Genomic DNA, 144,179 nt, shown 5'->3' on the forward strand with positions numbered 1-144,179 from the left:
ATCAATATTATTTCTTATTGTTTTGAAAGAAAAGATGAGTATCTCCCCTAAAACCATTTTTTCTTCCCAGGAACTGATACAAAGTTCTTATAAATATTTGTAAATTGTTTGCTTATGACATTTACAAAGTCTTATTCTTAAGTTCCACCGAATATGGAATAACTTTTTTAATGGAAAACCAATGTACAACAAAATAAATTGTCGGTCTTGTGTAGTTTGCTGACATATCTTCCGTTTCTTTTACTTTAATACTTTCACTATATTAAATCGATGTCTATAAAAAAAATCTCAATAAGAAAAATGTCTTTGTGCTAGTATTACAGGTTTTAGAACCTTTTTGGGTCACCGTAAAGAGCTCAAAGATGACATTTTTCTTTTATTAAAAAATGGTTACAAAAGCAGAGCTCTATATAAGTAAAGTAAGTAAATCTAATGTTGAGACTATTATTTAAAAGCCATGGCTCATATGCTCAATTCACCAAAACATTCTGATTTATTTTTGTGCCAAACATGGTTGGATCGAGGATCACAAGTTGGTGTAGGCACTTTACGGCCAGTGGGAAAACGTATGACATGGAGCAGCTGATCTGGTGAATAAGTAGCCCTGTTCTTCAGAAGACCACTGGGTATATGTCTGGTGTGCCAGATCCAGACCTAGTGCCAAATACACCTCAGTCCAAGTTTCAAATAGTCATTGACAAGTAGACCTTAATTTACATATATAATACAGTAACCTATAATTTATATAATTGAGAATAATCAATGGGAGTGATTTCCATTTCCTATGATGACCAAAGACTTAAGCAGGTTGGTTGTTTTGTTTTCATGTTTCCTTCCTAATTATATTGTCCTATCATTCTTTGGTAGTGTGAAAAAGCAGAAACAAATCCATCACTGCTTCTTCTATTATTGATGTCTAAGAATGTAAAGAGCAATTTATGGGTCACAACAAAACATATGTTGATATCTGCAGTCTTCCAGGCTGACTGCCCAGCATATGACACCTGGGACCATCAAGTTCACTTGTTTACATAAACTAATTTGCTCCTTGAATAACTGTTAGCAAACCCATATAGCACCACGTCGTTTGTCTGGTAATCAAATTAGGTAATGGAATTACATTTTATTCCTTTTTTTTTTTTTTTACAACCACTCAATCTGTAAAAAAAGAGGGGCTTTTAGGCATTCATTGACTCATCTTAATGGGCTTAACAAGATTATTTCCACAACTACTCTTACATAATATGCATACCTGGGAAATTCTTAGCTCCAGGTTCCCGGAGGCTTACCTTAAGGGACGCGGCCAGGACTGCCCACTGATGTTGGGGGCATTCCCGCTGATGTCAGTGGGCGTTCCCGTTGACATCACGGGAAACATCAACATCTAAACGGGGAAATTGGCGGGGAGCGAGGCGTGTCAAGATCCCGTTCCCGTGACCTGGAGGATTCGCATGTTGAACTGGAGAACCGGAAAAGCGGTGCTTCACCCAGGTATGATAATATGTTTCCTGTCAGAATATGTGGAAATGGCAGCAATACTATTTATGTCTTAAATATAATATGTGTATGTAAAATTAAATATTCAGATTAAAAGACTACACCCAACTATGATCACCAAGGAGGACTAAATAAACAGTTAGTAGCTAATCACATGACCATCAAACTTAGCCTTTACTAGGAGTATTCCGACACTAGATGGTAATAGTTATGTGTGTTTAACCAGGCTTTTTTTTTCATTTTGTGATGTTTCCATGAGCCAAAAATAGGCATTGTACAGTATTGCATGATATTGCATAATGCATAGTAGTTTTTTTCTTTAGGTTTATCCCTTTGGGTGTGGGTGTTAGAGGATACAGCACTCCCAACAGGGCTGGTTAGAGATGGGATAGGTAGGAAGTTTGTTGATAAGTATGTGTAACAGAAACCAGGAGCTTGCTACCTCCCTCATATCCAGGACCAGACTGGGAATGAAAAGCAGCCCTGGAAATACTTGGACACCAGCCCCTCTATTTTATTGCATGGTTAAGCTCATGTGCCTGCACCCCACACCAGAGCTTAACTAGAAAAAACACTAGAAAAATTGCCTTGGAGCACCCCAACTTCACTAACAACATGTCCCACAATGCCCCCAAATAGCTTGTCTTTGCCATCTTTGCCCCGAACCAACTTAATTGTGCCATCTGTTCCCTCAAACAAGTGTTGGTAGGCCAGTCTGGACCTGCTTATATTGAAATCCGACTACATGATAAGTAGCCAATCCAGTTCTCAGGGAAAAAGGATCTCCCAAAGAACTGTACCACCAGTCATGACTCGACATGACTCGTCAGGATACAAGAGAACACTTTATCGGGACTGGGTATAATTTATATAGACATTTAAGCAGGGAAAGGGAAATTTACTATATTTTGTATTTTTACCTTATTTCTACTTCTGTGTGTATTCAGATTGATTCATCTACATTTAAGTTTTATTTTTCTAATCTCTTTACGTCTGTTGTACATTCGCCATTGTTGAATGTGTGAGTACATTAGTCTGGTGTCTATAATGTCTGCATAATCCCTTACCTTTGTGTTAATGTGTTAATTATGTCAGTCCTATCCTGCCTCTTGTTATTCTTTTGGCAGCAATAGCCTCAAACAAGCACCTTCACTAGCTGCAGATGAAACCTGCACAATATTCAGGAAGAATTTTGGACCGTTCTTCCTTACAGCTTAAGCTCAGCCATATTCTTAGGATGTCTGGTGTGAACAGCACTCTTGAGGACATTCCACAGAATCTGTACTAGGTTAAGATCTAGGCTGATTTTATTTTTTTTAAACCATTTACTTTGATATTTAGGGTCATTGTCCTGCTGCATTATACAATGTCTACTGAGCTTCATCTGGTGGACAGCCACCCTGACATTATTCATGATTCTTCCTCCAATATTGGGGTCATGTTTTTATGTGGGTATGCAGTTCTTTTGTTACGCCACACATAGTGCTGCGTGTTTTCCCCAAACAATTCCACCTTAATATTTCTTGGTAGTGTGAAGGTGCTCTTTGGCAAACTTCCTCTGTGGTGTTCTGCCATGGACTCCATGTCTGTTCAATGTTTTGCATATAGTAGACTCAGGAACAGATATGTTAACCAGTTGCAATGATTCCTTCAAGCCTTTAGCTGTTGCTGTAGGGTTCTTTTTTACTTTATTGAGCTTTCTGCGCTGTGTTGTTGAAGTCATCTTTGTTGGCCGTCCACGCCAAGGGAGAGTAGCCACATTTTCTCTATTCACAAACCGTTTGTCTAATTGTGGATTAGTGAATATGTAAATTATTTGAGATTACATTGTAATCCTTTCCAGTTTTATGCAAATCAACAATTCTTGATTGTAGATCTTCTGAGATTTTTTTTGTGAGACATGGTTCACATCAGCAGATAGTTCTTGAGGCTAGCAAACTTGAAATTTCTGAGGTTTTTTTTCTCTAAACACCTCCAATCCAGTGAGTGAGTTTCAGTGACTGAACTCCAGTTTTGCTAACCCCTGACTCCGGTTAGCTTTTGTTGAAGTCATTAACCCAGGAGTTCACATACTTTTTCCAACCCACAGTTTATGTTTGAATGATGTATTCAATGTGGGCAAGAACAATACAATAATATGTGTGTGTTATTAGTTACAACAGATTGTGTAATTCCAAAGAGTTTGCCTACTTTTTCTTACCACTGTATGTATGTATATATATATATATATATATATATATATATATATATATATATTGTGAGGTAGGTCTGGGATCGCCCCTCGCTGAGGTCAAGGGACAAGCGCTGTCTTCATTCAAACCAGGCACACAGCAGTAAATTCGTGCAATCTGACACAGGGTCAGGTTTATTAGAAAGGTTGCAGGGACAAAAGAAATATAACGGTAACAAAAGAAACACCTTGCCTGTCCGGCACTTACTATACATAGGATGTCCCTCACTACCAGCTGGAGAGCTTCTCTCTGCCAACTTAACATAACATAATATGTCCAGCAACCTTTACTCACAGGTCTCTTCCACAGACAGGCTTTCTGTGTCCTCAGTCAGAGAGAGCTACCTGCCCTCCTGGCTTCCCTTTTATATCCACCCTCTAATTCACTTAATCACCTAGCAGGTGGAAGTCTCAGGTGTTACTCCACATAGGAAAGGAATCTAGGAGAAACATACCTCCCTTCCACCACCAATCCTACATGACTGTCACAATATATATATATATATATACATAATGGTTACATTCAGTACTGCTAAGTCAACAGGCTTGATGTTTACTATCCAGTCCTTTCCAAAACTCGTTTAAAGAAAGAATTTTTAATTGAAATTCAATAAAAGGACCATATGAAGGATGCAGGTCAGGATTTAAATGATGCCTTAAGTCTTTCTTACTATAGTGGCTCAAAATGTTAAAAACGGAGCAACCCAGGGGGCAATGCCAGCCCTTACCTAATCTGAAAGTGTAAAAAATATTCTGTGAATATCAAGTATGCCCTTAAGGGCCGAATTTGTTCATACAGCATATCATGCAGTATTTTGGAAGGTCACCAAAAGATTATGGATTTCTAAAATATGCCTTTTTTAAAAGTATTGTTTATTTCACAAGCTTTAATTCATGTGATAGCTGAGTGTCACCTTTACAAATATGCATTCCCCCCAGTACAAATGTATTTAGATGTGTTCTGTTTACCAGTGCGCATAACTAACACACTCACTCTAGCACGCGCACATGTACATACGTCCACTTTAACACACTAACATGCCCTCGCCCTTGGCCATGCAAACTGGTTGGTCCAAGTCAGACTGACCTTGTTTTATGAAACTACTTTACTATGCATAATGAGTTGGAGGAATTGTATGGGGCATTACACCATTCCACAAAATAAATAAATCATATATACATATATATATATATATATATATATATATATATATATATATATATAAACACCAAGGAAATTGGCTTGAAATGGTATCAAGTGTTTAAAAACTAGAACTGGCTTGACAGTAAAAGAAAAGAACCTTCTCACTTTATAGAGGGTATGAACACCGCACAGAGATCATGATGAAATGTTACAGTCACTCTAAACAGACTTTTATTGGAGAATGTAACAGTGATTTATCAAAAGCAGTACACTGGCACTTTGGTAATATTACTGTTCAATTATATTTTAATGTACCTATTATTAAGGTAGTTAGTATTATTATAGATTTTGCTTTTATGTGTTTCTTATGACTAAGCAAGTTTATTAATTGCCTAATTGAATACGTCCATTTCTTATAGTAATTTTAAAGTATTTGAACATTTTCTATTGTTACTTTATTGTATTTTAAAAAATAATAATGTAAGTAAGGAAACAAAACAATTCTGAGCAAGCTATTACTACTAATTACTTAAGATATAAGAAGACAATAATAGAGTGAAACAAATATTTACAGAGCATCCGTGAGAAAAAGAACCATTGACAGACACTGAATTTATTTTAATTAAGCCAGATTTTAAAAAACCTCACAAGTGCATATACACACGTCTTATATGCAGTGGTGGATCAAGGTCTGGTGGGGCCGTGGGGCAGTACTGTTACAAGAGGCCCCCTCAAGCATTTGGGAGGTCAGATATTGCTTTTGGACAAAAAGGCCTGCCTCGAAATATCTGTTCTACTTTATCCTAAAGGTGTTTAATGGGGATGAGGTCAGGGCTCTTTGCAGGCCAGTCAAGTTCTTCCACACCAAACTCATCCAACCATGTATTTATGGACCTTCATTTGTGCACCACTACATGGACAAATGATTGGGACACACCTCTGAATTATTGAAATCATGACTAGGCCCCTAACTCCCAGCGAAGGAAAATCTTAATGCTTTAGCATACCAAGACATTTTAGACAACGCTATGCTTCAAATTATGTGGGAACAGTTTGGAGAGGGCCCTTTTCTATTCCAGCATGACTGTGTCCCAGTACAAGCGAGAGCCATAAAAACATGTTTGGATGAGTTTGGTGTGGAAGAACGCACAGAGCCCTGACCTGATCCCCATCAAAATGAACTGGAACGGAGATTGCGAGCACACTCATTCACAAACATTCAGTCCGACTGAACATTTTCCTACCTCTGTCACTGTCACTTTTTTTCCTCCTCTTCGTTCTTCCTCTTGGCTCTTTTTCTGTCTCATTCCGGTGCAGCGAGAGCGTGGAAGGCGGTGGGCGCGGCTTCAGTGTTGTGCGCCGGGATATGACATCAAATCCCGACGCACAACATCAGTTGTGGAGCAGAATCAGAGCAGGATGCAGGATTGGAGCAATGGAGCAGGATCGAAGGTCTGCATTAACAGACCTCCCGCTCCTTTGATTGTCTTTAAGCTGGTTAGAGGGAGATCCTTGATCTCCCCAACCGAGCCTGCTCCTCTAGCGGTGTCAGTTTCTGCAGGAGTGCCGGCGTGGTGGCACCCCCGTGATGAGCGGCACCCGGGGTGGACCGCCCCCCGCTGAGTACGCTACTGGACGTAACTATAAACCACATGGCCCTGGTGTGAAAATTGAAACTTCACCAAGCTGCATGTCCCTTTGCCCTAAACAGTTTGCGAGTGTCACATTTGCCCCAAACAGCTTATCAGTGTCATCCTAACACCCAAACAGCCTGTTTGTGCCATCTTTGCCCCAGCTTCTCAGTGTTTTGTTTTTGGGCCAGTTGTTTTCTGACAATTTCTTTTCTGCCTTTCTGTTCAGAGGAAATTTAGAAGGGCTTTTTCCACTCTGAAACTAAATTCATTGAGAAAGGGTGTGGGAGTGTGAAAGAGCGTGAGTCAGTGTGAGAAAGCATAAGTGTGATTGAGCTTGAAAAAAAAAACAATGAAAGGCAAACGAAAATTAAGAGCTCTCTATTTCGATTTTATTTGTTTCATTGGGGTCCCTCATATGGACCCCAATATATTGGACATTTGTATGAATTGACAAAATTTGGAAATATTGTTAAAAGTAAAAATAGTACATGCTGTGTGCAGACACATACATGAAATACACTGCAGCAAGTAAGCAGCAAGTGGGAGCCCCTTTGCCAGCAGGGGCCCTGGGGCAATAACCGAATTGTTAATCCGCCCCTTCTTATATGTGAAATGCACTTACTACTTTATGGTGTTCTATGACACCAAGCTAATAAATATGTATGTCAAACACCATCAAATAGCATTGAAGTATGTGATATTCTTTGGTGTTTGATATTCACCTGTTAGATTGGTGCATACAATTAAATCTGTCGTTTCTTCTTATGACTGAGTTATGTTATATTCTGAAATGAACAGAATGCTCTAGGCTATGTTTCCAGTGATCTTTAAAGCAACATTGCAACCACTGTGCTGTTTGTTTTACAGGCTTTTGCTACACAACTGTGTATCATGCTGTCTTTACACATTACTGGATTATTAGCCTGCTTTCAACCATCAGGGGTTATAACCCCCTGGATCTTTTCTTCTGCGTGTTGGCAGTCTTGTAATACTAGTCATGTATTTTCCCTGCGGCTCTTTGTGTACACCTCAAAATATTCCCTTACTTTTGTCTTTCGTAATGGTCATTGTTTTATTAGTTTCTTTGTCTGTCCTCTCTGCTCTATAGCTTTACTTGATTACAAACCTTATTTAATACTTTCACAGCCAATGCAGAATTTATAGCAATGTTGAGAAACACTTTTTAAGTAGATACTGCCATTTTACTTAAACTACACAAGTATTATGTACCTAAATAGAATGCCACATGAAGCCAATGGGGCTGCTTTTAATGTTGATGGGTAAAACTACAAAAAATACTCCAAAGTGAGTTACCTGGGAAACCCGTCATATAATTTTTCCTAGGGTGGATATAGGTAAAACTATTTTTGCAGAGCTCTATAGACCTATGTAGCAGAATTCATATACAGCAAACGGCAAGCTCTAGACTTTAACATAGACAATACAAAGTTTTCAGAGTTACCTTACTTATAGAATGATCCCATTAACAATGAAATTCCATTGGTTGCATGATCATAAGATAACATTTCAAACTTGCATTAGAATCACTTAGTATTTATATGTAAAAACACAACATATTTATCAGTGACAGATGTCTAGTTATGTCCAGTGCTATGGTTACATACAGCATATGATTATCTTATAGCCATTTTGCTATATACAAAGAGATGTGAAATGTATGCCATAGTAGATTTGGAACGTAAACTGTCTCTGAGTACAAAAGTTATGGATATAAATGTTTGTCTAATAGCGGTGCTGCTTTTAACTTAACCAATATCAGAAAGATGGTTATTCTCTCTCACGGTTATTAAAAATAATGGATATTACACCATTAAACCCTGAAACGATGATTGCCAGTGCAAGTTGGTAACAATTACATTCCAATGAGCTTAATGATCCCAAAAGCATTTGTCTACATGTAATTTCCCCCAAATTATTCATCGGTCAATGAACTGATATCCAAAATGTGCTATTTGGAACTTTCTATATGACCTTTACTTTGATGGAATTGACCTGGATGTCATTGTGCAGCACATTATCCTCCTCTATAAATTACATATAAATAAAGAATGTTCTCCAGCTTTATGGGAATCCTTGACATAATACTTTAAGTACACTTAGCAACCATAGTGTATGTATATATATATATATATATATATATATATATATATATGTTATTAAAGAAATTCAGCAGTATTCCATGAATTTTATTTCTGAATATTGTCTGGGGACTCTTATAGTCCATTGTCTTATTGAATTAATGTGGTTGGCTTTATGAAAAAGGCTTTATGCTTCATTTCAGCAGCTAACATAAATATACATTCAGAAATGATTTTGGGTTGTCATTGCATGAAAGCTGTACTTGCCATAATTTCTTCCAAAACGGTAATTTTCATACCATCATCTGTAATTTACTTTAATTTCAGTTGTATTGTAATTCCTAATTATTCTCCTTCAATAAAACACATTAATTTATGTTATAACAAAGACTGCAAATGGCTTTGTTTTTTATAATTAATTGGAGGTAGGTTTTTTAACTTGGAATATTCTTTGATATGTGCATGTGTGTGTGTGTGTGTGAATGAGTGCATTATTTTGTGAGTATGCTTGTGTGTATATTATGGTAGAATTGTACCTAAGGCCTATTTTGGAGCTGAGAATTCTCAGGGTCAAACCTGGAGTCTCCTGGAGTCTCCTAGGCCTCTGGGTCACCTTTCTCTTTCTCCAGGGAGGTGGAATTGTGTTGAGTCACTCTCCGACTGCCTTCCCATCTACTCAGTACTGTCTGGGGCTAGCCCTGCCCCATGCATGACTAGCCCACCCCTCAGAGGCTTAGTATGACCTAAATGCCTAGCTAACCCCAAACTAATCCCTCAGAAGAGGGAGCGTTAAGTGGCATACCTGGGAACTCTCCGCATTTGACCCGGAGATTGCCAGGTGAAGCACCGCTTCTTCAGTTCTCCGAGTCAAGACCCGAATCCTCCAGGTCACGGGGTCTTGACACACCCCGTCCCCCGCCCATTTTCCCTTTTAAATGAGGTGTTGCAGCGTGAACGCCCCCGACGTCAAGGAGAACTCCAACTGATGTCACAGGACCTCCCACTGATGTCTTGGGGACCTGCCACCGACATCACAGCACCACCCCCTGACGTCAGTAGGCAGTCCTGGCCACGTCCCGCAAGGGAAGACTCTGGTCAGCCGGAGCCCAGAAGTTCCCAGGTATGGTTATGGGTAGCCTGGACTGGGAAGTTTCTGGGTATTCTTACTTTGCAACAAACCTAAAGAAAAACCACTAAAATAGATACTTTATTAATAGTTAAGTTAAAAAACTCACCAAATGAAGCTAATTAGCTAAGCTATGTCTTATCAAAATGTGCATCAATTCTTTTGTGTGTTTATTTTTCTCTTTTGCTTTGTTTTTCTATTCTTTGCTGTACCATTCCTACCATGAGAGGGGGCGTTGCTTTGAAATAGTGGCATCTATGCTAGCGTTCTATGCTTACCTTGAAACTCAATTTTTGTCCACATTCTTAGTTACAGGCATCAAGCTGCAATCTCATATGTATTATATCATCTGCAAGCTATTTTCCAAATCAATGAAATGTTTTGGAAAGATGTTTGCTTTTAGAAAAATAAAACATTTAGCTTACATGCAAGAATGTACAGGTGAAGGTACCTATCCATTCTAAATTCCATTATTAACATTATGCCATTTCATATGTTATTAAACAGAGCTTTTTTTGTAATACTCAGGTGCCTTTCTCTGATCTAAACAAAACTATTACCTTGTAGAAACATTATAATTCCTATCATTTTTTCAGTGCACCTCACTTGAAGAAATATCAGAGTATATATTTGCAAAAAAATGGCTCTTCAGAGGCCTTTTAACATTTCTAGAAAATATATGATAACTCAAGCATTGGCATGGAAATGATTCATGGTGGACATTTTTAAAGTTACTGGACACTATCATCTTTTTTAAATTTAAAATAAGACTCATTCTATTCCTCTTAGGCTAAAAACAAAAAAGTGCCCAAAATATAGTAATGGGTAGACGGTCAAGGCACACACGTATAAAATTGCCCTTATAATGTTCCTGCCCATACACACAGTCTTCATTCAGTCCTAGGCACCATGATATGACATAATATCCCCACACTCAGCATCAATAGCTGGCTCATACTGTGAAGGAGCACTTAAACTGAGGAAGAGACCTTAAACTCCCTTAATTTTGTGGCCGGTTAGGAGGAGATCGATGACTGCCCCAACCAGCCCTGTTCCTCCAGCTGTGGCCAGTTCAGCACTGGTAAGGTGATAGGCACAACAAACTGGAGATACAGAGACTGGGGTCCGTGTAAGGACACCTTGCAGACCGTTGTGATAAATGTAAACAAACACACGAGGAAGAGGTTAGGCTTACATCGATAGAAGAAGGATAGAAAAAAAATATTAACAAGAACTATCACACACAATGACGTCTGAATACTAGACGCAACCATATTACAATTACGTAAAATCATGTAAAAGTACAGTTGTGTGTGTATTCCTCACCTTTAAAGCTACTATGTTCAGACAACGTTGGAACCAGAACTAATAAGGAGGGGTTGGAGCTTACTCTAGGCTCTCAGTGGGCTGCAGAGTTGAGTTGAAAAAATATTAATCCTGGGATTTTGGACAATTTGAGTCATATTAATCATTAATAAAAATTATAATTATTATTTGAACTCCTCTTCCGATGCCACACCCAAAGGTTTTAGTATGTTAATAAAAGGGGGGCTTTTATCCGTCCTTGTTTAATATATCGGTCCTATTTAATTTTAATTGAACAGGGAGGGACTTCTGAGTTGCAGTTGAGGGCATGCAAGCTGAAAGTGACTGGACCGCACACAGAAATGAACTCGAATGCCAATGAATATTTTAGTTACTGTACGAGTTGAAGCATGCAAGTACTGTGCATGCCAGCTGTATTGAGCTTTGTCAGATGAGTTAACTCTTTAACTCAAATGATAGCTCAAATTGTGTGAATTTATATTTATATCTTGATGTAATAGACAAGAGGTCTTAATGTTTGGAGTGCATAGCGTGCCAGCTATGAGGATATTTAAATTATAACATTAAAAGTTAAAGAAATGAGTGTTAATATGGTAAAAAAATATATGGATATTGAACAGTAATGGGTTTTACAAGCCTTTACTACTAAATATAATATCATATATTTGTGTCACCATAATAAAAAAAGTTCCTTGGAGGCAATATTTTAACTTTATACATTTGCTCATTTGTATAAAAATAGTGATTAATTTCCTTAATTTTAATAGCACTCATTACATTTTTTGAGATACTTATTTGTGTTCTAACACAAATGGTACTGCCATATAAATCTATTAACAAATAAAGTAGATAATTAAGATCATTTAACAAAGACTAAACAAGAAAATTAATTTTCTTCTTTGTGCTGAAGAATACAAATAAATATATACCTTTACTTTTTAACCTTATAAAATGAGCATTCTATTCTGTGGCAATGGCAACATAGCCTGTTTAAGTATAGCGCTACATACTGATTCATGATGGATCTATCTATCTATCTAGGTATTTCCTGATATAGCATCCTACCCATCTTTGAATTCAACCAATTTTTACACATCTGTAAAAACAAACTCAGGCTATACATTTACATAGGCGATCTATTTGACACAATAGAAAAAATAAATGTACCCTATGGGCCATCATCACACCTGGGAACTCTATGTTGATCTACTCATCAATCCTGTGTACAAGATCAGGTTAAGGTGCTTGGGGCACTGGATCTCTTATGCAAAAACGGGACCTATTCCCAACTAATTGTTCACAACACAAATAAAACATAATGTAAAAAACAGTATATTACAGATTCCTCTATATTTCTTAATGATGTCATATTCTGTTTATATTAAGAATTGTCATCAAATTATGTCCCTAACCTAAGGCCTGGACACTGCACATGAGCAAACCATGTTTCACTGTAAAATGTGCAGCTAATGAGGTGCCATAATGTTGTGATTTTGGACATGACTGTTGTCAGATTGTACCATGTACAAGACTGTACCATGCAAAACAGTATGATTGCCAATAATATAACGTGGGGCACAATACATATTACATATACATAAAAACATAGGCACTTAAGTTCTTCTCAACTGTCCTAGTGTTGCTATCAGCCATTGTACATCAAAACTTCCCAGTTGTCTGGGGGCTGCAATTGCATCATATGCCCCTTGGTTAATCTGGCCCTTAAAACTGAATCAAACACGACTTCTGTCTAGGGGCGCTTGTAACTCGCGATCTCAATAACTCGGAAAAAACAAATAACAAATACGAAAAGATAGTGTAATAAGGTAAAACACTCTGGAACTTCAGGACAAAACTTCAATAATTGCACTCACAATATGGATGAGTCTTTCAAGCCTCCAAAAGCCAATTCCTTGGTGTGTGTGTGTCAATTCCTCCACCCCACGGACATAGAAGAAAAGAAATATACCTACCATAGGTAGTCTATGTCCTTGGGGTTGAGGAATTGACAGCGAGAGTGTTTTTAGGGTTGCAGCTGTAAACCCGATCAAAGGAATGGAAAATATTTTCTTCCTCACATTTATTCATTTTATTTGACACCGGGTTTCATTCTTTCACCTTAAAACTGAATGCAAGCCCCAAAAAACAGTATTTTTACATGTTGTAATGCTACTGTTTTACCTAGAGAGAATGATACATACCGTAGATTGATGGATAAATCAATTGTTACACAAATGTTGGATGTTTTATAGGAAAGACATGGTTATGTAGATAAAAAATGCTGGTAAACTCCATAGAAAATCTTCTAATCTAATATACAGATTACTTGTTTCTTGTACCTATAATCGAAACTTGAAGGTGGTTAAAGTTTTTCTTGATAACAAAAAAATGAATATTTACCTCATGCAACATCTGAAAATGCTGCTAATCCTGCCCATGTTAAGAAAAATATTGATATATCTGATTCTGCATAAAAAACAGGATTATACAACTAAGCCACTGTTCTCTTTAAAGGAATTGTTAACCTTTTTAAATACTTACAGATTAGTGTAGTTCACCACAGCTTCTGAATTTAAATACTTAAAACATGAAGGTCAACACCCCTGACTCACCAGTGATTAAGATGCTGATTTCCATCAACTAATCCTATTAGCAACAGTATAAACATTGAGACAGCTCTCGTTTCTGACACAATAAACGTTAACAGGATACTATAGCAAAATAAGATGTGCATTTTTCATGATCAAGTCACACACACAGCACACTTAATAGAATGCGTTAAGTGCATGTTACAACATTACTTCATCATGGTTGGAGAAGGATTTTTCAATCTATTTGCATTTTTAAAGTAGAGGTAGTGTAATCTAAACCTAAGAGCCTAGGCATTCTTATGTGGTCTATAGGTGTCAATCTTTCATAATCACCTCTAACTCACAAGTCGCCACACAAGAGTGCCAACTATTAGTGAATTACAATTTAAAAGTTTATAGTCGAGTCTCTGTCCCATTGTCATTTATAGGCAAAGATTCTACACCTGGGATGGTAAGAATACTTATTCTAGACAAGTTGTGTACAAAGCTCAGCACATCCGCCACCTTCTTCCTGTTTTGCTAGCACTTCCCCACCTTCGTGTTTTTATGGTTTGGGTTTTTCATGTGGTCATATGAGTTTCTAATTATTTCCCCATACCTTCCAAATTACTTTTTGAATTCACATAAATCAGATACGATTTCTGTTTGTGGCCACAATTTAAAGAGCTATATAACATTCCTTCCGCCATTTATACGTAATGGTCATCAGTGAACTGAATGGGTATCCCAAAGGCTATCAATACAATCCATTATCACTCTTCTTACCAAAAAGAACAATGTTTTTTCTTTGAAAAGACCAGGAGACCCGGGCTACCATGGCTTCTCCTGGAGACTCCAGGTCAAACCCAGTGAGTTCACAGATATTTCAGAATGCCTATTTATATGTAAGAACCTCCGATTACTTACCTTATCTTGTTGAGGTTTGCGTTTGGTGTTTTTAGATTTTTTCTTGGTTTTATTTTCTTCTTTGCTCATAATGGAATCCACATTTTGATTTTCTATTTGTAAAGCTGAGATTTTACATTGTATTTGTATACTATCTCGAATATCATATCATATTCCTATTTTTGTGTTCAGTGGATAACCTTGTATATTTTGTGTTTTGCACTTATAATTTGTATATTATATTTTGTCTTTCTTTTCACTTGTTTTCTTCAACATTGACCCACTGGGCTTAGTCCATATACGCTTTTAAGTGCAAGAGCGAGTTTTCCATCTTTCCGATCTCCTTGGTAACAATCTAAAGACTGCCATTAATGCATCTAACAATGCAATTAGTTGCTATAGGTTGTACAGAGTGTCTGTAAAGACATCTACCTCTTAACATCAAAGCATGTTTAAATTTCACTCCCTCATTAGAGATGTTTCCTTGTCCTTGTATGCTTTATATAATAAATGTAATTTATAAAATCTCCTATAAATGACGTGAATTGGATGATGATCTGACCTTAGTAAGGATACAGTACATTTATGATTATATTTACATTGTTAAGTATAATATATTTAAATTGTCTTGTACTTATATAAGAAAAAAAAACTCCTATGGTGATACAAATACATATTTTTATTCTTCCAGAGAAAACATTATGAGCTGCTGCACTCTGTGGTTAATAGGTGAGCAAAACTCAACTAAACTGGATAAATAAGATGTGTAACAATAAATCAACAGAAACTCAAGGTTACAACAAAAAATATACATGATGCCATATAACATAAAGACTAGTCACTGGTGGACACACTTGCCCAAAACCAAAACAAGCAATACATATCCTCCTTTGTGTAGTTAATAACTCAGCAGTAAATTGGCGTCAATGGAATCAATGATATGTTCATATGTTAAAGCATATTCTCCAACTGAAATTGGACTAAAACCTGTCTACCAGTTAGCACCTGTTTTTTTGCATATTGCATTTTTTTGGCATTTTATAGATGTCTGAATGATCATTATACCTTTGCTCTTTTCACCTCACAAAGAATGTGTTTCTCTGCAATGGCACAAGAGAGCTGAAATTTGAGATGTTTCCTAGAGGGGATGCACCATAGGGCAGTCTGTGAAGCAGCTGTCTGTCCTTGGTAAGCATCTCATATTCTTTTTGTAAGGCATTTTCCCCTTCGGGGATCTCCTGAGGTTCACCTCAAGTGTAAAGCTTAGTCCAGACATGCACCTGCTTGTTCAATTGTGCCTAGAGGGATACCAGCCGTACCCCACTGATGAGCCCAATGAAAACCGAAATGTTGTTGGTTCTGTTGTGCAGAGGAAATTTGCGTCTCATTTCGGTTCTGGACTGCCTTTTTTGGTGGGATCAGACTTATATGTAGATGTAGATTTTTTATCTGTAATGACACAAGAGAGTTGCACTGTAGGGCACTGTAGCTGCACTATAGGCAAGGCTATAAGGGGGCTGTCCATTCTCATATTCTCTCATATTTTGTATGGCTTTATACCTTTGCTGTTTTCACTGCACAAAAAATGGATATGTCAAATTATACAATTAGCTAGTTTACAGTTCTATAAATGGAATGCATTAGATGGCTGTGAACAGCTGCACAAAAGAAATTGCATACCAAAGCAATTTTTACACACTGGTAATTACTTTCACATCCCTTTATTAAGTTTAGTTCTCCAACTAGAACACATACCTAGTTATGTGGTAATAAAATGGAATATGTTCCGTGTACTGTGTATATCATTTATTAGTTCCCAGTGCACTTAATAGTACCATATATTGCAATATCAATTAAAAAAAACAATTACGCTTCATAATATTTTATAATATGTCTCTTAGTTATCATTTCTTTGACTAGTAGTGGTCCCCAGGATTATAATGGGGATGATACTGAAAGAGTGTCATAAATGTGTGTGCATGAATACAAATGACAATGATAGCAGTTAATTCCTAACTTTATCTTCAGCTGTTACATTAAACTTATACCATTGCCAGCTATTAAAATCAAGCTTTGATCAGGTCAGTTTTAGTTCCAGGGGTTACTGAATCAAGGGTCATTCTTTAAACTCACTACAGATCTAATGTTAAAACTTACTGCTAGTAGTGTCACACTGTCTGCATAGCTCCCAACAGTCCTGGTTTGTGTAGGACACTCTTGGTGTCCTTGGTAGCTGCCCTACTGTCCCATTTTTGTGAGCAATGGGGAGCATGGGATTGTTGGTGAGACCCTCTGATTTACCTTGACTGGCCCAGGGAGCTGTAAAATCAATGTTCATTGCATGCATGTGCTCCTTTTCCTCCCTCATGGCACACTGCCTTCTGAACCGTGATGTGGTTGACTTCCTGTCAGGGTGCAATCGCAGAGGTGTGCTTTGTGAGATAGAGGGAGCAAACCACCAAGGCGTAAGGAGTAAGACAGACTGCACAGAATGCAGGAGACAAGTTCCCAGGTGTAATGGTTCCCAGGTGTTTTTTCATATACCTCAGTTGTTGGTGTAAGTTTTTGGAATTTAATGTTTATACTGCATTCAGAGCCGGCCTTAGGTGTTCTAGCGCCCTGTGCGGACTACTCCTCTGGTGCCCCTCCATCCCCAAAATTGAAAGGGAAAAAATCTTGTAACAAAACTCCCCTTTCTCACTATCTACCACCTCTGCCCCTTCTCACTGCCTTCCCCCTCTGCCCCTTCTCACTACCTTCCATCCTCTGCCCCTTCTCACTGCCTTTCCATCCTCTACCCCTTCTCACTGCCTTTCCCTCCTCTGCCCCTTCTCACTGCCTTTCCCCCCTCTGCCCCTTCTCAGTGCCTTTCCCCCTTCTGCCCCTTCTCACTGCCTCCACCCCGCCCCTTCTCATTATCTCCAACCTCTGCCCCTTCTCACTGCCTTCCCCCCTCTGCCCCTTCTCACTGCCTCCACCCCGCCCCTTCTCACTATCTACCCCCTCTCCCTACTTCTCATTATCCTTACTTACCTTGTTGAGTCCTGCGGTGGGAGCGAGAGGCGTCCGTCTTCCCGCTTTGCCGCGGCGCGCGCTTCACAGCTGAGCGCCAGAATGTGACATCGTATTTCGGTGCTCAGCATGAAACGCCGGCACCGCGACGGAGTGACGGAGAGTGAGGGGCGCCGAGCGGTTGCTGAAAACTTCACGAGCGACCACTCGGCGCCCCTGCCCGGGACTTAAATTAAAACATTGTTGGTTTTTTTTGCTGTTTTAACTTTATTTAACATCCTCCATGTTAAATAAAGTAAAAAAAAAACAAAACAATGTTTTAATTTAAGTCCCGGGCAGGCGCCCCTGTTGCCATGGCGCCCTGTGCAGCCGCACAGGTCGCACACCCCTAAGGCCGGCCCTGACTGCATTATATAGCCCAAATACTCTACATGGACAAAGGTGTATCCTTTCAATTTCTTTTAACAGTTTATCCAAACAAAAAACTTAGAGCGCTGATTTTTATTTATTTTCTTTTTATGTAACTGTGCATCATTAATGCAATTTTTCCATGCTAGTGCTACTGAGCATTAAAACCAGAAAGAGGCAGTTAAAGGTATGGTAATGGAATGTAAAATGCTTATGGGACAATCCTGTGCTCATCCATTGTGAGCAGCCATTCTTTCTGCCAGTGAACGGATGATAAACTACAAATGAAAAATCCTTATTCAATTTTTACCTCTGTAAACCAAAGTATCACAATCGTAATATTCAAATAAAGAACCTAGTTTATTTCTGGCTTAATCTACATATTCTTCTCTAACTTTCATAACTTCAGGCATTAAAACAGCTGTCTGTATCAAGGGAGATCCTTGAACCGGCTTAAAATCACTCAAGGGAGCCGGTGGTCTGTTAAAGACCTCCGATACCGCTCCCTTGCGACCCTGCTCCTCCAGCGGCGGACATTACTGTCCGTCTCTGGAGGGGTGCCGGGTGCCGGCAAGTTGGCACCCCCTGATGAGCGGCACCCGGTGCGGACCGCCCCCCCCGCTAGGTACGCTACTGCACGTCCCGCCCCCCCCGTTCCTACAGCACAGATTATTTCATCCTCGGCGGCCGTGCAGGAGCCGAGGATGAAATCCTGCGCGTGTCACCCCAAATGGCTACGCGTGTCAGCACTGACACGCGTGTCATAGGTTCGCCATCACTGCTCTAGAGCAACATTCTATTAATTGATGCAATGCGCCTTTTCTTGCCTCTTGAAGGTCATAACGACACTTTGAGAAGCCCATTCCCAATAAAAGGGCAGTGGAGCACTTTTCCTTCTGAGACCTAAAGAAGATCTGACTGCAAATTACTGTACCAATTTAGCAGAAAGTCACGTTCCACACACGGCTGGGGGCTGTATCCCTATGCTTCTCATGCACACACATGCACTAAGACATCTACAGCAGTGTTTGGTACATAAATGGTACATCTGCATTATCCTAGTACAGCAGAATCAAGACAACAAAAAAACCCTAAATAAGAAATACAGTAGGAATAGAAATAAATATATTTCCATGTAATACAGCATAAACAGAAATAAGTTTGAACTATATACAAATGTAAAATACTCTTCCCCGCATTTGCATGGGAAAGTAATACAAATAAAAATTATGCTTAAACAGTCTAAAGACACCTGAAGGAGAATCGAACGAGGCTCCTTTCAAGACTGAAAGCTTGCTTAAGCAGGGTACCGTTTTTCATTTGTATTTTAACGTCATAATGCGTTAATGTTATTGTCAATTTAGTATTTTGTCAATTTTAATGTTATTGATATTTGTATCCCCTCAATTATAATAGTGCTACTGAATCTGCTAGCACCCTAGCATTTTTATGACTCGAGTACAATTACAAAACTATATTTTTAAAATATTTGTGTTCTGGCTTTATATATGGATGATGCTCATTGATCTGTTCCAGAAATGTCTATTATGTCTTTCCAGCATACCCAGGTCTGCAGGGCGTTTAATGAAATATATATGTGTTTTTTTTCCCCAGCATGCTTAAGTCCACAGAACATGTAATCACATATAGATCCAGTTTACCCAGCCTGCCCAAGTTCACAAAGCATGTAATCAACTGTGGATTCTCTCTTCATAGCCTATTCAAGCCAATATGTCACGCAATTACTTGTTGAATCCTTTCCACCTAAGAGACACACACACACTTTGTGTATAGTAAAGACTTGTGTCCTAGATCTAGAGGAGACAATAGACTCAAAGTGATACCTTAATTGGCCAACTCAGTGTAATTAGCATACAAGAGTTGGTACTAATCTACAGAAGCATTTAGTTCTAACATACAGGTATGTATTAGATCAAGTTGTTGTTCATGTAACGTCATGCTTTATAATCACTTTGTAGTTGTAGTTTTCAACATTTTTTTTCAATAGATAAACCTAATCCGTTTAAATCTCAATTTAAGAATATTTCTTTGGCTAATACGGGAAGCAATTAACATTTAAACCAAAATACAAAATCAGAGGTACTTTCAATAGGGCAACAATGCCTATGTTTTGTTTCCCTCTTCATCTAAATCAACAAATGCTTTATTTAAAAGAGGTATCGTTCTTGATTGTTTAACATAAATATAGTATAATGGTTTAATGTTTTTGGGCACATATTAAAACGTATTTGGGGTACAGTATGCCATCATTCGAATGATTGGAAATAGTATTTGATATATGGAATTTTGCAGCATAATAAATAATAATGAATATAATAAAATAATAAATTATGCAATTAAATACATTCTTATGACAAAGAGGAAGAAAATGTGAAGGTCTTATGAGCCTAACAAAAATCCTTGTAAAAATAAATTTTCTTAGTTAAGTGTACTTGTTGAATATTAATGTATGTCTTCTGTTCACCACCTTTCAATTAAAAGTAAACTAAACAAATTCAGCAAAGAGCAAGACTAACAAAATTCTAAGAATGAAAGAAAAAGACACTCATAAATAATTAAGTTCTCTTGCCTGGAGATTGTAAATCCATGGCCCAAGTCATCAATCAGGGTCTGGAAACAAGAAAAAAATATTTTAGCAAAGGGTTGGATATTAAAATAATATATTCTCAAACAGAAGAATAAAACTTTAACCGAATAATCAGACATTAACTAAAATAATTGCATCCTACTGGAATTTTTTTAGGAGTTTACCATCGATTAGCATAAACAAATAAGGTTAACCAAAACATATAACAGTGACTAGTTTGTCCTGATTTTGTTTGTGCCATTGTAATTAACACACGTGTCCCAATATCCTGGTATTTTTGTTTCCTTTATTCTTTTTGCTGAAGCAACTAAGTTGTGGAACACAAATGACTAATGATTCATGGAGACATAGGAAGAACAATAATAAGCAAAGGAACAACAGAATAGTAATCAATGACTAACAAGATCTTTATGTGAATAAGTAAATCTAGTCTGTGGTTTGGTCCTCTGTTGAAGGATGTACATTGGAATGAGAAACATTAGCTTCTTGAAGCTGGTGGATCACTTTTCATTTGTTTCTATTGAGCACCTGCAGCTATACTTTCAGTAACTTAAGAAATCTTTATCTTAAATGGCTGACCCTACCTAGATCAAACATTTCTTTTTTTCATACACGCCAACATGTTGATGTTGGTTCTACAATAGTAATAGTTCTGATTTTCAACCAGATAACAATATTCTAGTTTGAGATCTACACCCCTTTGACAAATATCAAAGAGTAAGTAACAATAAAATAGTAACAATGAAGCTTGTCGGATGAGTTAATAATAAAATGTGCGGTATTGAAGAGTTCCTATAAACTTACCAATATGATGAGACTGGAAAACTCCAGTGTGACCTCTAATGGGTAGAGATCAAACTTAAATCAATTATGTTTTTGTGTAGTTTAATGCTGATGCAATAGATTATATTAATTCAATTAGCTCTTCCATATGGAATTTCTGCCCATCCCTTAGATTTTTACTTACTGGCTTGTCGAGAAGAAGAGCCCATTGACAAGCATTCAGTAGGGACAATACAAAGTACAGTATAATGAAGAGTCCCAAGCCAAATAAGTAGACATATAAAAATATCTATATACTCCAGAACCTTCATCAAGAACTAGATGATTTTGTTTTATTGTTGATTTATTACTGTTAAGTTATTTAAGATGGTAAAAGCATATATATATATATATATATATATATATATATATATATATATATATATATAATATGCACTCAATATTGCATTCTTAAATTTCTGAAACTGTGATCAAATAGATTTTTATTATGAATATTTTCATAGGTTATGTTTTGTCTTAGCTTCTACTAGAAGAATGCATGGTTTGTCTCAACATAAGCTGCACAACTATCCTGACTAAGACGACAAGGACACTTTCCCTCGAGAGACTAATCATTCAATTTCTGAGAGCACTGTTATGAGAGTACTTTTTTTTTAAGAGACACAATTGAAATCATTTATCTTTTTTTTATTAACATTTCACTGTAAAGTACTTTTATTTATGTGGCTTCTGTCTACATATGAATTTTTTTTTTAGTTTATATTGAAAAATATGTTTTCAATATACATTTGCTGTATTTTTCCAAGATTCCTGAATACTGTACATAAATTATAGAGAATTTAAATAGTATGTAAAACAAAGACGCGTGGATTTAAGACTGTCTCCGCCGGCCACTTTAACTTCATTAGGCGGCCAGTGGAGGCGCTCTTACAGCCGGACAATGGCTACTTTGAGCTTCGTGACCAGGCTGCCGCTTTGAAGACGTGAGGTTTAAGGGGGCGGACAAGTTCCTCATGACAAGGAGAGGATCTTCACGTCAGAAAAGAGCAGGAAAAAGAAAAAAAAATGTAAGTATTACCAAAAAAAAATAATTAGGGGACCCCTATTCAAGGGAGGGGGGTGGCTGGGTTTTGGCAATACAAAATCAATATAAACAGGGGGGTGATGTGGCTGGGTTTAATACACATGGCAGTGGGGGCATCTATAGACAAGAGGGTGGTTGGGCATCACATTAACCAATACAAAAGGGTGGGTGCATCAAAACACAAGGGGGGGGCATAAATGCACAAAGAGGGGCAAAACACAAGGTTGTGGGGGGCACATTAATCAATAGTAAAGGGGGCCTGTCTGGGGCATCAATACACAAGGGGCAGGTAATTAACAAAGCAGTGTAGAAAATAATTTTTTATGCTTCAGTGTGGCAGAGCCTGACCTGTTGTGTGTGTGTTTGGGTGTCTGTGTGGCAGAGCCTGTCCTGGTGTGTGTGTGTGTCTGGGTGTCGGTGTGGCAGAGCCTATCCTGATGTGTGTGTTTGGCTGTTGGTGTGGCAGAGCCTGTACTCATGTGTTTGGGTGTTGGTGTGGCAGAGCCTGCCCTGGTGCATGTGTGCTTGGTGTCGATGTGGCAGAGCCTGCCCTGGTGTGTGTGTTTGGTATCGATGTGGCAGAGCCTATCCTGGTATGTTTGTTTGGGTGTTGGTGTGGCAGAGCCTGTCCTGGTGTTTGTGTGTGTGTTTGGGTGTCAGTGTGGCAGATCTTGTCCTGGTGTGTATTTGGTTGTCTGTTTCCTGGCACTTCACTTACAGTAGGAATAAATAGAACTATGAAGTTTTTACTTATCCAGAGATAAAATGCCCTCCTGATTTTGTAGTCACTTCAGAGGACAAAATTCTAGGCCCAGAAATCAGTGAGAGGAAAAGTAAAGGTTTTATGTTTTTTTCTCTATTTTTACTCTAGTTTTATTAAAAAGGACTAGTGGCACTAAATTGTGGCTTCAGGTGCATCATGACCTTTTTAGTATATGGATGTACTCCCAATCCCATCACATAAGATTCTATCTCATAGACATACAGAGCTCTGATGTCATTTTTATCCAGCACACATGGATGGTGAGGAATTCAGATTCTGTCTATTCCCACTTATTTGGGCCTTTTAACACTTTTGGTTCCTGGGATTTAACAAATAATGTGGTATACTGTTATCGTAAAGGAACAATTTAATATAGTTTTAAAAAGAATGATTTATAGCTATTTGGATGGTAAATAGTATGGCTCAGACATGCGTGTGTAAGGGGGGTGGTGTGTGGGCACAAGAGCTCGACCACACGATACAATACATGGGGCTGGTGTCCAAATATTTCCAGGGCTGCTTTTCATTCCCAGTCCAGCCTTGCCGCCTGGGCCGTCTTTCCGCCTATTTTATTTATTTCTATAAAAAGGCCCACCAAAATCCTCAGCACCAGGCCCATGATGCTCTTAATCCAGCCCTGGATGTGGGCCCATAATCAATATTGTCTTCTTTTTTTCTTTTTAAATATTTTGTTTTTTTGTTTAATAAATAGATCCAATCTTTGTCAGGTTAGGCACTAAACTACACTGAGTTTTGGAGGATTATGTTAGAAAAATGTATTTGCAAAATGGTGCAATCAACATAGCAACCAATGAATAGTTCATGTTGATTGCTTTGGTTTTACCAGTTTTAAGCCTCGGATAAATTCAGCTCTGATAGGAGACAGAGAGGGAAGGCAGAGAATGTTGGGATTACTGGATGGATTGTTAAATAGACTGTTTTATTTGTTTGATATTATTTTCTTTTCTTTTATATAGTTACTATTTACTTCACGCCATCAGTCCTTTTGGAGCTGTTTTGTCTAGCAGGGTTAACCTAAATGCTCATGGCTCCACTAAAGTAGTTGTGTATTTCTACTGTAACATAGAGCAGACGGGCCAGCTTTGCTTTTAGTCTAGACTGAATTATTCACATCTGGCTCTTTAGACTCCTTACGGCTCACTCTGTGTACTGCTCAATTAAATAATTACCTTTCAGGTGTTATGGAATATGACATTCTCATTATGAATGAAGCCAGTATAAATGTCCACTATAATACAAATAGTGGACGCTGTTAAAAAAAGAGACAGGCCATTACTGCTACCATTACTGGCTACCCTTTTCCAAAAACACATTTTACCTATTAACCTATTTTACATTTTAATTGTCAAAAGCTATTTATTTAGTGTTCCTGTTTACACAGAATTATTTTCTAGAACATCCAGACCAACATTTATTATATTATTATATTATATTAGGAGTCCTTATATTCTGTTCAGGGTCCCATTGCAGCAACTAAGCAGAAGCTGTGCACACAAGATCAATGCAGGAACCTTTGGGTCCAATCGCAACTAAAAATTAAGAACCCAACACTTAGACACCTGCACTACTCCCGAATACACTTCATTAGGTACTTTACAAAATTGTAAATAATAAGAAACTTTTTTCTGAAAAATGCATTTTTAAAATATTGTATAGCATAAGTTTTTTAAGCAAGGATAACATTACCACCTTTTTAATGGATTGTAATGCACACAACACACAGAAAAATCGGAACCAGCTGATTTCTCATTTTTTTTTACAATAAACAAAGGCCATCGACTTAAAATTACTTTCTAAATTAATGGACAGTAGAAAAACGCAAACCGCATTTACCCCATGAAACAACTAAATTAAGCCACTTTCACATAACAAGGTTTTGCAGTAAATGACATAGGAGATCTTCAATTGATTTAACAAAGTGGTTCTAAAAATGGTTTTTCCCATCCCTCGTATGACAAGTCCTTATGTAGGTTTTGACACTTTGATTTCCACATTGCACATAAAACTGCTAATGCCGCGTGAAATGCTTTCAATAGAGTCTCCAGACATGACATTGAAAAAGGGTAATGGATTTATACTTAATCTGAAAGCTCAGCAACTAGGATGGATTTATGCAAGGGTGCAATTTTATCTGTTCTCCCATTGGAGAGAAAAAAAATTAAGAAAATATAAAGAAAAATAATAAAAACATTCAGCTATGTACTTGAAAGGTCATTTGAATTTCATGTGTAGTGTTACAAATATACAAATGCTTTCCTCTGCCCCTGTGTTCTGCTGTAGATATTCCGTCTAGTGCTCTTGAACAATCATAGCGATGAAAAAACAGACGAAAAAATATGTTTTAAGTTGACCACCAATCTCCATATATCCATATAAATTCCAAGTCTTTTTAAATCTATTGTAAATTGTGTTAAAATTATATCAGTACATCAATTATAAATCTTTGTTTTTCGGATTACAAATATCTACATTGGCTGTCACCACCTCCATTGGTAGTCAAGTCAAATAACTGATGCCATGTTTCCATTAGACTTGTGCATTCCAGTCCATTTGTATATTTACCGAAATTTGGAAAAAATCCTCGAAAAACGAGGAGGGACTCCCAACTAAACAGATGAAAACAAAGCAAAGAGCTCTGAATTATCAATAGAAAGTTTTTGGTACTTTCACAGCATTTTTGAAAATATATGATACTAGTAATAACAAATGTTGGGAGTTCTCCTGGAGAGCAGAATAACTGAATATCAATCTACATATAGCATCAAGAAGATAGATCTGGTAAGTCATATACTCACTATGCTCTTGGTTGCAGAGAGGGCTCACTTAGGGGGAAGAGGACATGGTCTTTGTAATTGTTGCCTGAAGCTTGGACAAAAAACCCTATACATTCATTATGCATTACTTAAAATACCGTGATCGAGTGGAATAACTACATGTGATTGAATACATCGAGAATCAATGTTCAATTTAGTCGAGTGACAAATTATATCGTTTAGCGGGTGCAGGTGACAAAAGAAATCAACTGCTTGAAGGAATTAAACTATCTTTGATATTCATTTTCTTTTGACACATTATCCAATATGGCATGCCTTCTAAATAAAAAGAAACAATTACTTTAAATAGGCATCCCGCTGTTTAAGAAGCATAGAAAATGAACAGATGTGCAACTGTGTTTCAACTTTAATTCAAAGTACTCCAAGAAAGTAGACTGGCTACGGTTTTATTGCAAGTGTATGAAAATGAGAATGTACCCTGGAACGTTATTTACCTTATGCTGCTTTTCAGTATAGTATTTATTGTGACAGTATATTAACAGCATAAGTACTATTTAGTAAGTCTGATTTAGCGAGTACTGTCATACAGTAAGTCATAAGACCTAAATCTGATGAATCATAATGAAATCGGAAAATCCCTCCATGTACTTTAGGGTAAAAGAGTACAAAAAAGAGGAAAATACAATGAGACTCTCGGCATCAAAGTAATTATGGTATGGATACTGTTCTTTTGTCTATGGAAGACATTAAACAATAGTTACAGTGTCTAGGATCATTCTAGTTAATTAATTTTATTTAATATTTAAAAGTTTATGAATCTTGTTTTTCCTAAAAACACCCAAAAACTAGGAATATGCCCCATCAAAAAAGGTCAGGTACAGTTTATAAAAGTATTTAAAAAAAGGACATCCCCTCATCTTACTTCTAACAAATATCTGAATGTATTACATCTAACACATTTGCGAAATATTTTGTATTTCAATACAAAATCATCTATTAACCCCTTAAGGACAATGGGCGGTCCCTAAACCCATTGAAAACAATGCATTGTGAGCCCGTACATGTACGGGCTTTGTCATTAAGGGGTTAATCTTGGTTATTTCTTCCCTTATGTTTCTGAAATCTAAAAGACCTTCCAAATAATGAAAATGTATTGTTTAGATTTTGAACGTATTTTTTTTTAAAAAACAAACAAAAAAACAATGTATGGGTACTTTTATAGCTGATTTTCTTTTTTAGGTATATTTCTAAGCCAGTTGGGGTGATGACAGCTAGGGAAAGTAACTAAGTGGGTTTTTTTTTTTTAAAAAAAAGATATATTGCCCCCATTTTATGTTCTGATACTTATTAGCATGCTATTAATAAAACATAATGTGAGCTTTTGAGGGGCATGACAGCGTGTAGACCAAGTGATATGAATTTCAAAGTATTTTTTTTTCTCTGCTGAGCCTTCTACAATGAAGAGCAGCTCTGACCTTCTTTCCTACTTTCTCACCATGCATGACATTGCATTACCAACCAACAGACATGCAGGCTTTGAAGTCGTGAAAAATGATTTAGTATTACAAAGAAGAGTAAAATGTCTGCAGAGGGATCAGAAATAGATACATGGCATGCGTGTCAAGTAACCTCCATTACTGAAGTATTCTGATTAATGAAATTGTTCACTGACGCATACAGCCAGAGCTGAATGTGATCGTGATGGAAGCAGTGCAACATGCAAGACGGAGTCCTATTTAAGTATTTATTTTCCACTAGGCTTTCCATTTTTGGGACAGCGTAGAAGATGAGCGAGGAGGGGGCTTGGAAAGGTATCCAATAAATTGATGCAGGCCATGTGTTCTATGCATAATGTTTTAGTGCAAGGTCAATAATATCAGAGGTTACTCTACCATAAAAGAAGATAAAGCTGCAGATTAAGCAGCTGTTTAGGGCCCCCAACGGGAGGACCACTTTTCGAGTGTGACACAGATTACTCATAAAGTTATATAACCATAACGTGTTTTCTTTTCAAACAATATTAAGTTCCTTAGCTAATGCATAATTATTCTTTATCTAATTAAACATGGGACTCCATTGAATCTTTTTTCGTACGTAGGGCCTGCAGGAACCCAGAGCCACTCTTTTATGATATCTAAGACAATTTTGGATCTTGTATCGTCGTCCGTTTTTACATATATCTGCCATTGCTATTTTTTAACGCATGGATGTCTATGATAAGGGCTGTGGGACTTTAAAGTTAATACACAGAATATTATATTATTTGTGTCAACGTTAAAAAATGAGTAAGATGTAAAACAAAGTCGTGAAGCAGCACTATTGACAGCGGACAAATGAGTTCCCGATTAGGCAGGGTTACTTCCGCTCCTCAAATAATTGTTTAACGTGAGTTTAAGAGCCAGATTTGGAATGCATGGTTTTTGGATACTGTAGTAACAAACAATTGTTTTTTTTTAAACTGTTATTTGCTTTTACATTTCAGGTCAGGACAATCCCCCATCGTTTCAATGGTGCAAGATGGACACTTTTGTTTCAAAGGTGGGCTTAGCTGAGACTTCTTATGGGACTTACTCTAGTAAGGAGTAAGGAATTTAGAAGAAAAAAAACAATTTTATTTGCAAAATGTAATTTTAGGAACACATTTTTATACCGTTATTTAGATATAATTGTGACTTTCTGAATTATGTGGACTTAAAAGAACAGGATCCTTGATAACGGCTTGCTTATTCATTCTGTATTTATATGCACAAAAGTTAAACCTTCTGTTGATAGCATGTTTATTGTCATCGTTGTGGACCAGTGCTGACAGAAGAAGTGTATGGCTTAGGATCTCTGTTGGGTGCCTGGAGAGGAGCTGTTGAACAGGATAGTCTAGGTCTATTAAACAATAAAAGCTACAGGATACATGGTGCAGCTTGCTGTGAAGATATGAACTCACGTCCTCAACCGCCAGGATCCCTTGGTAGCCATACAAACAGGCTTGCTTTATCTCCCTGTAGGCCAGAGATGAATTCCGCAGAAAGCCGATACAAAGAATCTGTTACCTACTATAGTGAACGCGTGTATTCATCCCTCTCTGAATGATTAAAGCTGACAATGGGAGACATTTCAAAGCAGGAGGCTATGTAGCTGCACTTTGATAATGAAACTACACATCTATATTTGAAGTTCACATACTATATCAGACTATTGGTATTAAATAAAATGTTCTCTGGTGCAAGGGGACACCTTACTAAAGGTCTTAAAAAGTTTCTTTTTAATGGACGGTGAATTTAGGCAGGCAAGCCCACCACCTAGAATGTAGGTTGTTAACTATGTAAACACATAGGGGTGTATTATTGTAAATACATAAATAATAACAAATAACTGAACTCATGATCCCTACATGTTTCAAATCCATATGCATCGAGCCTTATGGATTAAAGGCAAACGTATACTCCATCTAACTCCACCACCTGCTCTGGGGAATATAAGTGCAGGGCAGCACATTATCTGGGCTGGTCAGCAATATGTAAAAATGATATTTGTCCTGGAAAACATGGCCAATGTGGTCACTCTAGGTGAGGGGCAATACAGTGGAAAAAAAACTTTAGAAAGCTCCAGGATAGAGCCACGTAATGCTTCCTGGATTATACAACACTACACCATCTATAGTGATGCCTTTATCTCCGGTACTCTCCTAACCAACCTCTTCATTCTGCCTATAACTTCTTTCCTCAACTTTATCACTTCTTCCCACTCGCAGCTCCAGGATTGTACCATGCTGTACCTATCCCCTTTAGTTGCCTACCTTGTTCTTTCAGAGTTTCCCCTACCTATTCACACTTTAAATGCTTCATAAATTCCATCTGTTCAAAAATGCATACCATATATCCTTTTAATCCATAAAATGGAAGAGAATACTTGTCCCACCGCATTCAACATTTCCCCAACACTGACTTCTCCATATGACTTTTACTACAATCAAATGATCTACACCCAAGCAGTCCTTCACGTTGCCCTCAGCAACCCAGTGGACTGTAAGCTTGGGGCGAGTAGGGCCCCTTCTTCTGTACCATTTGTGGGTTCATGTTAGTTTTAATGTTTTTGATTATTCATTTTAATGTTATTATAAAAATCCCACAGGATTTGATGTGTAATAATTCGTGCAACTATACAGAGAAAACAAATACCTGTCTAATTTTTCTCCAAATCTGTAGCGCATTAATACACAATGAATTCAGTAATAAAATGTGTCCTATAGTCCAAAAATTAACATGTCAGGTTTCTTTAACGGGTACAATAATAAAATTGTTAGTAAAGGGCTTTGGTACACACATACCTAATTCTAAGCAAATAAACACTATAATTTTCTATTCAAGGGCAATACCAAAATGAGTCGACCACACAGTTATAATACAATAGCTGGATGGAATCAATTGAATTTTTTTCTGAACTGCCCTCAGAAAATAGATACAGGCCTCCAATGGTCATTGTTACACCAATTACTTCACTCACATTTCTATAAAACATATCATTTTAAGCAATAGCAACAGAAACATAAGAATACTTATTAACTGGAAATGTAATAATTTGATAGAATGACATCCATGAATGTATTTATATGTAGACATCAGTCATTTGAAGTTTACCAACAACCACATGCAACACCCTCAGTAAAGTCATTTAACCATTTATAATATCATTTCAGTCATTCTTGTGCCTACTGAGAAGCATGCAATGAATGAAATACTTTACTTTCAGAATTTTTATTACCTAATTACTACTGCCATAGGAACACTGATGGGATACAGCAAACCAGATTTTTACATTAAAAAAATATTAGGGTGTATTGCAATAAGGCTAACATACGTATTGGCGTAACTGCTTGCTGATTTTTGTAAGTCACTTAAAAATTAGATGTCAATGGCCTAATCTAAACCTTAATTGGTGTTGTCAGTGATTGAAAATGTACAGTTTAGAATTCAACTCCCTGACTAAACGCAAATACTGATTGTGTATTGAGAATGTTTACATCTAAAATTTTACATTGAAATCAATAGGAACCAACTATTCTACAATGGTGCAAGCAGAGTATTAACACAGATATTAATGGATACATTTTGCAGACATTCCATCACAACTTTCAATTAAAAATATGTCAAATATTTTCACTGTGCTACAAGAAACCTTACAGGTTTAAAAGGTAAAATAATTTTCAATGCCACCACATGTACTTTTGCATATAAAGACAGAACTCCCACACTTCCTAAACATTACTATGTTATTTATTCACCAGCTGGACCTAAGTGTCGAATGCCTAGGCCGGACCGCATACTGCAGACATGGCTGGTCTGTCTTGAGCCAGTTCATTTGCAGATGGGAGCACAATGGGGTCATGTAACATACGTTGCCTGCAGAGTATGTGAGGAACTGTAAGGAAAGGCTCCAGGAAAGGTAAGGATGTGAAGAGTGATTATGTGAGGGGAAGTATGATACAGTGAGTATGTGTAAGAGTGTGTGTTAGAGTCAGTGTGTGTGTTAATGTCAGTGTGAGTATGTGCTAGTAGATAGTTACCCTGTAGGGTTGCCACCTTTTGCCAAGATGTTTCCTGGAAACTCTTTGAGAGGTTGCGGATGGGGTTAAGTTAAAAGAGAAAGAAGAGTGCTGAGAAGAAATGAGAGCAAACAGAAGAGGGAAAAGAGGAGAGAAAAGAGAGGAGAAAACATGCACAAACTTTTTTTTACAGTGTCAGTCACCCTCTTCAGCACATTCTACAGTACTGTGGGTCAATCTTCCTCCTGCATGTCAAAGTGAGCATGCACATGATCTCGTCCCAAGTTGAACATCTTCCATCACTCCTCATGTGTTCCTTGTGCATTCCAGGGGTCTACTAAGTGAGCCAAACAGCAGCTTCCACTTGTTCAAAGGCTGCCCAGCTACCTAATAGAATTCAGACTCACCTGACCACCTTCCAGCATTTCCCAAGGACCTCCTTCTGTTTTTGTGAATGAGGGTTTAGTGTTAATTTATTACATTCACTTAATTGCACAGCAATAGGTGAAGCCGATTTTATTGAATTACTTTGACACATTAATGTGCCTTTGTTCCCAGGATGCTTGCCATGGGTCCTCCTACTCTGTTACATTTAACAATTTCATAACAAAATGCAGCATTATAAATATTATTCTTAGTACTGTTGAATGCCCAAACTAATCCCTGAAATGCAGTAATCACTTAATCATGCAAAATTATACCTGATATATTATTTTTCGGGGATTGCTTCATTGTCATGTGACATGAAAGCGAGTATTGATAGGCTGTTGTCATAGAAACCGAAAAAAATGTTAAACATTTGTATATGATTAAAACTTCAAGCAACAGAAAAAAAATATTGATCTGTATTTACATGCTGCAGAGGTTAATTATTTTGTTTGAATGAAACAGAAAACCAAGGTGGTGAGCAACACAATCTTTATCTCAAACTTTTAAAGTAGAGGAAAGAAAAATATGCATTACACTATTTTTCAATAATATATATTATGACAAAACATATAACACATATAAATGAGCTGACGTATAACCTTGCACAAATGCAGTGAAAAAAAGAAAAATTGTCAAAATGCATTTTAATATACAATCCTTGGAAATAAATAAGAAAAACAGGCTGTCTACTGAGAGTAAATCTAGGTGTCATCTTAAATGGATGATGGGGTTGTTGGATTTCCACAGCTCTAATTTGCCACCTGCCGCTCTTTGAGTATAAGAGTCCTGCCAACTTTTATTGTGACCGATTTCCTTGACTAATTCAGTCACATAAAGTCCTGCTGTCACTAAGACCACACTAGTTACAGGAAAAGCAGGGACCAAAGCCCTGAACAGTCAACAAACCTAATAGTTTAACGCACTGTGGTAGAAAGTCAAACATGGTCTTAGATGTATGTCCCCGAGGAGGGCTATTGAAAGCAGCCTTTAAGCTATGCAGCCTGATTCTGTCATAACCTTTCTCAGTAACCGTGTCCTGTTCATATGCATCAGTAATCCTGTCAGAGCCCTGTACCCTGCATCCTTTGAGAACAGACCTTGTTCTTGTTAGCCAAAAAACCCATACATCCACAAATATAAACTTTATTATTGATAACTTTGATAACTTTAATATTTTATCTTTTGTTATTATTACATCTTCAATAAAATAACCCATCCAAAGCTTACACTCAAAATTTGATAAGAAAGTAACCCTGCCACCTGGCAAAAAAAAATTTATGTCAAATATTTTAAAAATGTTTAGCAGTTTATTTTATTTCAGCAGTAGAATCCAGTCAACCAACCACATAATTCATTATGTTGCAGTAAATAGAGGCATTTCCAGTGATGGTCCCCCCAAAAACTGTCTCTCTGCCGCTCCTCCTAGAAGGCAGCGAGAGGGCATGGCTTGGACTAGGTGATTGGGCTAGCTCATGTGTGCTCCCAGGTTTTAGTCGAGGCAACCAGGTTGAGTGGGTGATTGAGGGGCTAAATGAGACAGAAATCGTGAAAGAATTTCTATACCTTTTTGCATGCGACAAAATGCATTGAAATCCATGCAGAATGGACTCCAACGTGCATTCAAATGAATCGGAACTAGACTGTTCCTGTAACCCTTTGTGTGCTAGCTACATATGTGATACATACGGTATTTGGCAAGGTGGAGTAAGGATTCCAACCACCTTCTGGGACCTCTAACTGTGATTGCTAAAATACTTTTCTATAGCCTTTCACACTTGTAAAAGCCTTTTCCTGCAGTTGTCCCCCCTCCTCGAGTTCATCTTGCGTGTTTAAATGTACATGCAAGGCTTGCGTTAAAGAGGAAAACCTCATGTTTACCTATTAAACAAAATGGCCTTCTCTACAATGAAAGGAATCCTGCAGACACTATCCAATTGGCAGCTTCTTTTACAATGCAAAGCTTAAATAAAAACCCTAATATTTTGGCTATTTTCTAGCATTGTTGCTGGGCAGCATGCAGCAAGAAATGTCTGATCCCTGATACAAAAACAAACAAAAAAAACACTTGAATGTTATTTTTTAATACAAATGGGCCGATCAGCTCCTATGAAATACAACGCTTAATGTTGTATAGTTTTAGCAACATATTGAGATTGTAAATTAATTTAAAATCCCTGCAAAAGTATTTGAACTGTATAACATGCCTGAACATGAGACCTTCAAGTGTCCTTAAAAGCTTGAAATCTAATATCATTCTGTTAGCCAATAAAACCAAATTCGCTTATTTTCTTGCTATGGCTAACAAGAAAAAAAAAAGATTTGCTCACATTGAAAATTGAGGCATTTATTTTCAGTGAACCTTCCCTTTAAATAAGTGACAGTGGTACTACAGAAAAAAAACCAACAACATTTATCATGTTACTTTATGATGGGCACATTGCTTCAGTACCTAGGTTGAAGATTGGCATGTATACCATTTGGCCTAAAGCAAGTTTTCAATTTTTAATCAAGCCTTTTCCATATTTCACTGAAAAAAAACAGATTTTAGATAATTATCTTTATCAGCTCATTAGGCACCTTCATTTTTCTGTTTTAATTATTTAAACACAGAAACATAGAATTTGAATGCGGATAAGAATGATTCTGCCTATCTAGTCTTTCCATTATTCCTGCAGTGAACAATCATCCCATGCATGTTTAAATGTCCTCACAGTATTTACCTCTACCACTTCTAATGTACCACTTATCTACCACTTATCGAAAACTTTTTTTTTTGATTCAGCTTAGCCTCTTGTCCTATCATTTCTCCTTCTTTGAAACATAACTCCCTCCTATACGTCCCTTTATGTACTTACATTTTGTAAGAAAAATAAATCTTTTAAAAAAATTATTTAAATATTTTGAGATATATACACAACGAGAGCTTTACGTCTCTATTATTGTTTTCTATATACTATTATTCTTTTTTTATTATCATTAATATTAGCATAAATTCATACAAATATAACAACATCTGATTTTTATTAATAATATATTGCCACAGAGAATCAAGATTTCCACTGTGATTTAAAATATATAAATAACACATGTGCAGAATGGTTTGTGTACTATAGTAGGGCAAAAAGTCTTTTGTTTGACCTAAACTAGGTTTCCTGTTATCAACATGACTGACAGCATGACAATGCTTCAAACCGTTGATATTCGTACCAGTGTTGGGGCCGATGTTAGCATTCGGCGTTGCTGGAAAATGCAAGCACACTACACTTACAAATATTAGCTGTCAATTATATGTGAGAATGCAGTTTGACAAATAATCCTGTAAATGTAGTGATAATCCCCTTTGATCTGCACAGCTGTCAGTTTGCTGATGCATACAAGTTGTTATGATCCAGAGTCTAAAATCCTCACAAGGAAGGATCATGACATTTTTGCAGATTTCAAAGATTTGCTTTCAGCATTCTCACACACATACACAGTAATATAACTATATATTTCAGCCCTGCTAGTTCGGTCCCAGTTCACTGTAAGTGCTATTTCTGTGAAGTCGAAGCGTCTAGGAGCAACAGCAGTTCCGCTACGAAGGGGTAGCCCATGCACAGTCACACTCAGCGGGGCTGCTGATTTCTGAACCTTGTACTAGAGCCCTGCGCGGGACTACTTTTTTAATCCCGCTCCCGCCCGCTCCCCCGGTTTTTAATCCCGCTCCCGCCCGCTCCCGCAATGTGGGTGTTCCGCTCCCGCCCGCTCCCGCCCGCTCCCGCCACTTTTGTGGCCAATCCCGCCCGCTCCCGCCACATTTGTGGCCAATCATGCCCGCCTCCTTACCTGATTTCCCGCGCAGTCCCGCACGGCTCCCCTCGAGTTGTTCCCTCACGGCGTCTCTTCTCTTGCTCCGCCCAGGAACAAGGCGGAGTCACAGGAAGTGACGTCACATCACGTGACTCCGTTTTGTTCCTGGGCGGAGCAAGCTAGGAGACACTGTAAGGGAGCAGCAAGAAGGCAGCCTTGCGGGACTGCGCAGGATTACCGGGACCCGCAGGTACAGTGCCTGACCGCCCGCTCCCGCCCGCAGCCCCAGCAAGACCGCCCGCGCCCGCAAGTTTTTGTGGCCAATCCCGCGGGACCCGCCTCCCAGTGCAGTCCTCTACCTTGTACATATCACCTGTCCTCTGTAGCATCGCTAACTCCAGTGTTCCAAACTGCCCTTTTAAAGCAACATTAGCCAAAGCGGTGTATGTTGGGAGCTTCATGTGCAATGCCAGGTGTCAGCTGGAGTGGTCTAAAAAGCACACCACCACTGGCTAGATATGTACAAATGGGCCAAAAATGATTTGGACACAGTTTTTGGTTCGTTTGTGGCCGATTCATTTTCAGACAACATGGCTAAGATTTCAGGGGCATTTTTGATAAGGCAACACGGTGCCCACATTAAATCTCACTCATTCTCTCACACTCTCATTAACACTCTAAATGTTTTCCTATGTTCTCTGCCGACCAGCCTTGCTTCTGCAGACCACTTCTACCTCCGCATCTTCTTCATCTTCTTTCTTCTATCTTCCTTCTGTTCTCTCTTCTCTTCTATCTCCAAGTCATTTCACCAATTGCAAAACAAAACATTTATCTGATTGAATATAATTTTGATCAAAAGCTGTGAAAAACAGTTGAACCTAACATATTGTAATAATTTGGTTTCCAATGGTTTTCCAATGGTGTGCTTGTGTATGTTAGAGCAAGCATGCGTGTGCATGCAAGGGCAAATATAATCCAGGATGTTTATGTATAAGGGCAAGTGTGAATGCATTAGCTTATGTATGTTTTTATGGACAGGCATTTGTAAGGGTATGTGTGTATTTTGACAGAAAAACAACAATAATAGTATAGACTGTAATGACTACTCAATTAATCTATATTTCAATTATTGCACTCACTATAGTGCTGTGTTATTCAGGCTTTTCTCAATGTCTTTTATATCTGGGTAGAGAAAAACACAAAAAAAAAACAACAAATGGTGCAGTATATTCTTTCGGTATATAGTAAAGAGTGGTAATATTGCACTTACATGGTATGATGTTGCTGTTTCTCCTCACTTCCACTCGAAGTGCTTCTGCACACTGTTCATGTATGCAATATCACCACTCTTTACTATACAACGAAAGAATATACTGCACCATTTGGTTTCGTTTTCTTCTGTTCTTCTCTACCCAGATATAAAAGACATTGAGAAAAGCCTGAATAACACAGCACTATAGTGAGTGCAATAATTGAAATATACTAGAAAATAACTAAAGGAATCATAACTCTTGGTACTAAAATATGCTGTGTTGAAGTACAAAAAATATTCATGCATTCAATTGCCTTGTGTTAAGAAAAGATGAAAGACAAACATGTTTTACAAAGGTTAATTGAAAGAGACCCATGTAAGAAGGCATTCGGTGAAGTGACATCCAGATAAGGAGTCTACTGTGAAGTCAACATCACAGCGAAAACCTCACCAAGTTAGTAAACATGACACATGGGAATCTTTTAAGAAAAGATTTGTTTTCGTGACCCCATAGAAGGCAGAAGTTAAAATGACTACTCTGTGGAAGTTGTCACGTGACATTGTAAAAAAAAACCGCTGAAATCTTAGCTGATCAGACTTTGATGTTCTGTTCTGAGTTTCTGGAGGAGACATCAAGAAGTTCAACAATAAGTAAATGCTAAAGGGGAATAATGACAGAAGCCGCTTTGTCCAGTGATTTATTGGACTAGGCACTAATCACCTTGCTTATTGATTCAATCCATCAATGAACATTGACAAAACATGCATTTAAACTTCTAAAGAGCAATCCGAAAAATGTTAATCCTTAGGATGCTTCTGTGGTAAAAGCTAACCCCCTATTACAAATAGGTAGTTTTAAAGCTTATGGTTACATCCCATGATACAGGGTTGCGCAATATGATGGTATAATATAAATCAATATGTACAAATATGGTAAATCTGGCAGTTGTTTAAACCTTGAGGTTAGAGACATATTAATCTATGTTTCCTGAATCAATCTATTAAGATTTGTATTCAATTTACTTTAAGGTGCTGTGGAGCAGTTGCTGAGGAGAAAGGCCAGGGGTGGTGGAAACATGGGGTGATGTGGAGGTCAGGTGGTTTGAATCTAAGGCAAGATCATTTGACAGTCTCACTCTCTACACCAGGTAAACTGTGCAGACTAGATGCCCTGAATGGTTCTTGTCTGCTGTCAAATTCTATGTTTTAGCCAACTTCCAAGCACTCATTGATTAGGGAATAGACCTACTTGATGCACTTATTGAAGGGTAGTGCCACCATTTTGATGTGCTCTTGGAAAGGGGACTTTTCCACTTGTAGTTGAGCACCACAGCAATATCTTTTTTGAGAAGACATCAACTGTTCAGAAAAGTTTAGGCACTGTGCCAGTACACATGAAGTGAAAACACGAAAGAGGCATATTAGTAGGATGTGCATGACTCCGTAAAGGCACAAGATCAGTAAGCAAGTGTACCAAAAAATTATATATTAAACACTTTTTTTTTTTTTTTTTAATATTGTAAGAATTCTTGTCAATATCCATAATATACACATCAATTGTATAAACATTAAAAAGAGTCAAAAACATTTTAGTCCATGTTGCAGTGCAGGAAAATGCTTGGTTGAATTTAAGATACAATGCGGAGTTTACAAATAAAGATGTTTGTATAACAAGCCAAAACGCAATGAACTGAAAAACCCTTAAACATGAGAATGGTTATTGTGGTCCAGCAGGCGCACCAATCCACAAGCTTAATAAAAAATGCATAGCAGAAAATAGCACAGAAGGCATTCGGAGAAAACTTGATACACAAAGTTACTTCACAATAAACATTTAATATGGTTTTACTTTTCTTGGACTTTGTATTTTAAAAGGATACTCAATTTTTCTGCAACACTTTCATTTATTGCTCAGGGAGCAGCGAACATATCCTAAATCGAACTTCTAACACAAGTCACAAAGGGGCAAAAGAGGCAATTTTCTTCTATTATAACAGATCGCTGCCAACATGAGCAATGAAAGCTTGCCTGAGCTGTACGAACAAACCATTAAAAGCTCACTAATACTTGCCATTAGAGAAAAACAGGAAATATTAAAGATTTACAACTTCATACCAATAACATACATCATTACACACCAAAGCTACATATGTACTCTGTTATAGCTCAGCAAGATAGAGAGAGATATCTTAGCCTTTTCAAGTAAACAGATGGAATATTAATGAAGGCTTTAAAAAAAAGCCACAGACATAATTTTACATTAATGGAGTCTATCATATCATTATCCTTATATTATAGACCCAAGTGTATCGTTCTCTCATTAAATTATGCACCTCATTTTTCAAGAACACTCATATCCATTCTTGCATTACAATCTGAAGTGAGTCGAAACACCTGAACTATTACTTATGTCCGTTGAATGTGTTCTTCTTCTTGTTAAGATAAGTGTTTTGGTTTGCTTATATTGCAAAGCCTTCAAAGCGAAGATCTATTGTGCTATAATCTACATTCCGTCATGCATTTCAAAATTCCCTTTTACCTTGCAAAGCAATCTTTGTGTTCGTCTTTGTTTTCTAATCTCCCTGGTCCCTTCTCCACCTAGCCTACCTTATCTACACAGGGTTTAACAGGAGCGGAAATCCGTAGGTTCGCCGTCAGGAATTAAATGGCCGTGCAAGAGATTCTATTGGTCGCCGACAGGGGCCTCCTCTAGCATCAACCAATTGTATACCTATTCATACACATATAATACTAAATGATGCAGCTAGAGCAGTTTAGTCGCAACTTACTTTTTATTCACATTATCATTTTTATATAATGTCAACTTTATATTGCCCCGATAAGTATTTTTACGTAAGAATGAAAGGTAAACTAAGAATGTGGTTATAGACCAATGAAGCTTGCAGTCCACAGCAACCATCATTTTAGCATTATTTGACTCTTGCTTGTAAGAAAGCAAAAGCTACATTTTCTGCATGGTTTAGAATGGCTAAATGTTAATGCTGTTCCTAATGGTATGGGCTGGATGTGTCCAAGGTGTAAATTCATCGTTTCTAATACATGATGGTATCCCTGAGAAGCACTTAAAACACTTTATATACACTATGCACGAGTGATCACCCAAAAGCCTTGATTTTGCCTGCTATGCAGATGTGCATTGCAACGCTTGACATAAATTTCCCAGCTCACTGATTAGATGTTGTTACCCATGAGCTCTTCATACCATTTGACTGGAAATAATTGCAAATTCATTGTTCTGTTTTGTAAAGGTAGACTGGGCTGTACAACATTGTGACATTAACATGTTTAGCTGGTTATGCTGCTGGCTTGTTAGGATTCCTATTATTTATTTAAGGAAAACAACCATTGGAATTCTGAAAAAGATAAAGGGTTATACACAGTCTATTTCAATAAAAATGATTGTGTGGTTTCACATGAAGGTATAGTTAACGAGAAGTACATAATGAGCAAGCTCCCTCGTCCATCCTTTTTTATGCTTTTTAACCAGTGGCACTTTTAAAGAAAATTATCTTGAGCATTAAAGCAAGTGACATGGGCCATCAATACTAATGTATATAAGTCCATCTGCCATTTTGACGCTATACCAGATGGCTAAATGAGGATATATTGCATTATATCTCTAATATACTTCTCTCATCTCACTCACTCAATACTTCATTCTTTCCTCTTCCTTTGAGGTTCATCCTGTCTCTTTTTCTCCCCTTGCCATATGGTGATGACATACCAAGCGGAATGGTTCTCTCACTTTCTCTTTACCATTCCCAAAATATATCTTCGGTGACTTCAATTTACCCAATGATGCTCCACCTCCCCCTGTTGCCTCTAAATTGCCACCCTTCACCTCCTCCTTTGGTCTCTTACAAACCACCCCCTACATACCATGATAGCCATCAAATTGACCTGGTCTTCTCAATCCGCATTACTGTCTCCCAGTTCTCGCTGTCTGGCCGTTACGTTCTACTCATTCTATACCTTTCCGTACATCCCATCTCTACCTTGAAGACCTCAACAAACCCATAAAATCCTCTGTCTGAGTGATTAAAATGGAGCCACTCTGCTGCTTACCACAGGCAGTATGATAAGGAGAGTTTGTCTAGTAATATAACTGTGGTCATTTTCTCGCATTTACTGCCTTTCATTTTCCATTTAATTTGTGGAAAAATAATATACTGTATGCATTTGCTCTATTTTTGCACAGATTTCAAGGACACAGCGTTGACATCAATCTTGCAGAGATACCTGTGGATTTAATTTCTTTTTACAGGTACATGAAATATAGAAATCCAACGCAAACACAGCCGGAATTCACACACAGTTGTGTAATCAAAATTTTACTAGGCTGGCATGTCTGTGATTTAATGAGATCTCCAAAAATCCTAATGTGATGTGAATGGAAATAGGCTTAGACAGGGAATGGATTCTTGATTTTATTGTTGACCATCAAATATTAACCCAAAGTATCATCCTAAAATTTCACATAACCAGTCATAAAAACATTATTATTTGTATTGAAACTAGATGTACATTTCGCCCTTACATAACATTCACAGCTGTCACTTATTTTCAGAAACCCATACATTTTACACATTAAACCAAATGAAACACTCCATATTACATCCTTAAATAACTAATACAGCTTATTCTAATGAATGAAATAACCTTTCAACAGAAGAACAGACTAGATTTAGTATACAGTATAGGGAGAACTTTTGTAAGAGCAGTTTCCATTGTCTCACAATATATTTCCTTTTTCCATTTGCGAACACATTATAAGTTATGTACTGTTTTTTTTGTAACTGTATGTTTTTTTTGTTTTTTTTTTGTAACTGCATGTATTTCTATGAGGGTAACTGTACAGGATGCCTGTTCTATTAAGTTAGTGTGTCATTGGCATGGATGGGCCATGGCTGGGTTCAATCTTGAACACAATTGCTGGGGATAATCCACTAGAAACACATCAACTATTGTAATCTCGCCCCACCAAATGACAGATATCACTTGGTAGTGATATCTTAGGTAGGATGACTATGTGTCTCTGATTGCCCAGAACAGTTCATAACTCAAAGGCAACCCAGACAACTCTATCCTGGATTCAATGATCTGCTCCATGACAATGCAGAGCACCTTTAGGCATTTGTCTTAGGCAAATTATTCATCTGCCTTCACATCTCTCTAACTGCCTATAGTTCCCGTAATAAGGTCAAAACTTTGAAAAACCTTCAGTTCTATTCAAAGCTTCAGTTGTCCTGTTTAACACTTCTATGACTGAGCTTGCTGGCACATTCATGTCCAACCTCCATATGGCATCCACTTCAGCACTAAAGGAGCTTTGCTGCCGATATTAATGATAGTAATTTAACTTTCTTTTCCACATGCCCTTGGTAATATCACATTTAACTTACTGTAGAATATTGTGATATTGTAATATTATGTATAATATTATTTCTTGACCATACCCGAAATAACAAGTATGATTGCACAAGTACATCAGGTATAATGCCGCACAAATAGAGTTAGGCCCTCACAACATGCAATTGCACTTATTTAACCACTAATTAACTCGACTGGAATATGTAGCTAGGGGGACCTCTCACCCACCTGCCATGAGCCTGAGGGGATTGTGTACAATCTCTTAACTAACTTCGTCTCTTCTAATTCTCTCCTTGACCCTCTACAGTCTTGTTTCAGACTCCTTCACTCTATCACACCAGCTGTAACAAAAGTATCCAATGACTTGCTCTCTGCCAAAGCAAAAGGTCCGCTTCTCCCTTCTGAAACTCTCTGCTGCTTTTGGTTCTGTCAGTCACCACTTTCTTCTTAACTTTTTTCTTCTGTAGGTAAACAAAAAAAGCTCTAGCTCTCCACATATCTGTCTAACCCTTCCCTCGCTGTCACCTTCTCCTGAAAAATTTTATCAACTAATTTAGCTTCCAGTGTCATCTATATGCCTGATACCCAAATCTACCTGTCTTCCCCTGACCTTTTTCCTTCTCTCCTGTGCCATATTACCAACTGATTGTCTGCTATTTCTTCATGGATTTCACAATGCTACCTGAAACTTTATCTGTCTAAAACTGAATTTGTTATGTTCCCTCCTTCCATCTACACCCTTGTACCAGAGTTGTCTATCTCAGTTAATAACACTATATTCCCCACCAACAGGCCTGTTGCCTTGGTGTCATCTTTGACTCACACTTCATTTTCAGTCCCTTGTCAGATTCTGTTTCACCTAAAAAACATCTCTCGCATTCATCTGTTCCTCACACAAGAAGCCACCAAAACTCTGGTTCGTTCTCTTATCAGTTCCTGCCCCGACTCTTGTAGCACTCTTCTGGTTGGCATTCCTCTGTTTTTACTCTCTCCTCTATCCAAAATGCTGCTGCTAGGCCTATCATCACACAATACTCTTCTTCTGGTCATTGTTTTAAAAAAAGAAAAACATACTTGCTGTGGAACATTGTTTTAAAAAATATCTTTGCATTGATAACATTGAGTAAATGCGTTGCTTCAAGTCACCTAATGTCTTTTTAAACATTATATTAACAGCAAAAATAAAACTAAAAATGACTTCATTAGCAAGTAAGCAAATTCATTGCAAAAGAAAATACAGGTTTTTAAAAGTACCTCAGTTTGAACCATAATTGGTGTTAAGTGTGTTTAAAAACATACTCTCTCAGCTCACTGACTAATCCCCATATCATGGAATCTGGAATGGGACTTCTATCTACATTTGTATATGTACATGCCAGACAATATAACACTTCCCCTAGTATCTCCAAAGTTGGTGTAACAAACATCTACACAATATCAGTGCTAGACTGGCGATGACCAGACGGACCTGGTATTTTTCAGGCGTTCTGCCACATGATGTCGGTACGGCTGACACCTCCATATGCACAGTCTCATGTTTCTTTTTACACCAGATCAGATGAGTAGGTGGTAATGTTGGCCAGTGGCATCTTACTGTGTGAGTAAGAACTCTGCATGTGTGCATAGGCAAGAACATAGTATGCCAGTAACAGTTTAACACTTCTGCTGGGAGGCTGCATTTACCATTGGTTCAGTAAAGAAAAACGTCTTTATGGTAAGGCGGTTCTCCTTGGTCTTATTAGACATGATAATATTAAAAGTACTATGTCAATATATTATTAATATAGGAACGACAAGCAGCATAATTCAATGTTTAATCAAGAAGTAGAATACCAATTTCTAAAACCCTTGGGGCACACATTACGTCGCTTACTGACTAATTCTGACTAATTCTTGCATTTGTGAATGATAATACAATCCATAGTGCTCTGAATACAATGCAGATGTCAGTTTATTCCTTCACCTTAGCACCAAATAATCCACCATATTTGGAAGTACCACTTTAGTGACATGACATAACTTTCTGATATGCATATACTTGGGTATTGGAACAAATTAAATATTGTATTATGTATTGGCATGGACATAATTATAAATAAAACCATTACACATTTTTATTAGAGAATTGTGTATTAATGTAATTGAAGTAATTATTAAAAAATTAGAAAATGTATATATTTATTTATTTTGGGGTACTTTATATAGGGAAACCAAAAATCATATAATTCAATGGCATTGCTTATTGATTAAAGATATACTTGGTAATTAAGCCAAAGATACATCTTAAAGGACCTTACAGCCCAATTTTCTTTTCAATGCATATCGGAGCCCATTTTTCATTGAAAATATTGCATTTCTTGTATGAATTATTAAGTAGTTTGAGTTGACTACTAGACTTCTGCATTCTTATGCGGGCGAACATGAAAACGAACACCAAGGGTGCGTTTTCATTGGCCGCCAGCAGGGGGCTGGTCTGCCATCAACCAGTAAAGTGCACTTGCACTTCATTGGTTTATGCCTGAGGAGGCCCCTGCAGGTGACCAATAGACTCACTCACACGTCCCTTTAACTCCTGACGGCGCAACTTGGCCTGGGGAGACCATGGTTTCCCTGCTCCAAGAGTTAAAGGTCCGTACAAGCGACTCTATTGGAGGCTAGTGGTCTATCCCGGCCAAGTTGCGGCACCAGTATTTTAAAAGTCTGTACAAGCGACTATATTGGTCGCCAGCAGGAGGCTCGTCTGCCATGAACCAATGAAGTATAGGTGCACTTCATTGGTTGATGGCAGAGGAGGCCCCTGCCGGCGAGCAATAGAGTTGCTCGTACGGACATTTAAAATCCTGGAGCCAAAGCTGATGCCTAGTGCGTACCCTGTTAACCCCATATTAACCCGTTCTACAAAAAAGGCAAAAAACAAAGAAATAAAAATGAACACAAAGAATGTACACGAATATTCGCCCGAACCGAACATATTCGTGGAATTCAGATTTTTTCCCTCACGAAGACGAACCCGAAGACGAACACGATGAGTTGGCCGGCCCCCATGTCTATTAACTACGTTTTCAGCATATGCTATACATTTGGCTGTTGCTACTTTTATTGATTTCAGTGGCAGCTCAATAGGAACCCCTTTTTAGATTATGGGTTTTCATGTTATGTTTATTTAATTATTCTTTTACTTTTTTAAAAATTATCCACAGAAAAAAAATGATGCCATATATCGAGGCTCTTGTATATCAGACAAATGCTGGGTAAAACTACTTGCATATGACATGTGCTAAAGGTCAAAACTGTAAATTGCTGACACAAAAATGACACCAAAGCTATTAACTGATTTTATTGTAACAGGATTAGCAGACTCTTTAATCTCATTGAATCATTTTTTATGTGTTTTTCTAAGGTTAAGAGTACCACCAACTTATGATATTCTTCCCATTTTTATTTTAGTGTATTTAAAGGTCAAGAAGCCTCTACAGTGTTGATACAATGACAGCTTAATGGTATGAGCTACCTCCTTCTAAAGCATAGGTTATGAAAACCATTCACTGTTCATCCGGCCTCATAGGCAGTGAATGTTTTCAGGATTTCATCGTGTGCCAATAAGTGACTTCTTTGTATGAGATACCTAGACGTAAGACAAGATAGAACAATAACAAAAATAATGTGACTGAAAACATGTTTGACAAAAACAAGTTATCTTGATATACTTTTACCAACTTACTTGCTAACTATACATTTCTCAAAGAAAGCATAACCTAAGACTCTTGGAAAAATAACCCTTTAATTGTCCATCACAACAATTCTACTGTAGAGATTGTTTCATGCTAAATAGTTCTAATACTGTTACTCACAATAACCATATGCATATTCTGATTCTGAAAATCACCAATATGCAAGTGTGGATTTCCATTATGATATACCAGTAACAAAAGCATGGTAACATTATTATTTTTATCGAAATAGAATATAAAGGTGAAAGCTCATAAACCTACCATATGTCCATTTACCAGGAGACCATGAAATTGGGGGTAAAAACAATAAGACTCAAGGCCAAAAAAAGCTATTTCGTAAAAAAGACTCCAATTACAAGCACTCTTGAGGTGCAGAAATGCTTCTCTTTCTTAGCTAATCTGTCTTCATTATTCTTGCCTCTCTGTGCACTTCCACAAAAGGGCAGAGCCATGGGGACAGCCTCTCCCCTGTTTCCCGCCAATTGGGGGGGTATACCTGGAGGCTGCGCCCTTATGCAAAACTTCACAGAGATGCTATGTCCACAGAGAAGCGGACAAAGAAAGATGATATTAGGGGTAGCAGATGATGAAAGAAGACAGGAGAACAAGAAGAGTCAAGAGAAGAGCTGTGAGAACAGACACAGGAACACGGAAGCAGTCGGCAGAGACGGCTCCGAGGCATTGACAGCGAGCGTGAGAGAGTGTGACAGAGAGCATATGATGGAAATACCTGTCATTGAAACTTTAAATATCTCCTCTTTGCAGATTATATTATGAATATCAATGTGCAGTACATAATTGTTGCTAGTTTTACTGCCATAGTTTTCTAACTGACGTTTTGAATACTTGATCAGAAATATAACTTTGTACTAGTATGATGAAGATGACAAATAATACCTTTGACAGCAAACAGCAAATCAGTGAGGAAATGTTACCAGGTGAAAGCTGAATGCAAAATGTCGGCTCCTGTTTTTTCTCTCAGTTTATTCCCTTTTTTCCCTCTCTCTTGCTCTATTGATTTGTGCTATAAATAGAACATTGTTAGGTACTGTGGTGTGGATCTAGGTGCATATGTTTCCGTGTTTCAGCGTTCTGCATAAATTATTACACCGAGTAATAAAACTCATGGCTTTCAGTCAGATATTTTTCACACTGAAGACTATGAAGCAGATGTAGTATTTTTTTACTGTCTATTGGATTAACCCTTAGTGTGCCAGCCATGTAAGAGATTAATAGTATGCAAATTACGTTTTTTTTGTACTTTAGTGGGTCTGTCTGTTGGCTGCTATGCCCACAGCATATGTATGAGTATATCTGAATGAGTATGTATTTAAGTATGTATAAGTGTGTGATAATATGAATGTGAATGTCTAAGTGTGTGTGTGGCGGGGTGGCACAAGCAGAGTGTTTTGGGCAAAGCTGGCACATACAGGCTGTTTGGGACAAATATGGCACAGTCATATATACAGTACATATAGTACAGAAAATCTGTTTGGGGACAAGTATATATAGAATCATCTACTTGCTTTCTTAATGTGTTTAATAATAAGTGATTTCTCTAAAATCATAAACATCTGTAGTGGTAAATTGTGCCCTTTCCTACCTCATGTGCATACTGGCATTAGAAAATAACTAGAGATGCCATGAACAAAAAATATGGCTACTTGTGTTTGGCTGTACATTCTAACTCGCTTATGCCTTCGCCAAATGTGCTATCAGTATTAAAAGGGTTTTGAAAAAATTATACCACATGGCAAACACCATCTATTCCATGGGTTTACATGTTTAAATGTTTTAAATCTATTATAATCTTTTGCGCTAACATTTTACTTTACTCCATCTAGCCCTTTAAGGTGAAATCTCTACCCCTTTATGGTATAAGAGGGGCCACATTTAGTATCGTTGTGTATTGGGATAAGGTGAAGCATCAATTTAACCCTTTTATAGATGGGCATGGATGTTATAAATGGGCAAGATGTTATGTTTCACATGATAAAAAAAACTAATAAAATGCAGAAAATAATACAATAAACGTCTTGGCCATTAAATACAGTATGCTTTTTTAATGTAAAGGAGATAGAAAATGACAGTCCTGAGGTTTAATATCATGTTGCTGTTTTGTTTTAAAAAAAGGTCAATCTAGGTGAGCCAAAGTGTTTTACGCTAGAGTTAAAATGTTTTCCGGTTTTTATTATGTCATTCAACAAAGGTGAAGTTTTATAGAATTTTGTAAACTGTTTAAAGAAATACCATAAAGTATGCTTTTAAAACACAGCAAGGAGCTTTTTCACATCTGGGATAGTATGCCCTTGCATAACTCTTTAACATAGCTATTCCTTCAAGATACTTATGATCCCTGCCCTGACCCAAACCAGTGTCTGTCTATCTATCTATCTATCTATCTATCTATCTATCTATCTATCTATCTATCTATCTATCTATCTATATGGCTTACTTTACTTGAAAAGCTCTAAATACACAGGTACAAATTATAAAAAATAATACACAACATTAAAGGAACGCTCCAGTACTCCAGACAGCCCAGTGATGGTGCTGGAGGTCTGTGCTACTGGCATTGAATGTTCCACTAGTGTTCCCACTTTCACGTTCTGTACGCAATGCCACTCAGGTGGTGCACAGATGGTTTGTGCTGGCAGCTGCTCCTTGCAGAACTCCACCTCCAGATGGTAGCGGATGCTAAGGGGACCTCTAAGATGAGCCTGTCCCCAGGATAGTTGCTGGTTTAGTAATGCCAACAACTTAAAATAAGAAACACACTGCACAATGTGTATCAAATGAAACATTTTATCCAGTGACTCTATATTTAGATGTGCTGTCAGCAAAAACATTTTTAACTGTTTTTTTTTTTAATCACAAACCATTCTTTTGTATCACAATTGATTGTTTTCAAAGACCAACAATTGTATTGCAAATGTTGGAACAGGATTCCACTTTTGTTTAAAAAAAATGCACATTATAAAATTTGACTAAAAAAGTTACAAAAAATAACTACTTTTTGTCACTTTGGAATTCCAGGTCAGTGTTTTAGTACAAGACATACGAGTCCTATGCAATATTTAGCAGATAAACATCTACATGATTTCTATAATTACATTTTTAAATATATTTTAAAATAAAATATTTTGCAATAACATTTTTGGCAGAAGTAAAACTACGGCAGTCTAACAGTCATACTTAGGTTTGGCAACCTTTTTTTAACTTTTTTTTCACACCCCCTACACCTTATTTTTTCTCTATTTCTACATACTGTCCGCCTGCTATAATGCTTTTGGGGTCCTACCCTCACACATGTGAATGGCAAACACTGCCCCTGTACATGGCTCCTCCCTATCTCTCCTGCTGTATGGAGCAAATAGAAAGGAGCTACATGCCAAAGGATTAGCCCTGGGAAGTTTCCTGTATGGCAGGTATGTACAAACTTTTTTTCGAAGAGTGCCAGATTTGATGAAGTGAACATGTGCGAGGGCCGACCATTTTGCCTGACATTCTTTGAACCATTAAAATTAAATGCAAATTAACTATTTTATGCAAAGTTTATTGAAAACTGCATACTTTTCATTTTGTGACTTGGATGACAAATCTAAACAGGTGTTAAATCACTCTGCCTTTAATATCAAAAAAACAGATCTAAATTTGGGCAACTTATCTGTGGGGCCTTATCAGCCAGGAATGCGGGCCGCAATTGGCCCTCGGGACGGACTTTGGACATGTCTGATGTATGGTATATGTGATACTGGAACTTTAAGGTATAGGCTACAGTAATATGTGAGTGTCCTTTCATTGTGTATGGTATTGGTTACAATGAAAGGAATATTGTCTTTAGTGAATATTGCCTGTATGCACAGGACTGTTCTAGTTATGCTTAATTGTTCAGCTCTCACTTTAATTGGGCTCATTATGGATGCTTCAGCTAACTCTTTTTTTCTGGCAGTCAAAAGGGCTTAATGTACTTATTTCTTTCTACATTTAATTATCCTTGTTTTGCAGGTCCTTATTGTGAGTACACAGTACATTACTGTTTTACGACATCACACTTCAACAGTCCGGAGAGATTTATTGACAAGAACAGTAGGCATTTGAATACTAAAAAACTTCCATAAAAACAACAAGTACATTATTGCATATACAATCATGTGAAAAAGAAAGTGCACCCTCTTTGAATTCTATGATTTTACATATCAGGACATAATAACAATTATCTGTTCCTTAGCAGGTCTACAAATTAGGTAAATACAACCTCAGATGAACAACAACACATGATATATTACACAGTGTCTTGATGTGTCTTCAACAAAAATAAAGCCAAAAGGGAGAAGTCATGTGTGAAAAACTATGTACACCCTTACTGCTTCCATATGAATTAAGATGCTAAGTAGCAGACAGGTGCTGCTAATCAAATGCCCTTGATGAATTGATCATCAGCAAGTATACCTTTATAAAAGCCAAAGTTCTGCTGATCTAGAGCATTCAGGTGTGTGTTAACACAATGCAGGTATAAAATCTATTATTATTATGTATTGATTTATATAAGTCCATCATATGGAGAATGGGTAAACAGGACATATCAATTATCTAGCAGCAACCTAAGAATCTGAATGTCTATGCCTTTTATGCATTTTAGGTTCTGCGCTCACCTAGATTGTATATTTTTTACTCTCTGCATATTGTGTGATGGAATCCTCAATATTCATACCGTAGATAGGTGTTTTTTGAATGGTATTCACCAGGTATGTGCTGAATTCTTGCTGTGTTTTGCATAACAAGTAACAATTTAGACTTGGAAAAACAAAAGTTAAAGAGGACCCTGCTCAAACAAGCTTACAATCCAGAAGGATGTAGACTAGATGGACCAAATGGCTAATTTCTCCAGTAAACATCTGTTTCTAGGTTAAATTATGTGTTCGCATTAGTTAAAAATATTGTGTAATTTCCATAACCACTTAACTACTTAATAAAGTAGCTTAGACTGTGGAAATTACCTCCTTTAAGGTCAGATTTATCAGGTTACACAACTGCTCAAGCTATTCTCAACCTATTTTTAGAAAGCAGAGACAGTGAGTGTAACAGCATGCTGACAGTGACATGTATACCCTGAAGTGTTCTTCACTCTAAGGATCAGACTTGGCTGCTACACAAAAAGCACCGGAATCTAAATGTACATAATATGTTTGAATTGTGTAAATCCAGCTTGAGGAGGGATATCTCATTGAAAGCAACCCTGTTGTGCCCCCAGTAAACAGATGGACTATTGGAACTAAAAAAAAAACATGATACAGTCTAACTGTGCAAGTAATAAAAGTGGCATTCCCTGTATGCAACAGAAAATAGGGTTTTTATGTTTCACACATTCTATAAATCTCTCCAGAATAATATTCTAATCAATTCATCTGAGATAATGCTCATTGTGATTACTCAGCAGTAAATCAGCCAACCTCATCAATTCAGCCATAACACAAGGCAACTTTGTCTGGCAAGTAATAGGAATGTATTCGACTGTTGGGAATGCTAGAATTGCTCTTCTTGCATCAGGCTACTAAAATCCAATATATGTTGTCAACATCTTATCATCGGGTATGTACATTAATGAGGCTAGGGGGGCAATTTAGTAAATTGTTTACAGCCATTATTAATTAGGATAGCTGAACACACAAGATTATTCAACACACACACATATTTATATATATATTTGGGTCATTTAATTATCATTTCCCCAAATCTTTGTATTCATGTATAGAAATGCATGTCAACCAACTCCTCACAGATTTACATTTAAAGTCTGATGCCTAAAACAGTAACTTTAATATTTACATTGAATTTTCTAAAACCAGTAACAAAATATATTGTTGACTTATGTGTTAATGCAATAATAAAGCAAAGCAGTGAAAACCATTTTGTTATTCTAAACATATATTTATATAGTATACTGTCATTTTCTTCCACATATATGTAATTTTAAAAAACATTAATTCATGTTAATAAATCTACCGCAATCATATATTCTTCATTACAAGTTATTGTGCTACAAAGGCCTATAAAACGAAGTAAGTTGGGTGCTGTCTAAACTGTTTAAAGATGCAGTCATTCCCGGTTTTCTAAACTTCTTTCAGTAAAACCGTTTGCTTTCATGCTGTGTCTTTCTGTCTTCAGGACTTAAGCATTTTGTGCCCTTCCAATTTGTACTCCCCTAAGGACCTGGCTCAACTATAGGGGGTCAAATTCATTAAAAACATGTTCAGTCTGTTAATTTAAGGGTCAACTCGACTTAAGAAGCATGCACTTGCTTATGACAAAATGCATAGCAACTTGTATATTTATTAGTATCACTTTGGAGGTGCATCCAAGTCTTTGGACTATCCAACAAATAATAAAAATAATCAATCAAATAATAAATAAAAAAAACATATTTAAAAAAGTGAGCTGCAATGCAAACAGGTTCTTAGGTAAAGGATACTTATAATATACAGTATATGATATACATGATAAATATAATATATATGATTTAAATATCATAAATACATTAATACCTCACCTTTGTAGTTCATATTTACAGTATACAGTGCCTAATGGTGACATTAGAAAAATTGCAGGTAATCCGACTGGCAATGACAAGTCAGCCTTGGCATCTTAAGGCCAGCGGCTACCTAATGATCCAAACTGCACAAGTCTAATAGTGTGGATGTGTATGTGGTGTGTTGGTATGTTTTATGCTCTCACCAACCAGCCCTGAATGCAAATCAACTATGCTCTATCAAGAAATTTGCTTATTACGCTACATTGTATTCTTTCAATGTTCAATTTATGTTCCATTAAGAAAAGTAAAAAAATAAACAAAATGTAATAAAACAGTTGTATTATTATTATAAAACTGTCACACTTTTTCAATCAGGGGAAAAATGAACCATTAGATGGTAGAAGATGGTTTTTCTGTTTTTGTAAGCCCTTTTCTTTGAGCCTAAACTGAGGATGAATCGCTTTGCACATCATTGCTATCTAGGATCAAAAAGGGAAGTGATATTTTTTACCCACAGATTTTATCCCTTTTCACTGCCTATGGCACCCAAAGGGTTCTCAGATAGACTTCTTCCTCCCTACCTGGGAGAATAGAGGTGAGGGTGATAGTGCCTCTTTAAAGGGTTTTACTTTTTAATGGCAAGGATGTCACTGTAGGGTGTCATTTTATTTTAACCTCCCATCCCATTGGAAACAGCATCAGGTGAGGCTTGGGATCCATGCCTCTAATAGGATGTATTTAATTACCCCTCCCCCTTACCCACTAGCTTTAATGGAACTGACTGTTCGACTTCTTAGTTATTAGACCCCAGTGGGTCAGCAGATGAAGAGTGATAGGATTAGAAAACCAGCCTGACAGGTATCAGAATGGAAAGTTGAAAGGCAGGAGAGGTCAGTTAGTTTGGAGTCACAATACTTCAGACAGCATTTTCAAATGATTGTCTATTAAGACTGGAGGACTGGAAATAATATGTGAATTCTATGAGTGTGGAGATTTTATGTATACGGTATGCGATAATTAGTGGTTGAATCACATTTTTATTGAAAGCTTTGCATACATACATGCTAATTCATCCCTAAGCTTATTATTGACTTAATCCTTCATCATCATATATTTTATCTCATCCTTATGTGCTGTGTTCTGAGACAATGCCTCCAAGAAAAAACATGTTTAATAATAAATGTAATATGCATATGATTTCAAAATGTATGGTATTCAAGGAAAACATATGCCATGATTAAGTTTGTGAAACAAAAGTCATTTTTGTATTATCTAGTTAGTCTTTGCCGCTGTATTAAAATATTTTTGGAGAATAGTGACAAAATACTGACTAAGTACTCAAACCCAATAAATATGAGGACTGTATTTTAAGTATCTATTGTAGACTACCATCATGCATGCAGTATAAATGAACCAACAAAGTAGAAACATAGAAAGTGACGTCAGATAAGAACCATTTGACCCATCTAGTCTGCCCAATCTATGTCAAGACAAGTTTGAACAGCATTATAGTAATCCATAGGCTTGTGCTTTTGGATTCATACAAATGTCCCAATTACAATAATTTGTAAAAACAAACAAAAATTAAATTTTGCTGTTTTTTTCACTCACTCACTCTTTCTCACACATGCTCTCTACACTCTCTCACACTCTCAATGTCTCTGACCTCTGACTGGTTCCGTGTTCTTTTAGGCAGCTCCACTTCTTCTCTTGCCTCTTCTTGTTCTTCTGTCCTCTTTCTTTGTCCGCCCCCCCCCCGGTATCAAGCCTCCCGGAGTGCTTCCGCAAAAATTCTGAGCCTCCATGCACACCCTCTCCCTCTATATGGGGGTGGAGGACACTTTACCCTGTGGCTCCATCTTTTTGCTGAAGTACTCCAAGAGATCAAAATAATGCTGACTGACTTGTGTAGAAAGAGTGGTGCAGAAACGCTTCTCTTTCTCTGCCCTTTTGCGGAAGTACTCCAGGGTGCCTGGTTAATAGGGCTGATACAGGGTAGAAGCCGAGAAAGAAAGAAGACATTGAGAGAGAGCATGAGAGAGAGTGAGTCAGTGTGTGACACAGCGTGAGTAAGGGTGAAGGATGAATGACAACAAATCTTCTCCGAATGGGAAAAAGTCTGAAATGCAAAGCTGTGTTTGAACTGGAGTGCAAAATTTTATATATATATATATAGGCAAATGTTTCTTAAGTATCAAGATAACCTTTTTCGAGTGTCCACTACGATGTTAGATGATCTCAATGACATTCCTGGTCAGTATCAGACAACACATAGATAATGGATGATATTAATTAAATTATATAATTAGTACTTACCATTAGGTGTGATCATACCGCAACCAAAATCTTACTTTATCAACATTTTTTTTCAATCTGTATCATAAATAAAAACAGGAAAGTATAGGTAAGGCAAATACTCAAACATGATGCTTTAAAAACATGATGCTTTAAAAAATACTTTAAAATGGTTACGTTGGTTTGGATAGGCGCAGATCGGCTAAAATAAAACCTGGGTGGGAAATGGACAAAACAAAGACACTATCTACTTAGGTATTGGAAGTCCTCAGGTTGTGATAACCATCTAATATTGCTTATTGATGGAATCTTTCAATATAACTGATGTACGCTTTTTTTTAGAAATTCTGTTTGTTTTTTCTAACCAAATCCTTAAATGATACATTATATTGATATCTTAATAGGAAGAAAATTCATTCTTGTAATAGGTGAAAAATATAAACAAGAAGGGAACAGTGCAGCTCTTATGATAAATTTAACTAAACATTGAGAAACACTAGGCCGAAATAGTCAAAATAACTTTGGTATATTAACATGTTGAACAACAATTGTATCGCTTTTCTTAGTATGATAATTTATGCAACTTGATTTAATTTAGTGCAATACCCTTGTTAACTAAACATTTGATCAATCAGTTGAGTTTACGATTACCTCTACCAGTCGACTCAATTTAAGCTGCAGGCACTAGCGTGTTATAACTAGCAAAACATTCAGACATATTAATTAATATGCAAGTTGTTTGTGAGATTCATGCAAATGAATGTGACATTAAATTTGTGAACTGCACACATGCCCTCAAGTCACAAAGTTCCCCCTTATCCCCTTATCCTGTATGTGGCACCCGCCCCACACACACACTTTAAAACTGCATGGTTTCTATCATAATATACTGGTGCAGACATTGACGGTGGTACAGCATAACTTATCATTATAAACTGAGGCACACATTGTCAGGGGTACAGCATAAGTGTTATCATAATATACTGAGGCAGACATTGACGGTGGTACAGCATAACTGCTATCATTATAAACTAAGGTACACATTGATGGTGGTACAGCATATATATATATATATATATATATATATATATATATACAGCATCACACTCCTATCATGCCCAGGCAGCCAGTACATACTGGAACCGGGTAACCATGGTAGAAGTGGGATTACAGCCTCCCTATGCCATGCTATCACCCCACACACTTACACATTCATGCTATCACACACGCACTCATTCACAAACATTCACTTCCACTCTGACTGAATGTTTTCCTACCTTTCCTCTGTCACTGTCACTTTTCCCGCTACAGCTCCTTTTCCTCCTTCTCTTAGCTCTTCCTCTTGGCTCTTCTTCTGTCTCCTTCCAGTGCAGCGAGCACGGCTTCAGTGTTGTGCGCCAGGATATGACAGCAAATCCCGACGCACAGCATCAGTTGCTGCGCGCATCACAAGGGAGTGGGATTGGAGGTCTGCATTAACAGACCTCCCGCTCCCTTGATTGTCTTAAAGCCGGTTAGAGGGAGATCCTTGATCTCCTTCACCGAGCCTGCTCCTCTAGCGGTAGACATTACTGTTCGTCTCCCCTGATGAGCGGCTAGCGGGGAGGGACCCCCCCCAGCCCCCCGCTAGGTACGCTACTGAGCACAAACTAAAAACACATAAGTATATAGATCAGTGAAAATTACCTGATAAATGAGCAGCGTACAGTGATGTATTCTGGCCCAAGCCTACTAGGCCCAAGGGATGGTAGCCCTACTGCCATATGACAGTGAGCCTGATCACTGTATTGGGTAATGCTACTAGTAAACTGGCCTCATAACACTATGGAGGGTCTCTCCCTTGCCACACATAATGAGTGGAATCCTTAACTTCCCTTCTGCCTTAAGGCCATACTCCATAACTTTGAGGGACATAGTGACCAACCAAGGCTTACTCTCATTCCCCATCTTGTATCTTGTGGGATGAGGGTTAGAGCAGGATTAACACTTTGATAGATAGATGTTGAACCTGCCTCCATTTTGATAGATAGATGTTGAACCTGCACTGTGATTGTGGGGTTAAAGGAAGATGAACATGTCCAAAATGTTAGCAGTGTAGTAGAAAAAGGTCAAACACATTTAAAGCACCTACCAAGCCCCCTACTTGGAGTTTTATTAGCCCAGATAGCTGGGGGCAAAGGTTACCCAAGGCAAAAAGCACCCTTTGGGTCCAGGTAGGGTAAATCACACAACCAGTAAAACAAGAATTTGGAAACTTTAATGTCATCTAACAACAAAGCCAATGAGCCTTCATCTTTGGCCTATAGATACTTTACATCCTCTACTGACTATAGTGGAAATGCATGAGTTATGAATCATTATTTTTTCTTATTTTTTAAGTTTTTGCAAAAATGATTAGGTGAATATAGATTTTGTTGCAAATATTTTTTAACCTGAATGGTGATAGAGTTTACTTTTAATTAGCATATCAGTTTGCATTGACATAATTGCATATTCAATATCATCAATTATCTTCACTGTATCACAAAGGCTGTAAACATTGTTAGAAAATGGTGTACATTTGACAGAACCCCTTGACATGGTCTCTGTAAGACTAGGGTTGAATTTATTCTCTTTTTTCAACGTAATCAATGGTAACACATATATGATAAAGTTTCCATCATGCTTTTACCACTTTGATGTAAAATATATTTCCTAGATTCTGTAATTCATTGTAAGCCTCTGTACAAAGAGGGGTTAAGTAATTCTCATTTAAGAAACAATTTCTCTCTCAGCATGAAGAATCACACTAGATTGAGGAAAAAGGAACATCTTTAAACTGGCAATCAGTTGACAAAACGTTCTTCCACAGTTATCTTGGAAATAGCACTTTGGATCAAACCAAATGAGTTCCAGCATATACAGGGAAAGAAGTGACTGGCTCCAGCACTCACAGAGGGATTGACATGACAACCAGACAGACGCGGCATGACCTTTCTGAAATAAATGTTTTATATTGAGTGCAAAGTCTAATCAAATGAGTTATATCACGGCACTTCAATTCTTACTGGTATCTGTGCTGTACTTTGAATCAGGGGTTGCCAGCTTTGCATTGCATAATATGATTGATGCAGTCTAAAATCATCCACTTGTTTAACTTTCAATTGAAAAGTTAAAAAAAAGAAAAAAGAAGCAGTGCATTTCTGTACATAATGACTAAAAAGCATCATGATGAGTTGTAAACACCTGCACAGCCATTCGCAAGCTCAGCAGTCAAGAGCAACACTCAACCCCTAACATGGTGACCCTTCTCACTGCTGGTGGTTCTCCATTACTTCTATCTTTTTCCTATGTGTTTCATTCTCCCTCTCGCTTGTGACGCAAGTGTCCTCCAAAGTCGCCACACTTATATGACTATACATATTTTTCTCTGTTGATCGAATAAAAGTTAACAACTGCAACTAAAGAATCCATTACCATGTGACCCAAATGTAAGTCTAACAAGTTTTACATAATAACCCTAACATGTCTCCATTTATTATTAATGTATTCATGTATTACCTAATTTTTAATCAAAACTTGTTAACTGCCCCTTTCACTTATACTATAATGTTATTAGCGAGAAGATGAAGGGGTTGTGGACCACCAGTCCAGCAAAAGGCCAAGAAATCCATACCTACACCACAAACATAAATAGAATTCAATTTAGCAGTCAATTACTGTCTGGTGCTATTTAAAACACACAGCTACTAATGTATAGCCATGCTGTACCATTTTGAACTCACATAAATTCACAATATTTGCTTGGTTGACAAAAACAGAAAATCTTTTTGTAACATTATGTCAAAGAAATTAAAAATTTTTCAATTGTGTTTCACACTTTCAGAGAAGCCCATATTTGCATTCTGCTGACTAGGAATCCAAGCTTGATCAGACATTTAAGGCAACACCTCAACATTGTATTTTTTCTTCCGTGATCATCAACTTTCATTTACATTTTTTAAATCTGTGTTCCTGTTTTACAGTGAAGAGAGTCAAACCGTTTTTTTTCTAGCAACAAATAAAACTGCCTTTTAAAAGTTGTTCACTTGCTATTTTTCCTTTCTTACTTTGTGGTAATTAAATATGTTATCATTCCACACATTATCCACACAGCAATTATCCATAACCCTCAGTGAAGTGGATTTTGCTGTGTATTGTTTGAAGCATTTTCTCCAGCTGTCAGGAGAAGGGAGAAAGATTTGAAATATTTCCATGCATACAGATGAGTATAGATAGTATAAATCACTACTTACAACAAACATACTGTATATACAGGCTCGTGCAATCATATAGGTCAACCAAAATACTGCTATTTATAGAAACAGTTGTGTCATGAATGGACACGTTGGTTTTCAGGCCAAGGACATTTATGCTTCCTAAAGGTAATTTCATACGAATCAGAAACCTAGTGGTGGCAGAAGGAAGAAGATTACTTTTCTTAAGGCGGCTACCTTACCTGGTACAAATGCAAGTATTATGACCTACCCTCTACCCTATTAGGCTATGTTATACCCATTTCTTTCTCTTTTGCTTATTTTTGTTACTAGTAACAACTGTAGCAATGTCCCCTGGCCAGTGTTCCTTTTGATCACAGTCCATGATGCTCCATGCAAACGGGCTTATGTCCTATGGGTTGCTTACACATCTGCTAGAAATGGCTCTTGGTCGTCAGTTAAAAAGGGTAGTGAGTTGTGTAGTGTTCTATTGTCAGATTGATGCTGGAACACAGAATTGCCATCAAGAAAGTTTCTCCCTCCACTAGAGCTGATGGCCGGAGCTCCGTCGTACATTCGTTGGATAAGCCAAAGTTGAGCTCTAGTGGGCATGACTCCCCACAGTATCATAGGTGCCACAGGTGAAGTAATAACCTGAAGCCCTATATAACCCCATCACACCCTCTAGTCAGTGCTTAGTTGTTGATGTCCTTGCTCTAGCTGTGATGCAGTCAATTACTTAACCCTTGCTCCTCTGATGACATTGCTGTGTGATGGACTTCGCTGCCAGTACCAACCTTTGGACTGTTGATTGATTATGCTTTTGCCTGTTCACTTTATTTCATTGAACAGTGGAATTGTTCTAGTACCTTTTGCCTTAAGTGGTTCTGTATTTCCCGGGTCTTCTGATGACTGCCCTGCTGTCAGAACCCCTGCCCCTGTGTGAAACACAACTCCTTACACTTAAAGACTTGAAAAGAGTAAATGCCCAAAGTGATTTGAACCTAACTTTGAACAGGTTATGATCTGTGTATCAAACAACTGGAGCTGAAAACTGAATAAAGACATGATGATTAGCCAAGGGAGAAATTCATATGGAAAGCAATGTGAATATTTTTATTGCACCTTTTTATGACATTCTTGAGATGCTACAGGAAGTGAAACATGAAATGCAATTATAACGTCTTGCAGAATGTGATGACATTTTTTTCTTCCTATTTCTGGGGTGAGATATTAGGAGGAAAGGTGTATAAGTAGCAGAGCTCTCTGTCTGTAAAACAATTAATGTGTCTGTTTTCTTAAAGAATCTTTTTATTATTATACTTTTATAAGTAATGTTGGTATAAGTGTAGATGAGATCGTTTACTACAGTAAGTTTGCAGACATTGTTTTGCACGAATACATGAATATGTGAATTTGAAATGTTTAGGGCAACACTAATACATTCTGAACAGATAATAATGGATTTCAACCCAAGAGTTTGTTGTAATGTAAAATATATATTTTTTAATAACTAACTTGCCTACCCACCATAATGGGTACATTGTCTACGTGATTGCTAAAACTCAATCTCTCCAAAACGTAGCTTCTTATCCCCCATTCAGTGCTAACATTCCTTCAACAGCCTCAATGTCAATAGTGCCACCTTCACTAAGTCTCCACATACTTTCTACCTTGGAGTAACTTCCGAGCCCCTCTGTGACACTTAAAGTGGGGTCCCCAAGCTTCTCCTTCACACACACACACACACAGTAAGATACTTACACACACACACACACTGTAACATACTTACACACGATAACATATTTATACACCCACAGTGACATACTAACATACATATACATACTGACATACATACACACACACATTTAATGAACTGGCATCATATTCCAACCATTAGACTCAGTGTGCGGGGACTAAGAGAGAGTTCGGCTCTCCAGTCCAGCAGTATGCACAGCCTGGGGTGGGTAGGGGTATGGTGGGGGCTGCGCTGGGGTTGGAGCCAGTGAAGAGAAGAGGCTCTTCCTGCGTAATTGCTTCAGGGCCCAAAGCTCTTGAATCTGTCCTTGATGATGTTCTTGTTCTATCTATAAACACTGGTAACTCTCTGTGTCCAGGTACTTAGTCTTAGTATAAGCCCAAATGTTACTATCCGTGCCTGTGTATGTTAGTGCAATTGAGTTTCTGTATGTGTTAGTACATGTCTGGGTTTGTGTGTTAGTGTGTGTCTGTGTTGATGTGCCTGGAAGTGTTAGTGTGAGTGTTTGAATGGGTTAGTGTGAGTTTCTGGGTATGTGCCTGTTTGCATCTGTACATGTTAGTGTGGGTGCCCCTCCCTCTCTGTTGCTTTGATGTCATGACATCATCTTGAGGGAATAAGGGGGTGTGGATGGGTGACTTTGGGTCTGTGGAGGCAGAAGTGGGTGTGTGTATGGTAAAGAATGGTCACTGTATTTGTATAGGTAAGGGAGTGGGTGTGTATATGTATTGCATGTGTGTATTGCAGACACCTATTTTTTTGCTCACATGTTTTTAGATTGTAAACTGGTAGGGCCCCCTAATCTTTTATTGTTGTATCCCAATTTGATATATGATGAACTACTCCTTATGTCCTTTTAACTTTTTGTACAGCACTGTGGGGCTATATCAATTTTTAAAAAGTCATAATTTTGCAAAAGTGTTGGCATAAACAAAAAAAATGTGCTGAAATGATGATTCCATTGATGTGTCTTTGAGCAAAATGAGACAGATTTCAAGTTCTGTTATAATTAAGAATTATACCAAAACATTTTTGTTTTGCAAACCAGTTTTCCTACTAAAGATCTAGAGGAAAATCTTTAAATGTATTTTACGTGAAAGAAAAATAAACTAATTCTAGTTCAGTGCTTGTTGAACTTGTGCTTATTGTACTTTTTCTGTACTGATATGTGGCTTATGAGTAAGGCTGAATTTTATAAAATGTAGTAATGGTAATATAGGCTGAAATTATACTATGCACTATAAAAGTTAAGTGAATTAAGTTTGATTTAACCCCTTGGAAACAAATCTGTGCTGAACAGTATTATTTGTCCGGTTCCTCATAGCTGGTGCCATCTCATATGTCATTCTTGCAGGTGCTTAGGGCACTATTGGGCCATGTGTCCATTATCCGAGAACAAAAAAGGAAATACTTCCTTTCAAAGTAAAGCATTATACTGATTTTTCAAACAAATATGGACATTAATTTTTATGTGTTAGTCTGAGGATAATTAATTCCAAAATGTATATTAGAGGTGATCCCCATTACATGTTTTCACTCACAAGCATTTAAATTATATCCATGCTGAATTTTCTAGAATATGCAAGAGCAGTTGAGGGGGTGTAAATAACATAGTAACACAAGTTTATTTTTGGTGTATGTTCTAAGAATATCTTCAAGATGCAGTTTAATGAAACTGGTGAGGATGCAAGCCAAATCAGAAATCAGAGGTTTCAAACACTTAGGAAATAAGATAAAGCACTGACTTGACTTGTAGCCATGCTGTAGAAGATGTCCTCTTCTACTATGATCTGACATTGGCTGTTTGACGCAGTCAATCAGTGGCAGGAATCGACTTCCATTGAAATCAATGCAATTGGAGGACTTTCCACAAACGTACACAAAGGTACGAACAATCCTCTGCATGCAACGATCCTCAAGCCAGCGCCGTTGTCTGGATTTAAGTAAGTCACATGCAGGAAGATGTTTTGGGCACGACACATCTTCAGCAGGGCATTTAGCTGTGGGGTTTGGAAAGGGGCAAATGCATATGAGGGATTTTACAGATTTCCATTTGCAAAGCAGACAACAAGAATCTATAAAGGGGCCATCTAGCTATCATATGCATTGAAGTGCACGATGACTGGAGTTACCCTTTAATATGCACATTCATCTTCATTTACTCGATATCTATGGCATTTCTTTTCAAAGAAATTGAAAAAAAAAATGCTATTGTCTTGAAAACCTAGGCAGTTTTCCATGACTGCTGTTGTTTTCCTCTTAAAAAAATCAATGTTCTTTCACAAGCTATTGATGATGCATCCTGAACCATTTCATTTTAATGGCATAAGGGCTTTCATTTCGGAAACCATGGCCTATTCTATTTTATATGCATTAAACTTATTTAATAATATGCATTTCAGACAAATAAAAACATTTATTGGGAACTGTATTTTTTAACACATCTGCTCTTACATTTTACTATCTGCATGTCGGATAGAAGGAATATTACTGTCTAAAAAACAGTACTTTACTTAGTACCTGTTTAGTTTTTATAGGGATAAATCCTTAGTGTTGGGATTACATGAGAACTGTAAATATGTCAATGCACATGCTATGTTAATCTAGTAAAACTAGAATGAATGTATCCAAGTAAATACAACAGATTTTTTTATGATGGACACAATTGTCGAAAATGCCTTGGTATGTCCCCTTTCGCATACTAAGAAATTTTGGACAACGCTACTCTTCCAACTGTGTGTTAACAGTTTCGGGGGTGGTCCTTTTCTATTCCGGCATGACTGTGCCCCAGTGCACAAAGCAAGATCCATAAAAACATGTTTGGATGAGCTTGGTGTGAAGCAACTTGACCGGCCCACACAGAGCCCTGACCTTAACCCCATTGAACATCTTTGGGATGAACTGGAATGGAGATTGGGTGCCAGGCCTTCTTGTCCAACATCAGTGCCTGACCTCACAAATGCTCTACTGGATGAATGGGCAAAAATGCCTACAGAAAAATCTTGTGGAAAGCCTTCCCAGAAGAGTGTAAGCTATGGAGGGGACCAAATACATATTAATGTCTATGTATTTAGAATGCAATGTCATAAAAGCCCCTGTTGGTGTAATAATCTGGTGTCCCAATACTTTTGTTCTAATAGTGTATGTCCTTGCTTTATGAGGGTCCACAGAAAATTGCCTCAATTTACGTAAGCACGTAAGAAGAGGTAGGGGGAGTGTTTCACTGCTCTGAATACGTGTACGAAATCTTGGTCACGGAAGAATGCAGGATGCCGCAAATGTGGAGATCTTGGACAGACTGGATGCTTTTATTTTATTTATATAGAGTTGAACCTGATATATCACTTGGAGCCTTGGGTACTTCATCCTGTTGGTAGTATGTTTTTTTGTATTCCACAAGGGTGTGGTCACTGGTGTGTTTTTTGTTCTCTTTTAATGGAAATTATTTTGCTAAAACGAGTTAGTTTGCTAAACCAAACAACAGGAGGTCAATCGTTTCTGTACCTAAGTTACAGAGGCAAAAAAACGATAGGGTAGCACTGTACATATGGGTTGATTATAATTAACTTATTATAGTTCTGGGTTGTACCACTTTGTTGCTATGACTATCTTTTTAGGAATCTTGGAGGCCACTATGTGTTTTTTTTTGTTTGGTCTTCAGCATACTCATCCAACCTGGACGCCTATATTTTTTCTATAATCTGTCCAGTATTAAAATCATAGAGAACCCCATTCAATTGTATGCATATCAGCCATTGCCCTTAGGAAGATATTTGGTAAGATGCATACCTACTCATTTTCTTCTATGGGTGTCGTGACATACATGCACATGACTTCATTCTACATAAGCAGCGTTATAATTCTGAATCTCTATCTTCAATAGGGTAATAAATGCAGCCATAAAATACCTTAATAAACAAGTATAGCCATTTTAGTGTCATAAAATGTTCTTTCTAGAGAGCAGCACATTATGTTTTAAGTGAATCTCTTCATTAGGCAGTCTGAGAAAATGGAGCATGAAAGGTATAGACGGAAAAGAATCCTAAATAGTTCCTTTACAGATAATGCAGGTCAAAGACAATCAACATCTATGGCTCATTTGTTTTATGCCTTGGAGCACTCAGAGGCAAAATGTTAGTGTTTGGTGTACTATGGGGCTTCTCTGCTTTGCATCAGTAATGAAAAAATGGTTTTGCATATTACAATGTAATTTATATAGTATTTCTAAACCAATGACAGTCTGTAATTGGTATCCAATATGGACGAAAATGCACAGAGCACTCAGGGAAAAATAAAAACTGCTCATCTTACCATTAAAGGTTCAAACCTATTAAGAAAGTCGTGAAAATGGCCAACCAAGTCAATATGATAAGTGCACAAATGGATTATGCGATTTCTGGGAACATTAAAAAATGAATTAAAAATTGCATTAAGTACAATTTTCCAAAAGGAAAAAAAATATAATGATTACTTTAAAATAGTAATTTCTAGTATCCGCATAATGTAGAAATATACAATACAATTAATTATAGTGTTGATCTGAATCCTGGCTTTGACAAGATATTTATCAAATGTTTTATGCAAATAACTTTTTCTTGGCTTGCATTGTCAGTTTTTTAATTACTGTATTTGCTCGATTATAAGACGACCCTGATTATAAGACGACCCCCCCAAATCTGAATATTAATTTAGGAAAAAAAGAAAAAGCTTGAATATAAGACGACCCTATAGGAAAAAAGTTGTACCAGTAAATATTAATTCATGTAAACTATTTTTTTAATAAAAGCTATGATTGAGAAAAATATTTTGGTTTTATTTCCTTCTATTTTCCAACCTGCCCCCCCAGTTATGCACATCTGCCCCAGAAATGCCTTATACCCCCTATATGCCACTGTGCCCCATGATATGCCTTTTAACCCTCTAAATACCACTGTGCCCCATGATATGCCTTTTAACCCTATATGCCACTGTGCCCCATGATATGCCTTTTGACCCCCTATGTGCCACTCTGCCTCCAGAAATGCCTTATACCCCTATATGCCACTCTGGCATTAAGGGGGTTAAAGGCATATTATGGGGCAGAGTGGCATATAGGGAGGTGTAAGGCATTTCAGGAGGCAGAGTGGCGTATAGAGAGTTAAAAAGGCATTTCTGGAGGCAAAGTGGCATTAAGGGGTTTTCATAGAGCACTCTGCCTCCAGAAATGCCTTATGCCCCCCATTTAACACTCCCTCCCCCTCCCTCCTCCAAACTTACCAGTGCTTCTGACTCCCCTGTCATGTAGCCGGGGTAACGTGTAGATGTCTACGCGATTCGCGTAGACAACCTACGCTGCAGCCGGAAGGAGGTGTGGCTAGCAGCGGGGGGTGTCTGAGTCCATCGCGCAGACCTTCCCCGACTGTCAGAGAGAATTCCTCGCACCGGTGCCGGTGCCGCACCGTTGCCGGGAACTCTGATCTCTGACAGCCGGGGAAGGTCTGCGCGATGGACGCAGACAACCCCCGCTGCTAGCCACAGTCCGGTAGACATCTACGCGCTGCCCCGGCTACACACCAGGGACTCACAAGCACCGGTAAGTGGGGCGGGGGGGAGGGGAGACAGGAGGATCCAGGTCCCCTGCAGCTGCGGGGATCTGGATCTTAGTCGTCTCATAGTCAGACCTATTTGAGGTCTGATTATAAGATGACCCCAATTATAAGACGAGGGGTATTTTTCAGAGCATTTGCTCTGAAAAAAACCTCGTCTTATAATCAAGCAAATACGGTATATATCCCTGGCCTGATACTAACTACTTAAAGTTTTCAGATTATGAAAAAATAAGATTTTTTCCCCATTTCTGTTTTCTTTCTTTCTGTTGTGTATGGTTTTTTAACATAAAAACCTTATTATTTGACTTTTTTATAGATTCAAGTCAATATAGTTTGTGATTCAGTAAAGTAGATACACGAACTTGCTGTCCAAATCCTGAACATAATGTATGTCTCTAGGGCATTTGTAACTTTTTTAGCAGTTTTTACAATGAGAATTAAAGCAATATACTGCTTTATGTGACTGGGAGGACACTATGGTACATGTACTACCCATTGCTGTATCAGTTACTCTCATTTCATTTTTGATGTCCCTACTCTAGTTCCTCACTTTTGGAATAACCTTCAGAGACTACTAATTAGATTTTGACCCTGGCCTGGCTCTAAACCTGCTCTGTTATTTGACAGGTCTTCACAGCAAGAGGTAGCGAGCTGGTTCTGCATAACTTAATGTAACAAAACTTTGAAGAGCTCTCCCTGATATAACTATGCATTATTCTGTACAGTGCCAGTCAAGCTCTTCTTGTATAAGAAGCTCTCTGGGGATGGCACTTTATAATATACAGTGAAGTAAGTGACTCGAGATACAATTTTATTACAAGACACAGAGGCTCCTATTGTGCATTTCTTTTTCTTTTATATATAAGCTCAAAACCAAACAAACAAATCCTATTTCTTTGCTGCTGGGAAGACATTTAAGCAAAAACTTTATTTTGGTTTTTGGCTATGATGGTTTAGTTCCCTTTTGGGGGTTTCTTATTCTGCACGTATTCCCTTTTTACCCCTTATTGAATCTATATATTTTCCCTTTGCCTTTAATATAATGTTTTTTTCCTCCTTTTGTCCCCTTTTGGTGTCCTTACCTGATGTTTGCAGGTCTATTTATGTATCTTTGTCTCTTTGTTCTTTTTTCTCATTTAAGGGAGTTCTGAGGATTTTTTCTCTTCCCTTATCTTATTCCTTCAGCTTGCCTGGGTTGCACTGACATTTTGGTGCCATTTTGTTCATGTTTTCCCGCCTCCTGACTCGCACCCACCACCTTGGATTTTGGTTTTGCTGTTTTTTGTTCATTTTCTCGGCTTTTCGAGCATGTAGAATGCTCGTTTTTGCTGGAGAGTCATCCCCTCCGTGTCCCCTATGTCTCCTTAATGTTCCCCGTGAATTTTAGCAACTTTTGAAGTGTTTTTTGAAATCTCGCGAGATGCGAGATTTCATCGTGGGCTTACGTCAGGGGGCGTGGCCTCAGAACTCTGTGTAGTTTATGGAGTTCTGTGGTGTTAGTAATATAACATTTGCTCTCTCTATTTTTTCATAGTTTGTGCTACCCTGACATTTGGATATTCACTGTTCCAGGTGTAGTTTATTTTTCTTATTTATTTAGGGTCTTTGATCTGTTTATTATATTGTTTGGATTGTTTGCTTTGTCTGTTTTTGCACATCTTTTAATTTTGTTAAGATGTCCAAACACGCTACCTCTTTTTCCTCAGGGGAGTTTCATGGTCCTCAGCAAACGGATCTAGGGACTGGCGATCCTATAGTTCTCCCCTCTCATGGGTCACTTCCCATTGTCCCACCAGGGGACGCTGCTGGTCTTCTGCAGCATTCATTGACTGAGGCCATTCACTCAGCATTGGATTCTATGTCCTTATCCCTCTCTTGATCCACTGCGCATGCCTTACAACATGCACAAATGGTGTGCCCAAGGAATTCTTCCCCTGTGGCACCACCTGAGATTTCTACTGCCCTTCTAAACCGTCCAGCCAGCGATACAGGCAGGAAGGCCTTTCGTAAGTCCTGTAGGGCAGGTACCTCCAGAAATGCATTGAATGATTGTGATTTTCCCATTCCTGAGAGCGCGTGCAAGAGAGCCTGTACTTGCCAGGCAGAAAAAGCAAGAAAATGGAAATACGCCAGAGCTATAACTGAGAATGACTCGTCAGTTAAGTCAGATGAGGAGGTAATGTCTGCAATCCCTTCGGAATCCGGGGAACAATCAGAGACAAACTCACAGTTTGTTGAAAAACCTTGCCATTCTTGTACTCTCCCTTGGGCACCGCAGGGCAAGGCTGGGTGTTCTACCCAATCAGAGGCCATTCTAGACCCACTAGGTGAACCACTCTTTGAACCGGATGAGCTGCGTCATCCTAGGTCAGCAGAATGGGCCCTCTCAGAACATTTTGCTCGGTACTTTCAGAACAAGGTCAGACAGCCTTTGTCTAAGGGGGCTAGAAATAAGGTGAGGGGAGAATGCCCCCACCCGTTGGAATTCTCGGAAGGGTCTTGAGTCGGCACTTAAAGCGTGTCAGGATAAAGTTCTCGACATGTTTGGCCCCCTTACTAAGATTTCTGAATGGGCCAATGCAGCCTTATGCGATCTTCTGCCTTTAGACCCTCAATTGGTCCATGGCTGGATACAGAGAGCCATATGCATGGCAGGTAATGTCAACACCTCTATCGCCATTGAGAGAAGATAGGTGATTTTGTTTAAAATAGAACCGAAGTTTGCAATTTAGCACTGACCGAGATGGGCAAAGATGCTGAGGATTTGCTTTTCGAGAGAGTCCTTTATAAAGGATTTGGGCAAGTACCGTTTATCTGAAGATTAATTCAGGAACAAAAAAAAGCCTGAATATAAGATGACCCTATAGGGAAAAAAGTGTTACTAGTAAATATTATTTCATATTTAATAAAAGTATAATATAATAATATTTTTTTGTTTTTATTTCTCTTTATTTGCCAACCTGCCCCCCCCCAGTTATGCACATCTGCCCCCAGACTTGCCACTCTACCCCCAGAAATGCCTTATACCCCCTATATGCCACTCTGTCTCGAGAAATGCCTTATACCCCCTATATGCCACTCTGAGTCCAGAAATGCCTTATACCCCTATATGTTTTACCAAGCGGTCATGGTGCTTCTACGGAACAGGGGGGTCCGTCTAATTGTCTATGTGGACGACATTGTGGTCTTATCTCAAACCCTGGATACATTACACCGTCACCTGCAGTAGGCCATGAACATTTTGCATCATTTGGGGTCTCTCCTGGACAGACCTAAGTTATGTTTAGTACTCTGTCTTCTGGAGTATGAACGTAGGATCTCTTCTTTTCGCCCTGGGGACGCGTCCCAGTTATTTTTATCGTTTCGGGCTCCATTCCATCCGGTTTCCTCGGCCACTTTGGCCTGTTGGGTGAAATCAGTACTATCGTCGGCTGGGGTGGACGTGATGGTGTTAGGTGTTCACGCTATCAGGGGAGCCTCAGCTTCCAAGGTGTTCACATTAGGTGGTTGTTTGGAAGATCTTATGCATGCAGCAAATTGGTCACGAGAATCTACTTTTCGTACCTTTTATTTTAAACCAATTCCACATGTATTTTCTTCAGTTATTGCGCAGCTTTCAACTTGTACGAAAAGTCATGATTTTATGAAAGACACGGAGCCGAATATTATCCCACCCTTATTTCTTCCCACCCTTCATATATATTTCCCTTGAGTGCTTTGGTATTCCTAATCACTAGTTTTCAAATATTTAAGGTCAATATTTGCATTAAAACCCCTTATAAACAAAAGAATATTTGCAGTAATGATAGCTAAAATACTTTTTTGTCAAAAAACAAACATGCCACGTATTACAAACGATAAACTGTATTAAGGGCAACAACAAGTTGGGCTGGCAAGTGCCGATATCAATCAGGTACACATAAATCTGAAATGAAAGCAAACAGTCAATGTATAAATACAATTTCAATTGTTCAAATTTTTTTTCACTTTTGCTAAATTGTAACTTTGCTTGTGTTCTTCTGAAGATTGCCATTTGCCATTAGTATGGGTTCTATGCCACCTGGGAAATACTGCCAACTAAATCCACAAACGCTATCAACTAGATCTATGAGAACAATTCCCTTTTAAATAGCAGTTCTACAGCTGGATTCAGTAAAGCATGAAAATAGCTCTGTGCATGCCATCTCAATGCAAATATTGCTAGAGTATAATATTAGGTAATGTTTCTTAGTTTGTGTGAGTTTGTAGGTAACCCAAAAATGAGGCAAAATCTTTAATACTTAAGGTGACCCTTGGCCAATGTTCCTGTCAAAACAGGGGCAAGTGAGCATTTCAAGATGAACTCACATTGAGATTGTTTAAATAAGTGAAATTATGGGTTTGCAACTTATTTAATCATATGTTACAAATGGATATGTGCTTCATATGAACTTGTTTCAATATACGCAAACAGGGAAAAGAAAAGATGTCGGTGCGCTAAACTAGTCTCAGGCTCAAATAATACAAATGTATAATATGAGGCCTACCGAACAGTGTGAGCATGCTGCAAATACAGTGTGTTGGCTGTACAATGTATACAAAAAACAAAATACTGTCTGCGCTTCTCACCCTAATAAAGTTGGCAACAAATATATAAACATAATATAAATGAGAGGTGAGCCTAATTATGCTTTGGCCAATTCATATAACCAAAACATCTCATTTATATTATGTTTATATATTTGTTGCCAACTTTATTAGGGTGAGAAGCGCAGACAGTATTTTGTTTCAATATACATTCAAGAATATGACCACCATTTATGAGCTTTTTCACTAAAGGGAAAGTTGACAGGAGTGTTTGCACATAAGTTGTGTCTCAGCTCCTAATTAGCATGAAGGCATACCCCAATAAGCTTCTGCTACAAAAAGAGCTTGGGTGGCTCTGTATAATGCATAGTGAAATCAGTGAGATTTACTGGTTACCCTGCTGTACTGTGTTTTGGCTTCCATTTTACTTGACCTCAGCTACCTTGACACTGTTTTTGTCTGCTGGTGTCTGTTCTGCCAGCTCCCATCACAGTCTCTTGTTGTCTACCATCTCCCAACACACTTTTCCATGTCTTTAGATTGAGGAGACTAAAGCAGCAGCAGACAGGAAAAACTCTATGTGAGACTCTAGAACTTACTGTCCCTCTGTAGGCTTCTATCTACTCCTGCCTGAACTAGTACCCACAGTCATGACAATATTATACATGTTATATCATAGTAACTTCTCTACAACTTAACCACTGGCTTGATTGTACTTCTGATGTTAAACATGTAGAAAATATTTTAGATCTTTCCAAAGAAAAACAATAAAATACATTAAAATATGTAGCTACAGATTTTTATTTTGGCTTATGGTGGCTATTTCCTTTTTCTAGCCTCATCAAGTCCATTGATTTGGCTTACTGCAAGTCATACCCAGAACATAACTATAATTAGTAGCATGCTGGTACTGGTATGCTTTCATTCAGCTATGCAAATTCAGAGAGTAAAAAATGGACCTGTCAAATATAAGCAGAAATCTGATATGCTGTATAACACTCACATATAATTACGAGCTTGCACAAATATTTGTTTTGAAATTATATTTTTTAATATTCATGTTATAAATAATAAAAAATGACATTGTTATTATTACAGGTAAACAACATGCCGTTGTAATAAATCCTCAGCGTTGTAACAGAGATGCTAAATAAAAATGAGATATAACAATTCTGTCATCAAAATTACAGTATAAACATTTTCCTATAGTTATTATGAAGACATGTTTTCAAGTTCCATTGTCAATCTATTGGTGTTGTGTATCATGCTATATGTGGGGGCCCTTCCTTTGCATGTGAACAACTCGGTTGTTTTCTCAATGAAAGAGAGTTTTCAATATTTATTTTTGTCAAATGCTTTTAACCCCTTAAAGGGATGCTCCAGCCTCATATGCACTTTAATGCATATAATACAGTAGCTGAGCGGTCCATATGAATTATGTTGTAAATGCATGGGGGGTTGTGCATTCTTATTTGGTGAGGTTGTCTGGGACATTAAACTGTCAGTTTAAGGACACAGGCTGAGGAGAGAGAGAATAAACCGCCTGGACCATCAAGTGTAAAACAGCTAGTGTTCTTAAGGGGTTAAATCCACCTGACAATAAGAAATACTGAACATTCAAATGCAGTTGTTCAAATGCAGATAAAGACACCCACACATAGCATTACGTACTACAATATAGAATGCAGAGGCAATTAGACTTCCCTTTAAGTAAATGAATCACACCGTTACCATATTGTGGTGACCACTTTACTACTATAAGTCACTACAACAAAGCCCTTAATTTCCAGAGTCCACATAGTTCTATATAAAGACATAGTGTTCAATCAATACAGATATTGTCCTTAATACAAGACCAGGTATAGAGTGAACTATATACCACAGCTAAATAAGAAAAAATGATCAAGATCATGAAATAAAGTCTATTTGTCTATGGCAGGACAAAAGGCTGGGGTTTATTTACTAAACTGTGAGCACATGCAACTTGGCAAAAAGTATGATTTTGAAACTGTAAACTTGCATAAGTCAGACAAAAGTCAAGCTTGAAAATTCACTGACCAACAAAATAAAAGAGGACTGCAAGCTGATGAGCTAGTTCCTCCTGCACCCCCATTACAGTAAATATATATATAAAAATGAATAAAATATGAACAAAATGGGTATCCCTAAGCTGAGATACCATACTTGTTTAAATTCCCTTCCGTTGTTAAAATCTACCACTTCTACTGTGAATGTCTAGTATGACCTCTTGTTCAAGTGTGACTTCTTGTTCTAACATTTCTCTAACATTTAAAATAAACATCTCCTGCACTCCTTTAAAGTCCTTTTAGTATTTAACCCTTTTCTTTACCAGGGTTTTTTTAGTCCCCAACATGTTGTGTCTTTCTTGACATTTTTACCATATGTTGGTTTAATTAAGATTCCCATTTTCCTTTTGATGTACCCACACAAATTATTGTTTTTTTCAGGAAAAATAGGGCTTTTATTTAAAACCATATAAACATTCAAATACACAATAATTGTGAGTGCTAGTGTGTAAACAACATACACCAAAAGTTGTGCTAGAGCAATGGGATATCACTCAATGTATTGTTTATTTTTTTTATATAATTTTTTATTTATACTTAATTTAAAAAATGGCCTTTTCCCTTTGTTGAAAGAGGGAGAAATATTGTTTTTCACTTCACCCTGGTCTGCCCTGCACTGATCAAACTGTGATCAGCAAGCAGGGCTCCATAGCCTTAAATTGTTAATAGCAATAAATGTGATCAGCCAGCAGGGGGAGCAATCTGATATCCCAGCAGGGTCTACACAGACCGTGCTAAGTCTCTTCTGTTCTGTCCTTCTGGTCAGTGTCAACAGCAACATGTACCAGAAGGGAATTCCTAATCATGTGATTGGGCATTCCATATGTCACAGTGTACCGGTGCTTGGCGATTGGTCAGCAGGAAGCCAGAGATGTTGGCTTTTGCTGAGAGACGTGAGTCTGGGCTGTCAATAGATGATGTCCCTGCCCCTGTGAAAAACGCAGAACATACAGATACATCCTAAAGGTCATTTTGCCACACTTTTTGTGAACATACCTGTACATCTATAGAGTAATGAAGGGATTAAATATTTTTATCACATCATTTCTCTCCCTTCTCTCCTCTATACATGTGGGGGCCCTTTAGCTTTTCCTGATATTTTTTATCCTGCACATTTTAATATCCCTTTTCTGAACTCTCTTTAGGATGACAATATCTTTCTGCTGATAGAGTTATCAGATTGTACACAATACTCCAGATAAAGTCTGGCCAAGGATTTGTAATTTAGCAAAACCATCTTGCTGTTTCTGCTTCTAATGCTTTATACAGCCCAGCATCCTACTTTGTTCCATCGTCTACTTACCTTTAAGTCCTAATATATAATTATAAGTATCTCTCTTCTGTTGTCAGTGACAGCACAGTACCCCCAATGCTATATTTTGCCTTCTGATTTTTGTCCCAAGTGCATTATCTTTCACTTTTCAACATTAAACCGCAGCTGCCACACTGGATCATTTCTTTAAATTACTTTAATGATTTGTCATTTGGCTTATTCCTTGTCGCAGACTTTTGTATAATCGGCTAGACAAAACTTTTATAATATTGCTAATGAAAACATTAAAAGGACTTAACTACACTATACAATATTTTAATTCACAACAACACAGTGGAATTCGTTTTTAATACCAAACCTAATCTTCTAAGACACAAATGTTGCCCTTTTGAGCAGACTGATGTTTAAAAGACACTCGCCTTGTGTCATCCTTTAGACCACATTGTAAACTCCGGAGAATTGTAATTTTATCCACCTGATAAGTGATTTCATTCCTGATCTCATCAAGCTATGCATTAAATTAACAGTTCTCAAGTTGAGCTCAGAGACACACAAACCTGTTTTAAGGCATTTAAATGTTGTTATATAGAAAGTGTTGTCTTGTTAACTGATTAAAAGTAAGTAAATGTCCTTCGCAATACAACTGTCTGCTTTTGTTTCAGTGGATTAGTGCATTGTGTAACATATTGAAAAATATCCTCCAGGGCTCTGCATACCATTAAAAGATAACATCTATGATATCACTATACTAAGGCAAATAAAGAGGTATAATCTTTACATTTCAAGCATCTATTTCAGCAAATAACCTTTTAGTGTCCATTTACTGAATGCTGGATATTTTATCTGTAGTTTAAATGGAAATGACCTTGAATATCTAAAAGCGCAATTTTTGGGTTTTCATTTCTTTTTAAGAAAACAGTTCAATGACTATCAATTAAGATAAGTTTTGCATCCAAGAAAAACATCCAAATCCAATATTAACAACTTTTTATATGAAGCTTACATTTTCATTTATGGTACACATATCCAAAATCTGACAGCAGATTTCTCCAACTGCTCTTTTAATATGGCCTTATTGGTCCTTGACCTTGGATTATGTTCAGGATAGTTTTATGTGTATTCTATCATGCTCTAACTGCACACGTCTTCTGGAAGTATGTTCAACTAATCTACCCTCCTCTCAGTGAGTAGACTTTCTGATTCAACTTTTAAGCACATGACCCTAAAATAATGGCCTGAAAGGCTGAAATTTGATCTAAACAATGAATTAATAATTATAAAGGTATCTGATAAGTCCTATCAAATTTCGGGTGTTTCTACTATAGTTTGAACATAGTAAAATATTTCTCTTTTGCAGGAAAATGATTCTTGATATAGACTACATATATGCTGTATCACATGAATGATAGCATACCATGAAAAGTTTACTTTCAGAAGTTTATGTCACTCTAGATATTCTAGCAGTGAGATGAACACAGTTACAAGCGATCCTTTTTTGTACTTTTACATTAAGTATCAACCTTTTCTACTTATTTTCAAAATGATTTAAAATAAGTAGAACAGTTTGGAAAATTACAATTAATGGTACTATTATTTTAATGTGTTTTGCAGCATGTGACAGTTGAACTGCAGCAGTACACATTTTTCTATTTAAAAAGTGCCCTTATTTCGATTTTAGAAACCATGAAAGTGTGCTTGGAGTGTCATATCATACACATATAATGGGCATATACACGTGTAGAGCAGAAAAACAATAAGGACTATAGACCAATTTATACAGTATCGTTCATGTGTATATATTAGACATGTGCAAACGGGCCAACAACGATTGGATACATTTTTCAGTTCTTTTTTTAGGCCATATGTTTTCAGGCAACGATTTTTGTTCCCTGCCCATTCGGTTCGTCCAAAAATTTGGGGGCATTTTTAATTTGGTAACAAAATGTATTGCCCAATGCCCACATTCACTCTCATTCACTCTCTCTCACACTCTCATTTTCTTCACTTTGTCTCTCACGCTCTCTAAATGTTTCCCTACCTTCTTCCTACTTTCCCTACACTTCCACTTCTGCTGACAACGTCCTCTTCCACATCTTCTTCAGGATCTTCTTCATCTTCTATATTCTATATTCAATCCTTAATCTTCTTTCTTCGTCCGCATCTCCTTCAAACTTTCTTCAAAAATAGGGACACTGTTGGTGACGTCCTCCTCGATCCTCCAGTTGTCCAAAACTGATGGGCATACATTCACTCACACCCTTTCTTATGCTCTATTAATGTTTCCCTAACTTCTCTGCCAACCACTCCCGCATCTTCTTCTTCAGCTATCTTTAAACTTCTCTCTTCAATCTTCTATCTTTGTTCACATTTCCGCATACATAACCCAGTAGGAACTGGAGCTAAAATCATAATGCTTGCATTGAGGTCCTCTTCCCTATCCTCCAATGAGGGGGAGATGTCACCGAAAGTATCATCATTTTGCCCTAAATTAAACTCAGGGCAATATGGTGGTGCATCCAGAGATGTCCTTTCCTTGATACTCCAATTGCAGGAAAGGACATCACTGAAGGTCTGCCAATGGTCTGCCAATTGGACAATTCCTTTGGTTTTTATGTTAATACCCCTTTTCACAGAATAACTTTTCATACACTGTTTAGAAGCTTGAAGCAATTCATCTATACCGTACTATAAATGATCGAATAGACTTTAATATTTTAGAGCTTCTTGATCGAAGGAGAAATCTGACTGCCTGTTGACGTCAGGAAGAATTTGTTTCCCCTAAGTAGCAAAATCAGATGAGATAGCTCAATTGGGTTTTGGAAAAATCCATTCTGTGCAATAAATTGTTTCAGACAAAAAGTAAGAATGTTGGGATGGATACATCATCTACTGGGTCATGTCCCCAGCACACATGGGAAAGTAAAACTCCAGATGATGCTGGCATTTTCCAAATCCTACATGGTTTAAAAACATAATACCTGGAACTGATCCTCTCTTTTTATAACTTTGGAAAATAGGGCCGTGTGTTGCTGAACTATTAACTTATCAATGTAATTTACTGTAACAATAGCTGCTCAGACTTTACAATCATTGTATGTGACTTACTAGTTAATGCTAAACAGACAAGGTGAACTTAATGGGTGTGTTTGTGCATTATTTTTCTTTTTAGGAAAATTATCGGCCTGTCTGTTTCATATGCCTCAGTAGCATCTGTTTTGCATGCACTAGGAATTGTAATGTTGCTTTATATTACACATGAAACTAGGCAAGGGAAGAAAAGTGAGAGCAGCTGGTGTACTTTATCAGAGCTTTCTACTGCAAAAAAAAACAATACAAAAAAAAAACAAAACAAAACAAAATGTCCTTTTGAAAACAAACTTGCCCATAGTGACCTTGAAAAAAAGACATTCCAATTTGTACATTTTTGAATGAGTGATAGCTATAAAATATAAACAATAGTATAGAAACTGACATTTTACATGAAATTAGGATTAAAATGTTTGTAAATTGCTTATTTTTAAATTTATTGTGTCATATTACACACATCTTGAGCTCTTCTTAAATCTATTACAATCAGTGTCAGACAAGTGCTGCCATTTAAATAAAGGGGAGGGCTTTCATTTCATGTGCAAACGGGTCTAAACAAACCCCTACTCTCCGCATTCTCCAAGTCAGTAGAGCTGACTGGAAGTAAATATAATGTGCATGGAAATGTATTTGGCCAAACACATTGTCCGCATGGTTAAGCCTTTTGGGTTTAACTGGCCATGGGACTTTTTGATTATCTTCCAAGACCAGGGACAAACTCCAGGAGTGTACACGGGTACCACTTAGACTGGCAGTATCCAGGGAAGATCAGGAAGTCAGATCTTGGAGTAATAGTGTCACAAGCCGATGCCAGGGAGTGAGAGTTCATGGTAATCAGGGTCAAGCCAGGTCAAACACAGGAGAGAAATAGCGGTAGAGTACTTTAGGATAGGATATGGTATGAGGAATGTATGTAAGACCATCAGAAGGTGCAAAATCTGACTTTAGTGTAAAAGTGTGATGTCACTCCGTTCATGTCTCCTTGTCTCAGCCATCTTGTTTGTGGTGTGGCTGTGTGTGAGGATGCAGCGGGCCACAGTAGTCAGAGGAAATCAGAGGAGGAACCACCAGACGGCGTGGGATAGAGCCATGGGGTCTCATCAGCGCTGTGGAGGAGCTGGCTGTATTGAGCTGTAAGGTGGTCTCCCCCAGTGGGGCAGCAGACGGATCAGGTGCGTGGAGGCGGTAGTAGGGCTCTCTCTGTGGTGCGTTCTTATGTAACCATGGAAACGTAATAATAATCTATGCAAGTTTTCAAAGTAACTGGCCACAAAAGGTTTTGACATTAGGGGAGGATTAAAAATCAAACCCATGTCAGAACCAATCATAAGTTAATTCTCCCAACAGAGTCTAGCTCGGTTTTGGATCTACTTGTGCCTGACCTTTGCTAGCATATCCCCTTCCAGTTTTGTGAGGTGGACATTTAATTTCTCTACTAGGAAACCTGTAAAATGATCACTATTTTTCTACCAATTTTCAACAAATATATGTTTATCATCCTTTTTTTTAATCATCTGTCAGTTGTTGTCATAACCAACTTTATAATGTTAGTTGGTATTAATTTTAATATAAAAACACAAACATTTTTAGTGTATTTTTTTCTGAACACCTGCACTGCAAACTCAGCAACAATATTTTTTTTGTTGACTTTCTGAGTTGAGGGTTCGTCATTTAAAATATTTTATATCTATAGTTAGCATTGGAAAATTGAAAGATGCACCAGCTGCAATGTGGTAGTTAAGCTTACAAGTCACTTTTATAAAACTGCCAATGAAAGAATTACTTATATGAGGCATACAAGTAAGCTGATCCAGGTGTTATGTGACTTACTGCATACTGATATACATCTCTTTAATTTACCAGCTGTTAGTACGTGCGTCTTGCTAACTTTAATGCAAAGCATGTTTTATTTCTTGCCAATAAAAACAATCCATTTTTTCTTGAAGTGCTTAGAATAGCACTTGTAACTAAACATGAATAGAACGTATTACTCAGATAATATCTATCTTGATTAGCTGAACAGGTTGTGGTACAAAGCTGGTAGTAATGAAAAACATAATTGTTATGCTGCTAAATTGGGTGCTTAAATTATTCTTGTCTATATACATTTGCCGCACATATCAATGAAGACTACTTATTCACTAGAGTTTTCTATTAGAGCGAGGAGCTCGGAGTAATATTTTTAAAATGTGTCGTATCTAGAAAATGATCTATGCGGAATTACAGCATACATAAGTGGCTCTAAAAAAAATCCATTATGTAAATGGTTTTAATTATTTATTATTATGACTTATCTAGAAAAAAGCATACTTTGCTATAGCATGTTGTGTAACACACTGGAAAATGGATATTGTTGTATTGGTCCCAGAGGAGATACTTCATGAACATTGGTCCACCAAATTTCTTTGGGTTAAGATGACAAATATTACTTCTACACCTAAAAGGTTTTTTAAATGATCTCATCTGAAGAATAGAACTTGGGGCTTGGATTTTTACATCATTTTAATATATATATATATATATATATATATATATATATACTCACTGGCCACTTTATTAGGTGCACCTCTTCTATTGCTTGTTATCACCAATAGCTAGTCAGCCAATCACATGGCCAATCACATGGCAGCAACAAGACAACTTGCTTAAGTTCAAACCGAGCACCAGAAAGGGAAGAAAGGGAATTTAAGTGACTTTGAACATGGCATGGTTGTTGGTGCCAGACAGGCTGGTGTGAATATTTCAGAAACTGCTTATCTACTGGGATTTTCATGCACAACCATCCGTAGGGTTTACGTAGAATGGTCCGAAAAAGAGAAAATATCCAGTTGTGTGGACGAAAATGCCTTGTTGATGTCAGAGGTCAGAGGAGAATGGGCAGACTGGTTCGAGATGACAGAAAGGCAACAGTAACTCAAATAACCACTCATTACAACCAAGGTATGCAGAATACCATCTCTGAATGCAAAACACGTCGAACCTTGAAGTAGATGGGCTACAGCAGCAGCAGAAGACCACACCGGGTGCAACTACTGTCAGCTAAGAACAGGAAACTGAGGCTACAATTCACACAGACTCACCAAAATTGGTCAATGGAAGAACGAAATGGAAGACTGGAAGAACGTTGCCTGGTCTGACGAGACTCAATTCCAGCTGCGACATTTAGATGATCGGGTCAGATTTTGGCGTAAACAACATAAAACCATGGATCCATCCTGGCTTGTATCAATGGTTCAGGCTGGTGGTGGTAGTGTAATGGTATGGGGGACATTTTCTTGGCACACTTTGGGCCCCTTAGTACCAATTGAGCATCATTTAAACGTGACAGCCTACCTAAGTATTGTTGCTGACCACGTCCATCCCTTTATGACCACAGTGTACCCATCGTCTGATGGCTACTTCCAGCAGGATAATGCACCATGTCACAAAGCTCACATTATCTCTTACTGGTTTCTTAAACATGACAATAAGTCCACTGTCCTCCAATGGCTTCCACAGTCACCAGATCTCAATCCAATGGAACACCTTTGAGGAATTTTCCCAGCACCTTGTAGAAAGTATGCCACAAAATGAAGGCAGTTCTGAAGGCAAAAGGGGGTCTAACCCGGTACTAGCAAGGTGTACCTAATAAAGTGGCCAGTGAGTATATATTTATACCCTGTTGCAGGCCTTTATATTGTCTACAAGAACACATACTTTACTTTGTGTAATATAGTTAATAAAAATTACAATTACAAAGTATGCATGCAGCGACCCTTCTTTGAATATTCACCCTTAAATATGACCTTCTGTCTCCTGAAACCCAGCCATTGCTTTATCCATTTAAATATTTTAAGTTCCAAAGAGAGACACTGATATTTATGTGTCTTCTATTTATTAAAAATGATTTAATAAAATCTAGATACACTATGTCTGCTAATCTTGCATTCCATTCTAAATGGAGCTTTTATCGTCTCCAAATTTGTATAGCCCAGTATCATTGAGCTATAAAAGGGTGGCAACAATACTGTTACAGATGGCTGTAATGATGTTTAAGAAAACCTGAAAATACAAACAGAAGCAGAGAACAAAAACAGCTGCTTTCTATAGCCAAACCATAAGCCAATTTTACCAGCACAAAATGTTGAAAATTGCTCTCTTTCAGTTGTAATATCCAGAATGAAATCTGAATATTATAATTCTGAAATTCTGTCTAACTGCAATTCAGTGATGCTTTAAGGTCCTGAAATAAGTCAACTTTTGATACGCATGCATTATAAAAGTGTTTTAAACCCTTGCCTTTTTCCTTCCTGTCGCAAACCACCACCTGGAAAGTGGATTTTGCACTTGAAATCTACTTAGTTACGCAGACTGAAATTGGTCCCAGCAATACCATGATGCCATATTTCACTTAAATTCACACCTGCGTTTATTGTCAAATTAACTATTAATAATGGAAGTAGAAAATATGTACATTGCTGAAGTCAAGAACTCCGTAGGTCAACTGGCAGCTAATTCACTCACAACTTTCCTCAAGTAAGGTTGCTGTGTAAACCTTGCTCTTAATGGCATTTGCATTGTATTCCGCAATTTCTCTTTATCAAACTATGTTGATGAGTTATTCTCAGAGCACAATCTGCCACATCTTCAAAATTAATAATCTGACTACCAATCTACAGAGTTTGATAACCAGTTCCTGCACTGCTAAACAGACCCCTTTGCAGGATACACTTGGAAAACCATCATCTATGATTGCCCTATTTTCTTAATTTGTTTCTCAACTAAAGTAGAACATTTTAAGACGCATCTACTAATAAAACTATAAATTATGGAGTAAATTAGATTTCTTAAATTAGTATCCTGCAAATGCAAAGTAGCATTTTATTCCCTTGAATATTTTATCGACAATCCAGAAATGTACATTTTTTTAAAATCTGATTTTGACCTGTATGTAAATGATTCACAGTTTCTCATATTTTTTTTTTTTTTTTATTATTTTCACCTTCAGATGTGACCTTCACTACTATCAATGCTATTTGCAAATCCTTTGGGAACAGTAAAGATTATCCATTTACTATTGCCTTCCTGGGATGAATACAATGAGACGTCTGTAGACATAAGATGGATTTCAGTAGCAAAGCTGTAATGCGATCACTGACTCTTATTTAGAAGTGTAATCTGCAAAATCATGTAATACATCAATATTTTTAACAGAACATATTTGTCCAGTAAAATAAAATTATAATAACATACATAAAATAAACGTTTCTGGACTGTCTTTTGACAGAGCATCATCGCGTTTGTATGAGAACATTGTGACTTTATGGCAGTTAAACTGTAACCAGGGTCAACCGTATAAAATGCGTATAAACTGTCGTTTTTGACAAGAATGCTTGAAATATATTTGAAAGGTAATAAGAAAGGACACCTTGGTTACAATCCATACCATTTATATCAAAACAGCTGTTATTTCAACTTACTATGTACTAGTGCATTCAAACAAATCTCTGATAACAAGGAGAGCCCACAAAAGAGAAAAAAGACTTATGGCAAAACCTCAGAAATTTTGTTTAGATTTGTTTATTCGTTTGCCTTTTGTAGCTGAGTCGTCTCTCTGCCTGCCTCTCATACATTTTCTGGTACGGTTGCCAGTTAATTAGAAGATGCTACTTTTGTTGGAGCCAGACTGGGTTAAACAGGCTCTGAATGGTGTTTTGGGCAATGTTCTCAGAAAATGTGGTGAAGGTTTCTTTAGCATTCATGAGTCCAATAAATCAGGTGCTGCTTTTGAAGTATTAGCAAATGCAAATACAGTACCCCAAGAAACAACCAAGGAGAAGACTGCAGGAGGCTATTCATAGCAAAAGAACAAAAATGTTATAGTTAACCATTGCAATTCCAGATATATCTATACTGGGGAGAAAAATCCTACCTCAGATTAATCTAAAACTAAATTTATTTTAATTATTATAAAATAATTTATAAATTATTTATAAATCTCAACCAAAACACAGGTTCTGTGTACCTCAAGCTACATCTCCTGGGAGGCTATTCCACATATGCACCACCCCCTCTGTATGGTAAATGTTTTTTACATTATGTAAAACTTTCCTGAATTAAATAAAAGTAAAAATTTCAGTGGTTCTGCAGATAAGTGAGTATTATATCATATTTCATGCAACACTTGTTTTCTTTTCAAGCCACTCTGTGTAATTTAGGGGGAATCTTGTGTTCCTCCCACAGCTGTAGCGCAGACTAAGATTTTAAAACTAGTAACTTGAGGTTCATAGAACCCCTGTGTCTTTTCCTTTTATTTCATGTAAGGAAGTTTACTTAATGTCAGGAAGATTTACTTTACTGAGAGAGCGGTGGATTAGCAGAACAGCCTCCCATCAGACGTAGTAGAGGCTATAATACAGTGAGGGAACTACCACGCATGGGATAGGCATACGGCTCCTGAATCTAAGACAATACCAAGGACTGTTTCATGTTTGAGCCTTTACTGCAGATACAACAAGCAGCCTAGATGGGCTGAAGGATCGGCTGTGAAATTATTTTTTACGTTACTTTAGAAAGAAAAAAAAGAAAGAAAAAGGAAAAATTCCTGGGACACTTTGTCACCACCTAGTCACATCTTTCCATAATACTGGGGACTTGTGCATTTGGATTCGTACCAATTGCGAATTAACCAAATTTTCATCTGAAATATGTGGGCCTACATTCACTCTCACAGTCTAACTCACCCTCTTATTATCGTTAACGCTCTTTCTTATGCTCTTCAAATGTTTCCCAACTTTCTCTGCCAACCCGGTTTTGCTCACCACTTCCACATCTTCTTCTTCATCTTCTATCACCTCCCTTCTCTTTTATTTTCAACCTATCAATCTTCTATCTTCATCCACATCTCCATGACATAACCTGGTGAGAGCTTTCACCAAAATATCTCCAATTGGGGGAGAGGACGTCACCAAAATAGTTGTCCTTTTTCCCTAACTTAAACTGCACACAAAGATCAGAGGAGACCAGACAATGGCTGAAAGGAATGGCTAAAGAGAAGATTAGGAGGATAAGGGGAGGGGGCATAGAGAAACCGGGGAGGGGGTGCAGGGGAGTTCAGTGGCACAGGCAGGAATAAGACAGGAGGCACAGAGACAGAAAGACTTGTGTTTGGGCAACAAGCTTAATTTCCGAATAAAAAGTCTGGCCCAAAAGGGAAGGAAAAAAATCTATTGTCTGAAAACGAAACAAAAGATTTGGGGCCTGCAATTTAAAATATAGATGGCAATGCCAAAGTTTTATGATGTTTCAAAAATCAAGGCAAGTAAAATAAAATATTTTGAGTTTTCTGTTGTGTTGTACCAGCTGTATACAACTTATAATTGGAAAAATGTACATTTTTTCTAATTTTTGCTCATTGGATTTCTGTAGCTGCACAATTTAAAAATGTGAGAGCGCAGCATGCAGCCACATTTATCCAGCCTGATATGCTCTTATATAGGTACACATTTCACAAGAATGTTTGCGATGCAAGTAAGCATTTTAAATGATTGTTATAGTCAAAATTAGATGTATTTTTTGTGATAGAATTTTTAGTATGACCGATGATTCAGATTATACTATGTGGGAAAAGAAAAAAGGCCTTGTAAAAATTGGGATTATAAATTTTAATTAGAACACCACTACCAAGCTGCAATCATAACAATGACAAAATGCACAAAATGTATTTTGTAATCATCATAGAACATTCACATCTATTGCGCTGATCACATGGGAATCACAAAATGGAGCACAAGCTCCTGTTATACAAGTGATTAGGAATTGCCATTATATCTAGTATTATTGTTTTTTTTCAGAAGCTTGCTTTCATGATTCCATTACTGCTATGAAGAAAGATGCTAATTTATGTAAGCTTCCTGTTCACAGCTATTAATGGGTACCTTTGGGTATGTATTAAAAGCTAAATTATATTAGTTGGAAGGCTTATATTTATGAAGGCAAAGAGGGCTTATAATATCATTCACTGGCTTTAAGGGATCTATCACATTTTATTTCAACAGCAACAAAGTAGATATAATCTATAATTCTGTCTGGTGAATCTGGTGTCCTTTTTGTATATCAATCTCCTCTAGGTAACAGAACACCTGCAGCCCTCCTGGTGACACTTCTCCAAGAGGTGATAGTTGAGATATCACAAGGATAATATATCACAAAAATTATATACCATATCAATTATATACTACACCCAGCTACACCATGATGCTTTCAAACCCATGTATTATATATTCACATGGATAGATATACATCATTAATCTAGCCCCATCATCTGAATTATTGTAATCTAAAAGACGAACACGAAGACTTGGCCGGTGCCCAAGTCTACCACTTACTATCCTTTTAAAGACTAACTGGTAAGCTCTGACTAGCACTGCCCCCATGTTAACCTAACTTAATTTAGATTATCAAACCAGATAAATATCTACCCTCTTCTATAATTGATACTCTTGCCTGTGTGACTAGCAGGCTTCATGCAGTGCTTGGTTATCCACTAGTCACAAGCCCAGGGGCCTGTGCTGCTTTTCAAGATGATCTGGCCTCCACACCAAATGAAGGCCAGATTGCATGACCCTGCTGAGCACTCATCTCTTGGACACAGTAGCCTCATGTAATGTGACATCATATGACCCCAGACTAGTAGCACAGCAGGAGAAGTAGAGCCAGGTAAGCAAGATAAGCAAGAGGAGTCTTATAATCTGGCACTGGTGAGCCCAGCTGCAAAGAGGGATGCCCTGATTAATGTGTATACATACACACAAGGATAAAAGCTCATGATTTCCCACTACTTTTTCACTCCTTCTGTCTTTTGCTCTGTTGGGTTTTGAGCATGCAGGATTATGGCCTCAGACAGTCCCCAAGGAATTATAGCATGCTTCCTAAATTAGTGTTATAATTGCACTTAATTAAAATACTTTTAATAATTATTTTCATTACTGTTTGACAGTGTCAGATTTCTTTTTTCTGCCTCATTAACATTAATATTCTACTGCTTATCCTGTTACTTATTAATTATACAAAATAAAGTATTGAAAATGTATTCAAATGGGGAAGAGGGGGTGGGCTACTAGCAGAACTAGTGAGAAAGGGTAATCAGTAAAAAATGGTAACTCCTTGTGGTATTTAAATGGTACACATTAGAGAACACAATGCACTGTGTAGGTGTCATTCCAAATACACCAATCAGCCATAACATTATGACCACCTGCCTAAACTTGTGTAGGTCCACCTGTTGCCGCCAAAACAGTCCTGACTCGTGGAGGCATGGACTCCACTAGACCTCTGAAGGTGTGCTGTGGTATCTGACACCAAGACATTTGCAGCAGATCCTTTATGTCCTGTAAATTGCAAGGTGGGGCCTCCATGGATGCATCCTGGTGCCATGTGTTCTCCAGGTAAGCATCGCACAGGCACTCGGTCATTCACGTGATGTAAAAGAAAATGTGATTCATCAGACGAGGCCACCTTCTTTTTTTGCTCTGTCGTCCAATTCTTATGTCCATTGTGGGTGCAATCAGAAGTGAACAGGGGTCAACACGACAAAGGGGTCATACGCAACAAAATGGAAACTTGAGTGTTCTGACAACTTTCTATCAGAACCGGCGTTAACTTTTTAGCAATTTGAGATACAGTAGCTCATCTGCTGGATTTCACCAGCACAAGCCAGCATTCACCCCATGTGCAACAATGAGCCTTGGCCACCTATCACCCTGTCGCTGGTTCATAGCTGTTCCTTCCTTGAGCCACTTTAAATAAGTACTGACCACTGCATGCCAGGAACACACCATTACAATTTGGCCCTTGTCAAAGTCACTCAGATCCTTAACACATCAACTTTGAGGATTAAATGTTCACTTGCTTCCTAATATATCCCACCCACTGACAGGTGCCATGATAACAAAACTATCAATGTTATTCACTTCACCTGTCAGTGGTTATAATGTTGTGGCTGGGAAACCTTAGTCCTGCCATTCATGTTGCTGGTACTGTGACTTTTAAGGACATGGTATTCCCTGATGGCATTGGCCCCTTAGCAGGATAATGCACCCTGCCACAAACCAAAAATGGCTCAGGATGGTTTGATGATTACAATGAGTTCAAGGTGTTGACTTGACCTCCAAATTTCCCAGATCTCAATTCAATCAATGATCTGTGGGATGTGCTGGACAAACAAATCAGATCCATGGAGGCCCCAATCTCTCAACTTACAGTACTTAAAGGATCTGCTGCTAATGTCTTGGTGCTAGATACCAAAGCACACCTTCAGAAGACTAGTAGAGTCCATGCCTTGACGAGTCAGGGCTGTTTTTTTGCAGCAAAGTTTGACCTACACAACACTAGGTAGGTAGTCATAATTTTATGGCTGATCGGTGTACATACCTGTAAAATATCTATATATGTCAGCTGTGCATTCAAAAATATTTTATCACAAGGATGGAGAACCATTTGGAATTTGTGTCAGTTCAGCATTTCTCTCTGTCCATAGATTAAATTGGAATGTATGCAGCCATTGGGTTGATCTTCCGTATGTAGGCAATTTGGAAGTGGTTGGTGGGTAGAGCACATAATAACTTTTATTATTTACTCCCCTGCCTGATTAATTATTATGTTGCAATATGCCTATTGTCTTATTGCCTATATGTTTCCAGCATCAGACATCCTATAATACAGCACTTTCAAATAAAAAAACTAGTTTTACATAACTGTTTCATTAATACAGAAATCTTATAGACGAAAGATACAAAAAGGTTTTTTTAGATTGTAAATCTCAACTGTATAGGAAAAACGCTACTAAACTCATTGTCAGTTTTAGATCCTGAAGTTCCGTTAACCATTGCAAAGGCAGTGTATCTTTCTATAGCATAGTCTTATTAAACATATTTTGTGTTACGAATGTTTATTTCACATTTTCTTCAGATTTATGATTATACTCATATATATAGTTTAATAAAGCTCATTATTCATAACTTTAGCAAAAAATATATTTCACTTTAAATAAGTATGAACATGTCTAGATAAGTGATGGTTCATATGAGATATTTTCTATGATTATACTACTTAATTGTTTTATTGAACAAACAAACTCAAAATGACATTTTGGTCCTCTGTTCCCAGTAAAGGATTATACATATTTAATTTTATCTGCTGACGTGAATTACTATAAATCAGTTGGATTTACAGCTTTAGTGTTTTAGTATAACACGAGAAGTACTTCTTAAACATTCAGCATTCTGTTTTTATTGTTCATTTTTCAATAGAAACAATAACGTGAGCACTTTTATTTCAAATGCATCATTTATGGGAAATGCCAGCCATTTTTATTTGAAACAAAATGTAAAGTGCACAGATTACTGAAAGTCAACTAGAAGTACAATATGTCATACTGGGGTTCTAGAGGGATGGGTTTTGCTTTTTGAAAGCTGGGTTTGTTAAAATGCTCTCAATTCTTAAATATAATAACAGTCATGTGTTTGGTTGATAAAATATTTACATGGGGTACGGAAAATTAAGAAAAACTCTTTGATTAGAGATCTAGCGCAACTGTGAAAAGACAAGAAGTTCAAGTGACAAACCAATAGGATACAAAAGGAGGTCTTGGTAGGAAGGAGCATTTTTCTTGGTCTCAGGAATGTACTTATGAGGGGAGCTAACGTTGTCTTGATCTGGGCAGTGCCCCAGCTCGGCTCCCAGACCTGCTTTGCATATCCTCTTTAAGCTTTCACAACTGATGTCATACCCTATGTAGCCTAAGGCTCTTTCTTAAAAGGTTGAGCAGCGTGAAAGACAAAACATTGAAGATTAGCACAGTCCACCATGCCATAACTTAGTCTGTTACAAGAGAGATCCCACTGAGCTGTGGTCTAACCTAATGGCTATATAGGATCTGCCCTGGCAAGGCAAGAGCGGAGCTGCCCCTTCCCCACACTTGCTGCCTTCCTGGGCCTGCCACTCTAAGAATACTTGACCTAGGTCAGAATACATCATTGCATTTGGTCCTTGTGGGTGTATATAGATAGACAGGTTGATAAGTATTTTATAGACTATTTTACAGACACAGACAGAATATTGGTATTATAATAACTGTTTTGACATATATGTCTAATCTCTTGAGCCTGTCTAAGTGGTCTATTTTTTATGAAAAAACACACATCTTCAAAATGCATATAAAGAACATGGATTTTTCAGTATTTTTCTGTTAATGCAGACCTCCGATCCCGCTCCCTTGCGATGTGCGCGGCAACTGATGTGCATCAGGATTTTATGTCATATCCCAGCGCACAACACTGAAGCCACGCCCACCGCCTTCCTAGCTCCGGAGTGTGTGTGTGATAGCATGGATGTGTAAGTGTGTGGGGGGGATAGCATGGCATAGGGAGGCTGTAATCTCACTTCTACCATGCCCAGGTTCCAGCATATACTGCAAATATATCTATATATATTATTATTGATTTTATTGGACAGAAAAATTCAATAACAATATTAATATATATATATATGATTGTTAACAGCAATCACACTCCTATCACGCCCAGGGAAACAGTATATGCTAGAACCTGGGCATGTCCAATTTTGGTGTTTTAATAAAAGTGTGCATCCCTACTATATACTAGGCCAGACAGTGAAGTGGTAGGCCTACCTACAATGTTTGGCTTAGTTTATAGTGATAGGGGTTATGCTGTACCACCATCAATGTGTGCCTCTGTTTATAATGATAGCAGTTATGAGGTACCATTCTCAATATGTGCCTCAGTATATAATGATAACAGTTATGCTGTACCCCTGTTGAAGTGCGCCTCAGTTTATAATGATACCAGTTATGCTGCACCACTGTTAATGTCTGCACCAGTATATTATGATAGCTACTATGCAGTTTTAAAGTGTGTGTGGGGTGGTGCCACATACAGGATCCACCCCATGTGCCAAATACTCTAGGTATGCCCCTGATAGGAATTACTAATTTATCTCAGGTATCATAATGCTTTATGGTGCTATGTAAACCTCACTTTAAGTGACCTTTATGGTGTGAAAATTGCTGTATATTTTTTTAGAAAATGCATTTTATAATACTATCCCTCAAAATTATGGCAATGACAAACTTTTTAGCAGGCCTTCCCATTTTATACTGTGAGTTCTAAAAATACCCACACAATACTCTATTGCACACATCATTATTTATTTATAAAGTTACAGAAATTAGACTTGTGCATTCAGATTAGTTTTTATAATGAAAATTGCCTGTTTTGTAGGTTCGTACGAATGTCCGATAATAAGGAGGGACCCCAATGAAACAACTGAAAAGGAATGGAAATTTCGTTAAGTTTCATTCTTTTGTTTTCCTGCTACAGATGAGTCACCTCTCCCTGTGACATATTTTCTAAGATGGTTGCCAGTAATTATAAGTTGTTACTTTCTCTGGGGTCATGCAGGCTGAAACAAGCTATCATTAGCATTTTTGGCTGCATTCTCAGAAAATGTGGTTAAGGTTAAAAGTGGGTACACGTGTTAAGCATTCAGAGTCCGATAAATCTAACAGGAGCTGGTTAATAGGTATTACCAAATGCAAATTCCACAGGAAACAATCAAGGACAGGATGCAAGAGGTTACATACAGCAAAAGAAGAAAAAGGCTATTGTTATCTATTACAATGCTAGAGATATCATACTGAAAAAAACCCTACCTCAAATCACTCTAAAATTAAACTTTTAATAATATTTTTAAAAATTGCAACCTAAACACCAACTTAAAATAAAGAAGTGCAAAGGAGGAGACAAAAAATAAAAATCTCAGGGATTTTGTGGACCTCAAGCTTCTTCTGCTGGGAGGCTGTTCCACATAAACATCATCCCCTCTATAAGTAAATCTTCCTTACATTAAATAAGAGTTTATTACATTAAATAAAAGTACAAATCTTGGGGGGAATATAATTAATATGCAAATGACAATTAACCATTTCAATGACTGTAAGGAAAGCTGTGCATTAATTCACCTCTACAGATAAGCAATAATTTTATTTTAATTTAGGGTAGCTTCTATTGCAGGCACTGTGTATAATCACTACACACCCCTCCCCGTTTTTCTTGTTATTTTATTTCTCTGAAGCAGGATATTGTCTCACACACTGAGCCACATCCTCTCTCTCTAATTTAAGAGCATAGGAGACCAGAAAATGGCTAAAGGAGGTAAGTGAGCAGGTAGGGTGCATATACAAGGCAGGGGAAAGTGCAGGGGGTTCAGACAGGACTTTGTTATCCCTACGAGTATAATCAAACCCTGATGTTACCGACCCGCTGGATCACCATTTCCCATACCCTGTGTCTGACTGGGACCGAGCCACAAATTCATGGAACTATACGACGGAACAGTGGCCATACGTGTCAAGAATTAAGAGTGTTCTGGTACAGACATCCATTGTCCCACTACGTCGCTCTTTTGGGGTTATACTGTGCTCGTAGTGGGCAACACTCGGAGGTGGTTACTACTGTGTAGCTCATCTTTGACTAGCCATAGTGTAAGCACGGCTCCATTGAATTGCGGTCCTGCTTCATCTGGTCAGAGCTAAACTCGTCCAGTGCGGAAAGGGTTAATTGCTGAGTCTCAGACTGTAGGAAGCGCGGTCTGCTGGGTGTACCCAGTCGGGATACTGTTCGTCCCGCCACAGCGACAAATTTCACTTTGAATAAAAAAAAGTCCTCTGAATTTTGTCCGAACCGAAAGGGCAGGAAATGGAATTTGTTGTATGAAAACAAGTGAGCCAGAAAATGTCTTAGCATAATCTTCGTGCATAAATCTAACAGAAATGATCAGCACTGTCAGAAGTGTCGTGAAGTTTAAAATTAACTCATGTCCTCCTCAACAAAGTTTATCTTTCGGACAAATAAGACATTTGTTAAATGTGTTTCTTATACAGTATGACGCCTGTGGCAATTACAAAATTATTACAATCCGATTGCAATGCTGCCATAATAAATCCAGTCATATTTACTGAGGTATCATTTTTCTTTATTGGTACAATGACATTGAGTGAATTCCTGTTTCTGTGGATTAGAGCAAGTTTATGTTTTGCAGTTAATCATCACAAGGAAAATAGAAGTGTGCTCTCAGAAATATGCCCACCTTGACAGCGCTAGATACAGTTTTGCTTACTGAACAGGAATTTTATGATGGTTATGTTTGCAGTTTTGCAAACTACAGAGTATGTTTTACAGTTCAAGCCAGCAGAATAATTATCAAACATGCACCAGTGAGCTTAAGCCAAAGTGTTCCATTTGCCTTATTGCTAAACTCTAATTATTAATCCCTGCAAAGTCTTAAAGCCAAGGCATGTGTCAAAATAAATCCTTACAAAAAGGATTTGTGTTGTTGATTGCTGTATACAGCTCGGTATTTAAAATTCACAACTTCTTACATGATCAGGGAGCAACACTGATTCCTCTATAGAGAGTACTTAGTTCTAGATGCATTAGGGAAGCTCAGTATATAGATGGTTAATTCAACCCTTCTTATGGTCTTTTGTAAAGTCTGGTTGTAACTGTTCCAAAACTGGATTGAAAGTAGCCCACACCAAAAGTGATTATCAAATATTAATTTGAACTAGCCTAAGGAAGGAATAAAGCTACAAGAATTAAAATATATCAGGAAACTCCAAAGATATCAGCATGTATAGCATGAGTGGAAATTAAGAGTAAGTATGACAAAAACCTTCAAATATAAAACTCAATTAAAATTTTTAAATAGATGGTATTTGGTCCCTACAAGGCTCCATAAGATGTACACCAATTGTTCTGATATTTGCTGGAGATGTAATCTGAAAAAGGGAAATTTTCTCCATATGTTCAGGTGTTAAAAGCCTGTGGTCTAAGATATACAACCTTATCTTTACTTTAACATCAAAGACTATTAACCGATCCCCGGAAACTGCTCTATTACATCTAGAATGGCCAAATTGTAGTGTTAAGGAGAAACAATTCATTATTCACTGTTTTATTGCCGTAAAAATTACGATTGGCCGTCTTTGGAAACAAAATCTGCCTATCCTATGGGATAGAGTTATTTCACGGTTGAAATTTCAGATTAAAATGGAAAAACAGTCCCATACCATTATCACTCCTCCACCAAATAGCTGGCACAAGGCAGGCAATCTTCTCTCGGCATCCACCAAGCCCAGACCCGCCCATCAGACTGCCTCGTAGAAGTGTGGCTCGGCATTCCATGGAACAAGTTTCCTCTGCTCCAGTGGCTACATGCTTTACACTACTCGATCCGACGCTTGGCATTGTGCTTGGTAATGTAAGGCTAACAAGTAGCTGCTCAGGCATGGAAACCCATTCCATGAAGCTTTTGCCGCAAATTTTTGTGCTGATATTAATACCAGTAGTAGTTTGGAATTCAACTATAGAATCAGCAGAGCGTTGGTGACTTTTATGCACCATACGGCTGCAAAGTTAAGCTGTCAGGAAATACTAATAGAAGTTACTAAAATGGCTAACAAAATGAATCCATTCACACAAGAACACAACTCACATACAGTACATATTAGAACAAGCACCCAGCAGGGACGGATTAACCATGAAGCACATTGAAAAATTGCTCCAGGTCCCTAGAGTGGTAGGGGTCCTGAGCTTAAGCTGCGCTACCGATGTCATAAACTTTGCTGCCTGTGGGCTCTGGATCAATGTGAGGGACTGTCTGACATTAGCAGAAGAGAGCCGATGGGTCGGGACAATTCAAAATAAAACTAAACCAACTTTGACACTCCACTCTGCCTTCCCATTACAGCCTCCTGAAAGCAGCTTCAACAAACAACTGTGAAGGGGGTAATCTTCTTCTCTCAGGTAATAATGTTAACTAAACAGTCTCCATCTTACATCTCCTGGGTATATATAATATGTTGCTTCTCTCCAAAAATAGACTCATCCTTAATACTGACACCCTCACTGACAGTTATCTGACCCTAAAACTCCTCCACTGGGATAATGCTCATTCCTGACTAAGAGGAAGGATCTGATTATCACTTGATGACAACTGTCATAAAGAGAGAAAGAGTCATCCAGATCATACAGGTTAAAAAACACATAAACAATAATATAGATTTTAATATTATTTTTGTTTTGTTATTACCTGATCACTGATTGGTTACACTTTAGGTCTCAGATTATTAATTAGTCTCACAAATCAATGTGAGCACCCTAAACCTGTCGCTTAAAAGTGATCTTTATAGATTTTTTTTTTTATTTGAAAATATTCATTTTGGCTTTTAATGTCTTTGAACCTAACAAATTGCTGTTTGATCACCAATTAGTGTCCCTTTAGGTCACTGATTGGTCATATCCATTGACCTAACCTGATTATCCCTATCACCAACACTATACACTACTTATAGTAGTAACATCTAACCATACCTTACAATTTCACGATCCACTACCAGTACCTAACACTATTCCTTACCATTTCCCCTTACGACCAATGTAACCCCTAGATATAACCACCAAGCCAATCTGTCATTTATTTGAGTGCTAGTTTTGAGATGCAAAAAAAATTAAAAATTCCTCCCTAACCCAGGGATGGAGAGAAACATTTCCTGCAGAGAAAGAACTTCAGCAAGTGCCATGTGTGCAAAGGGAAAAGGAGAGACTGCAGCGTGCAGGACATTTGAAAAGGTGGAAGAAAGAAACTGAAAATCCTGTGTTCCTGTTTGGGGCAGCAGTGGTCCACCTAGACAGGTAAGTGGGGTCTCTTAAGATTTTTAGGGAACATATAGTTTATGGAGGTTATTTTGTTTAGGGGTAGCTTCACCTCCCAAAGCATGATGTGCCCCATTATGGTTCATCTGTAGGAAAAAAAGTTAAAACCACTTTGCATTTTAAAGAGTTGGGAGGCCTTTTGTGACCACGTAACATTGTCAAACCACATACATGGTATATCTATGTGCTCAGGAGAAACTGGGTCATACAGGAAATCTCTGGAAAGAGGGGTTGGGTGAACGACTTTCTGGGAGGTACAAGAAATTCTGGAATGACTAGTAAGGGGCTGCAATATAGAGTCTAAGAAAAGAGAGCGCAGTGAACAGACATGTTCTGGGTCAGGAGACTCAGAATGAAGCTGAGCAAGATGGCATCTGGGAGAAGCCTGTGAGCTGAGAGAGGTTTCCCAAGAATGTGCTTGAGTATCCCTTTTGTTTTGTATTATTATCAAATGTTTTTGTGTATGTTATGTTTTACAAATCACAAGGTGTGCATTTTTTTAGCACCCATGACTTGGGTTCATAATTTGGGACCCTGTAATTATGTAATATAACATACTTGTGGTATTGTGTTATTCAGGAGACTTTGGAAATTCATATGTAATACTTTTTTCTTTCATTAAGCTAACATTGCTGTATTTATTGTGTAAGAAAAAATAATAAATGTGCTAAAAACTTTATTTTTGTGACTCACATGGTTAATAAAAATAATGTGCTTGTGTTTCTGCCCTTGATATAAGCCTTCAGGAAATATATACTTGTGTTTATGTATTTTGACATGTTCTACCATGGAATTTATCACTTGTGCCTATGTTTTTATTTTTAAAAAATCATTAATGACAGTTTCGTATTATTAAAATAATTTCAGTATATGTTAACAAAAATATACTTAAATCTACACATATTCAATAATTTTTCATTTTACGAAAAAATGTTTATTTGAACAAACCTCTTGCATTTCAGTAGTTATATATATATATATGTAATTTTTTAAATGTGCTTAAGGTACATCATATCTTGTACCAGAATGCAAGATATGTATCAAGTCAGCTACCAATGAAAAGCTGAGCTTCTGCTGAAAAAAACAATATATAGTTACCCATGAGTTACCCAATATATAGTTACCAAGTGAAAACGTAACCCAGGATTTGTGGTTAAACGAAAACAAATGTGAAAATTGTTCAAAATGTCCTGGCCCCCTACGGGAAAAATTTGGAGAAAGTGAATGAGTATATAAGAGTAGCGAATGAGAATGTGAAAGAGTGTTACATTTTCTGTGTTTGGGTCTAGTCCCAAACGTAACTTTAGGGGACCTCCCACCGTTGTCAGTGGCACCACCTCAAAAAAGTCAGCGGATTACTCACTAATGTAGGTAGACTCGTCAACCCGTTACCCAAAACGGAGAGCTCTGGGTGGTTGGAACATTGGATGTTTATATATATATATATATATATATATATATATATATATAAGATTGCAATCCTTGGGGCCTGGAGGCACTGGACAGGACATTTTTGCTACCCCAGTACGGACTTATTATTAAAGTGCTCTGCTTACTTTGTTCAGCAAGAAGATAATGCATTAATTTAATGTCTGCAAAGCAGCATAATCCATCCTCTACAACTGACTTCAAAGTACTTCATGAAATATTTAGTAAAGAAAGATGGAAAACATAATGCACTTAATAGATTATTTAAAGGTTCTCTGCTGTCATCCTCAGTAGGAGACCCTCAGCTTCAAGGTAATACTCAATATCATACCAATCTTTGACTATCCAAGGTAGTTTATTTTCAGCTCACGTATTGATGAAAATCATGAAGTTTAAAAAAGGGTAAATTTATCAAAGCCTCTAAACTATATTGAATATTGTCACTTTTTTAGAAGCTGCTCATGAGATACCGTAAATCTGATGGAAAATATGGTTTGTTTATTAAGGAACAGGCATGGTCAACAATTTATATAATATGAAGGGAAACAGGCAATATAGGATCACAAGGATCTCCCCAGCAGGCCCTTGATCTCCACTGCCTCAAAAGTGACAATTCCTGAAAATAGTCCCTGTCCTACAATTACCACAGCACTTGGGAGTTATGCTATTTAAATGTTAATCAAAAGTGTTAACACAGAGCGAATAATATAGTCTTTAAAATGTTAAAAAAAAATGTAAAAACTGTACCCAGAATTAACAATGACATGGCTAGGATACTGCTCAGGTTATCTACGGGTAAAGTGGAAAAAGAGGACTGTAGTCCAAGGGAGTAGGACTGGGAGATCTTGTAGTAAGTCACGTTCTCTAACCCATATAATAAGTGGCTGGTGGTGGTGTGGTGTATACCTCTACTCTAGCTCTAAGTGATGAGATGTGACACAGTCGATAATAATACCCTAATGTAAGCCCTGTCTCCTCTTGCCTGGCTTGCCCTGTATCCTGTCTGCTCCTTCCACCTTCCACTGCTCTATTTCCAAGAACGAATGATGGGGTCGCTTTTGTTTCTTGATTTATATGAAAAAAGCTGGCAGAAGCCATATATTCCTGCAGACGATCTCAGTGAAGATAGGCAGGTTATGTGAGCAATTTACGAGGAACAAGTACACCTGAGGTATATGGCAGCTGTTGTGCGGTTATTAATGCTGGTTGATGCCAGAGGAGGCCCCTGCACGGCCCTTTAACGCTTGACGGGGAACTTGGTCTGTCTCCCTGCTCCAAGAGTTAAAGGTCTTTGTACCAGTATATCACAAGATGCATGTATGGATGCCAGCTGCTGTCAAATATCCTCCTCAAACTCTTTGGAACAGTACAGGGACGCCTCTTTGCTTGGTAAGCTGGCAAGATGCTGGCTGCCATTTTGTGGTTGGCATATGTGTGTCCGCCAATCAGGCGTGGACAGCTCCCGCCGGAAGTGACAACGGGGACCCACTTATGGAGAGTGCACCGTTGGATCGGGCCGTGGGGGTCTTGAGGTAAATCCTGACACAGAGCCAACAACTCTGCATCAACAATCCTGTAACACCCCTATATTTTTCTCTAATCTCCAAATATCCTCCTAACCACCATCTTAGTTCTTCGCACAACTTGAATCTCTTTTGTAGTGTAATTAATGCTTTGTTTCCATATTTAGAATTTTTCCTGTGCTATACTGATTCTCTGCTATTCATCTCCCCATTCTGTCAGACTTTCTCCTACTTTAACTTTATACAGTCACTTAAAACATACATATTCATAGAATTGTACAACCTAGGTCCCCAATACCCTCAACCTGTAACCTAAAAAAGCCTCCACCTGCTTTTTTGTCCATACAGCCCTCGCTAAAATCAGGTTATCCTCACCCAAGCAGTCCTCTCCTACTGTGTCATTTCACCCTTAACCACCAACAGATTGCAAGCATGCGAGAACAGGACCTACTGTACCAATATGTCTTGACATAAGTAATCTGTTAAAATTATTTTCAATGTTAAATTGCCTTTGTTAAATATTTGCACCATCCCTACTGCAACAGCACTACAGAATATGCTGGTGCTATGTGAATAAATGTAACATTTCTTAAAAAAAAACATTTTGTGTGGTCCCTTGCCAAGGTCATAAGGGAATCACTACATGGAACCACATGGAACACAATAAAATCTCTTAACTCTTCCATAATTTATTAATTTCATTGGCAATGCAAAAAGTCATAACAAAAACTGCTCTTTATGGTAACAGAGGTAACACTTTAAGAAAAGGGGTAATAATAACACTAGATGTATATGGATTATATAAGGTATATGTGAGATTAACGTATAAGAATTTTTGCTAAGTATAACACTTTTTCCCCTTAATGACAAATCCCGTACATGTACGGGCTCAAAATGCATTGTTTTCAATGGGTTTAGGGACCGGCCATTGTCCTTAAGGGGTTAAAACAAAGCTTTCCAATGGCAGTACATTTGTAATCTTTATTCCTCAGGAGCTGAGTAATTCTTTAGAAATGAACAAAAAAAATCATATCCCGTCTGCAAAAGCCTTAAAAGTAGAGAAACTGAAAGGGACTAGTCTACTTATTCTAATTACCAGATACTTTTACAGTGGATCTTGGAGAGCCTTTGAAGACATGATTTGGAGAAATGGAGAAAGTACCTGACATAAACAAAGGCATCAAATAAGCAGGTGTAAACCAAGGAAACCATTATTTTATTTCATACATTACCCATCTTCAGATAGTTTCCTGTTTTCTACCTCTACAAAACTTCTTTCCAGGTCAAGAGCACTGACATTCTTTTTCTTTGTACAGGTGGTACATCCTATACTGGAACAGGTGCACGACGCACCAGCCACAAAAAACATTGGTAACGCTTTTAGACGCATTAAATTAATTTTTCCAGTAAGCGTGTTCACCACTACAGTGGTCCAAGGAGTGGCAGGCATTCTGCCACAAAACAGGGAGGCAGTCGCTTTATCAGGATCCCTGTTGCTCCACTGTTCAATGGGCCAGTTACAAGGGAGATCACTGATTTCTCCATATGGCTCCTTGACATTACAGATGGTTGTGCCAAGTGGCACAGACCTACAAAGTTTCCTTCTGCCTGGCGCCACATATTCTAGAAAAGAATCTATGGGATATGGCTCTAGCATATGTCATATCCTGAAGCCCTGCAGTAAGGATGGAGGTACTAAGGGGAAGGCTGGTGGCATTGTCCCGCATTAGGCCTAGACAGTGCCAAAGATACATACGCTGCTACTGCAGTGTAAAACTGCCAGCTGCCCCAGGCCCCATTTGCTTGAGCGACATCCTCAGTTTGTTAGATGCATTATTGTCTAACTAACCTATGGATTATTTTACAGTCTAGCGGTCTACAATATTAGTATTTTTGTTCTTGGATCTGTTCACCACCAGATGTTTTTCCAACCATCTTTAGCATTAATGACAACTCTTATCTTTATTCGCTAAATGTTGGGTGAAAGCGAATTGGCAGTCGAGCCGAGTTTGAAACAGACAATTTGTTGATGTCCAAAAATGTCTAACTGGAATTTACTACTGTCAACTCCCATTAAAACTCAGAATATACATAAAACATCAACATCCCAGTAACAATAATACTCCAAGTTGCTTGTGGGTTGTAAATGCAAGTGGGAACTGTGAATTAAAACATTTAAAAATATGCCATTTTGAGTGAGAAAAAATTACTAACCAATTTGCAAACAGTCTGTAACATGGCATAAGCAAATGAAACAAAGAGACAAACCAGTTAGGGAACTTTTAGTAACATTGGGTAGACCAATGGCACAATGCTGCTGTGCATGGCACGGCACTATGAGGTCTATTCACCAATGGGGCAAGTGGGAGATTTGGAAGGAGGGTTGTGGTTTTAAGTCTCTCACTTTTATTCAGCTAGTATGGTTGAGATGGCCCTGTATAATGCATAATTTAAGGGGCAAGGAGACTTTGGAGACATCTCTCTGATTTTACTATACGCAATACAGGGCTGGTCAAGCTCTTCCTGCAGCAGAAGCTGGAATGGGAGTAATGTATAGGACTTAAAACACCACCCACATGCAAACCCTTACGAAAAAATTACTGCAGTTTTTCTGAAGTGATACTGCAGTTTTTTGGACATGAAAAAACTGCAATACTGCACTTTTACTGCAGTATTACTGCACATTTACTGCAGTTTTACTGCATTTGTACTTCACTGTACTGCAGTTGTACTGCAGTTATTTTTGTACGGAAGTACAATTGCAATAAAGCTGCAGTACATTGAAGTACAACTGTAGGTTTGCAATATAAAAAAAAAGTGCAGTAAATGTGCAGTAAAACTGCAGTACATTGAAGTACAAATGCAGTAAAACTGCAGTAAATGTGCAGTAATACTGCAGTAAAAGTGCAGTATTGCAGTTTTTTCATGTCCAAAAAACTGCAGTATTACTTCAGAAAAACTGCAGTAATTTTTTGTAAGGGTTAACTCTCCTGTCAATTTTCCCTTTAGTGAATAGACCCCTGTGTATCATAGACCTGGCTGGAATACAGAAAGGTCTGGAAGCATGAGTGTCTACATTTCAACCAATATGTTTTTCTCTATATTTTTGTTAGTGCATTTATTCCTTTTGTACAGTAAAATTCTGATTTATGTGTCCCCAAACTCTTACAAGGCGCTGTGGGCCTTTAAGAAATGAAGCGCCAGGATATAACGTCATATTTTGTAGTAGTGTATCTGCATACCTGGGAACTTTCAAAATGAGCTGACCCTGAGACTCTATTAATATTTAATTCCCATGACAGAAACACTTTTTTTTGTCTGTTTTTGTCTGTTTGCTTTGCTGTGCAAGTAGTTGGTGTCAAAACAGGTATATGAGCAGAAGTTTTGAGGGGGGGCACACAGGATGTGAAGGCAGGCTAATAACTTAGTTAACTTGTAAGTGCCTGTGTCTTTGTCGCTGGCATGCGTTTTCTTTATATGGGTGTGCTATTGGTGCGCAGGGGCGGGCTGGGCCGGGGGGCAGGGGGGCAATTGCCCCCCAGGCCGCCCTAAATCCAGGCCGGTGGGCCGGACGGACGACCGGCAGACAGGCATTCTTAGTTAAAAACTAAGCGGCCGCGAGCAGGATTGAATGCGGCCGAATGCGGCCGTCATGCGTCATGCGTACCTGGCGGGGGGGGCGGGGTCCGCCCCCGGCTGCCGCTCATCTGAGGGCTGCCACCATGCCGGCACGCCTCCAGAAACGGTGCGCGCGGCAACTGTGGCTGTGCGCCGGGACTTGATGTCAAATCCCGGCGCACAACACTGAAGCCACGCCCACCGTCTTCCACGCTCAGTGCACAGGACAGGAAGAAGAAGAAGTAGAAGAAGAAGAAGTAGAAGAAGAAGAAGAGGAAGAGGAAAAGTGAGAGTGAAAGAAGAAAAGGTAGGAGAGAGTGGATTAGTAAGTGTGTGAGAGTGATGGGTGTTATGCTGAATGTAAGTGTGTGAGAGTGATGGGTGTTATGCTGAATGTAAGTGTGTGAGAGTGATGGGTGTTATGCTAAATGTAAGTGTGAGAGTGATGGGTGTTATGCTGAATGTAAGTGTGTGAGAGTGATGGGTGTTATGCTAAATGTAAGTGTGTGAGAGTGATGGGTGTTATGCTAAATGTAAGTGTGTGAGAGTGATGGGTGTTATGCTGAATGTAAGTGTGTGAGAGTGATGGGTGTTATGCTGAATGTAAGTGTGTGAGAGTGATGGGTGTTATGCTGAATGTAAGTGTGTGAGAGTGATGGGTGTTATGCTGAATGTTTGTGAATGAGGGTTTCAGATAGCATGGATGTGTAAGTGTTGGGGGATAGCTTGGCATAGGGAGTCCGTAATCACATTCCTTTCATGCCCAGATTCCAGCATGTAGTGGCTGCCTAGGCATGATAGGAGTGTGATTGCTGTTATAAATTATTTTTTGGTCCAACTTCGGTGTGTTAACACTTTTATTGGACAGAATAATTCAATGACAGTATTAATATATATATATATATAATTGCAAACAGCAATCACACTGCTATCATGCTAAGTCAGCCAGCACATGCTAGAACCTGGACATGATAGGATTGTGATTGTTGTTATATATATGTGTGTTAATATTATTGTTGATTTTTTTGTCTTATTTTGGTGTTACTTTTAATAAAGTATTTTTTTTTCAGTTTTGGCCAAGTGAATGCTGAATTTTTAGTTTCAGTCCAGAATACTATGCCAGTCACTAAAGTGGTAAGCCTACACCACATCAATGTTTGGCTTAGTATATAGTGATAGGGTTTGTCAGTGTCTGGCTCAAGGTATAGGCACACATTGACGGTGGTACCGCATAATCCCTAAGTATATAATGATAACAGTTATGCTGTACCCCTGTCAATGTTTGCCTAACCATAGAAACTATGCAGTTTTAAAGTGTGTGTGTGGGGGGGGTTATTGCCACAGGTGCCAAATACTCTAGGTACGCCCCTGCATCATGCGGCAGTCAGACCCAATGGCCATGCCTCAGCTCCTCTTCCCACGTCTTAAAAGGGGTGTGATGAAGAGCTGAGGCATGCGGTGTGTGCAGGCCGGCCACTTTAATTTCATTAGGCACTGGTGGAGTGACTGCCGCACGACGGCCGCTTTCAATGTCGCTCGCAGCCGCTTTGATGGTGCAATGGGCCAGTTGACTAGACTTGCCCCCCAGGCCTTAGGCTGCCAGCCCTCCCCTGTTGGTGCATGTCTTTTGATTATGGTGATTGTTGGTGAATGTGAGTTTTATTTCTGTTTTTCACAATTCTTTGATTGGCTCTGGTGTTTTTTTTTTTTTTTTATGTGATGCTTAGGTGATTCTGTCAAAGCTTAGCCCAGCTTCTCTGTGAATGTGATCTAATGTGGCTCTTCTTCCAAGGTCAGTGCTTTTGTGGCTATTACATTATATCCTTAATGCAACATGAGATAGCAAAGAGAGAAAAGAAGAAATAACACACGCTTTTGGTCAGCTAGCAAAATCCACTAGTGGATTTTAAAAAAAGAAAAGAGATCCTGTAACTGCTTTTTTACACCAGGGGCCTTTTAAAATGATGCTGGCATTGGGTGCAGATGTTTTAATATCTCTTTAGACAAATGGCATAAGCACCCCTTCCCCTTTAAATGCTGATTGGCCAGAGTGAAAAAAAGTTAGGAAAAACTCCCATAAGTTGTTGTACCCATCAATCACAGCCATAACCATCAATGAGACCCCCTCTTATTTTTTGGCCTACTTCTGCCTATCAGTCATTGATATGTACCCTCCTACACACAGTCCCTTCCACTTTACCTCATCAATGAGCACCAGAACTGCTTGTAATGGCACCAAAATGGTTTGAAATGCAGCCAAAATGCCATGTAATGGCAACAGCTATACGTGGCGACAAATCATGATGAATTTTCAGAACTTTTGCAATTTGTTTTCATCAGTTTTGTCGGAGATGGCCCTTATTTTCGTTGATTCGTATGAATGCACGAAATAGGCATATATACAGTATGTACACTACTGTGCAAGAGTGATAGGTAGGTGTGGAAAATATGCTGTAAAGTAACAATACTTTCACAGATAGACATGTTAATAGACAGTTTCTTTTTTCTATCATTTAACAAAATGCCACCATTTGCCTTCAAAAAAACATCAGTTCTTCTAGTTACACAGTTTTTTTAAGGATCTCGGCAGGTAGGTTGTTCTAAACAATTTTCTGTGGGTTTAAGTAGCCTCTGCTGATCTCTCTCTTCATGTAATTGCAGACAGACTTGATGATGATGAGATCAGGGCTCTATGGATACCATACCATCACTTCCACGGCTTCTTGTTCTTCTTTACCCTGAAGATAGTTCTTAATGTCTGTTTAGGGTAATTGTCATGCTGCAGAATACATCTGGGGACAATCAGATGCCTCCCTGATGGTATTGCGTGATGCATAAGTATCTTGCTGTACGTCACAACACTGAGGAGACCAAATCCTCAACCCCATTTAAAAAAATGCAGCTCAAAACTTGCAGGGAACATCCACCATGCTTCATTGTTGCCTGTAAACACTTGTTCTTGTAAGGCTCTTCAGTCCTTCGGTGGACAAACTGCTATCTGCTACAGCCAAATATTTCACATTTTGACTCATCAGTCCTGCTGCCATTTTTCTGAACCAGAGTTCCTATGTTTTCTTGAATGGTTGAGTGGCTTGGCCTTGTTTTCACTTTGGAGGTATGGCTTCTTGGCAGCAAGTCTTCAGGGAAGACTACTTCTGACCAGACTTCTATGAACAGTAGATGGGTGCACCATGGTCCCACGTCTTTTCTGCCAATGCTGAGCTGATAGCACTGCTTGGCATTTTCAGATTGCGAAGTTAAGTAAGCAAGATATGTCTTTCATCCAAGTTTCCATGGCCGACCACTGTCTACGGTCCTCAACATTGCCTGTTTTATTGTTTTCTGCCTGCGAGAGACCTTGCTGATGCAGTAAACTACCTTGCTTTACCATGGTGTATGACTTTTAAAATTAAACTGATGCTGTTTTGAAGGGAAAGCATTCTTCTAAAACCTGTGCACAGTACTGTATATCCAGAGACTTGATTTATATCCCACTTACTATTTCATGCATTTGGGTTTTTCATCATTCTCATCATTACCAGTACACGTCTTCAAGTTTGAGCTGATTACTCCATATATAGTCTGTACCATATAAATAATATATTTACTAACAAATACCATAGACTTTCTTAATAGATTGGATTAATACATTAATTATTTTAATATAGAAATGTTTGAGAAATATGTACTTTTACATCAACCACCTTTACTAGATGTAGAAGTGCAGCATGCATATCTGGTAAGTAGCTGCCTTCCAAAGTATTACAATGGCCACATGAGCAGCCTTGAACCATTGGCGAGAGGTGTTTTTCGGGACACTGGCCCACTGTATGTTTTCCGGTTTTGCCTGATGGCTAATTGTTGCATGATTTGAGTCACAGTAAGTTGTTTATTAAATATTTGAATATTAAATATTTTCATCCATGTAATATAATCAACATGTTTTTTTTTTTTTTTTTTTTTTAAAGATAAACACACTTTTGTCTTCCTACCTTGACAGATGTTATATGAAATAAAGTGCTATTTTCTAGCAGACTCAGGAATTCAAATGTTTGTTTTGCTTATTTTCTTGATCACTTTCTATGCACGCCCTGTAAGAAATATTGGAAAGATCAATATAGATTTATATAGATATATAAAAGAGAGACAGATTTTAGCAAGTATCAAAACTAGCTGCAACTGTATTGCACTTTATTCCGCATCTGGTACAACTTGTAACGGCGTACAAAGTATTAGGGATATGAGAATTATCAACACAAATACCAAAGTTAAGCATTTTCTTGTGTGACCAGTCCAAAAAAAGCAGATAAAAAGTATTCATTTGGATTGTTCACTAAAGGGAGAGAGAGAGTTGTGGTTTTAACTCTTTCACTATTGACTATTCATTATAATACACACTAGTTTCTTCAACAGGAAGGGTTGAGCTGACTGTGTACAATGCAGGGTTTAATGCGAAAGAAAAACTTCACTGATTTACCTATGTATTATACAGGACCAGCTCTTCTGACAGCAGTTCACTAGGACCCTTATAACATCTAGTGAAGTCAAGGAGCTGAGACCTCCAGCAAAGATTCCTTCAATTAATAAAAATGGTGTTGTGATAACATCCATACCATGTTTGTTCCCTTGCTTTGATATGGCAGTCTTTACAGCATTGTTAGGATTCCTAACCAGATGTATTTATTAAACCCATGAAATCCGGAGCTCACTGAAAGATATGTAATTAAGCTGGTTTATGCTGCTTAGGAAAGGAAATAGGCTGGATCAGGGAAGCGATGAAGATAAAGTACCAGGTGCACCATGCGCATATATTCATGCACATCAGGCTTGGTGAAAATGGATGGTGAGCCTGATTGGGTAGATAGGAAATCTACATATTCAGTGAGTTACACATTCCAGCGGGCTACCATTATAATTTGGCATCTGGTTTATATAAAACCCTTCTGGTTGTAATACATGAAATATCATAAAAAAAAACATATACATATTTTAAAAGATCCAGAGAATTAACCTTAAATCTATCATTTATATAGTATTGTCCAGTATTTCAGGGGCATTACCTTACCACGCTACTTCTATTTTTGATTGCATATTAATCGTAACAGTATTTATTACAATCAGCATTCAGTTTGCCTTGGAACTAGACGTTCTTCAATACACAAGGAGCATCAAGGACACACATCCCTGCAAGATATATCATGATCTGAAAATAGACTCCGAGAGATTCTATATTTTTTTTTAGCTTCAATTTCATATGGGATTGTTGAATTGGAAGAACATGCTACAAATCCTCTAATTGAGAACAGATACATAAGCTAAGAACTGCCTATCACCTAGAAAATCCATAAAACATTTTTTCTTCTGATTGAAAGCAGCCCCAGTACATACATTATTTTAAATGGTTTTATTGTAAATCATTGCATTAGAGACAGCCTCATGTTGCTCTCAGATTAATGTTCATAAACAATTGGGTTAGGTTTTCTTTTTCGGAATACGAAATTGCAAAGCATAAATCCGAATAGCTCGCCTTTTTTTACAACTTTTTCGATTTAAGAAATATCTTAACCCTTGAAAATGTAGCATAATAATACAAAATCTCTAGGTTACTTCACAGACCCCAAGGAAGAAAACTGCACATACTTTAGTATAAAAAAAATAAAACAATTATATAATCACATAAAATATAGAAAATATATTAGATTTGTCAGAATTTCTAAGGCACTTGGTTGGTGCATAAATCTATCTCTTTCTGTTTTAGAGCAATATTTGTATTTTCTTTGTATTGTGTTAGAAGGTTGTATTGCATTATCTTTGCGTAAGAAAATGAATCCAGATGAGCTAAATATTTTCCACGCATGTAGTGTGCCCTTTGTTTCTGATATTTTGAATATGTTTTGCTTCAGCAAACACTAGTAGTCTTATCATTTTAATATACATTTATCGCTATCAATAATGATACAAGCTCTGATCTGATTGCATTTATTCCTAAAAGTCTTGTTTACTTCGCAGACTTGTTTTATACTTCTTCTTGCTTGTGCAGTGACTTTATTTTTAACCATATGTTGGCTTGTATGGTTGAGCAGCAGACCCAGATAATAGAGCATCTGATTGTCTTTTTATAGTTTTGAAGACTCTATGCTCTCAATTAAACTTTGTATAAGATAAACACATGGATTTGCACCAGTAAGAATTTGTGTCGTGCCCCTAGCCAATGCAGCTGCTAAAGACCTTGTTCGGTATAACCCGTCAAACAAGGCTATTTGTGAAGAAAATGAATCTTTAGAAGTAGCAGATTTGCAAAGTTTCCAAAGGTCCCATATTTACACTATAATGAATCCAGCTTTATCTTATAAAGCAAAATGTTGTTTTCAAATTGCTTTTTGTTCTCATTTTTTATTCCGGCTACAAACTTCATTAGACATTTCTGCAGTAGTTATCTGCTCAAGGTAAAAAAAATGCATATGCTCAGTGTGAGCCATACAAATTGCAGCCGAAGTGGACAACTGATAAAAAAGGGCCACTGTACACTAGCCACCGCACACGCCAATTACATGATTTGCGCAGCTGACCCTGATTTTCATTTTCAGTACAGAGTTTTTTTTACTATGCTTTCTGCTTTGTTATCTTCTGAGGTCAGGCGCTGGGATATAACGCATTATAAGGAAGAGGCCCTACCTTCTATGTCTATGACAGCAACCCCAATTCATACACCACTGTCCACAAGATTTGTTGATACCAACTCCTGTGTGTACTTTCTATGTTGTTGTTTTATGTAGTAGGTTGAAAAGTGTTGCACTTTCATTGCCGGACGCAATACTAATTGCATAAAAAGCACTAAGCAACATAGTAAATAGCAGTTACTTAGCAGTAACTTTAATGGATAACCTTCCAATAGTCCTACAGAATGTAAAAGGAGCAGAAAAAAGACTGAAAAAACTGAAAAATCTTATTGATCTAGAGTAAAGAAATACTGCATAAATAGTCAGTGCAGAGAGCGTAAACAATGTGAAAATGAAGGCAGCAAATGACCTAATTAGCTCATATAATCATCGTATTACTGAGGTCAACCCCAGAGTTTATAATTATAATAATAAGACGACTGTAATCGAGAACTGCAGAAAAATAAAAGTTGCTTGTAAACAAAACTGTGGAACAGAGGCTACAAACAATGAATATGAAAATTCTCAAACTAATCCTAATTATCTTTTTTTCGGTAGCGATAACATTGCTCTGTATACAGCTGCCATGGCAGCCTTAATATGTAAACTGTCACAGTAAAAAAAAAAAAAAAAAAACAACATTGGATGATTAATGATTTTCATAAGTCTAGTCAGCTACAAAATAGAATAGTGAGCAATATTAAAAATTAGTATCTTTGGTGATGCTGTCAGGCACCGGTACACCGACAAACAGCAAAGCTGTCTTCATATGGAATAATTAATCATGATGATTGTTTTCACTATTAATAAAGAAAGTTGACATTTTGAATTTTAGGAGAGGTGTAACACATAAATATGAGACCACCTGTAATGGATGCTGGACCCCTGTTTTAGGAACTGCAATTTTATATTGACTTGCGGGATTTAAATTGCTTGTTGTCGCCATTTTGTTTCCATTTGTATGTGTATTAAGAATGCCTCATTGCATATGTTTAATTGTTACTTTTCTAATCCATTTACCGCTGTTGTGTATTTGCCATTGTTGTCTGTGTGATGAAATTAGTCCAGTGCCATTGTTGTCTTGCCATTATGTTAATCTGTTCCTGTTTCCTATTGTGTGTCAACTCCCCTTCCACTAGTAGGGGGATGCCCAGTCCCAATAAAGTGTGTTCTTTTCCATGTTGACTGTTGTGTCATGTTCTGACTGGTGGTATGGGTCTGTTGGGGACACTTTTCCCAGAGTATCACAGTTACCCATCTTGTAGCAGGCTTTCTCTTCGGGGATGGCAGCTGCGGTGGCTACGGACCTTTCGATCTACCTGGCTTACCCCGCAATGCTTCTTGTATTGTACAATCTCTACGCTATTGGCATTTCCCCTTTATTTGAGGGGGTCTAAGTAGGGTAGTCCGTAGGGAGGACATTAGTAGGACTTTTAATGATATTTATTATTTTTTTGTTCTATAATTATATTTTATTTATTCATTTATACATATATTTAGATGAATTATATGGATTTAGGTATGCCTTTGTAGTTACAGGCATAAGTAGGTAGATTTTATTATTTTGGATTTTAGCACTTTTTCAGGCAATTGCAGCACTTTATCAAAGCACTTTAAGAAGCACTTTATGAAAAGCACCTTATAAGGACTTCTGGATCAACATCCATCTTCAAGTATTATCTAGATTTTCTGCACAGTTTGCACATTCCATACTATGAACAATACTTCTTTTAAGTGTTTTGAAATGTATTTCTTTTTCTGACTGTGAGGGCCATTGTGTCCTGTCTTTTTGATTTTAATGATTGCAGAAGTAAAGATTTGATCGATTTTATGAGACAAGTCTGTTTTCATTTATCCTCTCGTGAGTCCATATATTACACATATTATTTTTTGTTACACATAGTGTCTACACTATTGTATTTTCTTTTTTATTGTCCCAATTGTGCAAGCGCCCCTTGGTGGATCTATAGGGTGCAATGATTGCCACTTCTTTCATCATCCCCTACATTGAGGGATAGTGGGCAACTATATCCACATTCTGTGCTCAGTGTAATGAAGGGACATATATAAAGAATACCTTTTGTGAGACATAGACCCCATGTGCCTGGTGTGATGGGGAGATTAATGAGTAAAGAAAACAATAAAAATTATCGTTTTATTAAAAATAAAAATCTTACGCCTAACTTCCCCAGGTGCATGGGGTGGCTGAAAGAAGAGTGAGAAGTAAAATCACAATTCACATGGCGTGCTAAGGATGCAAAACCTGTATGGGGGGGGATGAATCTGCAAATACATTTTAGGGGACATTCAGCAATAATCAGCAAAGCCATCAGTCCTCATTTTCAGCCAATGGAAAGGGGCCACTTTGAAAATAAAACAATTATTTAAAAAAGTTGGATGCCAACTGGAAACAAATCATACAAAAAAAAAACATACTCAATAGCACCAGATTGTAAAGTGGCAGCTGGTTGTCTGATATTCTGTACACCAGCAGTCCTGATGCATCCTCCGCTGACTGGAATGTGTCCATTCAACCAATGGGTGGCATTCAAGTCAAACTTAGTTACAGCTTAGTTACATTTTTCAATTTGTGAATTTTCCCAAATATAAGTTGTCTTTAGGCAATTTGCACGAAATAATATTACTAGCAGCAACTTCTTTAAAGTCTTCCATCTTTTTTCCTCGTTTTTTTCCCCCCACGTCTTTTCCATCTTTACCTGTCCATTAATTATAATGTCTACAGTAGTTGACAGCTGCCGCATTACTTGAATAAGCACTGAACTCACAACACTGGCCTTGATAATTTAGAGATTAATCATCCTACAAACATTTCTGTTTTTGATAGAAATATTCTTCACAGTCTCTTGCTCTGCGTGGAATTCCAATATCGCCCATTGGATCCGTAAAAAAGCTGACCTCATTTATTTGGAAGAGGAAAAAGAGAATAAAACAAAAGAGGAAATCGATAAGTTCATGTTGAAATAGTAAAGACCTTCCAGAGAGAATGCCGTTACGTTTCTACATTTAAATGCTCAGCAATCTTTTCTTAGAAGAAGGAAGTCACTTCTTTCTTGTCTCTTGTATAGTGACAGTACCGGTATTATTATTAATATTAATATTGATACAGACTTCATGGGAATGCAGCCTTCTGCATTGGAATTACTTTAGAAGCAGGAAAACTCTTTAAATAGAAGAGCTTGCCAAACATTCGTTCAGCCTCCAGCTACACCTGACCCTCATCATGTGCCATAAGACTGGTCAAGAATGATGCCTCTCAAAGTGACAGTGGAAGAATGACATCCAGACTCTGCACTATCCCTCAAGCAAAACAGATGACGAACCTGCCACATTCTATTATCCGCGTGCCAAAAGAACATTAAAAACATTTATGTGAAGGACGGGTTAAAGAAAATCTTTAATCCCCATAATTACATTTTTTTATTTACCTTCCGTGGCTAAGCAGTATACTTTTATTATGTAAATGAGTGGATGATTAAACCAAAAAAAATCTGTAATTCACAGTATACACAGATTTTTTTGTAATCTATTCTACATTTTTTTCACTATAATTTATTTAAAAGGAAGTGAAGAATGTCTAATGTGCTAATTGACTATATTTTTGATTCCCATGCTATCAAAATATTAGTATCAAGCGAGTACTTGTTTCAACAAAGAATATTGTCAGACAGTGTCTGCTTTATGAATTTTTGCAAGATAAAGGCACAGACATCTTCTGAAGCTCTGTGTATTTATAGGGACACGGAAGCCATCATATGTACTTTTTTCCCTTGCAGATGTATACATTTGCACTATTACCCCACCCTTCGAGCTGCTTCGCTTGCAGAAGATGTGTTCATCCAAAAACATATTCTGCTTGCCATTATGCCTAGAGCAAATACTCACTAATTGCCGGCTCCAGCACTGGCTCGTGCAAGAGTTTCAGGGGGTCAAACAAGACCCCTCCGCATGCATGAAAAGAAAACTTCCATTGATCCAAATGGAAGCATTTCTTTCTGCCACTAATTGGGTGCTTCAAGCAGCCAAAAGTCATAGGGAAATTGGACAGTGGAGGTGGTGGTACAATGCAGCCATGGACCTGCTGCTTCTCCAAAAGGCAAGTGGCTTTTTTGTTCCACCTACAGGTAAACAATGCATGTTAAGCACTTTACTGGGGCATTGAACTCTCTTTAATCCTTGGGTTATACTCATTCCTAATCTGGTTTTATTTTCAAGATGGCAATACCTGAAAAACTGGGCAACCCTGCAAAGGCAAATGTGTACTCCTCAGGATGTAGGAGCATGGATCTACAGCTGTGAAGTGTATGAGAAACAGAACAAGAAAATAAAAATTGGAACTGAAGTATACAGGAGGCAGGTGCTAAACCTAAGAAATCTGTTTTATGTCTAAATAGTGTTGTGGCAATCAGGTTGGCTTGCTGGGACTTACTTAAAAACACTAATAATCTTTTTACAGTGTATACCTAAATAGCTGAAACTTACCAAAATAAAAACACAACCTTCCTGAACAAGTAACGTATACTCATTCCTCTGATTGAGTTTGTAAAACTTCAGTATTGCCTACGATATGCATTTATCACAGCATGCATTTCAGCACACATTTTTTTTTTATACATTAAAACAAATTTTAATGATCAGCCTAGTGTTTCTCCCCCCACATTAATAATGAGGTGAAATAGATCTGTTCTTTGAGGTGTAATTAAGACAATTAACATTTTGGAGAACAACTGATTAGAATAACGTTCACCTTGTAGCTCTTAGCTCCAGTACATCAAACAATTTGTTACGTGATGTTCGGGAGATTGCAGCTTGCTGTAACAAGTAGTTTAAGGCATAATATAGAGGGAATTGAATCTGTAGGTACAAGTGAGTCACATTTGAAACTGCCCTGAATGTGTACAACAAAGAGTGAACTCTCTAAAAACTATGTTGAACTGAGACAAGCAAATGATTTCACTACAATAACCATTCACCTTGATGGACCTTCTTAGAAAAAGGGTAAGGAAAAAAATACAACTAGCCGAGTTTCTTCTCCATTTAGTACTTTGTCCCACATGTGCCAGTTATAAATGATAGAAACATAGAGAAACTGAAATATAGAATTTAATGACGGATAAGAATCATTCAGCCCATCAGTCACTGTATTAGCTTCTACCATGTATCTGCAAAACTCTCAGTAAAGTTTAACTTCTAGTTTTAGATTATGACCCCATGTTCTAACATTTCTCCTCATTTGAAATCAACTTCCCTCCCTGTACTTTGTTAAATGTGTTTATATGTGCCTATCACATCCATCTCTCTCCCCTCTCTGACCCAAGCTGTGCCTGTTAAGATCCATTAGCTCATATCGATAAAGATGAACATCGCTGTCACTGTAATAAAACATTAACATGCATTTTGAAAATGCAAAGAAACCACACTGCTTATTAATTAGTATGTTTTCTTGAGTTCTTGAGAACATGTGGACATAATTCTGAACGTGTTTGGGCCTCAGTGGGTTAATGTGATGTTGGAAATATTTGCCCGGGGCTAAGAACGTGTTTGATACATTTTGCCCTTTTTCTGGTACATATAATAGTACAATTAGGCGCACACCATTCCTCCATACCAGTGTTAATACCATGAAAGGCAAGTGAGACGTGTGCTTTTCTAGAACTTTTCAACCTTATCTAGAACATCCTTCCAAACAGGGAAAAACTTTACATATTAAATAGAGTAAAGTATTTAGCATTGGTTTTAAACAGAAAAAAAATAAAAAAAAAAAAGTAAATGATATGACACAACTCGCATTTGTAAATGTGATTTTTTTTTTAGTCTTTTTAATAAATTAAGGAGATCAGGATACCCATTTTAGATATTCAGATACTCTTCTATAAGGGTTTAGGTGGGTATCTTTAACTTCAGCTGCTGCCGATTAAAAAAATTGGATTGTTTTTTGTTTTTTTGAATGGTGTACATAATATGCAAAACATATAAACCGTACGTCACATATCCGCACAGAATGTGAACCCTGTTCTTTGTGCCAGAACAGTCTAGCAAACAATCTATACGTTTAATTGGAAAGACTTCCCTGTAGGTTTCTTTCAGCCAGTCTCATGCTAATGAGATAAATTTAGCTACAGTGCTAAATACAGAGCTAAATTTAGCTCTTTCGTGAATCACAATGGATATCATGCTTGAGCACGTGGCAGACAAGCGCATATATTTACTCCAGACCCATAAAATATACAAATGCTCGTATACGTTAAGCCATTAGATACATTGTGCACTGCTAAGGATCCTACTAACAGCTGTGCCAGTTATTATTACACTGTGGAAAAGAGGGAGAGTGATATCCAGCGCTTGAAATAGAAATGCCAGATATCTGGTATAATAACACAACAATGTAATACTGCAGACCCAACACACTGACCACAAGTGTGTAAAAGAGAGTCCAATTAGATAAATGTAAGTATTGTTCAACTATTCATCTGGCCCACCCTTTTCTAAGTAAGGTGGCTGTCATAGAAAATGAGTGAGCCACTGTAGGAGAAATACTAATAACACAATAATTATAATTATTATAATATCAATGAAAAGGGGCTGTGTCACACTTATATATACTGTCATAACTATGATTATGTTTTATACTGACATAGAAAGTCTGCTGAGATGCTATGATAACCACCCACCATTATCAGCAACTACTGTGGTTACAAGTTGTGGTTACAACTCAAGTTGTCAGTCGAAAGGGTTAACTGAAATGAAAAAACTCGGCTAAGGTCACAGGCACTTGGATGCTATAGCTCCAAAAACAACTTTGAATATTCATTGATAAGAGGCTCGTTATGGCACAACGTTTGACCCCTGCTAAGCTGGCAATGTGCTTGAAAACTTTTTATGCTGCATATCCACTATATGGACAAAAGTATTAGGACACCTGATTATTACACCAAATGGGACTTTGATGACATTGCATTCTAAAGACATAGACATTAATATGAACTTGGTACCCACTTTGAAGCTATAACAGATTCCAGGCTTCTGGAGGCAAAGCATTGTCCAAAACATATTAGTATGCTCAAGGGGATATACTGAGACATTTGGACAATTCTATACTTCCAACTTTATGGTAACAGTTTGTGAAAGTTTTTATTCCAGCATGACTGTGCCCCAATGCACAAAGCAAAGTCCATAAATATATGGTTGGATTAGTTTGGTATGAAAAAACTTGACTGGCCCACACAGAGCCCTGACTTCAACCCCATCACCTTTGGGATGAACTGGAAAGGAGATTGCAAGACAGGCTTTCTCATCCAACATCAGTGCCTGACCTCATAAATGCTCTACTGGATGAATGGGCAAAAATTCCCACAGAAATACTCCAAAATCTTGTAGAAAGCCTTCCCAGAAGGGTAGAAGCTGTTATAGTCACCAGGGCCAGCCTCGGGTGTGTGCCCCTCCAATGATTGAACATACTGTCTGCCACTGGAGGAGCTGGGTCAATTGAGGAGATCATGAATGCGCTTTGGCTTCTGATGATTTGTGCCGGGACATAATGTTATATCCAGGCACTTAGCACTAAAGCTCCTTCCACCTCCCTTATTCATAAGATGAAAAGAGAAGAAGAGAGAGAAGAAGAAGAAGATGAACACGCGCTACAAGAAAGGAGACAGTGATGTGTAGAGAGACATTGTGAGAGTGTGTGAAAGCGTGAGTGAGAGTGTGATGGGAGTTATGCTGTACCACTGTCAATGTCTGGCTCAGTATATAGTAATAGGGATTATTATGTTTTTGGGGGTTTTGTTATTATAGAACACAATATCATCTGTTTAGTAAATATTACTTATTTAAACCTGTGTAATTTATTTTATATTTCTAGTTTTTTTCTCTTGCAAACATTACATTTTTTTTTAGGTGTTTACATTTTAAAGTGTGGGGGATGCCACCACACCCCAGGTGCCAAATACCCTAGGTACACCTCTGGCAAAGAGTAAAATAATTTAAATAAATAAAAATAAATACAAAGCTGACCAAAGATAAAAATATCACATGACATCTAATGATTTTTATAGGTTGCCCCATTATGGTGCCAAGGTTTTTTCTTTTACAACATGTTTAATCCTGTGAACTTTGTGTTTAACACAGTTCTATTCTTATGTATTTTGCCTTAAAAATGAGTAGGGTGTCTGAGAAAAGTTGTAAATCCGCCTAACTATTGTCACTCCACAGTGTCATGCTTAAACACTGTCATGTGGCACTACATCAGACGAAATTGCAATCTCATCTTGTGCGAGTTTGAGATTGCAGACTCGACTTAATTATACCCAAGCTTTTATTGAAATGAGGATTTGTATTGGTCCAAAACCATGAGTTTGGAGGACAAATTGGCATTTAAGCTCATTAACTCTGCATTATGAATGACCACATCCCAGTGAGTTTATCAAGCATCTGAAATGTTGTAATCTCGTGGTTCTTGTCTTGAAGACTCCCATGTTGCTTATTCATGGTTATTATTATATAATTTATATAATAGTAATAATAAACCCATAATTTACATTTGCCAAGTCACCGGAAAGCATGACTCTTTCCAAAACATAGAAACTCATTACTATGATAGTTAATGCTTAAGGTCAAGCAGAAATGTTAAGTTGCACTGAAATTAGGACAGGCAATGTTTTAGACATGGATAAGCAAATATAATTGTCTACTAACTAATGGTACACAAATGTAATGAAAGTTATTTTGAAATGATAAACCAGTAATTTGAAAAAAATAGAACAGGGTGTACAAACAGTAATTACATATATACAAATATAGTTCATTTTTTTCTCCCATACGTAAATGTTGTTTATAACTCTTGGTTTAGAATATTCAGCTCTCTTAGGTTGGATAAGTGCACTATTTTTCCTTTTAGCTCTTACGGCATTAATGAAATATGGAAGTGACATGTCTCTTTTAGACAATTACTTAAGTGCCATGTCCATAGCTAAAACATTAGCCATATGACACTTGGTCATTTTCTTATCTATTATTACACTCACTGGAGCCTGTAAAATTCATAATTTCGGGAAATAATTCCCGCTAACCATATGACTTTATTTTTTAAAGCAAAATCATAGTTGGCTGGTGCATTTCCATTAAATCAAGTGATAAATGAGCAATAAAAAAGAAAGGTGCTACTGGTTATGGAAGTGATTCCCGATGAATGCTATCTTGGCCCATATGTTGGCGTAATAAACATTTTTTTTTTTTTTTTTATTTGGAAGCACTCACTTGAACTATATATATATATATATATATATATATATATATATATATATATATATATATATATATCTTACTGTGTATCCTCACCAATGATTAATGAAAATTATCAAAAGGATCAAAGGAAAATTGTTTCTTCACATTTTACTTTAAAACAAATCCAATAGATATAACGTGTCTCTTGGACTGAGTCAAATTAAATACAAGGGAACTTTAACATGAGAAAGTTATTTCAGCAGAACAGAATAGTTAAAAGTGCCATGGTTGAATGCCACTGTCTAAAGGGTGGTCTAATTGGGACTCTTTAGACATGCTTCACATCTGAAAAGGCATGTTTTTTCCTGAACTTTTGCCTTCCTGCCAGTAATCCATGCTACATTTAATCATTTGACCATTTTCCTGTGCAGTTCTGTCAATAGGTTTTTCTACAGGACATGACCAAACACTGCATCACTACTGAACTGCTGCCACACATAGTTGATCTTTCTTAAGCGTGATTAGTGGGGTGATGTGGACACATTATATGTATTCAATATATTGTTACAGCTTCTGGCTAACACAGCACTGCTATGAGCCATGCAAAGTGTAAAATAATTTACTGGCTGCAAATTTAAAATAGCAAAAAAGTGTCAAGGAAGCATTCATTTAGGCTAAATAAAGACAAAAACTAATTATATTTAATATTGCTGTGTGCATCTTTAATTTGATTAATTTAAAATTATATTTTATTAGAAATACATTATAGCTCTAGATTGTGTATTTTGTATCATGGAATGCTTTAGACTGCCCTGTAACAAAGGTGCTAAACTGGGTCATGTCACTATGCATGGTAGTAGTGACAGCTCACACAGAGGGTGCGAACTGCACTAAAAACAGAAGTTCCACACACACAAGGTTAGAGGGAGGGAGAGGGACAAAGGAGGGAGATTTCTATTGTAGATGAGAGAGCGGGAGGTGGTAGAAGAGGTGATAGAGGGAAGGAGAGGAGAGGGAGCAGAGGTCAGAGACAGAGGGGGGAAAGAGAGGGAGGGAGTGTATGTTGTTAAGGTGTGTATGTGTTAGTATAATTGCATGGTGATAGTGTGTGTGTTAGCACATGACATTAGCATGTATAAACATGAGTGTGTGAATATATGGTGTTAGGGTTGTGTCTAGGGTTAGTGGTCCCTGGGAGAGAGAGAAAATGTGTGTTTTTAGTTGTAAGTGTGTAACTATATGTTTCATAGCCAATTTGCATGAGTATGTATTATTTAAGTGCCAGAGGGTAGCCAAGGATGTATTTTAACCAGTTACCGCTAACCCTGAAAAATGGTGGCTACCCTTACGCTTACGTCTACAATGAAAAAGATTTCACGTTTTCTGGATCAGAAATGATCTACTACATTGATATTTTATTTTAAGGTTTTAAACTTTAACCTCACAAATCTACTTTGATTTTTAAACATGGAGATTGCTTTGTTTCAATAAATCAATATCAAGGAATATCCAGGGGTAGCAATTAGAAAGCTGATTCACAGGTTTAGACATGTGATTGTAAGGGACATAACTAAACAAAACCAACAAAGAACCTAACACAAACAAAATATACATGTGGTCGTATAATAAATAAAGACAAACAACTGAAATTGGATAAACAGGCCGTGGTCTTTTATTTAGCTTTTAATACAATTACCACTCAAACATGACTTATTCATATATACAAATGATTTGTAACATATTAACACTCTTGGCCCAAACCCAGAGTGCAACAAACTTTAACAATAATCCAGGCCATCCGCCCTATAGCCAGAAGGCCCATTGAACCACCAGTTCACCCTTTTTTCTCTTTTTTTTTTATAATAAAGGGCAACCTTAACCCCAATAAAAGCCACGACAATTAAATGGAATTCAGATCTATATGGGTGGGCGGGCCTTTGCCGGCAAAGAAGTTCCTCCATCTTCTCCTTTGGCTCTCACCAGACGCTGCTATGAGGTCAGTGCAGCTTGCAGTTCGCCGCAGGTAATGAGCAGCACCTCAAAACGGTGCTATTTATAACACAAATTCCCGCCTTTTGCACAGCGCTAGCCACCCGCGAGCGCATGGCAGGCAAAAAGCGCGGGCAAACTAAGTAGCGCGAGCGCAAAAAGAACATTCTACCACTTTTTTTTACCACTTGAACTTCTGACCCTAACCTTTCTGTCCCTATATACCTACACTGAACTTTTGACCTCAACCTATTATACCTAACTAACCTGCCTGACCTATATTTGACCCCTTATCCCCACAATCACGTCGCCCTGGCTGCTAAGTTGAGCCAGGGCTATCCAGGGCATGCGGTGAAATCTGTTGAATTATTTTAATATGCAAGTTCTCACATTTTGGAGGCATTAAGCATGTTTCTCTATTGATACAACTTACCTTAAGTACTGAAAATCGGTTTATACTTGTAATTGCTTTTCATCATTCAAGGTTATTATTTGTTTTAAAACCAGACATATTTCACTATTATTAAAAATATCTAGAAAATGAAATAGAGTTTTAATTAAACTTGAAATTTCTAGACTCCTATCAGAATTGCAGCTACCCACTTTGATTAAAGTGAACAGGACAACAGAGTAACAATCATACAGAGTTCTAATCAGAGTTGGTGATCTGCAGGATTGGAAGAGGTCTGTGGGGATCTCACACATCATTGGATATGACAGTACATCAAAAGGTGAGATGAAAATGCAATTCTTGTTAACAAGCCTATCATAACGAATAAATCATCATTACCCAAATTAGCATTTCCATCAGTAGTGACATTGGAACTGGCATTATCAGACACTAGACACAGAATGAACTTGGAGACAAAGCCATGGGTGTCTCCTACTGCCATGTGGGGAAGGTTGGCAGATGTGGAAGGCAGCATTTCAGACGTCAGTTAGGAGTCTCTTTCGCAAAACTGCTTTTAAAACTTGGAATCCAATGAATTCTACAAATACACAAGTCTAATTATGGGAAAATGATCTAAATGAAAATATAGATTAAACTATACTACAGAAAATACCAGATATGATATCTTATGTATTTAGTCTTTGAATAGCCACAACCGATAAAATTACCATAACAATGTATTGTATGAATTGAAATGTACTATGAATGTACTTCTGTTATAGATACATAATTCTCTGTAAGTTAGCGTATAGATCCTTAAACGTGTCTGGTGTAACTATAAATCTTTGTCTATGTTGGCCGTATTGGAGATTACTTGGTAGCCCTGGCACGTTAAGACATTTTTACATGTATGCAGTGTGCAAACACGTGTATCCAGCTGGTGGCTGCACGCTGCTGAACCCAATCTGCCAGTGGAGATGTAATATCAGTAAATATGTGCCCAGATGGTCAGTCTGGGCCTGCCTAAGCCACTGTCCATGTCAATTCAGATCGGACACAGGGATAGCCATAACTACGGAATAAAAATAGATACAATATATCTACTGTATATACTGTACATATATATATATATATATATATATATATATATATATATATATATATATATATATACTATACATATTTATATATGTTTTACATATGAATTACTCTTTGTACCTATTTTTGAACCACTTCAACAACAGCACTCTTTTGAGGTCCTACTTTTGATTCAGTTTTGTATTATACTTAAGTTTTATCCTGTTGTTGGACTTCAACATGTCTTAAAAACTCCAGCTTTAACATCCTACGAGTAAGAACCACCTCAACCTGGAGATATGATGTTATCTTGAACTTAAAATGTACCAAATCCTCCCCCTGGTGATATACAATTTTAAGGTTACAAAATAAAAATAGGCACACAAATGCTTATATGTTAAAAGGCAAATTAAAAGAAAATTTGGTATAAGGAGTCTAAATTGTAAATTTATGTTGGGAATACAGCAGCAATATGGAGCAGGCACTTGTGAGGGGCACTCTCTGCAGTGACTTGGAGTAGACGTTTTATGAGCACTGAGAGTAGTTAAGACTGAGATTATGGAATTAACTAAAAAACAATAATTTTCCCTACACTATTGTCATAAACAGAGCTTGGACATAGGCTCACACCAGTGATTATTTAGGTTGGGTGCTGGCCGAGGACCACTAGCAACCCCCTTCAAGACTCACCTCTATGGCTACTGTCATTTCTAATACCACATCAGAAGGGCCTCAAAAGGATTCAAGGTACTATGGAGACTTTGCTTGTGAATTGTTGACCTCAGTTGTGTGAATGGGCCCATTGGTTTGTGTAACTGGCTGTGATGGTAGCCGTCTGAGACTTGTGGGCATACAAGGGCTAATGTGTATTTTGTATTTTCAAACTGATGTTCCTTCTTTGTATAATCCCTTTATGTTTATTGGTGCTAGCTTCGGCAGCACATATACTAAAATTAGAACGATACAGAGAAGTCTTCCCCAAGAGTTTGGTGTGCGTCCCTTTCTTGGGAGGGTTGCGGCAGAGTCTTCGGATCTGTCAGCACTGAGCTTAACACTTGGCAGCCCCTGTAAAGGCTGTACTTGGAGGCAGAGGGATCAATACATGGACGATACATCCTGGGGGAGAGGCTGCTCCAGGTATCTGTATCGTCACATTGGCGTATTTTTCTAGCAGTGCAACACTCAACAGAGTTATGCGCCTTAGGCTTTGCAGCAGAGGTCCACTGGACTTGCCATCCTAGGCCCAGGTCAGTATATACTGCTTATTGAGGCTGTTCAGTATAGTATTATGTCTATGAGTCTTCATACAGAGCATGACTAACGTTACACATCTATATTGTGAACATCAGTATACTCAAGAAAATGGAGGGCCAAACAAACAAAATCTCTAATTTAAAAAAACAATGAAAATATTATTGGAAGGAAACCTATGTAAGCAAATATACCTTACCAGATACTGCTACATTGTTGTATATAACTGTGGACGTTCACAAATCACTCCCATCAGGTTGCACTTACATTTTTGGTGTAGATTTTCTTGAAATATTGTTTACGTGTGTGTTTTAACGTAACATGAAAATGCCACAGGCACCTGTCAATTAACTACCGAATGTAGCTTTAGTAATTAAGAGGTCCACATCCTTATACCACCTGTGCTATGACAAAGAGCTATTTTTAATTTGGATATTAAAATGTAAATCACCTAATACACTACTTTACAGGAATTATATAAAAAAGGGAGAGGAGTGGGGTGAACACAGGGTTTGCGTGATGTAACTCCTCAAATATAGAAAATAAGAGCGTTCCTATTATTACTTCGACACAAAAGCATTTTAACATTATTTTGTTAAAATATTGCTTATCAGCTAAAATAATCTCAAACTCTGACAGCATAAGCCTTTTATAACGGAGACTTTGAGATGTAATGAATAGGTGTTAGATTATAGTGGGTATACTGTATAGTGGCATGCGTAAGTGTGTAGTTTATATGGAGATTAATACTACGCCAGCCACAATGCTTTGAAGAGGTCAGGGGCAGATATGAACAGTTGGTGTAGCAGCACTTTGTATAAATTATAACGCTTGATGTTGTGGGATTCACACAATGCTCCAGCAATCAATGTATGACAGAATGAGAGCATGCATTAATGGTTTTGCGGTTAAAGCTGCTGGGAGACTATATTCATTTTTTTCCCTATTTATTATTTATTATTGTGTGAAAGAAGGAATAGCAGGATGTACCAGCCATACTTGAAAATGATGCTGTGAACCACATTTTTAAAGAGGTATCAGAGACTCCCTGTCTTTATTAATTTATTTTTAGATAAAGAATAACTCTTTACTCATCACTGAAATTTGAAAAGTAGGGGCATTAGATGAGGTCATTATTAAAAGTATCTGATTTTATATACCAATTGTAGAACACACAAATTGATCAGAGGTGGACTGCCTCAACGAAAAGGGGGGAAATGTCCCCTCAGAGCAGTCCTAATTCTCCCACAGGGCATAGCAGGATCAAGAAATGTTGCAAGGCAGCAGAAGTGCTCTAAAACTAGGCTCTGTTTAAGGTGAGTGAATGAGTGTGTGTCTATGTGTTTGTGTGATTGAGTAAGTGTGTTTGTGTATAAGTGTGTTAGTGTATGTGACCGTGTTAGTACGACTGGGGTGATTCAGGGGTCTACATGGCTTTACATGCCCCCTAAGGCTGAAGTGCCAGCCCTCACCTTCATTTATCCCCCCATGTAAATGAAGTAATGGTGATACAGTAGACATTAAACAATAATGATTATTTAAAGGTTAAACCTATTTTTGTATACATTAATGTAGTATAAGAAAGGCATGCACAAGTAAATGCATAAAATGGAAAGGAGAGACTTAAATAATATACACTTTTACGGTAGAATGTTTAGTGGGCAGATTTTTGATAGATTCTATGACAGGGTCACAATTTCAGCAAGCTGCTAATTTGAAGCCTGCCAGAACAAGGCAATGCGTTCACAAGTTTCCATGTGTTTTTAGTTAAATGAAGACAGCATTGTTTTTTATGAAAATGTCTCTGAAAGAACAAAAAACATAAAACAAAACAAAAACAGAAACTCATTTTATTATTAAGAATTATAAAGAAACATGATATTTTTATAGATTGTTATCTAAGGCTGATTAAGTGGTGACAATCCAATAAGGGATGTTGGGTGTAAAACCCTTTTCCCTAAATAAATAATACCTGCTGCTGAAATGTCCTTGCACAAGGCGTAGAACACATAGCTAGGAACAATACAAGGTGCCTCCTGATATTTGTGGATTTCTAGATTCTAGTTAATGTATTATATCTGGCATTTAAGATACAAATGTCTATGCTGATAAGGCCCTGCAGGAAATTACTGAAAGGAAACATGTCATAACCTGACTTTGCTCTTTTGTTTGTGTCATTTTGAATAAATCCACATTCTGTGCATGCGCTTACAGAATTCATGTTAAAAGTATATACATGCATTTCTATCTTTCTAGATTTTGGAGTGTTTTTGTGGGAATTTTTGCCCATTCATCCAGTAGAACATCTGTGCTCAGGCATTAATGTTGGATGAGAAGGCCTGGCTCCAATCTACTATACCTGTTCCATACTCTTGTTTTCAGGGTTGTAGGGTTTTGTGATATAGCTTAAGAACCAGTCTAAGAGTCTTTACTTTGTAATTATAATAGTACATTGTTTTGAAAACAAAATAAGGATTGCATACCAAAAAGTTTGAGAATAACTCAACCGAGAATGAACAGCTGCTTAATAGCCTGTCCTACGGCACATCCCTGCTCAGCAGCATCCCAAGTTTTAGCTTGCTATTACATTAAGGAATATTGGTATGTCAGTCTTGGTATATCTGTGTGAGCCTATCAACAATGTCAGCCCAGAAGCACAATGCGAGGCTCTTTTCTCTACATGAGGAAACTAACAATCCTATTTGTCCTTCATGGGTCTCACAAGTAGGGCCCAGATGGTATCCCTCTAGACATAAGTGAGTAAGGCTATTAATATATGGGCTAACTTTCACACTTGAGATGGACCCTAAACCATCTTGTATGTTAATTTCCTATTCGGGGATCTCATGTCGTTCAACCCAAGTGTAACGAGAAGTCCCTAGAAGTCGCTTGTGCCTAAAGGGACACCAACTGCATCCCACCAACAAGGCCCATAAAGGCCAAAATGCATGTCTATGGTTGTTAGTTCCCTCATGCAGAGAGAATTTACCTTGCATTTTATTTATGAACAGCTCTTGTCAGCAAGATAAGACTGATATGTTGATGGAGAGTTTCCTCTTTAATAGTAAAAGTCACTTGAGAAGCTACCATGCAGGAATGCACCATAGGGCAGGCTATTTAGCGGCTCTCTGATCTCTGTTGAATTGATCCCAAACCTACTTTTATATTACTGCATTTTAGCCTTCAAGGATCGAATGCCGTTCACTACTAGTGTAAGTAAGTGGAGACGTGCACCTGCTTGCTCACTTGTGCCTAGAGGGGCACCAACTGCCCCATACTGATGAGGCACATGAAGGTTGAAATGTATATTTGAGGTTGTTGGTTCACTCATGCAGATTCAATTTCATTTCTGGGCTGCCCTTTTGGGCAGGATCATACTGATATGTTAATGGAGGTTTCCCTCTACAATGGCAAAAGTAAGCTAAAGCGTAGGACACTCTTGAATGGGGAGGCACTGTAGGGAAGGCTATTAAGCAGATGTCTTTTCTTGGTTGACTTGATCTCAAGTTTTCTGTTAGTAAGTGCAGCTCCGCACAAACATGTGTTTGGCGTTAGCAGTTAGATATCCTTTGTATGGGTTTTATATGAGTATATATTTGGTTTCCTTAGTACTTTTCTCACATTGCTGTGTTCTATTATATGAAATAACCAACTATATAAACTAGTGTCTATGGATTAGTGAACTTGACCTCAAAATATTCTTGCTTCCGCAACTCATTTTTATTGACATTTTCTTATTATGATTGACTTAGTTTTAATTGAAGCTCAAGAAAAGCTTGGTACTTTGATAGAAGCTGGTGTTGTAAGAACTTAAGATGATAGCTGAAGCAAGCGATAATATAGCAAAAATAAACTTGCATGGTTGGTAGTTCATAACGTATACTTCCATCATTGTGTGTGTAGGAAAGGATTTAATATCATACGTGGTACCTTTTACTTAGTGTTTTCCCAGAGGACATACCCTGTACAGTATTACTGTGCTAACGTTAGAAAGGTAGCTACTAGATGGGCCACAATTCTCTTAATTATCCAGTACCAGAATGCACACCTAGCAACATAGTGAAAGATCTTGGCTCTTAAGATGTGCCCATGTCTAGCGTTGCCCCATCCCTCCCCAAACCTTTCAACCCAGGTGTTTATACACCCAACATCCAACATTATGTAATATGCTAAAGGATCCTGTAATGTGTGCTACATCTACTCTTATACAAGGTATTCTGAGCACCCATATTATACCAGATGCACTTTTTGTCTGAATCAACTGCTCTCCCCAGCTTGATGGCACAAACAGAGGATCATGGAAAATACATAAATTAGAATAAAAATGTGACCTAGATATTCAGAAGGCATTCTGGCAGGCAGCTGAGCAACTGACTGTTTTATTTTTTTTTCACAGCAATTTTCTTATTTTGCACGAAATGGTGGTAGATCTATCTATGCCTCCAGTTCAAAACAGAAATTATTTACAGGCGTTTCTCACATAGCTTTTCAAAGTATAAAAGCGTTTTCATGAATCTCTGCACAAAAGTAGTATTTTAATGGAAAAAGCCATTATACCAAGGGAAAACTTTTTGAATTTTTTTTTTTTAGAAAGCTCAGTTTTTCATTCTGATTATAGTCTGGTGTAATAACTGATAACTTTCAGCTTAATATTTTTCAATTAAACTTAACCTAAATTGTTTCCTCTGTAATGAAAAGACCCATGATAGTTTAGAACAGTCTTTATAAAGCATGCATGCTTTCAGAATAAGATATGCTCTTGGCATCAAGACATATTTCTTGAGAAGCCATCTTATTTTATTTTTTTTCCTGGAATTTTTACCTATGATGGGACGCTGTCCCGATAACAGAGGCATCCAGTGGGGTTCAGTGGCACTTTGGTAGCGGGAGTTCACACACAGAATGAGATGGACTAAAGATAAGGTCTCTGGTGGTGAAGAAAGAGGAAGGGAGAGCAATGCAGGTGGGAAAGGAAGGGGGGAGGGGAAAAGGAGATGTGAGAGAGAAAGAGGAGGAGATGGGGACACACACATTCTAACACTGTACACTAACACACACACTATCTAACACTAACACACACAGTCTAACAATATATGTTGACACACATACAGTCTAACACTGTGTGACACACACAGTCACGCTGTGCACTGAAACACACAAAGTCAAACGGTACACCCACACACAGTCTAACATTGTGCACTGACACCCACACACAGTACAACAATGTGCACTGACACACACAGAGCTATTCTATTATTTACCACAGGCAGTATAATAACTAGTCAGTGTGTTTCTCTGATAGATTGAGCCAAAATAACAGAGCTAGAATACCTATAAATACCTATAAATGGCTAATATACAGTCTGAAAATATACGGTAATAAAAAGTATGATTGTTTTATAAAAGAAAACCTTTATCATGTTAAACAGTGTTATGTTCAAATACATGATACTAACATAAAATGGAACAGATAAATATTGCTTAATCAAACTGATGAAACAGGGTGTTATGTGCTATAAAACATAAGCCTGTTTTTAACAATTAATATCATTAAACATGTTTATGATGGATTCCCTTTACCATATTGTAGCATTTCGTAAATGAGAAACATTATGTGAAAGCAAAACAAACCATTTATACCTATTAGTTTGATGTCACCAAAGAGAATTCAGTTTGGAACATTTATTTTTCTACAGTGGTTTTCATGACTACCTTTCATGACATTCAGAGGGAAAATGTATTCGCTTGGGTCTTCCAGCCATTGAATTAAATATGTTTTTTAATATATAACTTTCAATAGAAATTATATATAGCGATTTATCATTTTGGGTTTGTGACAACATAATGCATACAGTATTTATACATATGAATGACTTGCTTACTGGTTGAAATAGGCAACATATCGGCCTTCTCCTGTGCCTCTACTTATTTACACACTTCAATACCACAGCACATTCTAACAGATCTGATCATCTTTACTCCTAGGAAACTTTGGGGCAGTTTGGCGCATAAACACTATTGACTAAAAAAAAACAACTATAGTTTCAAATCTTATAATTTTCTACTCGATGCTCCTAATTTTCAGGGAATGTCCCTCTTTCCTACTGTGGTGCCCCACTGTCCTGCTTTTGCACTGTAGTTTCACTACCTAATGGCTATACACATTGAAAAGCTGGAGCAACCTGTTCCACTTTTTTTATAAGATTGATCTACATATATACCTACAGTAGATGTATCCGCTGTGTGTGTTAAAACTCAAGATTAACCCAACAGTAATTAGATCGAAAAGTAGCCTTGTACCCACAACTCATCAGCATGACTAGGAACCTAGACATATAAACCGCTCTCAGTTTCCTTTTATTACTCAATTTAATCAACAATGTAAGGATATGAAAGAGATTTTCTGAGAACACTGGGGAATTTTAAAGGGTGATCCAGTGGTGGGTGAGAAGCTTGATAAGAAGCCACATATTATATATTCCAAAGCACCTGATTTAAGATCTACTGCGAAGAAGAAATTTGATTTCACTAATGACATTCCTGTTAAAGGTTTCTTCAGATGTGGTTGTTGCGCAGGCTGTAAGGGTGGGTCTAATATCCCCAAGTGTTTGAAATCTTTTAAAAGCAAAGTTATCCAAAATGAATTCGATCTTAAAGGGTTAATTCATTCTCCTACGTAAAGTTATTCATGTTTTGTTGTACTTTAAGCGACAGCTCACATGTGAATTCTTTGGATGTACCGTTTCATGTTAGAGTCATTTGTAGATGGTTGTGGACTAGAGCCCCGCTCCCACCCGCTCCCGCGGATTTTAATCCCGCTCCCGCCCGCTCCCGCAATGTGGGTGTTCTGCTCCCGTCCGCTCCCGCCACATTTGTGGCCAATCCCGCCCGCTCCCGCCACATTTGTGGCCAATCATGCCCGCCTCCTTACCTGATTTCCCGCGCAGTCCCGCGCGGCTGCCCTCGAGTTGTTCCCTCACGGCGTCTCTTCTCTTGCTCCGCCCAGGAGCAAGGCAGAGTCACAGGAAGTGACGTCACATCACGTGACTCTGTTTTGTTCCTGGGCGGAGCAAGCTAGGAAACACTGTGAGGGAGCAGCAAGAAGGCAGCCTTGCGGGACTGCGCGGGATTACCGGGACCCGCAGGTACAGTGCCTGACCGCAGCCCCAGCAAGACCGCCCACGCCCGCAAGTTTTTTGGCCTCCCAGTGCAGTCCTCTATTGTGGACCCCCATTTAAGCGCGTGCAGCGATAATCCACTTCATTCTCTACCATTTGTGTGGTGTTACTCCCTGTCTTTATTAAATTGTTTGTCAACTATGACAATCAGAAGGAGCCGCTGAGTTAGTATTGGTTCCAATTGTTTGACTAGCTAAGTGGCTGACGAATACATTTGCTGAGCCTATGTTAGTTAAGAGATCAAATAAGGTGATGGTATTAAATTCTTATTTAAATAACTAAGCATCTTCTGTTGTCTGAAATATTAAGCAGTATCCCTTGTATACTAGTTGGTTTAAAGGAACTTATGTTACATAAGGTATACTATATATCAACAGCCAGCACAGTAGACATACTTTAGCGGAAGCTGCTAGAATGTAGATATTCAGCAATTGGAGAACTACAGATCCCATACCTTCGAAATCCCATAGATTTAGTTACCTTCAGGGATGTTTGTATCATAGAAGCAGACTTAAGCAACAGCTTAGGGCCAATATTGTCTTGGTGGCCCCTAAAGAAAATAGGAAGAGGCATTTTTACCATAGTGAAACATAGTGCTCATAAGGTCACATCAGTGCATTATAATACCAAAATTTCACCTCAACTTTGTACCTTACCTCATAGTGTGTTTGTGTGGTAAATTATGGACTGTAAAGCAAAAATCCAGTTATAAGCCTTTTTTGCAACTTTCATGCCATCTTTTGTCCATCTGTTCTCTCACAACATTACCTTTTACAGTTGCTCACTTCCTGTTTCTTTACCAGAGCTTATGTTAGCTTCCCAATATCTTGAAATGGCCCATATTCAATGCAACGTCATTTAACAACCCAAGAATCTAAGTTCCTCAACACTCAATGTAAAGTCATTTTTCCCCACAGAGAAGAGGGATTGACTCAGCAGGATTATTCAACTGGCTGCTATCGTAATACCTCATGGTCGGATATTTTTCTCCCAAGGCAAATGTTTGTTTTCCCCAATTAGAATTTGGGTACATTAAGAGGTCAGTAAAGTTAAGGGTTAAAATTTTGCAAGTTTCAGGAAAAGAGCATGAGAAGGAATGTGAATTCAATTAGAACCAGCATTTCATCACCTGAAAATCACAAAATCCCTGCCTGTGCAATATACTGTTAGGGTTGTTATCCGATGAGGAACCCAGAATGCATTATTGGGAACGGTGGCCGAAATCAGGAAACCAGAAGTCAATGGAATGGTCAGGCAAGCCGGGTCAGGAAACCGGAAATCAAACAAAGTAAATCAGGCAAAATCAGCCACAGTAGTCAATGTAGATGTACTGTTTCAAGCAGTAGTGTACTCAGCCAAGACAACAACCAAGCACCGAATTAAAACAAGTTGAATCCACTGTGGTACATGACAAGAGGAGGTGTGTAGCGTGTGAGCGTCCACCTCTCACCCTGGAAGCCAGCATGAGGCGGCAACGAGTGAAGTAAGTAACCAGTACCCGTTAGACACGGGTACTCCAGTGACAGGCTCCTGCAAGACCGTGACATACACATACATAAAAACATGGTAGGTTACTGAATTTGTAAGTTGGATTTGCATTTTTAGTCACCTCACAAGCAACAGATGTTAGTGAATAGACCTCAATGGTACTAATGATAATACAATATGGTTATAGATTTAAAATTAAACTTTCAATCATTTAGATGTAAGATTATATACTTTTCAGCAAGGTTGCTCATGATCCAAAACAGATTTTCTGTCCATCACATAATGGACTATCTTTTGTCAATAAATGTGTTAAGAAAGGTTTGCTGAGTCTAGGGCTTGTGTGTGACGGATCTGAGGAGTTGTGGTGTAGCCAATAGATAGCATGCTATTGAAAAGAAACTTTTGACCTCCCTCATGATGAAATCATTTGAGACGTGTGATTTATTTCTTCAATTACTGGTTTCATTTCTAGATATCTAACACTGTGAGCCTCTTTGAAGTTTACAATTTCACAAAATGAACTGCAAAAGCTTGAGAGCCCCTTTCTAAGCATGACCTTTCCTTATCTTCAGCCCTGCAGTTCTAAGCATATATTACATTTAAAATAAATAAAAAAAAACCCAAACAAAACAGTTTTAATTGATTCTGGACTGAAAAGTCTGTAGTCTATAAACAGTGTTTCAAGAAATCATTCTCTCTACTTTGACTAATCTAAACATTTCCATATGATACATGTTATCTACTTTATACCGAATACATTTCTATAATAAACATTATTCAAAATATGTCACACTGACTTTTTGTTTCATGTGTTTCAGTTCCAGTTCTTATAAAAATTAAATTCTGATATTGCTTGTATCAACACCAAAATGGGCAAAATGTACAAAAATGTCAACCCCCTCTAGTACTGACTTAATCAAGTGTAAATGATCTAATTGACTATTTAGGGTATCCATGAAAGACCCAGGAAGCTCTATGTGAAGAACTACGGTAGCCACCTCCTGGCTTCAAACAGCTTGTCAGCGCCGTGTTAGGTCATTTAGCAGCCATTGGTCTTACTGTGCTATGGCCACTTTTCTTCTCCAGTCTAGCTCTGCTGTACCCCATAGGCAACAATTATTTTTACAAGCCTTCTCATAAACACTGGTGTCCATGTATGCTTACCTATTTATATATAGGTATATGTAAAGGTTTGTGGTCATGGAAAATAAGGCAATGCCTAGCTGTGGTAAAACTTAAACTTGGATTAACGAACACAATGTGCCATTGGAATAAAGAAGTGATGTTTGCTGATAACGGGCAGCTGTACACCTATGAAGATCTTCCATTAAAAATCAGTTTCCAGTTTACAGCAATAATAGTCATTTACAACATTAACAATGATTACAATGTATTTCTGATCCATCTGATTATTTTGGACAAAATATGTTTTTCTTTAAAAAAACAAGGCCACTTCTAAGTGACCCCAAACCTTTTAATGGTAATGTATATGTGTAATGTAAAATATTATACCCACCAATACCTGTTGCAAAGTAGCATACACCCAAATTATATATTATCAAGATGATTTAGATTACTTTTGATTTTTATAGTACCAGCAAATTTTCTAGTGATATTACAACAAACGAGAGTGACAACACCTACATAGGAAATTAATAATATACGAAATTGAGGATTACGTAAAAACATATGACTATATATGGACTATATGGAAAAGAGGGCCCATCCCTTGCAAACGTACATTCTACTAGGAGTTAGTGGGAGAATTAGACAGAAGGTAAGAGGCTGCTTGGTTCAGGATGATATGGAGAAGTTAATGGCACGGAGATCTCTAAGGTGGGGAGAACATTTGAATTCTTTTAGAATGCAGTTTATGAATTAGGCCGATTTAGTGCATGGTTCTATGAACAGCTTTCTAGTAAATGTTTAATGTTAGTAAGGATACCAGATTTACCTAACCAATGATTGTCAGATATGGCTGTGATACGATCAATCATTATTGTATCAAAATTCAATCATGCAGCTTGCTTAGCAGGAATCAATTGCACTTTACTGTAGAGATTTTAAACACAGGTTACGTAACAAAGTCACTTGTGTGGTTTGCCTCCTTAAATATTTATTTAGTTGTTATTTGTAGAAGCAGTATAGTAGCCTGGCTCTACACTAAAATTTCTGAAGCTCTGCAGGGCTTCCCCCTGGCAGACTAGTTTATTAGAAGGAGAAAAAATATTCTGATCCATCAAGTAATGGACTGAAGTAAGCAGGGGTACCAGTTCAGCTCTAGCTTTTAAAATACAGTACCCAAGCTGTGAGTGTCACGGGAGTCAATAAAATATATATATAGAAAATAATAGGGGCAAGTTATCAGGTGGGTATGCATTACGGTTGCCCTTGTTCTCCTTATGTGACTCATGAAAAAAATCTTTACCCTGGTGTTCATTGGGTTTATTCAGTAGGTCAAGTTCTGGCTTATTAACTAATGACGCGACTCTAATAGCAATTGAATCCAGGTAGCAACAAACTAGATGCTAATTTCCTCCAAATCTATAAGTTTAGTATGATGAGTTTTGGCTTTGAAATTTGTAGATTTGGGTACAATAATCACATTCCTGTGTTTAGCGACTATAAAGCATTGCTAAAATAACATTAAAGCTTGAATAATGTCCTTAAGAAATATTTATAAAGCTTCAAGATCAGCAACTGTGTGACTGCAAACAATAGGACACCTATTGGACATATTTTTCTTCATGGATGTCACAACGCTACCTGAAACTTAATCTTTCTAAAACTGAACTCATTATCTTCCCTCCCCTCATCTCCACTCCACTACCTGAATTCTCAATCACCATTAACAACACGACTATCTCTCCTACTAACCAGGCCCGATGCCTTGGGGTCATCCTTGACACTAACCTTTCCTTCATCCCTCACATTCAGTCCCTCGCCAGATCCTGCCGCTTGCACCTAAAAAACATCTCTCGTATCCGCCCATTCCTCACCCAAGAATCCACAAAAACTCTGGTTCATTCACTTATCATTTACCGTCTTGACTGCTGCAACACTCTTCTGGTTGGCATTCCACTGTCTCGATTCTCTCCTCTACAGTCTGTCCTAAATGCCGCTGCTAGGGTATGTTCCTTGCACGTCGCTGCTCTTCTGCTTCCCCACTCTGTGAAACCCTCCACTGGCTCCCAATTACCTTTAGAATTTAATTTAAAATCCTGGTACTGATATATAAGGCCATCCAGAATACTGTTCCTCCATACATTTCTGCCCTCATAAGCAAATACTCTCCTACTCGATCCCTACGTTCTTCCCAATGGGCTAAGGCTCTCCTCCTCACTTATCACCTCTTCCTTTTCCCGTCTACAAGATTTCACTCGAGCTGCCCCATATCTCTGGAATCTGCTCCCAAGGAACCTTCAGCATTCACCCACCCTCCCAACATTCAAGAACCCACTTCTTCAGAGAAGCCGCACCATCTTAGCTGCTAGAACTTCCTTGTCACTAATACAACTACCACGCTACCTCTCACCCTTTCTCTGTACCTTATGTTTGTCACCCCATTCCCTCAAGATTGTAAGCTTGCGAGCAGGGCTCTCTCCACCTAATGTATCGATTTGTCTTAGTCTGTCAATTCTTGTCTTGTCATACCCCTTGAATTTAGGTATTGTATTAAGCGCCAAAATGTTGGCGCCATATAAATAAAAGATAATAATAATAATAATAATAATAATAATAATAATATAAGATGATGACATTTTTTCTCTTTTTGTTCATTCCAAAGCACTTGGCTTAAGCCACCAAGACTTTAATTACTGCACAATGTATTCTAATGAAATCTGCTCCTCGTGGATCTCAAATAATGTGGCGTCACTGGTATATATTAAGTAAATCATGAATACAGACACAAAGATTGTTTCCAAGTCACGTGTTAATGTTGCATGGAAAAGCGTGATATCTAAGAGAACTTAACAGCAGTGGAAAAAAGCTATTGGAAGGATTAGAAGTAAATCCTTGGCTATCCATGGTACAGAGAAAATATGTATAGACTGACAAATAAACTATATGTCTCTGCAGTAAATCAGGTTGCGAGGTAACTTTAAATTTGTCTGCATTCCTAGAGGGCAAATGATGGGTTAAATCAGCCATGTCTACTTACCTGCTGCTATCGAAGCCCATGTTTTTTTTTAAAGATTCTAAATTTGCCTTCAGCTAAGAGTTAAAAAGTTCCATATTTCAAAAAGCACCTGTCATCCTGGGGAATGTTAATTGTTAGCTTTATCAGAAGTACACAGTGGATATGAATGAAAGATGTGTAATGCTACTATGAATATCCAATGCTTTGCCAAAAGGAGATATCTTAATTGTGTAATTATTTATGTGACGTTCGAGGATGCCAGCTGCTTTTGGGACTACAACTCCCAGAATCCTTTACCTCAGGATACAGGATACTTAATCTAACAACAGCTAGTGTTGCACCTGCCCCGGTTTAACACGCAGAGCTTTATGAATACGTTTGTAAGAAACTTAATTACTTCTATTTAATCCATACAATCTGGATTTACATAAAGGATAAAGTATTTTGCTCCGCTGAATGTTCGTATCCCCCACACTGAGAAAATCCTTATCAATTACAGACATATTTGAAACAGTGGGAATTTTGGAATTGTAAAGGCATGTGTAAAAAGGGCTATTGGAAACAGAAAGCTAATAAGATCCTCTGAGATCAGAAGTCTATAGTAATGATTTTAACATACATAGCACAAAAGAAGGCAAAGAAGCTAGATATATTTACTGTCCTTATATATATATCTATATATCGAGCATGGATATTTTTGTTTACATCTATATAAATACATAGGATTTGCTCAGTGGAGACGTGCATGTTGGAAAAGTATTATTTCTGTTTGTAAAATAAGTAGGGTGCATCAGTACAAGCTGGACTGGAGAAGATGGTTCTTAAGTTTCTCTGTTGTTGCATTGTAGATAGGAGATCATCCTATTCTTGGTAGAATATAAGCATTACAACAAGCTATCAAAGCTGACAAGTGTGGAAACAGGTTGAACATTTATGAAAAAACCATAAGTGTTCCATAATTTCTGAACAACATAGATAACCATAATCCAAAAAGACCAGAAACATTTCCTCTACCTTGCGATACTTCCTGGTGGCCATTGAGCATTGTCCAGGAAATGTGATTTCAGAGGGGAGCCCGCCTTCCAAATGATTGACACAATGACAACATTTTTGGTCATTAGTGGCCTCTGCATGTAGCTTGTGTTTGTCACAATCTTTCAATAAACTTTTGATTTCACTTTACTTTAATTTTTATATCCACTATATGATGTCTCCCACTTCTTTGTGCATAGTGTGTTTTAATGAATCTTATGGAGGAACTCATCATAGTTGTTCATAGTGGGGACTTAAGAGATTTCCCTTGGAACTGGCCTATTCAATAGTAGCATACTGGGGTGCTAATAGTATAAAAATTAGGCAGTGTTTTGTGAATCTGAAATAGCATGGGGAGATTCCTTTTGTTATGTGAACCTCACCTATATACTAGTTTAATGTGTAAACAACTACAAAACCACAGACAACTTGATGCAGTTTCTGGTGGGTGTGATAAATATTTACTACTTTCAGAATAAAATCTATGAAAGTTGAGTCAATGTATTTAAATAAAATCTGAATACAAAAAGTAGAATAATGAATTAGATACTCTAGCTGTAGTACCACTGTCTTTAGTTCAAGTCCCATTGTGAGGTTCAAAGGGAAGTCAATTTATTTCCTTTGCCTTAGGCAGGAATATTAGTCCGCAACGTTTTTTGCATGAGAAATAACTGGATCAGAAGAAGATCATTATGCAATTCTCTTTATAATATCATTACTGTAGAAAGAGATACTGCAGATTATAAATTCAGTATGTCTCTTATATCTTTGTATACTATTAAGTATGCATTAACATATGTACTCATGCACATAGGCTTCCAAAAATAGTCCTTTGGGTTTTCATATTGTCATGCCGTTGAAACGCCCATGCTGTGCTGTCTGTACTCCTTGATGCACCATTGCCATGTTCCATTATATCTATGAAGTTGACTAATTCTAACTGAGGCACACAAGGAATCAGATGTTCTTCAGGATAAAGAGTATGGCCTTCATTGTCTTCCCAGCTGTATAAGAAAGGTATGATGAAGTGAACAAATCAAGCATGTGTGACTAGAAGCACAGCCATTACATCTGCCGTTTTGTCCTGATATTTCCACTGGGAACACTTGCAGTTACAGGGATAATACATTTATATATTTATTAAATTGTATAATACTATGTAGCTTTTCACCGTAAAAATCCATAGACAGCAACGCATGTAAAAAAACAAACAAACAACATATGCAACCAAGAACAGCACAAAGTGCGTTGTTCAATATATGCATTTTTATTATAGTTTTTTTATGTTAATTGCCCTTTAATATCTTGTTCCACAAATGCAATATAAAAACACAGTCATGCCATATTCTTTATGTATTCTCTACTTATAATAAAAAAAATATATAAATAATATATAAATAAATTATATCATCACTCTAAATTAAATACTGTTTTATTGTGGGCATTATAAGTAGGATTGTTAATTTTGTAAAATTGTCTTAAGCAACTCTCTTATATTTACAGTAGGCTTAGTGGATGCTTTAAAAAAAAGGGGGGGAGAAAAACACTTATTCCAGGAATTATATACTATTACTATAATATCCATTTGTGTATGTGACTAGTCATTTATAGAATAGTTGATCTTCAATAAACTATATTAAGAACAGCACATCTTCACTGGAGTATATACTGTATGTAACGTGCCTGTGGTCTGTGCCTGTACCTGCCAACCGCATTTGATATGCGTTATCTGACATAGCAATGGTCAAGTATCCTAGACCTCTGCATAGAATGAGTCAAAAGTAGTGCAAACCTGTATATAAAGGAATATTTTACATAACCTTGTTTTGGACATGTCAGTTGCCTTCTCCACTTGCCCATAATAAAGTGGGCCAAGAACAAAGGTCTGCTATCCATATTGCTTGTAAAGGGTTGTAAATATGATGTTCAATAACCATGTAAACTGTATGAATGATGTACTACATGCTAAACGGTATGCGATAACGTTTTTCTAATATAAAATGCTTACATAAAAATATTTTTATATACAGATAAATACATGTTGTTACTATTAGCATCAATATATAAAAAAATCATATTACCCAAACAAAAGGACCATTCAATTGAAAACATTTTAAAGGTAAATTTGAATTTGATTATTACAGGGCATATAAAAAATAGATCCCAACTTAGTATTTTACCATGGCACGCGCTGTAAGGAATGCACTCTACCTAAGAATAACTTGTATTACCCATTGATAATGTATATGGAGCAAGTAGCATAGATTGACCATTATCTAAATAATTGTCAACACTGAAATGAGAAGCTAATAAAGGAAATCTACCGCATTGGTCAGAATACAAATACCTTAGTATATCGGACATTTGTGGCTACCTCTAATATACTAATTTGTGATTTCAAGGAATAAAGGTAAGTGTTTCATAATAGAGGAGGTAATGCTAAAACTCACCAAATTTGGTAATTGCATACATGGAACATTTCAGAGCATCAGGCAGCGTATCTACTAATGTGAGGAATCAAATGAAATCAATTCTATTAGATTTTTCTCCACTGTGTATTATAAAAGCATACCAAAGTGTTTGAGTTTAGGCTGGTCAGGAAAAGCTTATAGTTTATGGTAAGTTCAAACTGAGCATTCCAAATGCTTTTATTCATTTTGAAGGATAGTCCTGCTGTGCCTAATTATGCCAATGGAACCTTAATGATAAGGCTCAGGAAAAGCTAAAATATACACCTTGAACCTTGTCAAGAGAAAATTTGCCTCTTATTCTGGATCATGTCTTATACGGTACGCTGATGGATATTTTTAGTTTGCAATGACACAATTTAATGACAGTTCGTGTCAGACATATGCATGTATTATAAAAACAATGCATTTATATGAATTCTCATATAATTGTATTACTTTTTAAGTTGGATATCAACAGGTCATCAAATAAGCCAAATTAACTATGTAACACCAGGCATCTGCTTTTAGTGAGAGGCAACACACATTACCTTAGAGGCCCACAGTGGCTGTCCTTTGGACTCACTTAATGACCACCATAGTCTTATGGTGGAGGTCTATGCAGCTGCTGGCTCTTCTTATCTAACGCTTCCTCCGTTGAGTTTTGCACACAACCTGGGACTGAGAGCCCAGTGCCAAATGGAATTCAAACCACAGAGAAGCATTTAAGGATCATTTTTTAGCCGGCAGCTGCAAAGACCTCCACCTCCCTCACAATGAAGCACAATTGGCTTTGGGGGGCTGTCAGCCGGCTTCTGAATGGAGGTTCATTTATACAAAGGTAACAATGGGGCAAAAGGGGGACTTGCCCCAGAAATCCTAACGCAAAGTAGGCTTTCCTTGCAGCTTACTTGCTATATTATTTATATGCTTGTTTTCACTGAACAGGAATAATAATGCTGGTTGTGCTGGGTCGTGTGGAGGACCAAATAAAGGTGCACATGGTGCATCGGGCCTCGCTCGCAGGGGTATTTGCAGAAAAATAGCAGCAGGAGTGCTTATGATGGAACACTATGCAGAGGCAAAAAGAGAGTGATATATTCATTATTTACAGAGTTAAATTGAATACATTCTTGTACGATTTGTCTCTGTCCTAAACGTATATCTGGTGTGGCACATTCACAAAACATTTAAATGTTAATTAAAAAGAGATCTCATTCTGTTTATTATCAAAATGTCAACACGGTTTTTCAAGTTATTCATAAGGTGACACTGATCCATCATGTTTACTGATTAAGCATAAACATTAGCTTATTAACATACAAAAATGCCACTATTCAAATTGCATTATATCAGTTTTATCTAGCATAATCAGTAATAGTTATACATACCTAAATATCTGGTATTAAAAAAAGAAAGAAATATAATAAGCTGCTAGAAAAACGCAACACATTTTTACAGTTTGTTCAGTAAAGATTGAGGTTTATTCATTAAAAAGTGAATTTTAGGATGTGAGTTGAACATCTTCCAACGCCATAATAATGTCAATCTGGACATATCTTAAGTAGGGGAGGACTAGGTTTCTCCTGCATAATTCATAGATAAACATTGACAATACTTTGCAGAATTAACTATGCAATATGAAGGGCCAACTTGGCGGTTCTTGAAGAGGAAACCCCTCTAAATTTGACCTTCATTATGTCTAGTGAATCTGAGAGATCAAAGGGCGCATCTCACCAAAATAGACCCGCAGCTCAGTAACTAAACCGAGTAGGCAAAATTAAGTTGATAAGAACGAATAAAAAAGTTAATCCAAACTGAATTATGTCTTTTTGATTCTCAATAATTTTGTGCATGTATATTTATAAATATATAGGTGTAATAATAAGTAAAATGCATATACATATTGCTTGATTTAAAATAAATAAAGACAGCTAAGCAAGGTTATCTTAATATGACATCACACATGTAAGTTAAGGTCAAGCATTGTCCTTATTGGAAGACAATGATGCAGCTCACGTCATTTGCCCTTAAAAAGAAGAAGACCACTAGAAACTAGCTGGACTGGACTGGGGCAAGACGCACAGATGCTTCATTGTTTTTTAATTTCTAAGTGGAGTTTGAACATCATACTTTTTAGTGCAGTTTAAAATTTTTATATGCATGCTATTGAGCTATTTGTTTGGAAATCCCAGAGCAGTGCTTGTTGTCCAACCCAGACTATGAACTATATTACTGTACAATACAGAGGAGAGCGAGCAATTCAGCCCTGATCTCTCACATTTCATAAAACAATATGTACAGAACACTCCACAGATGTTTCAGTTTTATTAGCCCCCCACAACTGTGGCTGGACAAATGATTCGACCCATGAGTATCTTTAAAGCTTAACCATATTATTATACTAAGTATGCATAACCCAGTGCAAATGATCATAAAATAATTAAAAAAAAGGTGAGTTTTACAATTCGTTTACAGCAATGTATTCACGTAGTAGCTGGTACTATAATTAGTGTTTGCAGCCTTTTAAAATAAATATGGCCGTTCCTTGTAGCTTTTGTTTTTAATTAAATTATATTAATTTAATAGAATATTGCAGCTAGTGTTGAAAAGTTGGTAGAAGGCATTACACACATTATAAACATAATTATGAATATTTTGCATAGTATCTTTCTTTATATGTAGAATATATAGTATATATATATATATATATATATATATATATATATATATATATATATATAAATTCTATAATATATATATTTATTTATTTATTTTTTAAGCAGACTCAGAGTCCTGGAGAAATCAATGACATTTGAAAATTAGGTTTGACACTTTAAATCTATTAAACAAACAATGGTCCCACTCCCAAGCTGAGCACATTCTATATGCATAGATCTAGGTTGCGATAAGTATCATATAATCCCTTTGTGTCTGAAGGAAAAATATAATGCATTCCTTAGTAATTACATTTATCACTGACTAACTGCCAGATAGAATTCATGGCACTAACACAAATTACAATTGTATTCCATTAAAGAAATGTCTGTTGTTATGCAGGAGGAAACATTGGCTCTATTTTATTACCCTGTTCGGAAATATGTATAACAATAATTATCTCAAATAATCAACAAACCGTGTTATACTTAATTTAATTTATAGGTGATAAGCAAAATATTTTTTAAAAGTCAGATTGTGTGACTCTTCTAAGACATGGCTTCTAGTTAATGCAATTCAGCTATAAATCTTTGCGTTGTCTTTAAATTTGTTGCTTACATTTCATCCCTTGAATGACCAAAGCTTTGCAAAGATCTAAATGTGTCACAAGTATACAAATCTGCCCTGAAAAGAGGGGATCCGTCCAGTGGAATGTTATATTGTTATAACATTCCACTGGACGGATCCCCATCGGATCATGTTCTATCATGAAACAGTAGTGAGATTGGTGGCACCCATGATACAAAATGTACATAACTTCCAAGTTTCAATCTTTGGGACCCCTCTATTCCTTACTTCACCAGATCTCCATCTTGTAAAAGAGCGAAGGGTTTTCAAAGCATCTGACCTGTATGAGAGATCCCCAAAGGGAACTGGAGGCATTCTAATAAATAAATAAATACAATTCTACAAAAATGGCCCCTTAGCCCTTCCACTGTAATCAAAATTAATATAAAAAACCCCTCAAACCCCTTAAGCCAATAGTATTAAATGCAGGGTAATACGTAAAGCATGCATGTGGCTCCCTGGAACCTAAAATAATACGTATGTGAGATACGACTGTCATGTTGATGAACATAAATAGTTTTTTTGTCTATTATCACAAATAATTATTATGTTTTATGTATTTATATGATTCTAAAAGAAGGCCCTACTTCTCTTGAATAAAATGATGTATAATTTGTGTGAGTCCATGAAATATGGAAAAAGGGAATCATGGTTTAACACACATATGGTAAAACTGAGAAAAAAATATTTTAGTCCTCTGGTTATGAAATCCCCCCGGATTGAAGGAGATAAGCGATGTGAATTGTGTTCTTGCGTGAGTGCGTTTCAGACACTCATTTGTCATTTTTTATGAGTGCATGTCTGTCAGCTATATTCTTGTGTGTTATATGACGTGAGTACTGTGTTTGCTGCAGGATTGTCTGACTGGTTTAAGTTAGGTTTTTTTATGAACAATGTGAGTTATGTCCTTGTGATAGTGCTGTGAGTTGTACAAGTGATTGTGCTTGCATGTGAGCATGTCTGTGAGGACTTGAGCTCTTGTTTGACTGCATGCCTGTAAGTGCTGTGCATTCTTTTGTGTGTACCATTCTACAATTATTGAGGTAAGTAGTTGTGTGTGGGTCCATATCTGAACACTGTTTTTGAATTAAGCGATATGAGTTGTTTGAGCGTCTGTGAAAAACTGATCTTTATACCTCCATGCCTCAAATAACTAAACCTAGCTGTGATTTGGATTGTTTTATGGAGCGCCACCGCATTTATGTACGTGTGGCCCGATGGATTTCAAACCAACTCGCTTCCCGATTGAGCTTGACACTTGCAATACTTGTAGAATCAGAAGCCAGATTAGAAACAATTCACTCTTATCGAAATAACTGACAATATGTCTGACTACTACACACACCTGAGGATAGACAAATGAAAAGCAACCAGCCTGCATGAGACCAACTGTCATCCAGTCACTTGCCCGACTGTTAGAATCCCCTAAGCCACAAACACAAATAATAAAAACAATTTATAAAAAAGAATAACAATATAGATAGAAATATTAATAAGTTGTATACATGTATGTAAGGCTTAGGAAGCCAATAGGAAATGCATGTTAAAGAATTAATGTTTGTGTGAGATGAAAGTGTATGCTTTGTGCAAACGGGATTTTAGCCCAGGCTTTGTTAAATGTTTTAAAGCTTGGAATTAGAATATAATTGTTCAGTATTCGTACAAATCTTTCCATCTGTCTTTTAGATGCTAGATGATAAGGTGGTGTTCTTTTATGGGTAACATTCAGAGACTTCATAAATTCTTATACTGAAGATGTTCTTTGCCATCCATAATCACTAACCAGTTCATGCAGTATACCGAAAATTGCAAAAAAAGTTTCCTCAGACCCCTAATAATAAAATGTAATGAAACAAACACCACCAAAAGGTACATTATATTGTTTATCGGGCCTGAAAAATCAATATGAATCATGTACCATGGTACTCTTGGCTGTTTCCATGGTTGTATTTGACAATGGGGCAATTGGTCTTTTTAATGTCTCTCTGCAAAACAGAACCATAACAAACAAAAATGGCAGATTTCAATCTCCTGAAAAGACAAAACATTTAATCTTTGGCCAAGGGCTATACTTACCAAGGTGTCTAATTCTGTTTCTTTACTATTTCCTGTGATGTTACTGAATG

The 144,179-nt window shown here is 37.5% G+C and overlaps 1 long non-coding RNA gene across 1 annotated transcript; it reads right to left on the bottom strand.

Annotated features, from left to right (window-relative positions):
• Window positions 1–19,946: 19,946 nt before the first annotated feature.
• Window positions 19,947–106,169, bottom strand: LOC128496156 (uncharacterized). The gene is made up of 3 exons (XR_008354225.1): window positions 105,868–106,169; window positions 54,962–55,018; window positions 19,947–20,583 (listed from the first exon to the last, which is right to left on the bottom strand). It is a non-coding gene; the product is annotated as an uncharacterized LOC128496156 (long non-coding RNA).
• Between the last annotated feature and the right edge of the window lie 38,010 nt (window positions 106,170–144,179).

The sequence above is a fragment of the Spea bombifrons genome, chromosome 1 (assembly GCF_027358695.1).
Source record: "Spea bombifrons isolate aSpeBom1 chromosome 1, aSpeBom1.2.pri, whole genome shotgun sequence".
Lineage (NCBI taxonomy): Eukaryota > Metazoa > Chordata > Amphibia > Anura > Pelobatidae > Spea > Spea bombifrons.